This window comes from Denticeps clupeoides, chromosome 10, assembly GCF_900700375.1.
Source record: "Denticeps clupeoides chromosome 10, fDenClu1.1, whole genome shotgun sequence".
Classification (NCBI taxonomy): Eukaryota; Metazoa; Chordata; class Actinopteri; order Clupeiformes; family Denticipitidae; genus Denticeps; species Denticeps clupeoides.
In genome coordinates, this window is record NC_041716.1 from 21,230,311 (window position 1) to 21,373,344 (window position 143,034).

A 143,034-nucleotide genomic window follows, 5' to 3' on the forward strand; every position below is an offset into this window, starting at 1 on the left:
AGTGGGTAACACAATCGCCTAAGAACCAGAAGATCCAGGTTCAAATCCCACTTACTACCATTGTGTCCCTGAGCAAGACACTTATCCCTAAGTTGCTCTAGGGGGACTGTCCCTGTAACTACTGATTGTAAGTCGCTTTGGATAAGGGCGTCTGATAAATGCTGTATATGTAAAAGAGGTAACAGTGATGCCCACTGCTAACCAAGGGTTTACCACAGCAGCAAGGAAGTCCACAGGAATCTCTTGCCTGTAGCAACATGGGCAAGCTGGGCAGGGCAGCATCGGGAATTCATTTATTTATTTATTTGTTTTTCGCAGGCACATTGACCTGGCATCATGGCCACCAATCGGTTTTCTATTGCCCATTTGCTGGGAGTAAGGGCCGCAATGGTGGGGGTGACGGGACATTCTGGTTGGAGCGGCAGCTAACAACCAGCTCACAAAATAAAACACAACGCTGAAATATAGAACATTTTAAATTTGTATATGGTGATGATCTCTGTGCCCACGCAAAATTCGAAACTATTTAAAATGGTATCACGTTTTACCTGTCTGGCCCAACACTGTTTTCAATGAAAATTTCACATGAAAACTGTATTATTGATGAACTGCATTTACTTACACAAAACGAAAAACATTTAAAAGCTCTGGCCCACTGAAAACTCACACTGTGTGCACCGTGTGCTGTGCTGCTGTGTATCACATGTGACAATCACTTCACTTCACTTCACTTGTTTAAGGTAAATTAGGATCTGTAGAAATAGTATCAACTAATACCCTTTAGGTCCAAAACATTTTTCACTGTAAAATGTACCTGGGACCTTTGCTCATGCTTGTAAAAAAGCAAGTACTGTATTGAAACTCAGTTGATGTTACCTGGACATAAAGAGGTATGGCACAATAGAGGTTACAAGAATTAATGGCTTTTAATTGATTAAAACATTTAGATTATTTTTGTAGTTACATGATTGTATGTAAAAATGGTACCAATGCTACAAAAAAAAAAAAAGAAAAGAAAAGAGACTTTCAATATTTCCCATTTACTGGCTTTTGACACCTCTTGCTTCTGGGAGGCCGCAGCTTGGTAAATATATCTTCACAAAAGACAAAAGCACAAAATGCCATAGCTCTTGAATTTCCCATTTTACATGCGCACATTTATGATGATTATGCACATTTCCATGTAAAATAAATATTATTGCAGCCTGTAGTATTTAAGTTGGAACAGGCAATTCAAATAAGGAGCTAACTTCAGAGTCATTGTGTACTACATTCACATTTACATTTCAGGCATTTGGCAGACACCCTTATCGAGAGCGCCTTACAACTTGCTTTCAAGTTACCATTGATGAAGTGATCAGTTCTAGTTCATTAGGACCCTCAACTATGAATACAATCTTTTTATTCACTCTTGTTGTGGATTCTGTACATAAGTTAGACAATAAGAATGTTACAAGTTAATCTAAATATTCTCTAAAGAGGAAGGTCTTGAGCTGCTGTTTGAAAATACTCAGTGACTGAGCTGTTCTGAGCTGTTTTGGGGTAGTTCATTCCACCACCTAGGTGCCAAGACTGAGAAGAGTCTAAATGAATGTCTTCCTTTTACTTTTGGAGATGGAGGGACCAGGCAAGCAGTTCTGAAGGCTCGGAGTATATGACGTGCAGTGTCGAGGTATAATAAGGGCTGTGAGGTAGGATGGTCCTACTCCATGTTTGGCTTTGTAGGCCAGCATCAGTATTTTGAATCTGATGCGTGCATCTACTGGGAGCCAGCGGAGGGAACGTAACAGATGGGTGGTGTGGGAGAATTTGGGAAGGTTGAAGGTCAGTCATGCTGCTGCATTTTGTATGAGTTGTAGAGGTTCGATGTGTACTCTAAATTCTATCACACCCATATATGCAGGACATGAGTGCAAGGTCCTTGGTGTGCTTGCTTACTGCTTGCTGAGCTGAAGTCTCACACCTTTCGAATTCATAATTCATAAAGCATTTCATAAAGCAATTCATAAAGCATTTCACAAGCATTTCATTGCATATCATACCGTGCATGACTGTGTACGTGACAAATAAAATTTGAATTTAAAGGCACCTGGCCAAACTCAAGCCTGTTCTTTCCAAACGAAATCTGGGAACAGAGATTCATGCTTTCATTACATCCTTCCTTGACTTCTGTAATTCATTGCTTTTTGGGATCAGCCAGACATCTCTAGGTCGCCTTCAATTAGTACAAAATGCCACTGCATGTTTTCAGGCGAGATTACATAAAACCGATCTTAGCCTCACTACACTGGCTCCCTGTCTGTTTTAGAGTCCATTTTAAATTTGTTTATTTGTTTTTAAATCAGTGAATGGCTCGGTTCCAGCCTATTTGGCAGACCTACTCCATACCTACACTCCACCCTGTTCTCTCAGGTCTTTTGTCTGTTCCTAGGTCACATTACAAGCTCAGAGGTGACAGGGCATTTGCATGTCTATGAAATGAACTACCAATTAGACAATCGTGACGTCGTGCATATGCGTCCTTCTTCCTCGCCATGTCCAGCCATCGTGACAGGTGTTCTTACGCAGTGTTTCATGTGGTTTCTTAAGCAGTCCTTTTTAAATGTTTTCTGTTTTATTTTACCCCTTGTTTTATTCAAATTGCTGCATGTTTTTATTTTATTTTATAAAAATTATAATTTTCACCTGTGTTTATTTGTATAAAGCTGCCCTGTTTGTTTCTGTTCATGGTCAGGTCTTTGTTAAGTGTTACATGTTCACTAGTTCACCAGATGTCTCCCATGTCCTGTTCTTCAACGATTAAACCCCTGTATCGTGACGTCATGCAAATGCGTCCTTCTTCCTCGTCATCTCTTCTCGTCATCTCTGTTCACCTGCCTCGCCATGCCAAATGGTTGTGACAGGTACCACCAGCACCTCCAATATAAGAATAGGATTATTAAATGGTTGATCTCACACCTAAACGCTCATTGTTAAAGAAATTATTACAGATCAGGGGTTTGAATCTTGGTTAAAACAATATGAATTTGTAGCATTAAATGAGTCTAGCCCTCCTGGATACAGGTATGTACACCAATCTCGCTTAACTAGAAGAGGAGGTGGCGTTGCAGTAATTTATAATGATATCCTCAGTATTACTCATAAACCTGGACATGGATTTAACTGTTTTGAGATTCTCTCTACCAACATAACTACCAACATAAAAAAATTATGTCTTCAACACAATACACTCAACTCCTCTCGTTATAGAAACAAACAGACATAAAGTACAGTGCAGAGGTTTCTTAATACCCTACCAGATTTATCAATGATGATCCACTCACCGTCAGACGCTGCTAAACTCGACCAAGTGCCCAATGTCTAGAATTAACACTGCTTAGTACGTTAGATAATGTCGCTCTCCTCAAAAGGAAGATCCACGTATCTCTCCTCGTTAATAGACAAAAACAAAAATAATCTCTGATTCCTGTTTAACATTATAGCCAAGATAACCACTCAATATCATCATAGTAGCGACGATTTTATGAATTTCTTCAATACTAAAATTTTTACAAATAGAGGTAAGATAAGAAAGCACAACAAACAGCTCCGTCAATATTACTATGGAAAATAATCTTCAAATAGCAGACCACCGATTAGAAGGCTTCGACCTTCTTAAAGAGCATTAATTAATTAAACTAATCTTGCACATTGGATCTGCTTCCTACAAGTTTTCTTAAACAAGTAGCACCCGATGTTATAAATCTGTCACTGGACGAGTTCGGGTACACATACAAAGTTCGTTCAAGGTAGCAGTCATTAGACCCCTGATTAAAAAGCCTGTCTTGATCTCAGTCAGCTTTCGAATTATAGAACGATATCCAATCTTCCGTTTATATAAAAAAATGTAGAAAAAGTCATCCTTATACATGTTACTTTTAGGAGACGTCATTCACAAACATGGAATTAGCTTTCATTGCTACGCTGACGACAGTTGTATCTATCAGCAGTGCCAGATGAGAGGCAGCAGCTGAACAGAATAGAGAATTGTCTGAAGGACATTAGACAGTGGATGCTCACCAATCTTCATCTGTTAAACCCTGATAAGACAGATGCTCTCATGCTTGGGTCTCAAGCAGCCAGACATAAGCTGGCTGACTACATCATAACTCTAGATAGCCTTTCTATCTCACCAAGTACTGAAGTAAAGGATCTAGGAGTCCTCATTGATGCAGGTCTCTCATTCGATTTGCATGTACATAATATCACTAGGATAGCATTCTTTCACCTTAAAAATATTTCAAAAATAAGAAATGCCATCTCAATGCAAATGCAGAAAAGTTGGTCCATGCCTTTATTACATCAAGGTTAGATTACTGCAACACACTACTGTCTGGATGCTCTAGTAGGTGCATGTGTAAACTCCAGCAAGTTCAGAATGCTGCAGCCAGAGTTCTAACTAGAACTAGGAAATTTGATCACATCACCCCAGTCTTACAATCACTGCACTGGCTACCCATCAAATTTAGGATTGTCTACAAAATCCTACTTTTAGACCTATAAAGGTCTAAATGGTCTCGCCTAACAATACCTGAGTGAACTTTAGTTATTTATGACCCGGGTGCAAGGTCACTACTCAAATTCAAATTTGATCAAATTCAAATTTTAATTGTCACATACATAGTCATAGATGGTATGATATGCAGTGAAATGCTTTAGTGACTGCAACTGATCACAGTATTGCAAATATTGCAAGTATAGAATGAAGCAATATGCAAATATTGCAAACAAAGCAAATATTACTCTTTTATGTCTTTAACATAAAACATAAAATATGTGTAAAAAGTAGGGTGAAGGTGTGCAAATGAGTGGAGTCAAAGTATAAAGTTAAAAGTTAAAAAAAAATGTGTAAGAGTAAAAAAAGTTAAAGTTTTGTGCATACGTAAAGATTTTGAGCAAACATTCTGGGGGGGATTGAGTCCAGAGTGATTGAAAGTGGAAGTGAAAGTGCTGAAGTGTATTAGAGTTCTATGAAGTGTTCTATGAAGAGCGCAAATAGTCTGTGAGAAGAAGCTCCTCCTCCTCTCTCTGTGTCGGACTTCAGGGAGCGGAAGCGCTTTCCTGATCGCAGCAGAGAGAAGAGTCCATTGTTGGGGTGGCTGAGGTCCTTCACTATCTTCCGGGCCCTGGTCCAGCACCATTTGCTGTAGATGGATTGAAGGTCAGGGAGCTTGGTACAGATGATGCGTTCAGCTGATCGAACCACCCTCTCTAGGGCTCGCCTGTCCTGCATGGTGCTGTTCCCGAACCAGGTTGAGATGTTTCGCGTCAGGATGCTCTCTATGTTGCAGGAGTAGAAGTTCCCGAGCACCCTGGAGGGTAGTCCAAAGTCTTTTAGGCGTCTGAGGTGGTAGAGACGCTGCCGGGCCTTTTTCACCACGGTGTTGATGTGACAGGACCATGACAGGCCCTGCGTGATGTGAACCCCGAGGTATCGGAACCTGTCCACTCTCTCCACTCCTGTTGATGACAGGGGTCTGGTAATTCCTCTCCTGCTTGGTACTAAAGTCCACTATTAACTCCTTTGTCTTGCTGACATTCAGGTGGAGATTGTTCCTCTGGCACCAGTTCTCCAGATTTCCAATCTCCTCCAGGTAGGCTGTCTTGTCGTTGTCAGAGATCAGGCCCACAATGACAGTGACATCACCAAACTTGATGAAGGTGGTGGAGTTTGTAATGGCTGCACAGTCGTGGGTGTACAGAGAGTACAGCAGCAGGCTCAAAACACAGCCCTGGGGGGCTGGAGTGCTGAAAGTGATGGTGGCTGAGACATCCGCCCATCCTTACTGCCTGTGGTCTCCCAGTTAGGAAGTTGGAGATCCACTGACAGAGAGATGAGCTGATGCTGGTAAGCTGGTGCTCTAGCTTGGTGGTGAGTGTGGAAGGGATTATTGTGTTAAATGCTGAACTAAAGTCAATGAAAAACATTTTAACATAATTTCCCTTCCGAGTGTCCAGGTGGGTGAGTGCTGTGTGGATGAGATGGGAGATGGTGTCATTTGTACATCGATTGGGACGGTAGACAAACTGTAGTTGGTTGAGTGTGTCCGGTTATGAAGAAAAGATGAAGTCTCTGACCAGCCGTTATCACTACTGAGGTTAAGGCTTCAGGGCGGTAGTCGTTGAGGAAGGCAGGATGGGGATCGGGACCGGAACAATGATGGATTCCTTGAAGCATGTGGGGATCACTGACTGAGATAGAGAGATGTTGAATATCTCTGTGAACACAGGTGCTAGCTGGTCTGTGCAGGCTCTGAATATGCTACCTGAGATGCCGTCTGGTCCTGTTGCTTTCCTGGTGTTCACTCTCCTGAAGGCTCTCCTCACGTGATGCTCGGTGATGACGAGCGCGTTCTCGGTGCTGGCAGTGTCTTCCTGTCTGTAGCTGCAGCCTCGAAGCGAGCATAGAATGAGTTCAGCTCGTCTGCCAGAGACATGTCCACGTTCGTCATACCGGACGTTGGTGCTTTATAATCCGTGATCGTTCTTAGTCCCTGCCACAGGCCTCTAGAGTCACTTTGTTCGAGTTTCTTCGTGTACCACTGCTTCGCCTCCTTCACCGTTTTCCTGACATTGTACGACACAGCCTTGTAAGGTCCCATGTCCCCGGAAGCAAGCCCCGCGTTATAGATTGCGGTGTGAGATTTCAGAGCGTTGCGGATGGTTTTATCCACCCACAGCTTCTGATTGGGAAACGTTCTGACGATCATTATTTAGTTTCCCAATGAAGCTCACAACTGCTTCTGTATATTTGCTGATGTTTTGAGAACTGCTTCGAAACATGTCACAGTCTGCGTCATCCAGTGCGTCCAGTAAGACAGTGTCCATGTCCGCTTTCCGTGGAATGGAAGCGGCGCTGATGATGACCGATGTGAACTCCCGAGGAAGGTTTGATAGACAATAGTTCCAGGTTGAATGAGAGGGACAACGCTGTTGCACCAGTGTTATTTATCATCAAGCACACGCCGCCTCCCCGTGTGTTCCCTGAGTGTCCTGTCTATGCGTTAAACCGAGAAGAACTCGGCCGGCTGGATGCCGTGGTCTGGCACAGCTGGGTTCAGCCATGTCTCAGTGAAGCAGTGGAGGTTGCAGTCCCAGATGTCTCTCTGGAACTTTACCCTGGCCCTGAGGTCATCAAGCTTATTCTCCAGTGACTGGACATTGGAGAGCAGGATGCTAGGCAGAGGTGTGTGATGTGCACGGACTGTCAGCCTGTTCCTGACTCCAGCTCGTTTTCCCAGGGGTGCCACTTTGTTCTTCCTCAGGATCTTGTTTGACCAGCTGCGATCCGGAGCAGTTAAAATCTTCGAATTGTAAGTGCATTGTATACTAATAGAAACAACAGTGTTGTATAGAGCTCTGCAGTTGTGGAACGGCTTGCCGGTCAGTGTTCGGGATTCAGACACAGTCTCAGTGTTTAAACCTAAACTGAAAACACATCTAAATGAACCACAGCCATCACCACCGTAACAACTAAAGCTTCAGGGATTTTCAAATGGACCAGCAGCATCATAACGGACACGTAATGTACACCATGACACTGGAGTACTGGACTTCTCCACCTCTAAAACTGTAGGCCTTTTCTCTTATTGGACAATCACAAACCCCACCACTTGCAGACTCACTTTACTCACTTTTGGAAGGGGGTCTGTATCACTCCGTCCCAAGGTTTCTTCCTTTCTTTTTTGTCTCTCCTAGAGTTTTTTTTTTTGTATGCAGAAGGGTCAAGTGTGGGGGGTGTCAACTGTACGGATGGTGTCAAAGCCCATTGAGGGATGGTAGTAGCCTAGTGGGTAACACACTTGCCTATGAACCAGAAGACTACAGAGTCACAGGTTCAAATCCCACTTACTACCATTGTGTCCCTGAGCAAGACACTTAACCCTGACTGTCTCCAGGGGGGGGGACTGTCCCTGTAACTACTGATTGTAAGTCGCTCTGGATAAGGGCGTCTGATAAATGCCGCAAATGTAAATGTAATGTAAGTCCATTGAGACATAATGTATGTGATTTTGTTGTTGTGGTATGGTATTTTCAAACATTTTTTGTTTTTGCAATGTAGGTCATTTGAAGTCTGTGATAGAGCACTATTCTTGAGTATGGAAATATGTCATAACGTTTATTTTAACATTGTTACGTCCCTGGACGTATTCTCCCACGTGTTCTGTGTGTCTGGCTGTGTTTTTGCATCCTGTATCTTTTAGGTTGACTTTATGGGAGGAGTTGAAGCCTTCCAGCTCCTTCTGTCATTGGTCACATATAAAGAGACTTTGGATGGTGTTCGGGAGGTCCCCAAGGTCTGCTAGGCCCTTACTCTTTCGGGAGGTCCCCAGGGTCCATGGAGATCTGCAAGGAGCTCCGTTGGGGATCTCATTCATGTTTCTTGTTGTTTTGTGTGATAGACCCTTTGTTGTTTGCCTGTGTTAGCCTATTAGCTTTATGTGCCCGTTTTGTTAACTTGTGTGTGTGTTCGAGTTATCCCTGCTGGACCATCCAGGCTGTTTTGATGTTGGTTAGCTGTCCTGAGTCCGCTGTTTTATTTAACCTGTTAGCACCCTGTAAATAAAAGCACTGTTTGTATGCTTTGTTTGTTTGTGTGTATAACAGTGGACCTCTTCCTCTCCACACCCTTGTTGCGTTTCTAAGACCCCTAAACCTAGGAACGTGACAAACATGTAAGTGTGAATAATTTTAATTGTCTGCACATATTGTTCCTGAAACAGTCACATTTAACCATTTAACCCTATTATTTATACAGAAAATTCTAACTTGAAATATTTTGGATGAATATGTGTTAGAGGATTTGCTGAAGATTCGATCAATAAATTCAAGCAACAGTAAACTATAGTAGACAGTTTTCTTTATTGCAATATGACAACAGCCAGCCAGTCAACAGATCTGCCTCGCCACACAACAGGGTTTTCATTCCTATACATTTCTCTTATCTTTGGTCAAGTCATAAAAAACTTCTAGAAGACCCCAAAGACTGAGGTTATTGTGTGTGTGCTTAACCTTTTTCCTGTCTCAATAAGGTGTTTGATTGTTATCTATGTTTTTTATGCAGCTACGGTTAGTTACAATGTGTTAGAGGCTGGTTTAAATGATTTGCATTCACTCCCAGGATTTGTGTGGAATAACCTCAGGGAGGCACCAGCTCATTGACAGACCTTGTCTGCTCTGTGTGCATGTGTGTGTGTTTAGGCATACAACAATAATCAATTCATATTGAATTCACAGTTTACAAATAAGTGTTCAAAATATAACATGCATATATGTATGGTGCTTACAGTGTTGTATAAGTGCCCAACAAATATCTTATTTATCTGTGCTCTTTCAGCAAATACAAAGTTAGACCCATAGCAAAACCTAAGTTTAAGTGAGTTCAGTGAATGTAATCGCACATCTGTCATCATAATTCAGTTCCTGGCTGCTGAGGCCTGGCCAGTAAACAGTTCCAAAATCAAACATTGTGCACCCAGCTTGTGACAGTCAGCCTTCTTGAAATCACTTTCTTGTGAATCAGTTTCTCTATTAATTTAAATATCTTAGAGTGAAGATCCAGACACATTGAAGAACAAGTCACAATGATAGCGGCATTCTTAATTGCTTTAAACAACTTTTGTCAGGATCCTGGCTACTCCGGGTTTGGAGTTCAGACTGGAATTTTATGTTTGTCTTGTGCAATTATGGTTCCTGATTGTTTTAACCTGTGTATGATTGTATAAAGCTGCCCTGTTTGTGTCTATATGCCGTCAGGTCATTGTTACTTGATGTTTTCCCTGCCCTGCTCTTCATGAATTAAACCTGTTTCATGACGTTCTTCCTCCTTCCTCGCCATGTCCAGCAATCATTCCAGATCTCCACCCTCGCCATGTCAAACAACCATTACATGTTCTAACATGAACGAAAACTGCCTTAATGTGATACCTCTCTTGACCAACATTCAAGCAAATATCAAAAACATGTGAAATGCCTTAATGAGTCGAATAGATTTTTTTGAATGCAGCGCAGAACCACAACAAAATCTTGCAGCTGTAGTGCAACTGTCATCTTATCCAGGGAGACCAAGGTAGGCATCCTTATTAACTATAATGAATTGATAATTGTTTTGTTTTTAATTACATATTCTAAAGCTTAAATATCACATGGTTATATAGTTTTCGGTAAGATCAGAACTGTAAAACTGAAATGTGTGAAGCGATTCATGTTTGTTTACAAACAGGATTCTATAAATTACGAATTTTTCATTTTTTTTTTTTTTTCATTTCAGATTTAATTTACTAGGCATCCAGCTTCTGAATCTGCATGATTTGGGATCCAGCTGGACAGCTATATCGCAGATGCTCTGTGTAAATATTCGCACTTTGTTTAACCACAGAAGTCAGATAGGACTGTTGGACTATGGCAATTATATTAATTTGTTGAATGTTGAATTGGACACTCATATTGTCTGCATGCTAGTACTGACACCAAATGCCGGGGAAACGTACATAGAGGGCAGTTTTAGAGGAAGAGGCATTAGAGTACAAAGGTGGAGAGTTTGTGAACGTTTGAGAATTTTGGATCCAGCAGGGACAGCAGTGCAAAGGTGATTAGAAGAAGGATGTACAATGTTAATCTTCCCAATCAGCTCTGGTATGTAAAGGCACCATTTTAATTAATTTCAACTACACTCACTGAGGTAAAGTGATTGTCATTGTGATACACTGCAGCACAGCATAAAACGAAATGTGTCCTCTGCTTTTAACCCATCACTCTTGGTGAGCAGTGGGCAGCCATGACAGGCGCCCGGGGAGCAGCGTGTGAGGACGGTGCTTTGCTCAGTGGCACCTCAGTGGCACATTGGCGACTCTGGATTTGATCCAGCAACCTTCTGATTCTGGAGCTGCTTCATTAACTCCTAGGCCACCACTGCCCCTAGGAATTGTGGCCAGTACGGATCAAATGCATTAATGGAAATAAACCATTTTAGGTGAAGGTGATATTTGTATACATTTTAGTAAACATTCCACTTTATGGACTCATGTGCTCTTGTCTTAATACCTAATGTGTTATAAAAACTCCCTGCCTTTAAAGATCAGGCCCCATCAGGTGCAGAAGTTCTAAATGTCTTAATGAGCCGATTGGAACTTTAAATTATGGTTATAAGTTTTTGGAACTAATTTGAGGCATTTTAGCTTTCTGAATATGCAAAAAAGTGTTTTCATTCCATTCTCTTTGTCTCCCTCACACTGCGTTCCCACGCCACCTTCCAGCCCGAAAGGAATTCCCGGCTTGACCGTAAATCTTCACCCCACAAAGACCCTCGCGGGTGTTTTTATTGTCTTGAGCTGGGTCATTTAATTGCTGCGTGTCCTTGTTTACAGAAAAAAAATCTAGCATCATCAAAATCACTCCCAAAGAAAGCTGGGCTAGTACACACTTTGACTTTGGAGAACATTCACAATTAAATTGATCCTGGTTATGAGCCATTTATTTTAAATGGAGTGGTGTCGCTTACTGGCTATTAAAATTCTGCTGCTGCACAATCTTTCATCCTAGATTCTGTTCTCCCCTTCTCTATGGAGAGTGGTGCAGGGAATTAGACACCTGCAAGATCGGCACATGCCTTTTCTGGTGGTGCTGAAGCTGCTGATTGTCACGATCCGGTCCGAAATGGAGGTTACTCCGGTCCGGGAAGGAGATGTAGTTAACACATCAGCATCATTTTACTGGGAAGATGGTTTGGTACTGGCCGTAGGGCACGACCATGACTTTGCAGGTCATTTAAGTGTAAATAAGAAATTCCACTGTATTTTATGTCACTTCTTTTGGCCAGGTTTAATGTCTGACGTTGGTGGCACTTCCTCCTGCTCATACCAATCAGCAGATTTCCCCTTGGTGTGGTGGGCTGCTACTGCTATATATCTTGTAAAAAGCTGTTTTTGTCTGCTGTGAGATGAAGTTGCCACCTTTAAGACTTTATTGGATTTACATGAAGATGTTTTGAAGATGAGTTCATTCTGGGCAGTGATGGATGGTTTCCCCCCGTTTCTGTCCTTATTTATATAGCAAAGTCACAATTCACATGTTGTTTTTTTATTTTGTTTATCATATTTTTATGAAATACTGAACTGCTTTCGTAGTTTTGTATCCATTTACAAATTTTAAAGTAAATGTTGGCAAAAAATTTGTAACACTTAGTTTGAGTTCTTCATTGTATATTATGTTTTGCATTGTGTATTTAATGTATTGAAAGTGAAGTGATTGTCACTTTTGACACACAGCAGCACAGCACACAGTGAAATTTGTCCTCTACATTTAACCCATCACCCTGAGTAGGCAGTGGGCAGCCATGACAGGCACCTCAGTGGCACCTTGGTGGATCAGGATTCAAACCGACAACCTTCTGATTACAGGGCCGCTTCCTTAACCTCCAGGCCACCACTGCCCCACTTAAACAATGACCACAACCTGTTCCAGCATTTGTATAAGATGAACTCATTTTCACAAAAACATTTAGATGTTATGCATTGGACGGGTTCCCCACTTCATCAATCAGAATTATTAAATAAAAACATGGTCCTGAGATGATTGGAACCTTGATAGAAAGATATCACTTTATTGATCTCAAAGGATATTCAAGAATTTCAGCAGTTTGCAAAGACAAATTAAATATTAAAATACATTATATTAAAAGGTATATTATGTTCAGAGGGTATCAAAATATTGACCAGGGTCCTTTCCTCTGCATTGATGTAAGGGACTTCAGCTACTGAACCAGCTTTCCTCACCAGCCTCTCCAGCCTGTTGTCTCCCCTTAAAAAATATGGTGGCAACAGCTGACAGGTATAACGTGAGGAGGATCTTGCTACAGATGTTGAAAGACCTAACTTCATTACTATGTGAAAGCAATGCGCATGTACAGCTTTGACTTATGGCCAAATGTGGTGTTATGCTGTCACATCAGATAAAGCGTGCATTCTTTACAAAGCATTTCGGCTGTTTCTATGTCTGCTTGGGAGCTCCTCCCAAATTACCACTGGTAACCACTCCCTGTCATGAGCGACTGACTGCGACAATGCAAGTCTTCAAACTAAAGCCCTGAGAAGGCGTCGGTTGGCATGTTGTGAGTGTGTTCACATGAGGCAGGGCTTAGAGAGTATCGTTCCTACATTAATTTCTCAGATAGGTTACACCCTGGGGTACATCCTTGACCAATGATTAGAGGTCTTTTGTATAATTTGTGGTGAGGTTGAAGGGACCAAGATTGAAGGGACCATTCTTAAATTATATAATTGAACTCATCCTGTCTAGAAGAAGTTTTCTTTATTGAACATAAACATGTAGGATGAGTCAGGCTCATGTTTAGGCTAAATGACCAAAGCGAGAGCAGGCGGTGCCTAACCTCCTCAATGTTTACATATATCTCCACAGTAGACAATGGTCTGTCTGATATGGTCAGTGGGAGCAGTGTTAAAGGACGTCTCCGCAAGTCCACTGTCATCTACACAGTGTTGTTCAGCTGATTGCAACAGAGTACCAGCTGCTCAACTTCCTGTCAGTATGCAGATTCATGGTAGTGTCATTTGCAAAGTTTTTAAGGCACAGTTCCTGGAGGTGCAGTGATTGGTGTAGAGGGAGAAGATCAGTGTGGACAGGACACATCCTTGACATGCACCAGAACTGAGGGATTTTCCAACCTTACTTGCTGCTCCCTGTCCATCAGAAAGCTATTGATCCTGATGTGCTGTTGAGGAATACCCTAAATAGAAAAATAATGAAAATTTATTAAAATGTTACAGTACAGTCCATTGCAATTCATGCCTAGACAGGGCAGGAATGTTTCAACAGCAATAGGGGGATCTTCTCAATATTAGATGGGTGGATGAGATTATAGCGTTTGGAAGACTACTTAGAAAATATATTTTGTTTCAAGTTACCCTATTAGGGGGCAGTGGGGCAGTGGTGGCCTAGCGGTAAAGGAAGCGGCCCCGTAATCAGAAGGTTGCCGGTTCGAATCCCGATCCGCCAAGGTGCCACTGAGGTGCCACTGAGCAAAGCACCGTCCCCACACACTGCTCCCCGGGCGCCTGTCATGGCTGCCCACTGCTCACTCAGGGTGATGGGTTAAATGCAGAGCACAAATTTCACTGTGTGCTGTGCTGCTGTGTATCACATGTGACAAATCACTTCACTTTTTTTTTTTTTTTTTAAATGTAATACTAGTGTAACTATTTACAGTACTTTTATGAAGTAATGAAACAAATTACATTTGATATCTTAACACTTAAGAGTGTAACCTGGTAGTGTTTATGTTACAGCAAAAATAAACACTCACGATTGCCAAGTCTTTTCAATACACAAATTACCATCATCAAGCACTTCAAGGTACTTTGCTACCTTGCTGACACCATTGTGTTTACACAATTGTACAATACAATCAACCCTATTTTCCAGTGTAAGATGGGACGTCGCAGAGCCATGACATCTCTGTGCCTTTGTTGTGCATGGAGATTCAACACCTCCGTTTTTTGCATGTCTTTGTCAAATTTGGCGGCCCTCCCCCGAGCCAAACGTGTGAGGTGCGGGCCATTGGGACCGCCTACTCTCTTTGTCTTCCCCAGACGGGAGGCACCGGGGGCGTGACTTCAGAAACAACAGGTTCTGATTGGTCTGTGACAGCTTCCTGTAGGCCAGGTGTATAAAGATCTGATCACGTGTGGGGAGTTCACTTTTTTCCCAGCTGCCTTTCCATCGAAACCGGATTTTCTGGTTTTCAAGTCTGCTCTCTCCTCTCATTTTTCTCCTGGATCAGGTGATGTCTCTGAAGCTTGGTTCCAGCTGTACTGTCTTTTTCTATCTTTTCCTCCTGTCTCTCATTTTGGTTTTCTCTGTAACATTGGTTACATACAATATTCACATGTAACTGTAATAATAATTTACTGGTGTTAATAAATTAGAAACTGTTAGAAAAATTAGAAACCTTTTAATATCTAATGTGCCATGCCTCTTTCTGCTAGGTAACATCAAGTTGGAGTGGCTTGAATACAGTGCTTTTGTGTGTAAAGAGAGTTTTTTACTCTGTTCTCCCTAGTTTTTACACCAGTCAAAAGTTTGTACACACATACTCTTTTATGTCTTCAATAAAAAAAAACATAAATTGCAGCTGAATTGATAAACTACAAAATTTGACTGAAAAAAAAAAACGCTAATGGAAATGTATTATAATGTTTTTTCCCAGCAAATCGTTAATTTAATTAATAGCATAATGGCATCATCAAAGGTAACACTTGATACTATTTCTACACATCCTATTTTACCCTAAACAAGTGGGTTTTCAGTGGCCTAAAGCTTTTGAACCCTAGTAACTGGTAACTTGTCACTGGTAAGAAATTGCCATTCATCATAACCCAATGCACAGGTGAACTTTTCAGTGAATATGGTGATGGTCAAGACAGGTAAAGTGGTAATATTTCAAACTTTTAAGTGCACACAGAGATCATCACTACATACAGATTTAAAACATTCTTTATTCTTCTGATTACGGGGCCGCTTCCTTAACCGCTAGGCCACCACTGCCCCAAAACTTTCTTCCCATACCGGGAGTCGAACCCAGGCCGCCTGGGTGAATACCAGGAATCCTAACCGCTAGACCATATGGGAATACCAATTAGGAGGTCTTTTTTTACATTTACAGCATTTTCCAGATGCCCTTATCCAGAGCGACTTACAATCAGTAGTTACAGTAGCCCCCTGGAGCAACTTAGGGTTAAGTGTCTTTCTCAGGGACACAATGGTAGTAAGTGGGATTTGAACCTGGGTCTTTTGGTTCATTGTTCAGCGTGGTCTGTGACGATGTCATTATGCTATAAATTTAATTAATGACTCGACTCAGTGCTTCCTCTCGAGTGGTTCCTGCCTTTTTCACGGGATGGTAAAATCCGCTGTCGCTGTTCTGTCTGAATTTCAAGAGCCGTGGTCCCGTGGGCACGTAGAAACTTCGCGCACACGTCATATATTCCTCACGCATCTACGTGCAAACCTCGCACATTCACCACTTTTCCTGGCATACTACTTCTGCCGTGCACAGTTTTTCGTGCCCATGACACATGACATGTTTTAACAATATATGGAGTATGCATGAGGTTTGTATGTGAATGCGTGAGGAATGTATGTAGATGCGTGAGGAGGTAGTGTATTTGCGAGCTTTTCATGATATATGGGGGCGACTCATGCAGCAGTGCAGACCCATCACACACACACATACTGGCACTTAAATAAAACAGGACAAATCCCCGTCCGTGGTCACAGCCCGCGACCGGGTACTCTGCTGGTGGTCACCTACTCTTTCCTGGCTACCTTCGAAAATTCGCTCCGGTTTCTCATTATCTGGATTCTATGTGCAGTGTTATGTCCAAACTACCAGAACAAAATCCAAAGAGATTTGTACTATGCCTCGACCTTGCCTGAAAAGGAGAGAGATTATCCTCCTTTGCCAATATGCTTTCCAATGAGCATTCTGTACCACAAATAACATTCTGGCTGTTGCGGTTCCTACTCAAACTAGCAAAGTGCACCAGTCTCAAGGCAGTAAGTTCTGTATTCATCAGACATTCGAAAGAACAGAAGCTGTGGGAAGACAGATGATCTGGCCTGTAACACGAATACCGTTATTTGTCAAAAACAAAATTTCGTAACATAAAAGAAGATAAAAAAAAATCTTACTTATGAAACGTTATACCTTGATCCTTCCTTATTAAAGCCATTCGCCTCGTACCGTCAGAGAATGGGCTTGGCTGAATGAGCTTGGAACCCCGTCCAAATATGGCGGTGGTATTGGTGTCTGCTGAGAGGCTGAAATGGACATCTATTGTATATATATCTATGGTTTTTTATATCTACGGTTTACAGGTTGGACTGGCCACTCGCAATATGGCGGACGCGCTGATGTAGTAATTCCACGTCATGTTTTGCAATGTGACGACGGTTTTTTTATACAGGAAAGCGTTCATCGGCTCTCATTTATTGATGTAGCGGGTGAGTATTGAAATCATTACTTCAAGCTTTTTCGTCGAACTAATCGCTTAAAAGTTTAGTCTTGGTCCTTTCTAATGGCCAATGCGTTTCGTCGCACCGTGATGCAACTATTTGACTGTTAGCCGCCTTTAGCATGGCTGCTAATTTACTTATTTGCGCGCACTGAGGACAGTCTCTGTTCCGCTATGGCATGTTTCGTGTAACATACACATTTAGACACATTGCAACTCTTGCATTTTTTAAGGGTTGCACGTAGGTAGCCCTAAACACTGAGCTGTTGTGTTAATGTAACCTAATGTTTATTAGGTATTGTGTGTTTAGCAGTGGTGTTTGAACGATGTCACAGAGAAGGAAGGTTGCAGCATCCCAGGGTAAAAGGGTATGTGGTAAATTTGCTGATATTTGAAGTGTTTTGTGAATGCATATGTAAGGTGTATTGAATGCCACTTCTGGTAACTTGTTGCATTTGATTAGCGCTCACAGGCAGCACTAGAGAATGATGGTGGCGAGGATGTGTCCTTCACACAGCCAACTTCATCTCAGCTCCAGAGAGCTCGGGACAACTTCACATCAGTTCAGGTCGACCACAAGGTAACATAATTCTCACATCCCTTTATATTCTGAAAGTTTTCACTTTTCCACATCACAGTTTTATTCCAAAACAGTTTAAATAAATATTTTCCACAGAATTCGACACACAATTTGTGCCCCAGATTTGTGCCTCGAGACAATCCTGTCTTGGAGGTCTACAGACAATTTATTTGACTCCATGCATAGTTTGTGCTCTGACATGAACTGTCAACTGTGGGACCTTACATAGCTGTGTGCCACAGGTGGACTCCAATTAAGCTGCAGAAACAGCTCAAGGATGTACATGTACTTTGTCAGTTTTTTTGTTTTTAATACATTTGCCGAAAACTTTTTTCATGTTATCATTATGGGGTTTTGTGTGTAGAATTTGGAGGAAAACATTTATTTAATCTATTTTGGAATAAGGCTGTAAATATTTTTCGGATGCACTGTATGTTTGCATTACATTACATTGCATTGTTATGTGTGTTTTGTTAATCTCCTAAGGCAGCAGAGGTTGTGCAGTTCATTCTCATCAAGGACCAGAAGAAGATACCAATCCGTAGAACTGGTCAGTGTTTAAATAACTTACACATTATAGTTAATCAGAGGTGGCTAGTAATGAGTTAATTATACTCAGTTACATTTACTTGTGTAACTTTTTTGGGGGAAAAATTACTTCTCTAAGAGTAGGTTTACAATGCCTTAAACCTACAACTGCCCTAGAACTCTACATGGGCAAAATTCAACTAGTTACTTTTTAAACCATGTATATGCTTTATTTTTGTCAGACAGATGACTCCAGTAGATCTAACACATGACTGTGTTTCACCATTCTCATGTAGCAACAATAATATGTGACACAGCACATAGACAGAATGAAAAATAGCAGATGCGGCTGTCTCCAGTGTTAAAACCAATTGTCCCTTTTAGCATTTGTAAACATTTTGTTAAATGTAGAGGATGGAATTCCCATAATCGCTTATAGCAATGCTAACACATATAATTAGCATAAATAAGATTTAGTCCAAATTACAAAAAAATATATTATTATTAGGACATACCAAAATTTGTACATTTTTATATATTTTTTCTATATTACAATCAAACTGTTAGTACTTGAGAAATCCTATCACTAAATATCCAGACTGTCTTATTATCAGTAGTGACTGGGACATTCCACCTGGAGACACTCAGGGTTAAGTGTCTTGCTCAGGGATACAATGGTAGTAAATGGGGTTTGAACCTGGGTGTTCTGTTTCATAGGCAAGTGTGTTACCTACTAGGCTAGTACTGCCACTTTTGTACTCTCACTTGAGTAATTTTATTGAGTGACTAATTTTACTTGTGTATTATTAATTTGGAGTAACGCTACTTGTTAGTTAATTCAGAATACAGTTATGTTGTGTGTTCTATTGTATTTCATAACCCATAAGTGTATGCCTTTGCATGGTTCTTTTGTGACTAATGCCTTTAATTTTTTACCCTAAAACTTTACCTTACAGACATTGCTAAGCACATAGTTAAGGAGTACAGAGCTGTTTACCAAGACATCATGGTGCGAGTTGGTCTCATATTTGAGCGGGTAGGTTATAGGTTACTCTGCACTGTTGTAAAACCTTTAGTATAACTTTATAACAACCTATTTTTATTGAAATTTAAGTAGTTTTGATCCAATGAATAGTTTGAAATTGTATGCCAAATGGGTTAACAACTCAAAGTTTTTCTGCTGCAAAACCATCGGTCTGCATAAAAGCACTGTTGGGATACATTGCAGAACTATAATTATGTGAGCATTGTTTGAACAGCATTGAAATGTGCACTTTGCTATAAAAACAACCTTATGCAAAAAGAACAACTTAGTAAACATGGAGTGGCACAGTCTCAATTGAGCTGGACTGAATAATAATAAAAAAGCAAGTTCACATTTGTGGGAACTTCTCCAAAAGAGTTGGAAAGAATTTTCTGAACAATATTTGAATATTTCCATTATTGAAAGAATGCTATGAGTGGGTTTATTGGTTATATCTGCCAGAGGTTGCTACTTTGAGTCAACAGGTTAGAATACATGTATAAATGGATTCCATGTTTTAGAACTCTTTAGAATTGGTAGTGTATGTCTCAAATTCGAATATTATTTGTCACATACACAGCCAAATATTGCAAGTATACAGTGAACTAATATGCAAATATTGTAATCATAACCAAATATTACTTATGTTTTTAACTTAAAATATGTGTAACAGGTGGGGTGAAGGTGTGCAAATGAGTAAAGTGAAAGTAAAAGATTTGTGTGCAAGATTCTGTCGGGATTGAGTTCAGAAGTGATTGAAAGTGAAAGTGCTGTCTGTGGATGTAATCCTTCATAGTCTTTGCTTTCTTTGTGCTTAGGTTTTTGGAATGGAACTGGTCGAAATTGACACTAAAAGCCACACATACATCCTCATCAACAAACTGGAACCAACAACTGAAGAGCCTCTCAGCCTGTAATTGTATAACTGTATAATATTATAGAACATGTAATTATGTAAACTAATTCTTTTCTATCTTCAGTCCAGCTTTACAGTATCATAATTAAGTAATAATGTTCATGTATAGTGGCAAGAAGTTAACTGAAATGTGCTTTTCAGGAATCCAAAAATTGGCCTGCTTTTTGTTGTCCTAAGTGTCATATTTATGAAGGGAGGGGTCATTAAAGAAGGTGAGATTTCATGCAATGCTATAAAAATAACAGCTTCAAGCTTTTAAATCATGCTGGTTTCATTTAATTCTGTTTTTGTGAAAAAAGCCGTTCTGAAGAACACATTGAAGAAACTAAGAGTGGACTTTGAGTAAGGACGATTTAAAATAAGCTTTAATATGCATATATTTTTGGTATGGGTGGTTTGATTTCAGTTACCCGTATTTTTTTCCAGGGAAAGGCATGATGAGTTTGGGGATGTAAAGAAATTGATTACAGAGGAGTTTTTGCGGCAGAAGTGAGTGTTACAAGTGTGAATTGCACACCCTGCAGCAGCTGTTGCCTCAGGCAGACAATACCTAAGCCAAGGTGTTTTCACACTTCCCCCACTCTGTAGGAATAATGGCCTAGCATCTAGTGTTAATGTGACCAGCTCTTGGGTCAACCAGTAAAGAGTGTGGATTTGAAATCAGAAGGTTGCAGCCTCGCAGGTTCAAGACCTGGTAGAGGCAAATTGGTGTGTTCAGAGCAGGCGTCTTTCAGACCACAGACAGCCAGTTTATACCACACCATACAGCAGGACACAGCTGGAAAGAAAGAGAGGCAGAGCCCAGTGTCTGTCTGTTTCTTCTAGCTGCATACATTCTTTAAATCCCAGAGTATGTGAATGATGTTATTATTGTTTGTATTTTGAAGGTATTTGGAGTATACACGGGTTCCACACACTGATCCACCAGAGTTTGAATTTCGTTGGGGTATTCGTGCAGAGAAGGAGGTCTCTAAGCTTAAAATAATAGAGCTTGTTGGCCAGGTAGAGAAGTTTTAAATATACTCACTATCTATTACATTTGGTCTATGCTGTGTGTGTGGTTCAATTTGAATGATGTCTTTTATTTTACAGCTTCATAATCAGGACCCTCAGATCTGGACACAACAGTACAGAGAAGCCACTTCACAGAGCAGTCAAAGTAGCCAAAGATCCTGAGGTCATGCCTACGTGTGTGTGTGTGTGTGTGTGTGTGTTTTTTTTTACCCACTTTTTTAAGGTAAAGGGTCAAATTTTATTTATTTAAATTTTTTTTATGTTCTGTTACACACATTGTAAAATAGGAAGAAAGTGTTTTACTAATAAATCCATTTCAATTTCATTTCAACTAAATACTTTAATGTTTATTAAAGTTAATAGGACAAAATTCAGAAACGTTGTCCTGGGCACATCTATTTATTTCCAGTTCACCTCTGGACTGTATGCCTGCTCTCTGCAGATAGCCCCACCGGCCCAGGCTTCTGTCTGATTGTCTTACTCTTGTTATACCACAACATTCAAGCACTGCACATATGTGTGTACGAAGCACAGCACAGAATAACAGAACATCATTCACATCAGTACGGTAATGTCAGATAAGGGTGACAGGAGGCACTACATAACTGTATGATGCACAAATATACTGCATATACTGCAAATTAGCCAATGAAGCAAATGAAAGTTCTGCTATAATGACATGTGAGCACGTCACAGCCTTTCAGGTTTTATAAAGTGCACACTTTTCAGAATATATTGAGTCCTTTATTAGTTAAATCTATCTATATATACAATATTGGAAATTAACAATAATATTTTGGCATCACAATTCAAATACTTTATTCATATCGACATAATTGCTGATTGAGGAGTTAAAAAAATGTGAGGCACATTTGATAATGACCAGAAGATGGCCACCGTGATGAATAAAAGTCTGAATCTGCATGGGGTCTTAGCTTCAAGCATCATATCCTCCCTTCACAGGCTTTTGAGGCTTCTGATCATGCAGCTTTCAGTGTACACCATCTGTCTAATTAGAAATTAGGTAGACAAGATTTTCACAACAATTACACAATAATGCAAACAAATCAGTCCACTCATGATCCACTCTCACCTTTGGAACAGTCACAAGCGCCTCCTCTGGGTCTCTGCTCACATCCACATTCTGATCATTCAGCAGCAAGGCCACATTCAGTGTGGGGAATGCAACATTTACATGACATCATCAGCATGAACAAAATCCACTTTGGCCTTTTAAATTTACACCCTGGAGGCCGCAGCACTGCACTCCCTGAAATCAACTGAGCTCATAACTGACTGAGGTACATTTGCAATCATAACTGGCAGTGTGGCAGCTCTCCAGCAATGAAATTTAAAACATTAATGCATGTGTTGCAATAAACAATGGTGGTTAGGCACACAAGCCAGATTCATTGAATGCCTGTGCAGTGATATTTCACCCTGGTTCTAACAAAGTGTGTGCAGCATGCAAAAAATGCTTACAGTACCTCTGAAGAACATTATATCAAAATGATTTGTAGGAAATTGAATTACATGTTAAAGGTCCCGTATTATGAAAATTTCACTTTGTGAGATTATTTAACATGAATACTAGTTCACATAGCCTGTTTATAGTCCTGCAGGGGCTAGAAATTGTGATTTAAAAGTGCTTTGGCCATCCTGCTTCGCCATTCAGAGTGTGGCAGCTCAGATGGCTGGATCTGGAATTTGTTCCCTTATGATGTCATAATGGGAAAGGTTACCTCCTGCTTCTCATTCTTTTTCCACCCAAAGAATTTCCCAACCCTTCTCTAAAACATTTTGTCCACCGACTGTCAAGCAATCTGAGGCAATGTAGATGCTCGGTGATTGGATGTAAAAAAGACCACAAATGTATTTTTTTAGTTCTGTAGAGTGAGACTGAAGAGTTCATTTTATTTATTTATTTATTTCTAGAAAAACACTGCAACAACTTCCTGCCTGCGCCCAACAACTTCCTGCCTGCGCCCCAATACTGGCCTGCGCCAGTATTAGGGAACCACTAAAACCAATATAAAAGCATGTGAGGGGACCTTTAACTGTTAGTTAATGTCAAATAAAATTATGATTACAAATCAAAATGTTATACCAATTTAGAGAATTTCTTGATTCGCAGCAATTTCAACGTGAACACCTGCTGCAGTACCTGCAGGCTGAGTGAGGCGAGGCCCAGATCCTGCAGACGCGGGGCTCTGGTTGGGGTGGGGCTGGCCAGGGGCGGGGTGCGCATTTGGCGATATACAGGTATACGGTTGCCTTGAGGCTCCTCACTCTGTTGGAACGAGGCGAGTCTTCTCGATAAGAACAGGTTTCTGGGTAAGCTGTATCTCCCCAGGTACTTAATTAATTAAAGATTTGATTGGCCTTAGTTGCCTGAGTTTTACATATGGTATGGACTGCTATTCTTTGCTGCAAATGAACATTTTTGCCGTGAAGGACGGAATTGGGCAAGTTAACAACTAGCATTATCTAAAGAATAAAACTGAAATGACAAGAACACACATTTTTACTACATGGCTCATTTTAAATAGTTTTGTATCAAATTTTGTAAAGATTGACCAACACATGCAGTTCTAATCAGCAAACCAAAATTCATCAAGGCATTATTTTCCACTATTTCACAAGTGGCCCTCACCTTGACTAGTATCAGTGCAGTGTATCTTGCGAGCACATTCACAACAATGCCAATTGCATCTGTGTTCAAATCACAGTTTCAGTCTGCCCGTGTCCCACCCACTGTTACCAAGTACCAGTTACTCTGACAACAACACTCACCATCGGCCTCTCTCTATGTGTGTTCACAGCCTCTATGTTCAGGAAGACAGACTCCACTTTACAGCCTATTAGAGAGAGAGGAGGATAAGAAGAGCTTCACAGAATGTCCCAAAATTGACTTCATATAAAAAAATTATATAGAACATTTAACTGAATAGTCACTACAGCAAACAATCATGTTGAATTATCAGCTCATTGGTATGAGGAGTCAATAAAACAACATAGCTATTTTATGATATATACTACCATTCAAGGGTCAAAACTCCAGTACCAACATATCTCATGTCTTAAATGACTATGGTAACACTTGTTAATCCAAGTGTTTCACATTAAAAGCTTTGATTATTATTAGAAAACAATTTAAAATTAATTTAGTATTGCTTAAAACCGTTTACCTGATATAAAAAAGAAACAATGAAACAGAGTATCTAGTAGAGTATCTAGTGCATCAGCAGATGTGGGTTTTTAGATTACATTACATTTACAGCATCTATCAGACGCTCTTATCTACAATTAGTAGTTACAGAGACAGTCCCCCTGGAGCAACTTAGGGTGAAGTGTCTTGCTCAGGGACACAATGTTAGTAAGTGGGATTTGATTTGAACCTGGGTCTTCTGATTCATAGGCGAGTGTGTTACCACTAGGCTACTACCACCCACCACTCAATCAATGACTATTTATTATTCTTTTTTGGTCTTTCTTTCAGTTCATGTTTCACTTCATGTTTTTTTTTTTCTAAAAGACCCTAAGCGTTTGAATGGGAGAATATTTAAATAATTCACCTCTATACAAATGAAAAAATACAAATTGTTACAAATTTAGAAAATTGTGAATATTACATATTAATGTTTGCTATGGCACTGTGATTGTTATTGGAATGTATGCTCTTAACTGCAGTGGGGCAGTGGTGGCCTAGCGGTTAAGGAAGCGGCCCCGTAATCAGAAGGTTGCCGGTTCGAATCCCGATCCGCCAAGGTGCCACTGAGGTGCCACTAAGCAAAGCACCGTCCCCACACACTGCTCCCCGGGCGCCTGTCATGGCTGCCCACTGCTCACTCAGGGTGATGGGTTAAATGCAGAGGGCAAATTTCAACGTGGGCATCGTGTGCTGTGCTGCTGTGTATCACATGTGACTACCACTTCACTTAACACGCATAGAATGCTTTCAAACATTATGGACGTAAAGATTTGCAACTGTCTTCAAGAGCTTACTGACCATAGGCCACAGGTGTGAGTTTCAGTACTGTGTGTAGAGGGCACTTTAGGTAGGGCAGTTCCTCTGTGAAAGAACATGATTTCAGCATGTAAAGAATTATGAAATAAATATTACAGTGTGTCTTTAATGAGGGTCAGTTGCTACCTGCACTTTTGTCCAGGAAGTACGCCAGAAGGCAACGCATCACAGCCTGGTGACAGATTACCAGAACGTTCTCCTGCCTCTCCAGTTCCATGATCACTGGTTCTAACCTCTGCACCAGGTCCTCATACGACTATAGAAATGTGTGAGGTAAATGAAAAACAGGTTTTACTTCCTTGTTTTACACTAGGGATATCAAACTGAATTACATTTTTTATCAGTATATTATTTTATTATTATTTAAAGATATTTGAGAGGAACCAATGTTTTCAAATTAGCTATTTAATTTAGTTATTTAATTCTGACTCCAGGCTAATGTCATTCAGAATATAATAACTTTTGGAGACCACAACAGTGTAATATTTACATTTACAGCATTTACCAGATGCCCTTGTCCAGAGTGACTTACAATCAGTAGTTACAGGGACAGTCCCCCTGGAGCAGCTCAGGGTTAAATGTCTTGCTCAGGGACACAATGGTAGTAAGTGTGGTTTGAACCTGTGACTTTGTGGTCTTCTATATCCTCGGTTACTACCACCCAAAAGGCTGGATTTGTCCATTTTTGTCACACATTTTTGGTGCTGGACACAGGCTACATACAGTCATTTCTAGCCTTACCTCACCCTTGGGGTAGCGGTACCGGTATTTGTCTTGGTCCCTCAATGCAAATTCCTCTGGATAATTATCTTGAATCTCTTCATAAGTCATATCCTCACAAACTCCCTGTGCAGAAAACAGTCATGTTTGCATCCTGACCACATAATCAAAGTATTTCCTTAGTTTTGTGCACTGGGCACCAATATCGGAAATACAAACCATGTTTTGAGACCCCAGTTTGGACAGCTACATTTTGTTGACAGAGCCTCCCTCATTTCACTAACATTACAAACAAGTTTGTAAGACTGGAAACTGACACGAATAACATTGATTACCTAGTTACTGTGGTACCTGAGACCTGGGTGTATACAGAATCAGTTATTGCATTTAAAATGTTGGGAGTAGGGAAAAAATGCAAGTGACCCAAAAAGGCCAGAATTGTGATGCTAGTTCACAGGATCAGAGCATCTCTGGAACAGCAGGTAATGTGTCTTAACACTTAACCATTTGAAATGTATAACTATAACCAACAACCCCTAATACGCACTGCATCGATTTCATTGAGGGCTTTCCATTGCTCATAGGGCACATCCAAACCCTCTGCAGTTTGGATTGTTCTCTTCATATGGCTTGTCCACACCTTCAGGTCTGGTATACTCTGACTCCTGATGTATTTCCCCAGGGCAGTTGCGAACTATGAGGATACAGATGAGAACTGTCAGATATGTTCTGGAAGTGAGAAAAGTCCAGCAGGGATCATCAGACATTCTCGATTGACCTTTATACCTGACCTTATTGCCACGGGGAGACAGGCCTGAGTCCCCACCAATACGGCCAAGAAGGTTCAGCTCACTCTCACCATGGCGACATAGGTAGATAGTGCGCTGTGTTACGTGGATGTTCATCAGATAATATACAATCCTACTCTGGATATGGTCCTGGACTCGATTCACAAGGTACCGACTGCCGACGTTAAAAATCTTGATGTATGACAGGTTGCTGTTGGATAGATGTGAGAAAAACAAATGTCGAAAATCATGCAAAATCTGAATGTTTCTCATTAGAATTATGCATAATTCATTTGTCACCTGTCTTTGTCATCATCCAGGGGGACGTAGCTGACTTTGTAGCACTCAATCCTTTTAAGAAAGTCTGCCACCACTTCATCCTTGTCACGACCAACATAATCTGGGCTGCTGAGTTTAACTTGCTGTGGAGAGAGATCTTGAAAGTCTTGAAAAGAATTTTGAAACAATCAAGCAATATTGTAAAAGATATGGAGACAGTGGGAGATTAGATTAGGGGAAATACTGATGATATTTCAACAGCTACTGCCAACCTAAAGAGGCAGACTGATAAATTACACCAATTGAACTATTTGTGTATGTCCTTTAAAAGAAATTGCACCTTGATATTCTCAGCAATTATTTCAGGATCATCACACAGAGACTCCACGAAAAAGACCTGAAACAGAAAAATCAGATTGGCTGACTCAGGCCTGTACTCAGTTCAAAGTCAAAGTCCACTTTATTGTCATCTCACTATATACACAGAGAGATGTACACAGAGATTGATGATTGATGAGATTGCAAAGCTTTGGAGATTCACAGTGTGCAAAAAGACAGTTCAAATCGAATAACACAACACAAAAACATGACAAAAGACATTGTGGACATTGTGTACTGTCCCATAAAATAGTACATAAAATAGAGTCCAGCCCTAACATCTCACCAAGTGCCTTATCTGACACAAAACAAGTGAACAAAACATTACTATCTGTATAACACAATGGAGGACACTTCACACCTTCTACACATACGGTATATGCAGGGGACACAAATAGGGAAATTAGCAGAAGGGATGCGGACAGACTGCAAAGATAAAGGGATCATCTGGAGGGCCATTTTTTTCATGTTCCACCACACTCAATTCAACTCAATAATTGTAGGAGGTTGAACGTAAATGAATCTAAATCCTACCCCCCAGGATCAGCGTTGGTGTCTAGACCTTGAATAGTTTACCTGAGAATGGGTGAAAATGCAGCACTAGAAATGAAGTGTCTACTTTAGGATTAGGGTTCGGAGTGTTGTCAGAAAGGTGACATCACCTTGTATCCATTCTCTTGGGCAAAGCCGAGGATGACCTCTCTTCTGTCACGTGTGGTGTTGGTAGCATCAAACACCTGAATAAGGAGACATGCGCAGTTGTTATCATCATGCTCATCAATGCATCTCAAACCTGCTTCTGAAGGGCCTCCTACCAGTTTTCATTCCAACATACAATGCTTATTAAAAAAACATGACTCTTATTAATGTGAAGTTGGAGTGAAAACATTCCAGCAGGGGGTATGAACTGAGAAAATCGTTATTAGTGTGAGTGTATTTGAGTGTTCAGTCTTCCTCACCGCAACCTGTCCTTGTTCATATGTGAAGTAGGTAGACACATCTTTCAGGGCTGCTAAGGCACAAGCCCTGAAAACACACACACAAACACACAGAGAGATATAATGCCCTTATTGATTTGTTAAGCAATGTTAGACAGTTACTGCAGTCATGCTCCTGCTTGTACTTGCGGATCTTCATAGCTTCTTCATTGTCAGGACTGAAGAACTCGAAACTCTTGTAGGTCTGTACAGCTTCCCTGCGATACTGACCCACATTGAACACTGATGAAATGGCAAAACAGATTTGTGGTATAAGGCAGAACAATTAGAACTAAGAATTCACAAAAGTTCTGGCTTGATAACAAATTTTCATATAATTGTCTGGTAATCAATATTAGTGTTTTATTAGCTAATTATTATGGTATTTGTTCATATTTGCGCAAGGCAAACAAAAATATCTTGTTTTGCTTTCTAGTATCACCTATTAAATAATCTCCAAATTTGTGGCAGGGTAGAATAATATTATGCTGTGCAATAATCGACCAATAAACAGCTAATGTATGTGATGTAAAAAAGGAAGTGATCTGTATCTTTGAGATGAGAAACTAACTACCCACCAGCATTGCCAGAAGTACAATAATTATCATATTTGTACCATAATTTTACCCTTTGTTTTATGTACAATAGAAAATTCCCATAATATACAATAATTTTGCCCCTTCGTTTTAGTTATTTCATTAGCATGACCTGTTTTCATCTGGCTGCGCAGACATACTTGGCTTGTTTATGTGCAGTCCTCTCATGTGCCTTTACAGTCAATTAATCCACAATGTAACATGGTGATGCACAAGGTAAACAATGATTTGCATGGTGGAGTTGCAGTTACGTAGATGCAGAGTAACATTGCCATCAGACTTACAGAAATGCATGGGCCAAAGACCCCAGTTTTTTGGTAGAGCCACTATTCTGGCAGTTGGCAGTTCTGCCAGGTTTTACAAACATTATACACTAAAAAATGCACAGACTATGATGATATGTGTCATTGAAGAAGATATTCAGAGCAACTTCAGTATGGAAATTGCGTGTGTATTATAATTTTTCCAAAATACGATAATTTTCAGCTGCTGGTACCATACTTCAACATTTAGGATCTGGCAACACTGCTATCCACCCAGCAGATTAACTGGTGTCTCCTCCATTCCTTTTTTTTTGCTCCGAATACATATTCTCACCATGTAATCTATGTTAATATACATCTCAGGATCATGTCTGCTACCAAACCGAGCTTCCAAACACATTATCAAAATCCCCCTTAGTCGATGCTAATATTACACAACAGAACACTGGCTACATGACATTTTACTTTCAAATAGAGTTGACAGGAGTTTAGGAAAGTAACAGCTAACTTATATATCAGTGCATCTCAGGCCAAATTTTAACTCGCTTCTCCTTGGTATCCAAGCAGTTTTAAGATCCTGCTTCAAACCATCTTCCAAACAGAAATAAGAGTAAATGAGTAACTGCTCACCCTTGGTAGGAACCCCAATCCAGTTCAGGTAGCGAGTTAGCTTCTTGGAGATGTACGTCTTTCCACGTGCTGGTAGTCCCACCATCACAATCATGGTGGGAGAATTGGTGAACTGGGGGACAGATGCTGTCGAGCAGAAAAGGAACCATCATGCCATCAGGCAGAGTTCTTACTGTCTGGCATTCAGCAGGCCACTGAACTCTGTGTTGACTCTCTGTGCGGTCAACCTGAATGCCAATCACCTGAACACACGTTACACAAGAGCATTACACCTAATTCAGTCCAGAACTAACTACCTGGGTGGTTAGTAGCCTAGTGGTCTTCTGAACAAGAAGTCACAGGTTCAAACCCCACCTAAGCAAGATACCCAACCCTGAGTGTCTCCAGAAGGACTGTCTCTGTAACTACTGGTTGTAATTTGAATGTCTGTAAATGCAAACTACTCTAAACATACAACCTCAATTGGTAGATGCCTCAAGTCACTTTTTACCCTAACACGAGCCACATAGTAGAAGCGTGAGGAGATTGTCAGGAGTGGGACAGAACATGAGAAATTTCTCCCTCTCTTTGTTAGTAACTTACACCCTCTCCTGCGGCTCAGTTTGGTGCACATCCACGGCACCCAGATCTTCTGCAGTGGGGTCTGGGTCAGCTCCATCTTCCACATCACACGTCTACTTGTGAAAGTCTGAGGTTCGCGCGTGCGTCAGCGGATGTCAGCGAGAATGCGTCCCATGGATGGAAGAACGCGAGAGGTGGTGTGGGAGTTTAAATGGAAGTGGGAGGAGCCTGCAGGAAAATCAATATCCCAACCCACATCTCACTACAGGAGCTACTATCCTTATGTCAGGATTGCTAATATTCACAACTGCTTGGTTCTCACTGTGAAAGGCTTTCGGACTTTTTTTTTTTTATTTCAGCAGCTACACAATAAACACTGATTGGTAGCATGAATTTCATTTTAGAAATTACATCTAAAAATGCACAAGATTAAAGTTGATTGAATTTGAAGTTTGGCTAACAGAGACCCCTCCCCCATGTCACTTAAGAGTCCCTGTAAGAAGACACCTCGGTCCACGCAGTGCAGGACTGGACACTGGGACTAAATGAGGATACTGAGGAGATATTTCCAGCCCAGGACTCCAGGTCTCTGTTCTATTTTTAAACGTAATGCTACACACATTCGAGACGTGATGTGGCACTCATATCTCCGCGATCCGGCCTCTATTATGACGGAATCAAAAACACACTGTATACAGTGACACACGTGGCAAATCGCGGTTTCTGTCGACTCACCTGTGCTGTCGCACCGGAGGCGCTTCAGCATTGCCCGCTTAGGGACCGGGTTCATGACGGCGCGGTCGACTGTCCACTCCGGCGCGACTCTACAGCGAGAAGAAGCCCCTGCCTCAGCCGACGAAGAGAAACATGAGCCCACTCGTCCAGCCCTGTCCCCCTGCAGACGGCGACACCCCCATCCATCCATGTCGAGAAATGCCAGCCCCCCTCTGCCGTTTTGTTGTGTCTCTTGTCATTTGCAGACAACCGCAGACACTGTACAGTCGATAATCGCGGACACGGATTCGTACGCTTTTGTACGTTCGTCTGACACAATGAAGGTTGCCAGATATATCAGTGAAATACCAGCCAGAATCCTGGCGCCATGTACAAACTCTTTCAACTCGCGACTTGGCAACAATAAAACACTACGTACAAAGTTGACACAATGCTGCTTTAAAAATGATTGTTTAACAATTAGCATAACACGCCAAATAATTTTATATCTGCATTCCAGACGTGGAAACAAGCGCAAATATGAGCATTTGTCTTAGAAATAAAGCAAAGAAATAGTGATAACAGCACCGCACTTTCATAGTGCTGTAACAATACAGTTCTTTTATAATGTCAAATGCTACACAACAAACTGTAAATATCTGCATACGTCTAACCACTATCTACAACTCACATTAAAATTTAATTGCGGCTCATTCGAAAGTGCAGCGCAGTGAACGACTCGCTTTAAAAATCCTTCAAATGAAAAAATCTGTACATCTTATTTCATTTGTCGATTTATCTTTGTTTTTTTTTCAGACGCATATATTTTTTTTGAGAGGTCAATTGCGTTTATGAATAAAACCCAATTCGTTGACGCTCATGACATCGTATATTTAAATATCTGCCTTATTACGAATTGAGTTATTTTGTAACGTCTGGACCTTTCACTCGCCGTAGGGCCGCTGCTGGAGACAGGATGCGCGCCCCTGCGCGCCGGGGGACTCGGACATCTTGTGCGCGATGACGTTTTACGGTCCTCTGTCATCGGTCAGGCGGTGTCCTGCCGACCTCAATCACTATGACCCCGACCTCAACCTCCGCCCTTCTCCCCACGCACGACGCACGAATGCCTCTATATTGACCCACCTTATCATCAGAAGCACAGCAGATACCAGAGTTAGATGCCGTCAGCTTGTCTGCCCGCAAATGAATTTCTGTCCATTAAAAACGGATACGAGGGTGGAGCCATCAGTGACGCCCCGCCCACAACCGAGTCCGGTCGCGACTAGGCGGCGATGTATAGATTTGAGTGGCTGCAGATAAAAACGGGCACATAGGATTTGAGACTCAATGTAAAAATATGCAAAAGATGCACCGAAAACGGGATGTGACTTTTCCAACATTTTCTCATTAATGTTTATGAGAAACATTTTAAACACAAGTATTAGAATTTGTATATTTAACATGGTGAAAAGACAGATCACATGACTGGTATACAAAGACTTAATAGGCAGCGTCATTATTTACTTACTTGACAGCTCACCTGAATTCAACCGCACATTCACCCAGAAGAGGCTGAATGAAACCCTGTGACTCAGCTTGGTTTAATGTGTTGTTTAATAGGCACATTGCAAGTATTATTAATACCACTGACTTGGCCTGGGGGTGTTCCAGAGAAGGCACTTTTCAACGTAGATTTCTCTTATCTCCCAGCACTGCTTGACTGGTACCACAATCTCTCAAGGTACTAGGAAAGCATTCATTTACATTTATTAGAGGTTCTTATCTAAAGCGCCTTACAATCAGTAGTTACAGGGAGATTCCCCCTGAAGACACTTAGGGTTAAGTGTGTTGCTCAGGGGCGGCCTAGATGGTAAGATACAGAGCAAAGCACCATCCCCACTCACTGCTCCCTGGGATGCCTTTCATGGCTTCCCACTGCGGGAGATTGGCCCACCATTGGCTCATCTGGTTAAATCCAGATGACACATTTCATTTTGTGCACTGTGTGCTGTGCTGCAGTGTTTCACAATGACTTCACATTCACTTTCACCCATGGACACATTACATTTTACATTAACATTTACAGCATTTATCAGACGCCCTTATCCAGAGCGACTTACAACCAGTAGTTACAGGGACAGTCTCCCTGGAGCAACTTAGGGTTAAGTGTCTTGCTCAGGGACACAATGGTAGTAAGGGAGATTTGAACCCGGGTCTTCTGTGTTACCCTCTAGGTTACTACCACCCATCTAGACTCTTTGGTCTTGACCAGATGTCCAAACCACTGAGTCACGGAATCTTCAAACGTATGATTAAAAACCTTCCTCTATAAGAAATATTTCAATTAAAAAGGCCTCCTTATAGAGTCTCAGTTAATAAGCAATTGGTATTTACAAGATCCTAGTGAACCAAACAATGGATTTCAATGATGGACATTTTAAAGCACTCACGTAAGTCGCTCTAGATAAGAACATCTGCTAAATCCTGTAAATAGTATGTCTTGATCAGAGACCAGGCCCTAAAGTTAGTTTCTCGACCATGGTGTTGGCCAGAAGAAATACTCATCTCAAACATCTATCTAATGTGATTCAGAAATTTCTCTTTCAAAATTGTAAATCAGAATGCTGCCCAGCTGGAAACACATTTAAATCTTCCCACCCACTGTACCTAAAAAATGCAAATGTAGGGCTGTGTTTCACTTTATTTATTTAAAAAAAGCAGAAAAGCATACAGAACTCTACAGATAAAAACATGGCGCTTAAGGAGAAGGTATGCAGAGGCAGGTATGTATTGTAGGATTATTAAATCCATTAGGGTCATTGACAAAACATGATATGAGTGTGTGATGAACTTGTATGTGTCCTGACTACTCCCTCATACACAGGTTACACTGTCAATTCTTCAAAAACACAAATGGAGCATTTTCTGGTACATAATGAATTATCCATACTAAAAACAGGAACAATGACTCAAATGGTATAGATATCAAATATACAGGTCAATAAATGTTATTAGTTTATAGAAGAAAAGACTACTTTCTAAAACTTTTTCCAAACTCAGATGATTGTTGAATGAGAAATACATGGTGAGCCAAAAACGACAAACTAAGAGATAAAAATTCTTGAAAACTGAAAATTTAAATAGAGGGGCAAGTTGTAAGGTATGCTGAAAACTCAAGGTCAACCAGGATAAGAATTTTCTGAAAGTGTTTTACTGTATTTGGAAAAAAAAACAACAACAAGAATTTAGGAAAGAAATGGCAGGCTGCTTTACTCGTTTGGAAGAGGGTTAGCATCTGGGTACTGAGAGAGGTCAAAGGTCAACACCTTGCTGATAACACAGTCACCTTGCTGCAGAGGGGAGGGGAAAAAAACATATATATAAATTTACTCTGGAATTTTAGTGACATTGTTGTTAATAAATTTTGTTCTGTATATTGTTTGTTATGTGTGTAACTCTAGCCATACTGACCTCAGGGTACACTCCTATAAGGGAGTCGGCTTTTGTGTAGAACTCCTCCTTTAGGGAAATAACAACAGCTTGAAAGTTCTGTACCGATTGGTCCTTGATGTAGTTTGCAACCTATTAGACAAAGCCACAATTACTTCATACAGAATGTGGAAAAATGTTAAACAAGAATTTAATAGGAGGCAGAGAAAACGCTGGTCTCACACACCTTGCCAATATTGGTGTTGTCGAGGGCAGCGTCAATTTCGTCCAGCACAAAGAATGGAGCGGGTTTATAGCTGCACAATGGGAGAAATGACATCAGCTGACTTATAGTCAAGAGGCGTGATGATGTCACCCTACATCTCACACAACACTGTGCTCACCTGTGTATGGCAAAGAGAAGAGCCAGAGCCGCCACAGTCTTCTCTCCTCCAGACAAGTTGTCCATGGGTCTGAAACGTTTACCTGGGGCCACACAGTTATAGTTGATGCCGTCCAAGTATGGTTCCTCTGGGTTCTCTGGGCCCAAGAATGCCTAGAAAACAAGTTGATCTTTCAGATTATATAATATGACAAACAAATGAGGAAAAAATAGAATAACAAGAGGAAGGACAGTCATACTTGGGCACTGCTGTTGCGAGAAAGAGCTTTGTAGATCTCATCAATGTTGGTGGCGACAGACTCAAAGCAGGCATTAAAGCGATCAAATCTCTCCTTCTTAATCTGTTCAAATGCCTGCTTGGCCTTCTTGGCTCTCTTCCTTGCTGCCTCAAACTCTAAAACCAGTCCAAGAAGGCAATCAAACACCCAAAGCAGCAAATGAGTCTCAAATTAGAACAATTCTGGCCTCCCAGTGTCCCTCACCGTCGCTGGTCTCCTGGAACTTGTCCCTGACACTTTCTAGTTTCTCCATTGCCTTCATGTTGGGGGCGCTGATCCTCTGCAGAATGCTCTGCTGCTCGTTCAGGCGCTGTTGCAGGGTGCTCATCTCCCCCTTGATCTCATCTTCTGACAGCGAGTCCTAACACACACATATACGATTTACTGAAGCACTTCATAAGAGTCAAAGACTTACACATCAAAACTGAAGATTCTATTAGAATGTTAGCACTATAAAACACACAGTTGCTTACCTTCAGGTCCTCAGACAGGTGGCTGTAGTCGATCTCAATCAGTGCTTCTTTGGCCAAGACTGTGCTGGAGGTCTTCTGGCTGTTGCTGAGGCTCTCCTCTGCCTGAGAGCTTCCCTACAGTCAAATCAGCAGCAAAAGTGTGGTCTCATGATTCTATTCGGTTATCAAAGCCTAAATTATTGATTAATCATGATGAATCCCATTAAATTTTCTACATTATGTCTCATCACATTTTAGAAAACATCAATGTTTTCAGTGTTAAGACCTTGTTCACATTGATGACCTTTTGATGTTCAGAGGGTGTTCATTTCAAATGTCCGTGTGGACAAGGATGAACTTCTCCTCCGACTGGCGCTATACTCAGGTCAGGCCGCCAGTTACTAGTCACACTTTTTTTACACGTCAGCCAGAAAATCACCAAGTAACATCCTTATTCTATAATCGATTATGTTCTGCACTGCATCCACATCTGCATCAATCATGAGATTGATTACAACATATACTGCAGAAAAGTCAGTAGATAGGGATGTGGCTAAATATTACCTCCTCTTGGCTAATATCATCCATGGTTCCTGAACGTAGGGGCAGCCGGATGTCCTGCATCTTGCAGGCCTGCAGCAGGTTGTGTCTGTCACTGCGCTTCTGCTCCAATTTGGTCTCTATGGCAGTCACCTCCTTCTGCAGCTGTGTCAGTTCCCTGGGAGCACAAACGGTCAACTCAAGCAGAGCCTGACTTGTGGCAACCACACAATTCAGGGAACAGGAACAACGCTGATACACTTACTTATTAGCGCCGCCCAGCTTCTTGCGGATTTCCTCCATTTCATGATTTTTGTCATTGACCTCTGATTTCTTAGTGAGATGCTGGTTCTTCAGGTCCTGCAGCTGAGCCATTGTCTCATCGATAATTTTCATGTGTCTCTGCTCTTCCTGAGAGATGAAAGACAAAATTTGAATAAAAAGCTGCTTATCCACTGTGTGGTGTTGTACACTCAAGAGACAGATGATGGGTGTAAAGTAACACGCAACAAAAGAAACATCATTATATGTGACATTATAAAATTAAAAGATATTTTGTCTTATTTGTACAAGCACAATAATAAACCCAACTTTACCTTCTTGAGTCTTTCAATCTCACTGTCATCCTTCTTCACTGTTTGCTCCCACATGATCACTTTTTCCTGTTCTTCCTTCAACTGGTTTCTCTCATAGTCCAGCTGGATGCCCAGACGGGTCTTCTGAGTCTCAAACTCCAGGCTGGAAGAGTGATACATGAAAAGCTAACTTTTTTTCACGTCCACAAAATAAAAACAAAATTCAACAAGCTGAGTATGATTTCAATGCTCACCGTTTCTTTGCAATCTCATTCTGCCTCTTCACCTTCTCCTCCTCAAACTCTCGGATGTTTCGGACGCCGATCTCTTCACAGAACTCCACAAAAACCTCGTCTTCCACCTATACGCAAAACATCTGCATGTATTACTGAATGTACAGCACCTTCGAAATTGACCGCACCTTCTAAACTGCCTTACAAGATTCATCCTGTCCTTGAGGTCCTTCATGTCTCTCTCACGTGACTGGATAATTCTCCTGATGTCGTTGATGCGGGGCCCAAAGTTGGCCAGCTCGCTCTCCAGCTTAGACTTTTCCTAAAATGAAAAATGCCTGTCATATTAATAATTATAAAAAAAACTTAAAAATAGGACAAGAACTGAGCGTTGTACCTGCATATTCAGTGATAAATGGCGAGTCTTGGTTTGTTCAAGGTCACTTTGGGAGTATTTCAGTCTCATCTGCAGACCGTGGGCTTGTGACTGAACCTGACGAAGCTCCGCCTCCTTTCTCTTTGCCTTCATTTGCTCCTAAATGTTCAAACACAGCCAATCAGCACTCATTCCCCGTTGAGGTGAGATGTTCAAAAACACCAATGCAATTTAAACACACTACCAATGCGTTCCAATGTGATTTCATAGGGCCCTACAGGTATGAGATGCAGAAAAGAGGCTGATAGTAAGATTACTTTGAGCTCATCTGTGAGTTTCTCCTTCCTCTCTTTCAGCTTGTCTACTGCCTTCTCGTCCCAGCGCCGGGCCTTGGCCTTTAGGTCACTGGCACCTCCTGAAATAACACCAGACTTCTGGAACAGCGTGCCATCCAGCGCCACCGTCTAAAAACGAAAAACAGTCAAAGCCTTTAGAAATGAATAATCCCAAAAACACACAGAGTTCAGGCGATTGAGTAGTGCACACCTTGTGTCTGCTGGGCCCTCCGAAGGCAATCCTGCGCGCGTCCTCCACATTCTCGCAGACGAGGGCGTTCCCGCAGGCGTACTGTAAGGCCTTCTTGATCTGGGGCGGCTCATAGCGAATGACATCGATCACCAGCTTGGCCCCACGCAACTCACGCAGCTTCTCATCTGTAGGCTTCACCTGTTGGGTGGAGGTCAAAGCTGAGTGAAATGGTTAACACCCCACTAGTCACTGTAGACAATCAAAATGTAATAAATCCACAAGACATAACACTGACTTCATTGAACTTTCTTTTTGTGGTATACACTGTGTCTACACCCATGTTGCCATTAAACAACAATGTGCAGATGATACCTCCAAATAGTCAAGAGGCAAGAAGGTTTCAGGTTCTCCTCTTTGCTCTTTGATGTACTGGATGCAGTCTCTGCCTGTTTTTTCAGAGTCCACAATGATTGCATCCATATTCTTCCCCAGAACCTTGGTCACAGCAATCTGGAATTTTTTCTGAGTGGGCTGGCAGAGGTCAATGAGCCTCCCGTACTGAAAGAGAAATTAGAATAAATGTTCTCCTATTAATAGAAAAAAAATCATTATTTAGTGCAATTATAAACAAACCAATAACAAAGATGATATTCAACAATAGTCAAATTCAAAGAAAACCTACAACTGATCCTGGGTAAAGTCTCTTGATGCTTTCCATGATCTCAGCCTTGCGCTGCTGCCTGCTGTTCTCCTGGCGGTCGATACGGGCGTCGCCAAGCTGTTCCATTACCTGCAAGGCAACAGGACGAATCACATGAGCAGAGTCTGGAGCCAGAAAGCGCTTGTCCAGAAGGCCACAGCTATCTTACCTGATTAAGTTCCATGTTAATTTCATCTATTCTCCTCTTGGCCAACTCTACCTCCTCTGTCAGCTCTTCCTCCATCCGCTTCTGCTCATCCAGAGACTGCCTAAGAGGCAGGAAGTGAACAGCAAAGGATAAAACATTACAACGTCACATACTATTACATCAAAGTTGTAAGGCTTCACAGTCAGAAAAAATCTAGATAAGGGTGTGGCAGTACCTGCTGGTGGCGATGTAGTCCTCCAGTTTCTCAATGCGCTTCTGGTTTTCTTCAATCTCTCTGATCTTCTGCTTAATCTTGGCCTAAAAAGGAGACAAGGGATACATAGAAACGATTCAGTAACATCTTCATGAGTTACATATTTGCAGAGTTGTCTTGTTTCCACACCTCAGTTTCTATTTTCTTCCTCTCCTCCAAGTCTAGACGGTCCTGGTCAGCTTTCTGGTCGCGGTTGAACTTCTCAAGCTCCTGGGCTAGAGTGGCTGCCCGTTTACTGGCTTCCTCTTTCAGGCGGTGATAAGCTTTCACCTGCAGGGAGATTGAGGGAATATGACGATAAATCCATTTAAAACAGTTTTACAGAAGTGTGTGGTTCAAACCTGGTTCTCCTCTAACTGCAAGTCCTGTCCCTGGCTCTGTGCCTCCTCCTCCATGCGCTCGTCAAACTCCTGCCGAGCCATCTCCACAGCACCCTGCTCCCGTTCCAGCTCCTCCATGTCCGCCTTACGCTTCTTGTAACACTTCTGTGCGTTCTGCAGGGACTTGCGTGCGGCTTCCAGTTTTTTTATCTTGTGGGCGGTGTTTTCCTTTGCCTTGATATACTGAGGTCTCTTCTGATTCAGCTCAGCATCTTTCTCCCTGCATACAGCGAGGTAAAACTAAATATACACCCAATGACATTTATCGATTCTATTAAAATTATGCAAATTTATAATAAACATCAAAAAGACCATTAATCATATTAATAGTTCATTAAATGGCAAATCAGAGATAACATCAATTTAGATCGTGCTATAACAGAAATGTTGATTGTCATAATAAAAACATTTAAAAAGTGATTGTCATTGTGATACACAGCAGCACAGCACAGACTGAAATGTGTCCTCTGCATTTAATCCATCCATTAGTGAGCAGTGGGCAGCCATGACAGGCGCCCGAAGAGCAGTGTGTGGGGACGGTGCTTTGCTCAGTGGCACCTAAGTGGCACCTTGGCAGATCGGGATTAGAACAGGCAACCTTCCGATTATGGGGCCGCTTCCTTAACCACTAGCCCACCACTGCCCATTAGAGTGGGGGTAATCACCATTCGAATAACAAATAATTAACAACATGATTGGGAAATGACCCCTGGGTGAAAAACTGCCTGAAGCTGCATTGCTATGGCTCACTTTATCTCCTTCTCCACAGTCTGCTGGTCCCTCATGAGCCTCCCCAGCTCCTTTTTCTTATCCTTCAGCTCCTCCTCCACACGGTCCATGCGCTTGCGGTCCTTGTCGATCTCGCGGTTGCGGTGTGACAGCTCTCTGTTGAGCTTCTCAATCTCTGCCTCATTGTGGTAAAGCTTGAAGAGTTGCAGCTGGACATTGGCCCGCACCACTTCATCTTTCAACCGCTGATACCTCTCAGCCTGAGTAAGTAGACAAAGAAGGATGAGACAAAGGAGGACAAGAACCCTGTAAATAGAAACACGTCCTTAAGATAAGCAGAACAAACTAAAATGTTCATCATTGTTCTTACATAATTTTACAAAATAATTTCCATGGCTTTTCAATCACTCTAAGGCAAGTTTTCATGACCATACAATCTCTGAAATTTCTGTACAAATCTAAGAAAAAAACAAAACAAAAAAAAAAACATAAAGCCAGCAAAGATACTACAGGCCTGCGGTATTTTTAAACGTTGTAATTCTAAATGTAGAAAAAATATTTCTTGCACAGTCTTATGGGAACTATGTACTTCGTTATAAATTCAAGTGTCAGTCAGATTTCAAAGACTCTTCCAGAACTTTATTTTGTATTCCAAAACTATACAAGGCCTGTAAAATTCTCTTATCAAATCCCATGACTTTTCCAGGTTTTAATGACCACAAGAACCCTGTACAATAATTCATATTTAAACAATCAATTGGTAAATCCACGAGAGAGGAAACATAAAATCAATCTAAAATACAGACCTCTTCTTTTTCCTGTTTAGCTTCTTTGCGCTCTGCAGCAATGTTTTTTTTCCGATGGTAGTTGAACTGCGTATCCTCTTCTGCCTTCACCATTTCTTTTTTCCTCCGGTCGTACTCCTGAGCCAGCTCACCAGAACGGGAGATCTCCTCAAACAGGGCTGTGCGCTCCTTTGGGTTCTTCATGGCAATCGACTCCACTGCCCCCTACAATGGAAACAACGAGAGAAAAGTTGAGAAACAGATGGCATGAAGGAAACACAGGCAAAAATCAAAGATATCAGGAGGGCTGTACCTGGAACACCAGGAAATTCCTGGCCTTGATGAGGATACCAAGCTTCTCCAGCTCTTCACTGTACTCAGAAAGACCCACCACTTTGTTGTTAATGCGATACTCTGAGGATGAGCCTGAGAGAAAAATACACTAAACTGTAAAAAAAAAAATGTTTTGTGAAGCACACTGAATAGTCTACTTCATCTGCCAGTGCCAGTCTGTGAATTAGTACCAAATCAATTATTTTAGTAAAGTACAATTAAATTATATTCCCGTCAATTCATTTTCAGTAAAATTGCTACGTTGGAGTCACAGGTGTGAAAAGCCTCATAGGCACAGATGTATCTGGATATGGGTGAAGTAAGCCCTTCATAGCTCCTACCTATGATGATTCTGGAGAAGCTGCGCTCTTCACCATTGTCGTTCTGATACACCATGCTCACAAATGCACGGTTGGCTGCTGGTTTCCCAACCGGAGCACCATGGATCAGGTCCTTCAGCGTCTTCACACGCAAGTTACTAGTCTTTTCTGCTAGCACAAAGCTGATTGCATCCATAAGATTGGATTTGCCTGAAGACATTGGAGGATGGGTATTACCATTTACAATCTATCGATGATTAAATGTCCCCTCACATGAACATTTGTGAGATTTTTTTTAAACATTAATACGAGTTCCGCTAGCCTGCCTATGGTCCTGCATTGGCTAGAAATGGAGATAGGTGTAAAGTGTGCTTTGGCCATTCTGTTTCTCCATTCAAGAGTGGCAGCTGAGATGCTTGGATCTGGAATTTGTCCCCTCATCCTCACAAGAGGAAAAGGTTACAGGACTTCCTGTTTGCGTGAAACATTGTAGTTTTTTAATTGAGTTGATGTTCCACCTCAACTTCTATAGGCTGCTCTCCTCCTCATTAACATCAAAAGCTACACACAATGAAAATATTAATATTATGTTCATAACACATTATAGTACAACAATAACATCTTACATTATACTTTATGATTTTTCACAGGGTGCTTACGCCTGCTATATGAAGCACATAAAAAAAAAAGATATTGTAATATAGAGAAATTTTATAAAAACAACACATTGATACATTAATATATCCCAACAAATACCTTAGTGGGTAGACTGCCTGCATTTAGTACATTTTACAAGGTAATAAATAAAACTAAACCGGTATACGTTGGGAAATCTGTAGGCGTTTGCCTTTTTTCCAGCGCGGCCCGCGCCCACGGCGCCTGGGACTCGAGTGACCCGGCGTAGCTACTCACCTGATCCATTGGGTCCGATGATGGCTGTAAACTTATGAAACGGACCGATGATTTGCCTGCCTTTGTACGACTTAAAATTTTCTATCTCGATTAATTTCAAGTAACCCATTTTATAAGAGCGGAAAACGAGGGACGTCTCTGAAACGGTATTAGCTAGAAGCTTCCTAGCTAACTGGCTAAGCGCTAATAAAATACTCAGTCTCTGTGCTGAATAATTCGCGTGTGCACGTCAAACATATTCGATACTAAATCATTGCCTACAATTGCACGTAGCTTTCTGAACTTCGTAGACCTATATCGTAATGTGCAAAAAAAAAACGAGAGGCAGTCGACGTGCAACGATGCTGTGAAAGCGCGGGCACACGGGGTAAACAAGTATTTTCTCGCGAGAGTTTGTCGGAAAGCGTCACACGTGCGCCGGCCACTAAGGTGCGCTATCCGACTTTTATTCGCCATGCAATGATGAACGGTCTATAGAGAACAACACGTTCACAATGGTTCAGAAAATTACCGTTACTTTTTCACCAAGCATTGCACACTCTAAAAGAACAACAAACCAGAATTTAAGCTTTTTGCATATCCATTTTATTTGTATTTAAGTGTATGTTGATGCAGCACAGGATGCAAGAAGCAGGTACAATGCCACCAGGCCCAAAACACAGGATAAAAGTTGCTAGATCCCAGCTACACGCTCAGCACCTCCGAAAGGCTTGTAGCACTGCTGTCACATCAATATTCTCAAGTTCCTCTGCCCCATCATCAGTCTAATCTCATTTGTTTCTGTGGTTCATATAGGCTGTTGCTATTTTTTTAAACCATTGAATTTTTATTGTCTTTTTTCCTAGTTTATATTCAAAAACAAGGCAATAGGAAGAAAAGCTACATACAATATCAACACATCCAAAAAATGCTGGGAAGTAAAATGAGAGAGCACACAATGCTGTACGACTCTACATTAGGTCTCCAATCTGCAAAAAGTGCAGTAAAGGTCCACTGGTTTCTGGTAACAAATTCACATTGTATGAAAATATATTTAAAATGCCTCTAAAAGCTACAGATCTTGACTGAACCTGTGGTGTTTTATATTGTCATGCATCTAACTGAAATCTGTGGGTCTTCAGTAATTATTTGCCTCTCAGGACAGACTTGCATATTCATTTTGGACTTGTACAGTAGAGGAGTTGCTGTAAAATCTCCAGCATTGGCTCTCATATTTCTTCCCAAGCTCGTCAAAGACATTGCATAAAATGCACTTCATTCATATTCAGCATTGGTTGAATTATTGTTTTCATTGTATTAATAAATGGAAGTTGGCAATGGATATTTTGAAATTTGAAATGGCTAAGGTGATTACTATTATCTACTTCTCTAAAGATGGTATTACTACTGACCAGTATAAGGGGAAGGATGAGGATTCATATCATCTGATGACACTGAAACACAGATTAAATTTATAAAAAGGAGTGCATTGATATAAAACAAATATAATTTTATAACATAATTGAAATGCTAAAAGACAATCATTTAGATTTATTTACATTCAGAAAGTGACATTGTCAGTCCTTAATCCTTCCTATACTCCTTTTATTCTTTCAGATCATTCTCTAACAATTCCTCTACTGTTTATTTCTAAGAGGCCACACTGCTATCAGAAAATAACGACTGGGAAAATAATCAGTATAAGCAAAATAATCACACACACAATGTTCATCCCAAATACAATCAGCAATGCCAGTCCCTGTTGAGAGGCATTAATGATTAAATTTTTTCCAGTTTTCTGCCCCTAGACATATTTCACATTTTCACTGAAAAATAGCATCAGAAATAGGCTAACCACTGTCATTTTTATCATACCTGTGTGAATTATTAATTGCGAATTGTCACAAAACAGGTTTGTATTGGTATTGGTAGGAACGCAAACAGATGAAAATGCTTAAAAGGAATAGACCATTAAAGGAGACGTAAGCAGTCATGAATAATAACAGAGATGTTTGTAACACCAAACATTACAATAATGCAGTAACAACGCTGCAGCTGCTGCTTACTCTTCTGAGAACAGTTAATGGTATGAAGGAACAGACTAAAACACTTACTCCCAATGGTAAAATAATGTAGAATACCATCATTGTATTTGCAGTGAGTTCACACACAATGAATATGCACTATTGTCCTATTAGCAGTGCATAAATAAATAATGCTCTACATTGAATTTCACAAGTTTAGTATGCTGTGTCACACAACAAAACTATCTGAAACAACTAAACTAAAGAATTGTCATGGTAAGCCTTTCCATACAGATACAGATACATTGTATGTGCACATACAGACATAGAAAGTGATTCATTAGAAAAGACATCATAAAAAATTAATTTAAAAGTCTAAAATATATTAATGTAATAAACCAAATTTGATAAATATAAAATTGTGGTTAAAAATGAAATAAAAATAATATTTGAGGACACTAGGTATGTTCACCACATAACAAGAGACTCTTAGGAAAAAAGAACCACACTTCTAGAATCCCTGTAATTTGCAGTTTGGAGTGCAGACCTTTCATCCCCTCACTCTCTTCTTCCCCCATTGCTCCCTCGCCTCATCTGACCATGTCTTCTCCCAGTTTGTTGGTCCTCATTTGGTATAGAAGTAAACACAAAGAGATTGTTGGTCTAAATTACTGGAGGTAACCCGGAGGGAGGTGCAGTTTACATTATGAGGAAGACTGAGAAGTGAACAGGGGTCTTGAAATGTCACGTGTTGTAAACCTGGATAAACTAATCAATCTCTGTAAACAGTGTGTGGAACATGGGTATGAGTGTACAGACTATACCTGACTGTATATGTGTGTGTATGTGTATGTTCATGCCAAAATATGTTAGCACCACAAACAGTGCTGACTGGGTCATGGTCCTGCAGGCGCTTCATGTCTTCGGAGTCGTTCCAAGAAATCTAAGTGGAGTATGAGGAAGTAATGTTCCCTGGGGCTGTGTAGTCAAATTGAATGTATATGGAACCATGTGACACCATTTCCTCTTTCTGGATTGTTGTCACCTTGCCACTCGCCTAAATCACCTGGTCCAGGATGCCAGTAACAGAATTGTTAAAGCTGATGCTGGAAGGGGGCATAGTGGGGTTTATGGGTGAGGTGGGCCCAGAGCTTCCCTGGCCACCATGCGCAGGGCCCCCTCTGTGACCGCTGTATTGACCAATGAAGGATCCATCCTCGTTGTACTGGATGTCTACACTGTCTGCGTACCCAGCCAGGCTGTCATCGCTGCCCATCTTACTCTCAACACAGAGCGATGGCTGGCTGCCAGAACGCTTCTCTTCATTATCACTGAGAGAAACAGAGAGAAACACAACAGCTATCTTAGTAATTAATTTTCTTATAGCGAATAAACTGGTCACAAGACTGAAAGTGAACTTAACATATACCTTTCCAAAGATCTGAGAGCATTGGAAGAATTTGTGGAAAACATGTTAAGACAAAATAAATAAACAGAATTTCTCAGTATATTTGTGGACCTAACTGACCTGTACTCCCCAAAGGTCTCATCTTTCATTGGCCGGGCCTCTGAGTCCACCTGATGCTCCTCTTTGCCCTTCACTGCAAAAAACACAAAATCTTCAGAATATTACCTTCAGGTGCACATTATAGTCTTAACCCAGTCTTAAGTCACGTCCATACCATTTAAGTCTAGTTAAGTTTCAGTCAACCAAAGTTCTGAACATTTTAGTCAGAATTATCCATGAGTATTTTAGTCTAGTTTTAGTAAATGAAAATTGCATTTTAATCTCTTTTATTAGTAATGCTATTATATTTAACAAGTACATTTTAATTACTTCATAATTAAAACAAGGTTATCTTATTATTATATTATTGTTACCTTATAGAATCAATAATATTCTACATTTATTCCAGACTCAGAAAATGCTCTGATGTGTTCCATGTTTTTCACCATTATGTTTTCTTTTCCACTTCACTGTAAAGAAAGTGTGTGCAAATATTGCTTTGGCATTTTCTCCCAGCTATTTGCTATCCCACCCATGTCATGTGTTCAACAGGATAGGAGTGGAAACATAAATTAATAATAATAATAATAATAATAATATTAAAAATAACAATAATGACATTAAATGAGAGGAAATAACGAGACATTTTATAGTTTATAGTTTAAATTTTTTTAATTTTATGATGTATTTTGTCATAGTAATAGCATTTATGTTGCGTCATGTCTTGTTTCTGTTATGTCATAAAGGTTCGTTGACGTTATTTCGTCATAAGTTTAGTTGACAAAAACAACACTGGTACACTTTGGGAAATTTTGCCAGATGGTGTCTGCTCTTTGTGTTTGTCACTGTAAGAGTGAGCTGTGTGAAAGTGACGTTACCTGAATACTTGCCCCCTTTGCCTCTTTTGATGAAGCACAGAATGAGCAGTACCAGCAGCAGCAAGACGATAGCGCTAATGAGCCCAATGAACCAGCCCTCTGTGGCAAAGCCAGTCCCCACCGCGAAGAGCTCTAGAGGAAGAATTCATCAGAAAAATAATAAGGATGGATGTTCATTGCGAATGTCCACTATTAACCATGGCTACTCCATCCTCATGAATCTATTCTTAAGTTCCCCAGACCACATGTTTGCTTCCCCCCCACATTTAAGGAGGATTAAAAATTAACCAATTAGGACATTTTCTAAGCCAAACATAAAAGGTCTTCAATAAATATACAACCCTTACCTGAAATAATTTTTCATTGTTATGGTTTTATGTGGTCTTTATTGGAACGTCTATGCACTTACTCTAAATTATTTGCTCAAAGAGATAACTAGCATGCAGTTCTTTCCTGTTCTATCTGGCTATTTGTGTAACGTTTCATTATGCACTATATTAGAGGAAACAGACATCATCTATAGCTCAGATATGTCCTCTTTTTGAGATCTGGAAATTGCGTCTGGATTGGAGTTACAGAATTGTCCAGGCTTCATCAGGATGCAGTGCAGAAGACAATCGATTATATAAATAATAATAATAATAATGTGATTAAATGAGAGGAAATAACAAGACATTTTAGTATAGTTTTAATTTTGTAAATTTATATATATTTTAGGTTATATTTTGTCATAGTAATAGTCACATGACCAGCATTTATGTTGCGTCATGTCTTGTTTCTGTCATGTTATAAAGGTTCATTGACATTATTTCGTCATAAATTTAGTTGACGAAAACAACACCCACTATTATTATAATAATAGTGGGCGGTAGTAGCCTAGTGGGTAACACACTCGCCTACAAAACACAAGACCCAGGTTCAAATCCCACTTACTACCATTGTGCCCCTGAGCAAGACACTTAATCCTAAGTTGCTCCAGGGGGACTGTCCCTGTAACTACTATAACTACTGATTGTAAGTTGCTCTGGATAAGGGCGTCTGAAATACCGTAAATGTAAATATCATAATGTCGTCGCTTGGTGATTTTCTGTTGGCATAAAAGTTCTTGTTAAAAAGTAAGGTAGTGACTGTGGCTGCCTGATCTGAGTACAGCGGCAGGGTGGGTAGGAGTTTCCCTGTGCCGTGCACCACTCGGCAGCCTTGTTCTTACACTATGATCAAAGTTGAAATTTTCACGCGACCAATATAATCAAATTGGTTAGCGTTCCTCCTGAACCGTCAAAACAGACACACACACACATAGTATCGAAGCCCCGTGGCGAGCACAGTGCGTGCTGTGTTTGGTCTGAAAACGGCTTTTAGATTTTCTTACTGTCTGATATTAAATCCTACAAAACCCTTTCAGTTTTAGGCCCATTCGGATTCCCAAAATAATTACTATTATTAATATAATTAATTTGGGGAAGCCCAGATGATATTGTCATGGCTTTGGAAGCGTCTGATAGGTTAGGTGACACCACTTGAGTTGATTGGAGGCACACCTGTGGATGCATTTAAAGGAACACCACAACACACTGCTTTCTTTTGAGACACCATGGGAAAGTCTAAAGAAATCAGCCAGGAAGAGAATTGTGGACCTTCACAAGACTGGTTCATTTGGGAGCAATTTCCAGATGCCTGAAGGTGCCACATTCATCTGTTCAAACAATTATACACAAGTATAAACAACATGGGAATGTCCAGGAATCATACCGCTCAGGAAGGAGACTGCTCCTGAGTCCAAGAGATGAACATGTTCTGGTGCGGAATGTGTGTATCAATCCCAGATCAAAAGCAGGTAAGAGTGTATCAATATCCACAGTGAAACGAGTCCTGTACCAACATGAGCTGAAAGGCTACTCAGTGAGAAAAAAGCCATTACTCCAAAAGCTACATAAAAAGCCAGATAATACTTTGCAAATACACACAGGGACAAAGACCCTAATTTCTGGAGGCATGTCCTGTGGTCTGACTAAACAAAAATTTTACTGTTTGGCCATACTGACCATCGTCATATTCGGAGGAAAGGGGGGGAAGCCTTCAAGCCTGAGAACACCATCCCAACTGTAAAGTACGGAGGTGGCAGCATCATGTTGTGGGGGTGTTTTGCTGCAGGAGGGACTGGTGCACTTCACAAAATAGATGGCATCATGAAGAAAGAACGGTATGTTGAAATATTGAAGCAGCAATAAGACATCAGCCAGGAAGTTAAAGCTTGGTCTTCCAAATAGACAATGACCCTAAATTGGTTACAAAGTGGCTTAAGGACAACAAAGTCAATGTTTTAGAGTGGTCATCACAAAGCCCTGATCTCAATGCCATAGAAAATTTGTGGTCAGAGCTGCAAAGACATGTGAGAGCAAGGCGGCCTACAAACCTGACTTGATTACACCAGTTCTGTCAGGAGGAATGGGCCAAAATTTCATTAAAATATTGTGAGAAGCTTGTGGAAGGATACTCAAAGTGTTTGAGTCAAGTATTTCAGTTTAAAGGCTATTCTACCAAATACTAAGCAAATGTATGTAAACTTTTGACTTTGAAGAAAGTTATAAAAAATCTCAAAAGAATTCTCACACATTATTTTGACATTTAGCAAATCAAAATTATTTTGGGAATCAGAACGGGCCTAAAACTGAAAGGATTTTGTATGATTTAATATCAGACGGTAAGAAGAAAAAAAAGTATTGTCTTTTTACACATTGTGTGTAAACTTTTGGTTTCAACTGTTTGTATACTGCTGCACCATAAAACTGGGTCACAATTGTCCCTTGTTGGGACAGGAACAACTACTGGCTAATTGTACCTGGCCCACTGGTCTTAGCCTCGTCCTCCCAGGAGGTGTTGTTGTTGAGAAGGATCCTTAGGCGGTATTGAGTTCCTGTTTTCAGGCCCTGAATCTGGTAGAATCGCTGACTAGTGTTAACGTCATCTGAAATCGTCCACTCTCCACCGGCTAGTACATACACACATATCAAATTAATTATTAAGCAGAGGTAAGGCTTTGTCTACCACGTCATTCATTTAAAAATGTATTTATAATACACTTTACAAACTAATACAATTCTACAAACTAATTTGCCCTCTGTTTCTACCCCTTCCTCACCACTCTTCATGAGGTAATGGAAATTAAACAGAGTATTTCGATGTCTCTCATTTGGCACCCAGCTCAGGTTGAGGTAGGTCATTCCTGATACCATGCTGACATTGGACGGGGGCACTGGAAACATAAAACAGGGAAATCGATTAATAGTTTGATCACAGGTCTATGCACTGTGTATTTTATTTCTGGGACTTTACCTCCATCCAGCAAGGTGGCACCCCTCTGTGTGATTTGTTCTCCATATCCTGCTATTGTGCGCCCACGCAGATAGAAGTGGTACTGACTGTCAGGGTTGAGATTCTTCAGGTGGAAGAATGTGGCTGTGGGGTCTTTAATGTCTTCAATCTTGATTTCACTAGCACCCTCCTCCACAACTAGAAATCAAATCAGTAACTTAGAGGCAACTAAAATACATCAAATTCAAAGTCACATACACAGTCATACACAGTACGATATGCAGTGAAATGCTTTAGCCACTGCTACAGACCACAGTATTGCAAATATTGCAAGTATACAGTGAACCAATATGCAAATATTGCAAACATAACCAAATATTACACTTTTATGTTTTTAACATAAAGTATGTGCAACAGGTAGGGTGTGCAAATGAGTAAAGTGAAAGTAAAAAATGTGTGCAAGGATTCTGGGGGGATTGAGTCCAGAAGTGATTGAAAGTGAAAGTGCTGGAGTGTATTAGTGTTCTCTCCTATGAAGTGTCTTCATATATTGTTTTTTTAATTGATTGTAAATAGTGCATAATGTGATCAATTAATCCCAACACAATTCTGTATTATTTTCCTTTAGTTGCTATTATAGGCAAACTAAATGACTGAGGACACATCCTTGCTTTGCTTAAATGTAACCATAACTGTAGCTTGTCACTGGTTGGCAGCATGTTAAGATTGATAGCCCTCTTTTTGTTAACCTTTGAGACCTAACTATGAAAATGTACATTTCACAACCACGTATGTTTATTGTTTTAAGTAGCATGTATTGACACCGACTTTCACTGTACTGTATTTGGTATCCAGTCAGATGTCCATTGGGCTTCTCAGGAGCTCGCCAGTGGAGGACCAGCTCTGTTTCTGATGGACTCTCGAAGTCTAGAAATACAGGAGGGCCAGGAACTGAAAACAAACAACAAACATAAATAAATATTCAATGAAGGCATAGTCATATATCTGGGAAGATTTCTCACTGAATGCCATCCCTAGATAGAGTAGTATGTAATTTTTTGTATGTTTAGGGTTCTTGAGTGTTCTGCTTTACTACACCCTTACATCATTACGATCTCCCGGTAGGATGGCGGCGTGACAGTAGCTCGCAGTGGCCTCTCCTGTTCCACAATGGTGTTCTTTAGTTTTTCAGCGCACCGAAAAAGACACGTGGGCATCGGGGAAAATGATTCCAGCTTCGTCATCCTTCTGACATACAGGATGATCTCCGAGAACAACTGCGCATGCTCGGACTGCTGCGGAAAGCAGGCCTCCAGGCCCCGGTGTCGCTTGATGCCGGTACATTAGGGAAACACGGCTGCAAGTGGTGCACGAGAAACTGGAAGCGTGGGAAATGGTCGGGGATCCGGGCTAGGCTAAATGCTAATCATAGCCGGCCGGCTGTTCCAACATTTATTTTATCCAACGTCCGTGGATAAAACTTCAGTGGACTACCCAGCGGGACTATAGATACTGCTGAGTCTTTTTTTACAGAGACGTGGCTCAGCGAATTCCGGACGCCGCCATTCAACAGCTTACTTCCTTTTGGAATGCAGCGTTGTGCGGTGTGACCAGAGGCCTGTGTGTTTACATCAACACTGAATGTGCCAGAACTCAGTTTCTAGCTACTGTTCATCACAAGTGGTGGTGGTAGCCTATTGGGTAACACACTCGCCTATGAACCAGAAGACCCAGGTTCAAATCCCACTTACTACCATTGTGACCCTGAGCACACTTAACCGTAAATTGCTCCAGGAGGGGGCACTGTTCCTGTAACTACTGATTGTAAGTTGCTTTGAATAAGGGCGTCTGGTAAATGCTGTAAATGTAAATGAGACTTGCAGGTCTCTTCAAGACTGTTTTGAGTGCACTGACTGGCAGATGTTTAGGGGGGCTGTATGCAACGGCAACAACACCATCAACTTGGAGGAGTACAGGATATCAGTGAACAGCTACATCAGCAAATGCACTGTCTCCAAGTCTCTAAGTCCATCACCACAAGATCTAATCAGAAGCTGTGGATGACTGCAGAGGTACGTGAGCTGCTCAAAGCTTGAGACTTCCTTCCTTGAGACTACCTTCAGGTAGGTGGCTCTAAGATCAGCGAGGCCTAAAATGTCTCGAGCCATTAGAGCAACAAAGAGTGCACAATGGCTGAAAATTCACAGCCACTTCCAGGACACACGGCGCATGTGGCAGGGCATCCAGGCCGTCACAAACTACAGGACTGTCAGGATTGCCTGCAGCTGGGCTCCACACCTGACTCAAATCCTGACGCCCCATAAATGCCGGAAGTTTCCGCCCCTTCTGGGTCTCTGGCATTTTCGTGAACCCAGACATGAACTTGACTTCAGTGGGTGAATGTCTTTATGTTTTTGAGTTCTGGCAATCGCCACACGCCTACGGGTTAGTTTATGTTCTTAATTTAAGTTAAATTGTTTTCGGCCACCGCGCCATTGTTTATTTGTATTTATTTGTTTATTGTATAATAAAACCCCCTTCCCAGTATGTCAAACCTCTGCGCTTCCTTCCCCCGTAAGTCCGTAGTCGTGACAGAATGCCAGAGACCTCCCCAAAAGCGCAGAGGTAAACAGCAGAGGAGAAGAAACGCCGCGAAGGACGCGGCGCGGCGAACGTGGACGCCAGGGGAGAGACGCGCCGCCCGTTCTGGTGGAGCGTTTTCTCCCCGAGAAGCCGTGGTACGCGGCGCCGCGTGATGACGTCACCCCCGGGAAACTCCGCGAAACCCGGAAGCGACAACGTCGGCGGGTGAGTGGGCGGAGCGAGGAGGTTGGCGTCGGCAGCAGCGAGGAAGTGACGTGGACAGCGAGCGCAGAAGATGCGACCCCCACGATCTTCGCCATGTCGAGCCAAGAACTCTGCGCTCTGCTGGCAAGGCTCCCCGTGGACTGGGACGACACGGACGACGACGAGAGCACGGGAGACGAGAGTTGGGCTCCGCCCATCGTGCCAGTCTGCGATCGTCGCAAGGTCCGTGGGGACCCACGTCACTTCCAGGGGGGTGAGAAGCGACAACGGCGGCGTCCCTCCAGCGAGGAGGTGGGCAGCCTCCAGCCCGAATGGCCAGAGTACTGTCCCTGGGAGTTGATCGCACCCTGGGTCCAGGATGTCCGCAGGGTGGACGACCCTCAGAGTCACAGGTGGGAGGACACGGATGACGAAAGCGACAATGACGTGGATTTTCGTTGGGCAGTCGGGGCCGGGATGGCTCCACCCAGCGCGCGCGTCCGAGATTGTCGCGACATCCGTGAAGATCCACGTGACTTCCGAGGGTATGAGGTCGACACGGACCAACACGAGGATGACGCCGATTGGGCAGTCGGTGCCGGGATGGCTCCGCCCATCGTGCCCGTCCGTTGCGAGGTCCGTGGAAACCCACGTCAGTCCCAGAGGTGCGACAACAGTGAGGAGGAGAACAGCGATGCGGAGGTAAGCTGGTGGAACAGGGCGACAGGAGGTCGCCAACCAGCAACTGCACTGCCGGAACTGCCTCACAGGGAAGATGCCCTCCCAGCTCCAGTCGCCGACCCGCCTTCCCTCTGCTCTGACGTTTCCCAGCTGAACGGCAGCGCATCACCAGCGCCCCCGCATGCTGGAGAAGACGTCCACCACCCCCCATGCCACACGCCCACCACCATCTCCAGCGACGTGCCCAGCCCCGTGTGGGACAGCCAAATGGTCCCAGGACCCTTCAGTGGGGCAGCAGACACGGATGAGATCAATACCATCCTCACGTGTCTGACTGGATCAGCATGGGGCTGGAGCACAACCCTCTGGCAGCAGGGAGAGACCGACAGGAGTTTTCGGGACTTCCAGCAGAGACTGAGGGCGGAGTTTGATCGACCAGAGCCTGAGCCAGGGATCGAACTCTGCCCCTCCACCACATCCAGCGCCAGTCAGGATCCGGGGCAAGAAGACCAAGCACTGGCGGGCGACGAGAAGGTTGCGCCTCCCGAGATCCTGGCTGTGCCCCCTGAGGAGGTCCCGGAGAGCTCAGAGAGGGAACCAGACGACCCTCTCTTCTGTCTGTCTCTGTCTGTGTGTGTGTGCGTGGTATATGTGTCCGTATGTCGCCCCCACTTCCCCTCTTTGTGTCCACCAGATGGCGACCCAGCAGCGGAGCTGAACCCCAGGGAGGGAGTTCCCAACCTGACTGCACCGGTCCAAGGCGAGGTGGACGAGCCCCAAGGTACCCCTAAGTCCAGCCGGGGGGGGGTGCTCCCCCAAAGAATTTTTTGGGGGGGTGCAGTTCGGGTTGGGGACTCCTCCTGAGGGGAGGGGAGGTGGGGAAGCGATGGAGCTGGGTCCTCCGGTAGCCGGTAAGGAGGACTGGCCAAGCATGGGCCTGTGTCCGCCTCCAGAGGGGTGGAGCGCCATAGAGCCCCCGGGTAGGCATGAGGACCCAGCTGGGACAGACAGGAAGAGGGCCTGCTTGTCCCAACGGACGCAGAAGGGGCTAGCCAGATGGTCTGGCAATGCCCCCCCCTTGGCACCAGGGCCGTGCAGCGAGAGGGGCTGCATAGTCCCAGAAGGCACCAGCCTGGGGTGCCTGGAACAGTTGCCGGAGGCTCTGGGACAATCTCCCTGCGCGGTGCAGGGGGTGACGCGGGCCCACGCCGGGGGGCCAGGCCGAGGGTCCGGGGCCGCCACGCGGGCCCACGCCGGGGGGCCAGGCCGAGGGTCCGGGGCCGGCACGCCTGACCACGCCGGGGGGCCAGGCCGAGGGACCGGGGCCGGCACGCCTGACCACGCCGGGGGGGCCAGGCCGAGGGACCGGGGCCGGCACGCCTGACCACGCCGGGGGGCCAGGCCGAGGGACCGGGGCCGGCACGCCTGACCACGCCGGGGGGCCAGGCCGAGGGACCGGGGCCGGCACGCCTGACCACGCCGGGGGGCCAGGCCGAGGGACCGGGGCCGGCACGCCTGACCACGCCGGGGAGCCAGCCCGAGGGACCGGGGCCGGCACGCCTGACCACGCCGGGGAGCCAGCCCGAGGGACCGGGGCCGGCACGCCTGACCACGCCAGGGAGCCAGCCCGAGGGAACGGGGCCGCCACGCCTGACCACGCTGGGGAGCCAGCCCGAGGGACCGGGTCCTCCAAGGGGAGGATACAGCAGGGCAGGAGCCCTGTGGTTGCCGCCGTCCGCCCCGCCGCCTCCACTGATGGTACTGCTGGGGCTCCGAGGACGTAGCCCTTGGAGGGGGGCTCTGTCAGGATTGCCTGCAGCTGGGCTCCACACCTGACTCAAATCCTGACGCCCCATAAATGCCGGAAGTTTCCGCCCCTTCTGGGTCTCTGGCATTTTCGTGAACCCAGACATGAACTTGACTTCAGTGGGTGAATGTCTTTATGTTTTTGAGTTCTGGCAATCGCCACACGCCTACGGGTTAGTTTATGTTCTTTATTTAAGTTAAATTGTTTTCGGCCACCGCGCCATTGTTTATTTGTATTTGTTTATTGTATAATAAAACCCCCTTCCCAGTATGTCAGACCTCTGTGCTTCCTTCCCCCGTAAGTCCGTAGTCGTGACAAGGACTAAAACCTCTGACAGTGACCCCTCCCTACCAGATGCGCTGAATGACTTCGATTCCGCAAACAGAACGACGTGACTGCGAGGAAATCCAACCATCCTTCCAGTGATCAGGTGCTGTGTCTAACCATATGAGGAAAACTCTTTGCAACTCACGAGCTGGACCAAACAACATCTATCTGTAATATCATCTATTCATGCATTGTTCCTTCTTACTTCACACATTTATTATTCATTTCACCTGTTTAGCACTGTCTGCCTCATTGTCTACATGTTTTTTTTTTTTTTTTTTTTATGTTATTCTTGCACTGCCTGTGTCCCTTGATTGCACCTTATGTAATCCATTTTGTCGGTGTTGCACATGTGCACTTTGTCAGTATGTAACTTTGTCTAATCGTTCAAATATAGCACCAAATTCTTGAGAAATGATATTTTGTTTCACTATGTACTGTCTAACATGTATATAGCTGAAATGACAATAGTCAACTTCCATAGATTTAGGAGTAATTTTTCAAGCCCTTTTTCAAGTGTTTTCGTTAAACCAATCAGTACACTTCGATATGGGTGGTGGATGACAACTACCAATGGGAATTTAGATGATTACAGTGTCATGGGGCTGTGATGTGACTCAATGAAAGAGCGAATGTCGGAGGAGACGTGGAACCAAATCGCGAGATGACTCAAAGTGGTGGGTGAGTCTCCACTGAGAGAGCGCGTTCAGCGTACACTGCAACCCCCATAGAGGCTGACTCTCTCATAACAAAACACAACAAACAGGGAAGCAGGGTTGAGGAAAGCAGGAGAAAGGATCGGGCTAACTGGAGATGAGGAGATATGAAGAGAGTTGATAAGCAGAGTCATTGCCACATTGACTAACAATGACTGAGGACAGGCCAACAATCAAAACGCTGATTAAATGGTAAATTAGTCACCTGGTTCTGCGTTCATGCTGCCACGCAACCAGTCAAGTGACATAAAGTGGGGTTTTCTGGCTTCAGATTTCACATTTTGGTACAGTGTACACGTTTAAGTGAAATCAGTTGCCATATATTTGTTTTATCAGTTCAGATCACAGATATTGAGATATTCTACTGTAACTGTTTTATGTTCTGTTATTGTCCTTTAATATCACATTTCCAATAGACTTGTTAGTGAAAATAATTGGTCATTGTTTTAAGACGATGAACACCAGATGTAACACAACTGCACCTGTGTGGTGGATTATTTGCATCATATGATAAGTATACCATATGATAAGTATGTTTTGATGGTAAACATGAAAATTCACAAATCAGTAGCTGGAGACCCAGATCCCTGTTTGCTTAGACTGCATGAGTGTGTTTCCAGTGTAGATTACAAAACTAGTGGAAGAAGGGTGTTGCATGTGCTCCTTTGTTCTCACCTCCTTCAGGAGTGCTGAAGTCATGCGTCTTCGAATGAGGACTTTCACCTTTGTTGTTGAAAGCGGTGACCTTCAGGGAGTATTCAGAGAAGAACTGCAGACCTCTCATCACCTCCTTGTTCCTGTTGCCGTGTACAGTCTTCACTTCGTTCTCTTCACTTTCAGACTCTATATTCACGTCTGGTCTCCTGTGACCACGTAGCTTCCGTGGCCCCTTGAGGTGAATCTGATTTTTGACACACACAGCAGAAAGCTAAAAGATCAGAAAACCTATATGTTTTATTCCTGTTCATCAATTACAGTGCCCCCTAATTCTCTGAATGAAAGGTCTTTTACTGCTCTTTTAATACACCACAGAGTAACTTGTCCCAAGACAACATCACCTGGGTGAAACATAATGGTGTAATAAATAGTTTTTCTCACTAGATGTTTTGCTTATGTGGAAGGTAGGTCAGTCTAAGCAAGCCAGTTTCAGCATAAGATGGTGTACCTTATAGCCTTGAAGATGTCCACGTACTGATTCCAGCCTTACGGGGCTCCACCGCACAACAACTGCTGTCCCGTTCACCTCAACAGACACATCTGATGGAGCATCAAGGGGGACTGAAAAATTCAAACCACAGTGTGGTCATGTTAGAAATATTTTAAAACTCTTATGTTAATAAATATTTTCTTTTAGGCTTTTAGGACTAGTGAATATTCCATTAAGTTTATTGCAAAAAATATATTTTGGTATACATTGTTTGTTATGTCTTAGTAAGTTTAGTATGACGTGTAGGCATCTGGAAAAAAACAATAAAAATTGGATACATCTCAATAGTTTGAGTATCCTACCTAAATGTTGCCATTTTCTTTTGGGTAACATACTACTTGACTTTAATGTCAATAAACCATCCTCACCACCTTATATAGAAGGACTATTGAGAGCATTCTGACCAGCTGCATCACTGTCTAGTTTGAGAACTGCACCGTATGCACTCTTCACCCTCCTACCATCTGGAAAAAGGTACCGAAGCATTTGGGCCCTAACTGCCAGACTCAGCTTCATCCCACAAGCCATCACACACCTGAACTTTCCACTCTGGATTGACACACATGCTACATTCACTATGTACTGTATGTAGCTGAAATGAAAATAAAGAATCCCAGAATGAACGTACAATCTTCTCCTGAATGGCCAATCTTCGGTGAGGAATCTGGACCTTGGCCAATTTTATTGACAGCTTGCACTTTTATCTCAAATGGTGTGAAGGTGCCTGCTCCCTTGACAACAAATGGTGGACCATCCACAACGCTGTCTTGCCAGTGGTGGCCTTTGTCTCCAGACTGTCGCCAGAACACTCTGTACTTAAAGTCTGGGCCATTATAATCTCGTAGGTCCATTTCCTGAAAGAGATGGGCATTTTATTATTTTGCGTTCTAACTTTCTGATTAGTGTTACTTTGAGTAGTAGTCGCGTAAAAGGCTAAGAGCACAAAATCCCACTTATGAATTCTAAGAATCTGCTTTCATGGCCTCCATCCTACTATTGCATATGAATTAAAACCACAGCATACCTCCCATGAAATAACCAGAGTGTCTGGGTCTGCTGGCAGACTCTTCACATGCTTTGGGTAGTGATCAGGTGCTGCAGGGAAAGAGAAATTTCAACATAGTATATGATGATTGGCCATATTTCGGTTATAGTATGCTATATAGTATGCTACCACCCTCTTAAAGGAACAGAATCTGAAATGGTTTCTGGCTTTCTATGTTATTTAGCAAATGTGATTAGTGTTGACTGTACTGTCCTTGTAAGTTACACTATTGAATGTAGTACAAAGTGCTCACCAGCAGGAGGCGTCTCAAGGATCTCAGTATATTTACTGGGCTCGCTCTTCCCTATTTCATTTACAGCGAAGACCTGGAAGTGATATTTTCCATAGGGCCGCAGCCTAACCTCCACTTGCGTCACATCAGCACCGACACGTTTGACCACCTCCCATGTGAGTATGTCTGAGTGCCTCTCTTCCAACATTTCAATGATATATTCTGGATACATACATACAAGAATAAAATTAGTCAGCAGCATTTAGAACAAATTACATATTTAACTGAACTAAATTTCACTTTATATTCTTTTCTAATTTGGATTCCATTATACAATACTACACAATCTAACAATACTCTGATTCTTAACATTTTGCAGTATGATTTATACACTACCATTCAAAAACAAGGACATTTCTCAATGACCTTAAACATTATAATGTAGTGTAGTAGATCATGTAAGAGTGGTAGGCACACACCAAACACAGGGCTGTTATTTTCATTTGCAGGTGTCCAGCTAAGGGTGATGCTGCGATCAGTCTTTCCTGACAGCATTACGTCACTGGGTGGGCCAGGCTTGTCTAGACATGGCAGAGGAATAGAAGTAGAAGTCACATTTATGGATAATTCAAGTATGCAACGGGTATAATAAAGGTCCAAATGACATGAAATTCTAACCAGAAATGTAACCAATTCCTCCAACCGACACATAATCCGAACCATATGTTATGTGTAATAAAATGGAAAGACACAGGGAAAATGTTTTGAACACGCTTACTGAAATGCATTTAATGCTTCACACAAAAGGCTATGGTGATAGCAGCTTCATGATGCCTCCCACATGCATTGCTCAGGTTATTTTTGTTCATTCCTCAATCCTCAAGGTTTCGTGGGGCCTTTCTATGAAGTCTGAGCTTTAATTCTTTCTGTAGATTTCCTATAGCATTCAGGTCATGTGATTGGCTGGACCATTCCAGCAACTTTGATTTCTTTCTCTGAAACCAACTGAGAGATTCCTTGGCTGTCACTTTGGGACATGAATATGGCCTGAATATGAACAGAACCTGCTCACTGGAACCTTAAGTAGTGTAGTAATTGATTGACAGCACCAATGACAGCAGTATGTTTTATAAAAATAAGACTGAAGATCACTTGAAGATCTTTGGTTTTATCCACCATGAAATGTTTCTTTTGTGACACTTTGGTAATGAGAAATCTTTTATTTAGTTGGGAACCAGCTGATATGAAGTTTCAGTTATTACACAACTTAATTTATTGTAATCTATGGTCTTTCTATATGAGGTTAGATCTTCTCTTACCTACGACAGTAAGAGAACCGGTGGCTTTTTCCACATCCAGGTCAGTGATGACTTCACATGTGTAGCTCCCAGTATCACTTGAACTTATATCAGTGATGATTAGAGAGCCGTCTTCAGTAATGGTGTACCTACAATAAGTATGATCAGTTACAAAAACAGAAATGAGGCCTTAGTGACACTACACCTAAAAATAAGCTGACCAATTACTGTAAAAATCAATTCTATATTATAATGAGACTAAGGACAAACCTCAATGTCTATCTAATACTGATATTAGAAAGAAATAATTCTTGAAGTTGCAGAAAAAGTTCTTCTGGTTATAAATTACATACTTGTCATCTATAGGGGACTCCTCAATGTTGTCTCCATTCTTCCTCCAATGAATTAAATCTGCTTTGGCTAGTCGTTCATCAATTCGAGCAGAACATGTCAGTGTGGCTGGCTGTCCACGGATAGCGCGTATGTCCTTGGGTGGACTCACAATTGTAGTCCTGTCTAAAGCAAGTTAGTAGAAATGAAGAGAGAATGTTGTTAAAATGAGCTGCAGTGTGGCCGTTATTGCATGCTTTATTAAGTAAAAGTGATTGTTTTTGTCACAGCACAAAATGTGTCCTCTGCCTTTTAACCTATCACCTTTTTGTTAAGTAGGTGTATGAATGTCTGTGTGTAGACTGCTTACTCAACACATCCAGCTGAGCACTGATTGACTGGTTACTGTTGTGGACCGAGCAGGTGTATCTGCCGCTGTCCTCTCGACTGGCGTTCGTGATCTGCAGAGCCCCATCAGTCAGCTGGTACATCCTGGCATTGGCCTGTGCAGGTTCCAGGTTTTCGTCCAGCCTGCCAAACCCAAACACAAATTGGATTTAGATTTCTTCATTTTATATTTGACACCTTTTCCATGTTTTCATGCATTAATTTGTCATGATATGTGATCAGATCCTCAACCAAGGGTTTTGCCAAGTATACTCTCCCTGAAATAATAATACAAAAACTCTGATCTTTAATGTCTTTGTTGTGAAGAACCATAAACAACTAATTTTGATAGTAGAAAAAGTATGTGAACCCTTCAATAACTGGTTGAATACCCCTTGGCAGCAATAACCTCAACCAGGAGGAACCTCCTCTTAAGGATTTATTTTAGTTCACACCACAAATGCATTGTGTTCAGAAACATCCAATATATTATAATATGCAGTCTTTTCTTTCATGTTTTTGAGCTAGTGAACATCTCTTGACTGTCAACTACTGTTTCTGTTATAATTTTCTACTTCTAATTTTCTATTGCTCACCGTTGCATTGTATTGATTATGCTTTTTTTTTCTGGGAGAGTACAACACAACCGTGGTTCTCTCGAAGAATACAAGAGAAGTGCAAAAGTAAGCTCAAATTTGTTTTTCTTGACTGTTCTCACGAGTCTTAACTTCTTCTTCAGTGGTTCTTGGCAGAGATCATATGATGTAAAGAAATGCTCACATTATATTGTGTCCCTGAAGACCCCTTTACTCCACTGGCAGATATACCAGCATCAGATTTGACATTTTAATGTCATTTTTCCAGACATGCTTGACATATATTGCCTAAAGGGTCAGTGGTTCCTGAAAGGGACTAGCCCTTCATCCACAGTATTGTATGACCCTGGATTATACATGAATGGCACTTGTACCACTCATTTGTCCCCAAACATCCCTAATGGGAACAAGTTTGTCATTCACACACCGAGCAACTCTGGATTACTCTGGACAACACATGAAAGCATGAGATAAAGTGACATAGTAGCATGAAAAATAGAGCAACCTGATTCACAATTCCATTAGCTGCCAGAAGCCTCATTACAAGATCTGTACACCCCAGTAGAATGGCCCATGTAAGCACTAAACTGCAATTTGTTGATGTCAGTTCAGATATTGTCAAAAACCCTTCTCCCTTCCATATCTCCTGAAGAACCGGAGCGTAATCCTGGAGTGCATCTCTTGGGGCCTGTAGGTTATTGACCCCCAGAATTAACTCTGTTAATAATATATTTGAATCTCAAGTAGGAAAATCTCAAAAGATGATGGAATTTACAGCCCAAAAATGACCCAAACACAATACAAGGGTTTAAAAATGGCCTTATAAGAATATAATACTCTTCATTTCGTTTTTTTATTGTGGCTTTAGCTTTCTTTTCTTTTTTTATAATGTTTTCTGAAAATGTGAAATGCATTACTATTTTATTGTTATTATTATTATTTTTGTGGTATTTTTAGGTCCCCCGATTCCTCCAGGCATTTAGCCCCTGTACATGGCACTTACCACTCAATCGTCGGCCGTGGGGACCCAAAAGAGCTGCACTCCAGATGGCCCCGTTTCCCCTCCACTACCCTGTAAATCTTGTAGTCCTCAGTCAGGATCTGGGGGGGCAGCTCTAGTAAACACACAAGCAGAAATTAGGCAGTGAGTCAGAGATGGATCCTCTTTACAAGACAGGTGTGAGAATCAGAGGACAAAGTCTAACCTATGACATAAACATAGGCGTTGGCCAGGATCCTGCCATGCTTGTTGACTGCTTCACACTGATACACAGCCGTGTCACTGTACTGCACATTGGTCAGAATTAGAGCGCCTCCCTGAAGAGTAAGCCCTGGGTCATTCAACTCTGCAACACAAATGTAAAGACATCAACACACCACCGAACAGGAAATGGCATTGTAAGATTGGGTGTCGCAGGACCATGCTTTTGTTTTGCATAGCGGCCGTCGCAGGACAATGCTTTTGTTTTGCATAGCGGCCGTCTACAAAAAATGTGACATTCCTGTGCTAATTGTTCTGCATGAAGATTCAACACCTGTTTTTCATGCCTTTTGTCGGACGGCAACATGTGAAGTGTCGGCCGTCAGAACCGCCCACTCTCTTTGTCTTCCCCAGATGGGAGGCACCGGGGTAAACTGTTCATTTTTAACCTCTATTGTGCCATGCCTCTTTCTGCCAGGTAACATCAAGTTGGAGTGGTTGAATACAGTGCTTTTGTGTGGAGGGAGAAAGAGTTTTTTCTACACTCTGTTCTTTCTCACACCACATGGTCTTTTTTACAGCATCTCCCACTAACAAATGTAGTGGCTTTCAAACTAGATAATGTTACATTAAAAAATGTTGCTTATTATGCAAATTGAGAGAATTGTGAGACCCATTCCCACATTCTGATTATTGATGAATTACATACCAGAATGCCCATTCATGGTCCACGTAACAACAGGAGTAGGGATGCCCTCTGCCTGGCAGTCCAGCTTCACTGTCTCTCCTCGGGCATACAGTAAACTTTTGGGCTCCTTTGTCCAAGTTGGAGCAGCTACAGAGAATAACAAGAACATGAAACAACTCCTTATCAGCATTTATCAGCAGAAAAATTCTACTCTACCTTCTACTGTTAGTGTGTAGGTATGCTTGACTTCCCCAAATGCGTTACTGGCAATGCACTCATACTCCCCATCGTCGCTCTCAGAAATGTTGTCAAATTCCAGCCACCTGCCATACTTCTGGACATTAGCCTGAGTGATCACCCGATTGCTGCCCTTCAGACGCCATTCAACAGTGGGAGTGGGCCTGGAAGATGAAAAGGTATCACCGACTGATTCAAATATATTATGAACAGAGTTAATTCTGGGGGTCAATAACCTACAGGCCCCAAGGGATGCACTCCAGGATTATGCTCCGGTTCTTCAGGGCCACATAGGAGCTCTGAGAGCCACTGGGCTTGTGTAGGTGAGGCTTCCTGTTCTTCATCAGCGAGTTTGCTGCACAAAGGCAAATGTCATCAAATTAAGACAAATGATGTTAAGATAATGATATCAAAATCTCTTGCTAAGGAAGATATTGATTGGGGTTGTTGTTTCAAGCACAGTAGATTTATACCACATGCACTAGATGGCATGTTAAGGAAAGCCTCTTTGAAAGAACATTAATTCTCTATACATGAACTCACTAGGGTTTACAGTCAGCCTGATGGGGTCTTTGGGCAGGATTGTCCTGGCTTCCATGTACTGGGCATGGCAGATGTAGTCATCGCGACTGTCCTTGCTTATGACATTGGCAAAGTAGAGGTTCCCGTCCAAACCAGTGATGACACGGTCACTCTGAGTGATGTGCATCAGACCTGGAGGTACAAGAGTGGCAGGGTGGGGATGTTAGAGAGCCAGTTCTAGCTGAAGGAGCAAGCAGGGAGCTCTGGGAAAGAGCAATCACTCACGTTTGTCCATCCAGTATATAGTTGGTGGTTTAGAGCTGGCAGGGGGGTTGCAGTGGAGCACAGCATGCTCTCCTTCTTCTTTCTGGTGACTCTCTCTTTTCCCTTTTGGTAGGGTTGGAGTCTCTGAGGTTAAAAACATTATTTCATTTCTGCTCCATCTCGACCTTCTGTTTATTATAAATTTTTTTCTGTTAAACTTGATAAATGTTTGTAGCATTTTCCCTTACATCATTCTCGCTGTTTACATTCCTGACCCTAGACCAGGACTGAACAGACTTTGGGGCAGTGGTGGCCTAGCGGGTAAGGTAGTGGACTCATAACCAAAAGGTTGTGGGTTCAAAATTCCAAACTGGGAGGATACCACTGAGGTACCCTTGAGCAAGGTACCATCCCAAGATTGATAGATTACATGCAGAGGACACACTTCATTATGTCTGTGTATCACTTGCATTTTCATATTCAGCTTTTGGCTTTTTGACTGTTAAAAGTTTCAGACTGTTTAAAGACCCAGGACAGACAAATTGGTAGCTGCACGGGCTGTAGATCCCAAAGGGCTACTCACAGTGACAAAGGCGAGAAAATGACGTAATTCAAAATCTGTTACTAGGCAAAGGTTGCCTTAGTAACAGAGAAACATGGTGGAGAGTCGGGGTCACAAGTGAGTTCAGTCAGAGACTGAACGAGTCAGACATCCTGAGTCATTATGCTACCAGTCTCGGCTGAGTGCATGAATACATTTTGTTGTCTGCTTTCGTCAGAAATTGCTTCATAAAGCTGCCTCACATGCACACTTGCCCATCAACTGTGCCTCGGTTAATTGTGTACTTGATCTCAAAGACTAATGGTCTTTCCTTTATTCATGGTCCTTTATTCATGGTCAGTTCTTAGGCACATTGTTGTGATTTTACGATTCTACTGTTCAGTTCTTACATAAACCACAGCAGCAATGATATGTCCTTTTATAAACATACACATGCCACAACTCACTCTCTGTGATGACAGTAACCAGGTTAGAGACAGCAGTGCCCAGCTCGTTGGATGCATAGCAGCGATATTGGCCCTGGTAAGAGTTCAGCACGTCAGGTTGGTTAGTGGAATTCAGGATTTGGATTAGAGGATCCTCCAGTTTCCCAAACTGCGTTCCATCCTTCTCCCAGCGATAACTTCCAGAGAAAGAGACAAGGAGGTGATTAGCTGGATTAAGAGACAAAAATCAAAAAGAAAAAGAGCCAACAGGGCCCCAGAGGCGGCACGATCAACCAGGGAGACATCGAATCGAAAGTGGAAGTAAGCAGTGTCAGCATCCAGAATAAAAGCAAGGTGGCCAGGTGTGACGCTGCCCGCTCTTTGGCGAGTTTAGTTCTCAGAGATGCTAGCTAGTTTATTAAAAGAACGTTTGCCTGTCCCCTTTGCAACCGCGAAAGCTGCATTCTGCGCTCCGCTGCGCTCCGCTGCGCTGCGGCACGTCCTCCATCCCACTCCCATTCCCCCTCACCTTCAGTCTCCCTCCCTCAGGCCAAGGTGCACATTCACCTAGCTGAAACTTCTTCTCCAGCTTTTAATTTAACATCATGTCATCGTGGCTGCTGGTCTTGGTCAACAGGGGGTTGTCTGGCTGAGACACATGGCCTGTATATTCAGCCTGGAACAGCAGGACTGTGATGACTCCATTATTTTCTGGACCAGCTTGCTTGAGGCACAATTAAAAAGTACTTGAGATTGAAAAAAGTATAGTTAGCATCCAACAAAAACTGCAAATATATGCACTATATATGAGTTTTCATTCCTAGTTGGTTTAAAGCAGTTAAATTTTGATTTAAAAAAGCTTTGCTGTCTACTGTAACATTCTAATGTGGCATTTGCAGCTTACTGGCCAGTATTTGCTTTTGTTCCACAGCTTAATGTCCTCCACATTTGTTTGATTAAAATTTAATGAAGTGGGCTGGTGCTGGCAGATCAGACAGACTGGTTTGAGATGAAAAGTGACAGTGTCTTCCGGCTCCAGCCCATAAAGGCCTCTTAAATAACCTGGAGATTGGAACTTCACAGGCAACTGCAGTTCCACTTCACTCTTTTTTTTTTCCAGTGAGAGACACAGCGAGGGGAGCATAATATTTATTCAAAGTAGTAGCCTAGTGGTAGAGACATCTGCCTATGAACAAGAAGACCACAAACTGTCACTACTGAATAAATGTCTCTCTGGATAAGGGCATCTGATAAATGCTAATTAATTAATTAAAATACCTTGCTGAAATAATTTTTGTCAAAATGCTAAAGTTCTTGATGTGTGGAAGTAGAATGTTGTTCGTTTCCACCACAGGAATTAACATTCATCATTGTGCTTGATGGCTACCACAGGATCATGTATGTACATGTGGGCATGGCCAGGAAAAACAAGCTGGGGAAATCTTACAAACCAATGGTTCTGTGGCAGCATTAAGATCTGAATATCCCAGATCACCCTGCACAAAGCCAGTTCCAAGCTGGCTTCTTCTCATTGTATAACCTCTGTTTCCCTAAAACATTTTCAGGAGTTTGGTCAAAGTTGGGCAGTCCATTTAAGAGACATGAAACATCTAAAACAGTTGGTCAGTGAAATTCGGATAATTGACCTGGAACTGACCTCCACTCTGCAGTCATTAAGGGAAAACGACCTGATTGACTGGCCCTCACATAAAACTGTCTGCATTAAAGCACTAGCAGGAGCACTGCTAGTATGCCAAATCATGCTAGTTTGGCTCATTGCTATGGTGACTGTGCTCCTGCAGTTAGGTTTGATTGGCAAATCAGTAAATTGGGGCTGCTGTATATTGAGTGTGTTGGCAAGAGAGATACGAGTTTCCATTTGTAAATCGTGACAGTTCTTCCAGGAAGGAGCATTAAAGAGGTAATACATCATGCTACAATTCTCCTCAAAACCTTGCACTTGCTGGGGAAGGATTGTAGCGACAGTGCATGATGTAGTTATCAAGGACTATAAAGATGGACGGGGCTTATTAACAACAATCATAAACGAGGATACAAAGCTAGGACGCAAGAAGGTGTGTTGAATAAATGAAAAGAAATGAAGGTGGGCAGGTGACAGGCGTTCATGTCCCACATAACAACACAATGAGATGCTGACCTCGACACATGCACACTGTGTTTACAGGCACACCAGCATCACAGATATGAGGCTCATCTTAGTTTTGATTATATTTAAGAGATGAATAATACATCATCTCTCTGTAAACATAATGAATACTAATATCTCAGTGTGCTTTATACCCAAATTGGTAGTTTTTATCTGAAATTCTTCTTAACTGTTAAGTACTGTGAAACTGTTCTTAACTGAATAAAAGTGATTTGAGTACTGTGCGGTTGAAACATTTTGGCTTAGAGTCGGTATGGTATAATTAAATACCAACACTGCATTGTGGATCCACCTAACTGTAAGAAATGGAAAATGAGGCCAACAGGAAATTTAAAATATGTTCTCTACTGTGACCGGTGAAAGGCATATTTATTTCTTGTTTTTACAGGAATGCACAATTCCATTTATCACTCAATAATAGATTTTTTCATGCACAAACACAAAAAATAGATATCCATTTACAGCAGGCATACAGCTGCAGTCACTGACACACACATGCATTATATGAAGACCTCACATGTGAAGACCAACCTGGGCGGTGGCGACCCGCTGGCCTCACAGGACAGGATGAAGTCATCAGGATTGAAGGCTGTCATGGACTCAGGCTGAGTCACGATCACTGGCGGCTGCTTAATTACTAAAACAGTAAAACAAAGTATATAATAAAACCAGCACATGGATTTAGGAATTATTATGCAAAATAAAAATGTAATCTGCAACAATGCTGTATGTCTATTTTTTTGCAATGGGAGAAAACACTTACGGTCCCTTTTAGCATCTGTAAGCAGTATTAAAGATATGGGGAAAAAAAGTTTGTTTAGTGCATGCATTAGACTGTAAGAGTATATTTTTGTGGAGACAAACAAAATAAAATATTGTACTCAATATATTTACAATTGGTTGCTTGGGTTGTTTTGGAAAGTTGAGTTGGTTTTACCCTTCAATTGGGGTGGTAGTAGCCTAGTGGGTAACACACTCGCCTATGAACCAGGAGACCCAGGTTCAAATCCCACATACTAACACTGTGTCCCTGAGCAAGACACTTAACCCCAAGTTGCTCCAAGGATCACTGTCCCTGTAATTACTGATTGTAAGTCGCTCTGGATAAGGGTGTCTGATAAATGCTGCAAATGTAACAATATTAACATTTCAGTTTAAGAGTAGAAAATTGTTGATAGAGGCGAAGCAAGACAGAGTTAATACATACAAAAGTCATATTTGTGAACCTAGGGCCTGTGTGTGTAATTTGATTTGGGCATCTACAGCATAAAAATGCAAGTACACCAAAAGTATTTCCCTTCAAATGTACATAAGTATCAAATGTAAAAGTACAGTGATTTATTGTGGCTCTAATGTCTAATTTTTAATATTACTGGTTAAATTAATTACTTACTAAACTATTTAAATTATCATATATTTACATTTACAACATTTATCAGACACCTTTATCTAAAAAAAACAATCAGTAGAGACCGGGACAGTCATCCTGGAGACACTCAGGATTAAGTGTTTTTGATGGACTATTTTGTTTTTCACTTTCAACTGTATTTTCAGAATAATTGTTTTGGGTGATCATTATATCGTATAACGACTTGAATCGTATACTATAAGAAAATGTATTAGATTACCTATGTGGTGTACGCATTTGAAAAGACTATAAATAGGATCACTTAAATCTTATTTGACCTATTAATGCAGCTTGTAAAATAAGTGCCTTGCTTAAACTCCAGAATCTGTGTTTTTCGCTTGGAGAAATGAAAAAAGATGCCATGATACAAACACACTTTTTCAAAACAACCGGATAATCTGTCTGCATGTTTGGTTTGGTGAAGCTGGGTACGAGCACAACTCCACTCAAATTCAATCATAATGTGCATGATAACAGACTTTATTTTACAGCATGAAAAGTTACATGACCTATTGTCCCTGGTTTCTGTTCATGATTAGAATAGTAAATGTTGTAGTTACAGGTATTAGAGGATGAAAGAAATGGTTTGGTGTGTGTTGCAATTCTCTATTAATCCTTGTTAAAAGGAGCGTTCCTGGACAAAGCTGCAGGTTTCACTTAGTTTTTTATTGCTCTCAAAGTACACAATTAAACACTTAAAAAACAATTTATTCATCGATATTTATTTATCGTGTAGGATAATTTTTTACATAAAGGTTCAGTCTACCCTGAGCTGGTAAATATTTTTTTCAGCCGCTTGTCTTCTGTGACCTTACGTTGTTCACCGGCTTTCGTGGCACAGCGTCACATAGGGTCACGGAATGCATGTTTTTTACACCTTTATTTTAGTTATTCCATTATCATGACGAGGTACAGATCTCTGTTTTTATCTGGCTTCGTAGACATACTTAGCTTGTTTATATACAGTCATCTCACATACCTTTACAGCCAATAAATACATGATGTAACACACAGTACAATTACATCCGAACCGCAACATCATTTAATGTAGATCTATTATTATGGCTCAGCGATATAAAGCACAGATATGACGTACAAATCCCATAATGCACTGTTTCACTTGCCTTGCCGACCACGATCCGTTCTATACACAATCTATGTTATTATGTGTTGTTAAAGCAGATGTTGTGAGCAACATCTGAATAGAAATTGCGTGTGTACGAAAATTTCTCAAAATCCGATAATTTTAAGATGCTGGTGTTTTTAAGCACTGAAAAAATACCATATTATAAAATAATCTGAAACGACTAACTCAGCTATAGAATTTTAATTGACAAAATGGCTTTAGCCTGCTACCTGCCATTATGGGTAGAGGCGTGTCCCCAACCTTAGACCTTTCCTAGAGGGTGAATTATTGTTTGAAAGTGAGCGTCCTTCTTTTCTACAACTTCGAAAAAAACTCAAAGAAGGCTATGGGAGTCCTGGAAAGCTGGACTATTGCAGGTAAATAGCAGCGTGCTGTAATTCGGTTTGTTGTGTTTATATTCCGTATCCGTATGATGCGTCGTGGATACAACTGGTCAAAGCTTAGATTTTTAAATGTAAAAAAAGAAACGACTGTCTCTTGGTAAAGTATTGGAGTAAAAAGTAAGATTTTTGACATTGAAATGTACCAGAGAAAAAGTAAAAAGTCTCCATAAATGTAAATAAATGTAAATGTGTACAGATACACAAAAAAAGTACAGTAACGGATTACATTACTTCGTTACTATCCACCACTGCAGTTCTGTTGTCTGTTCAGTGTTGAGGGGCAGTGGTGGCCTAGCGGATAAAGAAGCTAACCCATAAGTAAAGGATTGCAGGTTCAAACCCTGAACAACCAAGGTGCCCTTGAGCACAGTACCGTCCAAACACACCTTTCATTACTGCCCACTGCTCAATAACGGTGATGGTTAAATACAGAGAAGATGTTTAATTGTGTCACCGTGTGCTTTGCTGCTTCATAATGACAATCCATCATGGGCGATTTGTCTAGGCCAACACTGAGCCTTTTGTTATGATGAACAGTTGACATTTCTCTACTTACACTGCAGAGGGATGTTGATGGAGCCCTGGGTAGGTCCTGAAGTGTAGAACAACAGCAGCACCAGAAGTGGGTGTTGGTGGAGCCAACACTGCTTCCCCCTACTGCTTTGCTGCTTGAACTGTGCTTCAGGCATTGTTCACTGTCCCATCAATGGCACCAGGTTTATTCATGTACACACACTCACAAAGATCCACTGCAGTACACTGTGGAATGTCCTTCAGGAGCTTTGTGTGTGTCTTACTCTCTTCTCTGATGGTCTCGCTCCTTTTCCTCAAACTGCTGCTGCTGTGTCTGTTTGATGAGGGGGGGGGGGGCGTGAAAGAGACCAAACAGAACAAAATAGAAAAGATGGTGACAAAAGAGAAAGGAGATGAAGGGACTGTGAAAAAGAGTTGAGAGGAAGGATGCAGAAAGTGTGTGAGAGAGAGAGAGAGTGAGCGAGAGAGAGACAGTATTATTAATTGATTTGAAGCAGGGTAAGTCTTAAAATACATCTGCACATGTTATAATGAGCCCATGCAGGATTGATGAAGATAGTCCAGATTTCAATTAGAACTGAGATGAAAATGAGAATAGAGACACACCCATAAACTCCATACACTTACACTTTCCACACAAACACACACACACAAAGGAGGCTGATTAGCTCAGGGGAGACGAATAGACAACTAGATTAGATTATAAGGGTGGGTGGGGGTGGAAGATAAGACATTCACTCAGATAAATAGGAGTAAGTGGATAATTATATGAAACTGGGAATAATCTAGTAGCAAGGAATGACACTGCCACTGTAGTGGGGAAGTGATCACAGACAGAGACAAAAAATTTAAGATTTTCAAATAAGGGCAACTACTATGACCATCCCTGTCTAATTCAGCAGGTAAATTGAAAAGAAAAAATATAAATAGCAGTGGCCAGATACAGAGCTCCCCTGTCTGCCCTTAAAAAGATCCATGATTAGATATGAGGCTCAGATCAGACCGTGAGATAACGACTTCAATCTAATTTACATCATGCCAGCTTGAGACAAAATGCCCCATTGATTTGAATTTGTCAAGACAGAATGTCATGTTTGAGCCAGACAAAGCATCATCATTTTTTAAATGTTTCCCTCCCAAAATGTCCTGGTGAGGCATATAACAGAGACTGCTGGTGACAGCTGTGTTGCCTTCTACCCAACCTCCACCCCCAACAAACACCATAATTACACACCATGTCCCAAGACATTTTGGCCCTGCCTGCCAAGACAATTTCCATTGTAGTCAATTCCCATCTTGTCCCGTGTGCTGTTGTTGTCAATTACAGCCAGCAACCCACATATAGGCACAGGCAGCCACACACAGAGACAAGCTCCCCCCACCAGGTCACTGTGTTAATTAGGAAAAACTCATATGTTTTTGTACTGCTTACGAAATCACAGAATCGGTCAGAGTCTTTACCTGAACACTGAGCAGAGGGCCACACACACACACACACACTGGCTGGCTGACTCTGAGGGATGTTCCTTTCCTGTTCTTACCCCTGGCTGGAGGAACTACAGTATCACCTGCCATTGACACTAGGGTATCCCCAACACACACATGCACACACACAGGCCTGGAAGAACTATTTACAAACAGTGACATCTGGTAAAAAGCATCTTTGTCCAGCGACTCCAGATGTGATGCCGAGGGGGGCCAGAATCCAGGCAAGGGCAGTTGCTTGCTGACAGCTGCCTGAGTTTAGGGGTAAAGGACAAGAGGTCATGACAGGGAGACGAGATGAATTTGGGCGAGACCCGTGGTTGACCAGAACTACACCAGTGTAAATTATTCATGGCCCTGCCCCCAAAACTCATCCATGTGCCTGTCAATTTCTCATTTTAAATTATTTAGTGCACTTCATTTTAGACCTGCTGAACACAAAGAGTGGCCACTGCCGCCAAGATAAAAGTGAACTTTCCATGCCGGAAGGTAATTATTTCAATGCAGCAAATTTAAAAAAGAGTCTCGGCCATAATCTATGCGTTTTGATGCTCATAAATATGTAGTAAAGCTGTCAGGCTAATAAAGCAGTAGTGGGTTGAGCAGGACACTGCTCTAAAACGCATGGTAGCTCTCAGCCCCATTGCACAGTCATGACAAACAAACAAAAAAACCAGCATGTGTGATTCTCTACATACCTTTTAATCAAAGCACACAGAGGCTTCTCCTTCATCATCTCAATTTCCAAAGTAACCACATGCGCATGCATCTGACGGGCATGTTATCAAGATATTGTCTTGTCTGAATAAACTAACATTGCGTGCATGCATGATTCCTTATCCTTGCTCTCTTTTCATTCTGCAAATCCTCCTTGCCACACCCTTTTCCTAACCCCTCCCCCATCCCTTCACTGTCCCTTATTATACTGCTCCATGGGAATCTGGATTTATATTCATATTTATATATTTACAGGACAAATGGCAAGTTTAGGTTTGGCCTAAACCTAAACTTTTAACTAAGATGTTGCACAGGTTGACATAACACTTGCCTAATACTGTGCAATATAGACTGCTACATCAGGACCACATGACCTCTGACCTCTGGTGTCAGGATGCTGTAATGTAGCAGACATGCCAGAAACTGCATCAGTAGGGAGCTAAAAAAAAATTAAAAATTGAAATGAAATGTGGGCTTGACACAGAGTCAGAAGTGCACTGTAGCCCAGTGATTTGAAAAATATAAAACATTTTGGCTAAATTGTTTAGGGAAACACAGTTTTTAGTGGACCTTTGTAGGATACTTCTATTAAAAGTGCTCTAGAGCATCTTCTGCTGGAGAATAATGATTTCAAAATCAAACGTTTTGAGTTTGAATGTAAATGATTTATGGTGCTTTGGAGGCCTAAAACTTCCTAAGGGAGTGCAAGACCTTATATAAAAAAAAGCTAAATATTCAAATTCTGTCACGAATTAGATTCCAGTCTGATGCAACGTGATTTTCTTTCTTAAACAAGAAACAGCTGACCATAATTTATCAAAATTCTTATTTTCATAAACAGTGAGAATAGATAGTGAGAAATGTTAATATTATTAACATTTTAAAACCAGACTTGCTATTATCATTCGGGATGATTATATTCAAGATTACTGCTTCACTAATGATCTGAGTGAGATAAAGGGTTAAATCACATGCTGACAAAAAGCTTCCAGTGATGGGGCGTCATCTGGCTGGTACCTCTCCTTCTGTTTCCATGACAACGGGATCTCCCTTGGCTTTCCCACACAGAAATTACAATATAAGCATGGGTAAACTCACACATTCTCAACAAAGACACACACACACACACATACACACACATTCTTAGTACAGAAAAAAAATCTAATTTACATTTAAAGTCAATTGTATGGTCCTCACTTTTCTGAGTAGATAATTTCTGTTATTTTATGGAACAGAAAGCCAATACCGACTACAGTCAGCAATACTGACTACAGTTCACTTTCCTCTGACACACAGATATGACCACCATGCATAACATATAAAAAGGATCAGCAGTCAGCACTGAAATAAGCATATCTGCATTAGCCAAGAATGATATGAGCCATTATGATGTAATCATATTAAAGGACTGGATCGTTTAGGGTGACCTTTACTTCTGCATAGTTCTGCCATGACTGCCGCTTATCTTGAGTCTGGATAAGATTTACTAAAGCACTGATTTGTTTGTGTGTTTGATCATGAAAAAATACTTTCTGCTGCAGACACTGGAAGAGCAAAAGAGAAAAGGGCAGTGAGATGATGAAATGTGGCGCATATGCCCCAGAAACCTGTCTCCGCTCTGACTGCGCCTCCACCCTAATGAGCCTGTGAGTCCCCATGGACCCTCCATTGATAACTCAATATCCATGACCCTGGTAGGCCCTGCCTGTGAACAAAAGGGAGATGAGTGGACCACATCCTCATTGTGTCCCCTTTTCACTCCTAAACCCTGGTTCTTCATTAGGGTAAGCCTCTTAGGGCCAACCCAAACATTTACACAGGCCCTAATTCATCTCCTACCTGCCACATCCATCTTTTATTCATATTCAAAATTAGCTTTAAGAGTGTGACAGTATCTTTCAAGGAATCTGTTTCCCCAGCACATTAACATGAGGTGCTGTGCCAGAAATGGAAGGAGCTCAGCTTCCTCAATCAAACGCAAATTAGCACTTTAATTCAGTTCACTTTGATTCAAGCTGAATGCTGTTGGTTCATGAGATTACTCTTGACATTACGAGATATTTGTATTGAACTGCATGCGCTAAAAATTAGCTAAAAATTCACAATATTATATTTTTGTATCAATATTTTATTATTCATTATTGTCCTCTATTGTTACTTAAAATTAGAATGATGCTGAGGTCTCCAGGGGTTTAAAGTAATTTTTAACTTCCTGCTCTTTTTTTTTCAAAATTACACTGAAGAAAGAAGACTACGATTAAAAAAAAAAAGCTGACAGCTACCACATATTTAACATAAAATCACATTTCAACATATTTCATCTTATCAACTTCGCTATCAGTCTTTCAAAAAAAAGAAAATTTGCTATCTATCGATCAGCACTACTGATTACACCACTGAGAGTTCTGTCCATCTCAGATTCATCAAAACCACACAACAGCCTATTTTTAATTAAAAACATTTCAAATTAAGAACAGCAGTAGTTTTCATGATGCAGAGTCAGCATCAGCATCATATGAAAAAAGTAGAACACGTATGAATCTCATAGATATGAGTTCAGATATGAGTTCATACTTTGTTCTACTTTTTTCATATGTATAAGAAATGCACAATACTCTACGTTTTACGGATGTGTATCTGAGAAGATTGCACATAAACCAATTTTGTCTTGTACATCCTCGTCAAAAGCTCACGCAAATTTCAACTTTTATCCTTCAAAAATTTAATTTGACATGTGAATGATCAATAATGTTGGTACAAGAGAAAAGTAGTGTGTGCAAGACAAAATGTGCAAGCTATTCATTTCCAAATGTAAGAGAAAGTATGTGCAAGCTTTCCATGTAGAGATGAGAGGTAAGGTAGTGTGTGCACAAGCACTTCATGTATATATGTACATATAAAAACTTTTCTTGATATAAGGCCTAGGGAGCACCTCATAGCAATCATTTGCTTTATATGTGCTGACGTAAGCTCTTCATACTCATTAAATTGTCCCTTCTAAACCATCATTGCTGAAAGGAGTGAATCAGTGTGTTGAGGTGTGTGCAGCTTTAAAAAAAAACTTTAAACAAATGCCAAACTGTTTTCTGTAACTGCACAACAATATTTATTCAATTGACCCACAGAATTTCCCGCAGTTTCCCACATGACACCAAGCACACCCCAAAGACCACCAGTTGTTCATAGTCCAGTGGTCCAACAGAATGGCCTCTCGCTATTAGCCAAATTAATAGATAATTCTATAAAAGGAAAGAATTCAATCTGATGCTGAAATCTTTCATAGCTACTGAAGTGTCAACAGGAAAAGATGGTAAGACATGGTGATGAGGTAAGATGAGATAAGGTTGTTCTTAGCAGCAGAGAGCTTCTCACGCTTAGATGGAAACAGTTGATACAGATATCAGAATTGCGTTTATTGGCCAAGTATGTGAGTGAACGCATACAAGGAATTGGATTCCATCTCTCAAGCACAACAGTATAAAACATCAACCACAGTATACAATAGTCTAAAATACAAAGATTTATAGCACAAGTGTGCATGTGTGGTATGCCATAGACTAAATATTAGAATTTAAACTGCAATACATCAGTAAGTATATTTCATTATATGAGAAACTTCCCCATATATTTGAATTGCCCTTTTCAATGTATAATTTCATTTAATGAGATTATGATCATGCAATTCAGTTGCATTTTGTTGAAATAAAAAACAAACTGCAGTTAGTATCTGGTGGGTGTAATGCATTAATTCTGTGCAGGATATTTGAAATGCAGATTGGATCTCAGAGAAGTTAATAAAGTCGGACGATGAAGAAGAGCTGGGCCTCAATGAACATGTGCCTGGGTGGGTGTGTATTTTCCTTCTGCGTAAGTGTAAGGTGCAAATAACTTCCATCCCTTCACCATCACCATAGCAACCCCCGACACAGCAATAGTTCTCCTTCCCCATCCCCCATCGCTCCCCTCCCCCACGCTCTCTCCTCTCTGCATCTCTTACCACGCCCTTCTGTTCCCATTCACGGCATACACACCACCTCTTCTCAGTTAGAGAAGTCGGTCAGTGGATGGAGGATCGAATCTTAATGCATGGCTCTAAATGTACAGATCTCCCCATGTCTGTTCTATTTATTTTGATCCAAGGTGCCCATCTCTCCTCCATTTGTTGTTTCTCTTTACTGGTAGTTGTTAGATAGTAGGGATGCTTTCCTGTAAATCTCCTTGCTTTACAATATAAAGTGTACAAAACTGCATATTGTAGGTCAATAGGCGTGAAACTTTCAGAGAAAATGCAAGCAGAATACCATAGTGAGGTTGCTAAAGATATTTGTTTCATTTAACAGTGGATAACTGGGTGCTTTTTAACATACACCTTCCCAGCGTTCAGTCATTAATATATAAAGGAGAGCAACACCAAAACAGCTTTGTTTCACCAGATCATTTTCTCCCCAAGAGCAAACTGAAACCAAATCCATACAGCTATAAATAAGTGGATGCAGCTGGTGAGCCTTCGGAGTTCCACAGACAACGGTGACACCGAGAAGGAAAGAAAGGAAGGGGGGAAGGAGTGTGTGTGTGTTTTATACATTCACTACATGTGTTAAAATGTCAATGATGCTGGCAACAAACTTAATAACACGAACTTTCCTGTCAGTTCCCTTCAAAATAAGCCCTGCATTGTCCTTCTAGTCAAAATCGCCCAATAGGTTTCTACTTGGCTTTCTGACATTCCTCTAGCCCTCTGCTGACAGTCTGTCTAGTTTAAAAATTTTCACTCATATTTACTGCTATACATTTAGTCACATGGAGTGGAATCAAGTGGAGTATATATAAATCACTTATATGTAAAAGGTGACTGGAAATATATGTTAAAATTAAATAAATAATTTCGATTAATGTTAATTACCATAAGAGCAGAATTAATAAAATGAATTGTCTTTGAAAAAAATATTTGGTTCTGCAATTTTACATTTTTTATTGAGTAACACCAACATTTTATGTTCAGTAAACAATGATGCTTGAAACATTGCATAACACAGACTAGCCTTAAACTCCATCTCCAGGGCTGACAGAATGAAAAGCAGCAGGCTGATCCCAAATAGGAGAAAAAAACACTATACTCTTCCCCATAATAACAACCAGTGAGTCTGCTCCAAACGCAAAAATATGAAGATTCAATGTGACAGTCGTTTCATATGAAATAAAAAAAAATCATATGAAAGTCCATTCAATAAGTGTAAATTGTAAATCAATATCTGTTATTAAAATTTTGTCATAATAAAACTTGGTGTACTTGATATAGCTGCACCACCTTATGTAATTTACAAAAAATAATTACTAAGGTATTTCCTTTTTACCTCTTTTTTTGTCCAGGGTAAAATAAGATCAGAAATTGATTTTGAGTGAGTTCAGTATGGCTGGTGTGCATGTTTTTTGGTAAAGCCACTATCTCCCCCTTCCTGTGGTCTGAATAAAGCCGTGGTGTTATTCATTCAGTGCTTTTCCACAGAGCAACTGTCTCTTTGAGATTGTCCTCTCTCCACAGTCTCGCAAATGTCAGAGGGAGAGAGAATAGACAGCCGTCTGGCTCTGTCACACGACGCAAACAGTGCACCTTGCATCAGACACATTCCATCACCCCTGACATTTCACCCCGCTCCCACAAATCCACTTACATTTCCTATTTTAAAATCCCCCACAGCCTACACTGCAGCTGAAACAAGCAAGAAATGGGAGTGGAAAGAGTTTTTTCCCCAAACAAAGCTCCCCATTATGTCAGAAGGGGAACAGAAATTGACTGCAAGACAGTGTTGAAAGGTCGAACTTGTACAGGAGATGTGTCAGGGATGCATGACAAGAAACTCAAAAACCTCAAACAGCCACATAAAGAAGGCCAGTTTTCACTGAACTGTCAGAACTGATCAAAAGACATTATATCTCTTATCCTCCAACAAGCATAATCCATTCAAGATCTCTCTCCCATCCTTGACTCTCACCATTCAACATTGCACCAACATCTCTTGCAGGTTGTGGCCTAATTTGAGTCGATCATCTATCAAAGCGACTTGAGCTACAATGAAACTGCGCATAGATTCCAGATTCCAAGCATTTATTGTCACATGTACAGTAGAAATGAAATTCTTATTTTGCAGTCCACAAAAAATACAAAATTTTAAATAAAAAAGAAATAGCTTAAAATAGCTATAATAAAAAATGTGCTTAATGTGCAGAATAACAGTATGAAATAGGTAGGTGATGATGTCCATTGGCCATTGGTCAAATGGCAGTAATAAAATGAAGACAAATGTAATGATGCCAAAATTCAGCCAGTAGAACCACAGCTATCTACTAATGAGAACTTGCCAATAAATGTGATAATTACCTCATGTGGGCGTGTTCATGAAGCAGAGCGATGGAGAGTGTCTAAGTTGTCCCCATTTGCTTTTATGGTCAGATCATTTAGCCGATTGGGTTACACAGTTATTTGTATTTTAAATCACATCCGTCTGACTTGGTACATGCATGATGGCAATGTGGACATAATGAAACAATCCTTGTTCACAATGACTGACCCTAATGTACAGTTAATATAGGTGTATGGATTTCAGACATCTACAGCATGATGATCAGCTGTTTAGGTGACTAGCCAAACCTGCTGTAGACTTGGGCCTCATATTTTTTTTATTGTTGCTGTTTAATTTAATAAAGTAATTACGTTAAAAGACTATTAAAGTCTCTGTTGTAGAATTTATAGACTGAAGAAGATGACTATTAAACACAGGGGCAATACATTTAGACAGATATTTCCAGATTCACAGGTGCCATGTCAGAAAACAAGATCAAAATTGCATTTGCACAAAATCAAGAACAGAGAGAGAAATGCTCCATGGACACAGCCTGACTAATGCAGCACATTTCTAAAATGTATTGCCACCAGAAATATACTATCTAGCCACATTAGAGCCACGTTAGATGTGATCATGGACTCCATATAACCAGGTGGGGGTAGAAAATGCAACATGCACCAATTCATTAAATATTGCATCATATTACGCTACAAAGCCATATAATAGACCAATATCAGCAGTCTACATAGTTTTGGACAGGCATGATTCAGAAAATAAAAATTATTAATTATTGTATCTATACTAATCATGTACATTTTCTTGCTAAGGTGAAATGTTGCATTGGTGCATTGAATTGTGAAAAGTATTTTATACTGCAACTTCTCCTAGCCTACACGCACCAAGTGCATCCTGCTAAATCCAGAGAGTGGAGAAGGTGTGATCCTGCCATCTGGCATAACCAGCCAGGCTCTGTCACATACAGGCTCAGGATTTCATGCATCAGCCCTTACCTACACAGGAGGATGGTCTGTGATGTAAAATACCTTTCTGATGGTTGATCCTGGCTTTGCTCCTCGCCTCTCCCTCCCTCTTTCTGTCTGGCTGCTTCCCAATACAGTGAGAGGGGAACGTGCCTTCTGGTCTGCACTGATGCTGCAGTGATACAGAAAACACTTTCCCCACCCTGCCGTGGTCCCTCCCTCACACACTCTGATTTGCTGCTGGGGAGAGGTGACATCACCTCTTTCTTTCATGGATCTCTGCCCTGTACGCTGCCATGCTTCTCTTTTTCTGAAATTTCTTTCTTTCCGTCTCTCTCTCTCACACATGCACGCAGCTGTTTTTTTTTTCACTTTATAGAGACCTAGGATCGTAAATATCACTGTTGTAGTTATATTATTGCTTATTGTAGTATTATATGGTTCATTGTGTGTATAGTTTATTAGGATATTCTAGTATATATATATATATATATATATATATATATATATATATAGAGAGAGAGAGAGAGAGAGAGAGAGAGAGAGAGAGAGAAAGAGAGAGAGAGAGTATATAATATCCATCTATGGTTATTCTCCATCATCACATAATTTTTTTTCAGACTTTTGGCTTGAATTCATTTTGATAGTTTAAAAAAACTTTAACATTATCCTAGTTTTGAAGAGTGTAGATGGATGCACATTCTGTAAATATTACAGAATGTGCAAAATATTCAGCAAAATCAGCAAAAAAACCTGAACACCATTCTCTGCCTCTCCACCCTCCCCCACACTTCTCCACCAGATGGACAGTGTATAGGGGGTAGAGGCTCAGGTCTTTGTTGCCCTTCCCAGCCTCTCTGGGACACCAGATTTCTGTCTTAATGACATGGACCCTGACCAGGTCAGAGCTCTAGTTGTGATTTAGCTGCTTCAGTTCACATTTTTTTTTCAAATTTTTGTTTGGCCACACCCTTTTTTATGCCAAAGAAGAATATTGATTTGCAAAGAGCTAAATGGAAGATGCCATAACCAAATAAGAAGAAAAAGCTCCTGTTTTTCATGTATGGGTTCACTAACAATTTCCGGCTTTCTTATCCAATTTATCCATTCTCCATCTGCCTCTCTCTCCTTCCTGCCCACCTCTGCTCATTCTGCAGGAGCCATTTACTTGAAACACCAAGAGAGGTTTAAGTAAAAAAATCACTGGTTACTGAGAGAAAAAAAAAGATATTGCTTGAAAATAAGATGTTTTACTGTATAAACACAAAATAGACTAGAACCTGCCAGTTCTGCTGTCTTGCTTGTCACATTACTTGGTTTTATTTGACCCCCTACCAGTCATCTTCAAGGTCATTGCCCACTCTGCTCAGATGGAGCCCTCCCCTCCTGGACCCATTTACAGTAAGTATGACTCAGCGTGGTCTGCCCAGAATATGTTATGGAGACTGACAAATAAAAAATATAAATGTATAAATAGACTGAAAAGATATTCAGTAAAAAAGTGGTAAATGAATGAGACATGCAATGGAAAGAACCAGGATATAACTGAAATAAAACTATTAACTTAAGAATAAATGGAGTGTATATAGTGACATTTCTTAATGCGTGAGATATTGTTGCTCATTCTCCTGCTGCAGAGAACAGAAGAGGTTAACTGCTTACCCAATTACTTTTACAATAAACCACTCAGGGGGTTAAAAGCATTAAAGCTATTAAGCTTATGAATTGTAAATGTCCTTCTTGCCCCTTTTCTTTTTTCTCCAATAAAACATCATAAAATATGAAGCCCCACCAAGTTGTGTGCATTCACGACACAAAATAAATCAGACTAAGCATGGCCAGTCCATGTATAAAAGTGTCTTCTCATGTTCCCTGAAGCACTCTTTCAAAATGAATCCTGGCATTGTAATCTTTGAATTCTGAGTTCAATCTTTCTTAAACGTTTTCTTTGATTGATGCAGATGAAACAGATGAACATCTTTTCCACATCCACAGGATGTGTCTTTCAACATGGTGGTTTAAGAAATTAGAAGCTATAACTTGTTGCCATCATTCATGCAGTAATTTCCACTGGGAGCCTCTTACCTATTTTTTGTTAAATCCAATTGATGATCTCCAGATTTACCTAGCAGATTAGGCAGCAGATGCGTAATCGGAAGGTTGTGGGTTTGAATCCTGAGCTACCAAGGTGCCACTGCGGTTCCTTTGATCAAGGTACCGTCCCCACACACTGTTCCCCAGGCACCTGTCATGGCTGCAGACTGCTTATTAAGATTGATGGATTAAATCCAGAGGAGCATTTCAGTGTGACAGCGTGTGCTGTGCTTGCTTTGCTTCACAATGACAATAAGTTAAATTTTCACCTTTTAGACACTGTCGCCACCTAGTGTAGAAAAGATCTCACTTCAGACCCCAGAAAAATGTGTTCCTCACATAGAAGAAAGAGTATTTGAAATTATTTTTAAAAATTCAGTGATAATCCACTATTAAAAAGGATTTTTTAGGGTTAATAATCATACACAGGGAAACTGGAGTTTTGCTGCTCCATGTAAGAAAATGCAATAGGGGGGCCCTTAAGAACCATAACAGAATTTAATTTTATCTCCATTATTTACATTTAGTAAAATATGTCACGTGAGCCTGTCTTGTTGTTATTCATAGAAATGAAGGAAAATATATTCTTACGGTTTAATTTTATCTTCAATCCATATGCACTCTTAATGGTGCTGACTTAAGCATGTAAATGTAGCTGTTATATATACTAAATATTACTACAATTATCAACCTTTATCATCCAAAAGTACAGTATTTGCCATACAATTTGTATTTGACTCAATTCAATATTCAGTTACATATTAGACATTAGAAGTCTGAAACATTTGTCAAATGTAACAAATTATTACCCTACATCTGTTACAAGTTTTACAGGATCTCGTTTCTTTATAATAAAATTAAAAAATTCTATAGAATTTCAGCTTGCACTGCACACCTGTGAGTGTGGATGCTCACATTGCTGGGTAACACAAACAACATGGGAAGAACAGGAACACAACAGAGGAAGGTAAACCTTGGATTTACTTGGATGATGAGAACAGGAGTCAAGTCGTTCCACTGCTTGTATGCACTGCATGAACAATGACCAATCGATGAGAATTGGAGAATGCTGACTTATATCCGGGACGTGCCACCTGCTTCTGTGTTTTCCCGGTCACATGAACGCCGTCACATGACAGTACGTCAGTACATCAGTGCGTCATCAGTATCCAGGATGAAGCGACAGGACCATTCCTCGGGTCCATAGCCAGTCCAATGAACAAGGCACTGGACCTCTCAACCCTGGTGGTGGTAACCCTGATCTGCTCGATGGTATAACCAGGGCCACCGTCAACGATCCGGGGCAGTGGTGGATGTGGAGCCAGAGGATGCAGAGGAGAGGTGACGAAAGACAGAAAGAAAGACAGAATGAACATGCATGGACAGAGGGAGTTGGAGACAGTACATGACAGGAGTGAGATGGCTGAGGATCTGGAATGGTCGAATGAACTGAGGGGACAGCTTGTGTGACTCGATGCAGAGGTTGATGTCTTGGGTAGAGAGCCACACTTGCTGGCCCAGTTGTCGTGGGTGCTGTCGTTCGTGTTGGGGTGGCCAACACAAGCGATGAGTGCTGTCAAAGATCACTGACTGCGCTTTGGACCAGGCCCGTAGAAAACCCTGGATCAGGGTACCCTGCCTGCAGGCTCCTGGTGGTTGAAGATGGAAGGATGGTAGCCATATCAGACCTCAGGCTACTGCCTGTGTCGATGGAGATGTGGAGATTGTTGGCGAGCTCCCCCCACAGGAAGTAGAGTGGGAGGCGCACCAGAATGCTTGACGGATGAAGGATGGAGTCCGCAGTTGGCCGGGGTGCCAGAGATGGTAGAGGAGTGGCCTTAATGAAGATCCGCCAACCAGCATACAGGCATCCTGTCGGTATATTGGTCGAATCAGGGTTAAACGCTTGGGCATTCTAAGGTGTCTGTAGAGTGCGTCTGCCTTTAGGTTTTGGTTGTTGTGTTAGTAGCATAGGTAGAAGTTAAATTGTACAAAAAACAGAGCCCACCTCGGATGGAGATCAGTTTCAGGCGGTCATTCCAGAGCAGAAAGGGGGTGCCCGAGAGGGTATCGAAGGTGGTGTTCGTGAGGGGAAGGGGTGTACAGTTCTTCCAAGGTGTAAGATGTCTTTGTCAGGCTGCGACACCCCCCAAACAGGAGACGCCAAGGGCGTAACAGGGCGGAAACCACAAATTCTGATTAGTCTGTGGCAACTTCCTGGGAGTCAAAAGAATTTTTTCTTGTGGACACTGGGCACTTGCCTTTCCTTTCCATTGGGAACAGGGGAAGGAATTGGGGGGGGGGTTCCTGGACCAGGTGACCTCTCTATAGCTTGGCTCCAGGCTGTTCTCTATCTTTCTCTATCCCTTTCTCCTTTCTTTTATTTTGGGTTTTCTATAACAGTAGTACTTTTTTTTTTTTTACATACAAAATTTACATGTAGCTGCAATAGAAATGTACTGGTGTTAATAAATTAGAAACTGTTAAATTCAAATTCCATGGGAAAGGAACGTGTAGTATCACGTTCCTTTCCCATGTTACCTGGCCTGGCTACCGCTTCTCTTTCGGGGGAGGGCGGGCGAGAGGCTAGCTTGTTCAGGTACTCTTGGTTCGCCTTTTTGTGTGAGCTTTTCAAATGGACTTTCAGATTCGTGGGGTTTTTCCCCTTGAGTAGTATACCACATATTGTATCACCTGCTTCTACAACAAGGCACTTACTTTTATTTTTGACACTGTCATAATCAAAGAAATCCCAAATAGGACTTTCTTCCGCTTTCTTCCGACTTTCGCTGCAGCCATCACGCTAGCCGGCGGCGTCACGGACAGACTATGGACACGTGACGTCACAGACCACGTGTTACCATAATGGTCAAAAACCTGGCTTAAAACTGGCAGCGTGAAGTAAATAGATTTTAATTCAACCCAAAAGGCTTATTACAAAGACGAAAACGAAGGACGTTTTTGCTATAATATTAGTTCGTTTAAGTTCGTTTTGTATACACACAAAACAGTTTCAGTTTTCAGTTTTTTTTTTTTAACTCTTTATTTCAGTTAACGAAAAAGGGCAGAGCACCAGTCCGACTCAGACGCCAGCAAGGTGGAGGTGGAGTACTGGTTTGGGCTGGTATCATCAAAGATGAGCTTGTGGGGCCTTTTCAGGTTGAGGATGGAGTCAAGCTCAACTCCCAGTCCTACTGCCAGTTTCTGGAAGACACCTTCTTCAAGCAGTGGTACAGGAAGAAGTCTGCATCCTTCAAGAAAAACATGGTTTTCATACAGGACAATGCTGCATCACACGCGTTCAAGTACTCCACAGCGTGGCTGGCAAGAAAGTGAATAAAAGAAGAAAAACTAATGACATGGCCTCCTTGTTCACCTGATCTGAACCCCATTGAGAACCTGTGGTCCATCATCAAATGTGAGATTTACAAGGAGGGAAAACAGTACACCTCTCTGAACAGTGTCTGGGAGGCTGTGGTTGCTGCTGCACGCAATGTTGATGGTGAACAGATCAAAACACTGACAGAATCCATGGATGGCAGGCTTTTGAGTGTCCTTGCAAAGAAAGGTGGCTATATTGGTTGCTTATTTGTTTTTGAATGTCAGAAATGTATATTTGTGAATGTTGTTACGTCCCTGGACGTATGCTCCCACGTGTTCTGTGTGTCTGGCTGTGTTTTTGCGTCCTGTTTCTTTTAGGTTGACTTCATGGGAGGAGTTGAAGCCTTCCAGCTCCACCTACAATCTGCAATTGGTCACCTCCACCTATATAAAGAGACTTCAGATGGTGTTTGGGAGGTCCCCAGGGTCTGCTAGGCCCTTACGCTTTCGGGAGGTCCCCAGGGTCCACGGAGATCTGCATGGAGCTCCGTTGAGGATCTCATTCGTGTTTCTTGTTGCTTTGTGTGATAGGCCTTTTGTTGTTTGTCTGTGTTAGCCTGTCAGCTTTATGTGCCTGTTTTGTTAACTTGTGTCTGTGTGTGTGTTAGTTATCCCTGCTGGACTATCCAGGCTGTTTTGATGTTGGTTAGCTGTCCTGAGTCTGCTGTTTTATTGAACCTGTTAGCACCCTGTAAATAAAAGCACTGTTGGTACTCGTTGTTTGGTCTTGTATGTAACAATGGACCTCCTCCTCTCCACACCCTTGTCGCGTTTCTTAGACCCCTAGACCTAGGAACGTGACAATGTGGAGATGTTATATTGGTTTCACTGGTAAAAATAAATAATTTAAATATGTTTTTTGTTAAGTTGCCTAATAATTATGCACAGTAATAGTCACCTGCATACACAGATATCCCCCTAAAATAGCTAAAAATAAAAACAAACTAAAATTCAGCTTTGATATTAATGAGGTTTTAGGTTCATTGAGAACATGGTTGTTGTTCAATAATAAAATTATTCCTCAAAAATACAACTTGCCTAATAATTCTGCACTCCCTGTAATGCATTGTTGTTCTACAAAATATACACATAAAAATGCAAAACAATAATTAAAATAACAAAAACATTTATTTCTTATATAGCCCAAAATCACATACAGTATGTCTCAATGGGCTTTGACAGGCCCTACAGTTGACACCCCCCACACTTGACCACACAAGGAAAAACTCCACACAAAAAAAACTCTAGGAGAAAGGAAGAAACCTTGTGAAGGAGTGATACAGAGAGGGACCCCCTTCCAGGGTAGAGTGAGCCTGCAAATGGTGTCAGTGCAGGGTTGGGGATGATATAATAATAAGTCCTACAGTTGTAGGGTTGGAGAAGTCCAGGATGTAGTCAGTGTCATGGTCTAGATTACGTGTCCATAATGATGTTACTGGTCCATTTGAAGATCCCTATAGCTGTAGTTGTAACGGTATGTTTCATGGTATGTCCTTGTTAAGCAGTTGTCAGGAACCAGGATTTATTTGCTGGTCTCTTCACTGGGGTCTGCCAGTAGTCTGGGAGCTTGATTCCGTGTCTCGGAGAAAAACAAACAGAAGCAGCGGTAGACGGTGGCACTGTACGACCGATACTGAAATATGTGGTTATAGTGGTATATTGGTGCTACAGTGGCCCGGTACCCTAACTAGGACAGCCTAACTAGGGTGAATTTAACTTTGTCTGTGTCTAACTGGGGGACTCTTTGATAAACTGGACTTTATAATTGACACTGCGTCAAAGTGAAGTGAAATGAGGGTCTAGGACTTTAACAAAAAGCCAGAGAAAACAGAAAAGGTTTTGAGATTGGATTTAAACACTGAGACTGTGTCTGAGTCCCGGACACTGACAGGCAAGCTGTTCCACAACTGCGGAGCTCTATAGGAGAAGGATCTGCTCCCAGCTAATAATATATACCTACATATTTCATCATTTGATTATTAAGGAAGTTGGTTTAATTAGACATTGATCATATTTTAGAATAAGAACGTAAATAGAATTTTAAGACTACACAATAGGTGAACTGACTATATGAATTCAGACCTTTCTATGTCCAGGACAAGGGGTTTCTTGCTGTTCTTGGAACTCAGGGACACTGATGCAGAAGAACAACTGTTACAGGACTGTGTGAAATTATTATTATTTTCTATGAATGTGTCCTTGTTCTATATTTATGAGGTGAAGGCCCACACAAGTTGCATCAGAAAATACTTCACAGATGTTAATGACATGGTCAGTTGTATAAAAAGCCAAATTGAAAGTTGGTACATGGATTAAAAGACCCTGCACCTTGTCTCAGACACTGAAGAACCAATACACTAATCAGACAGGAAAGCTCCATATGTATATAGTGCTGTGTCTAGCATCCTGTGATTTTCAGTGACAGTTTTACTTCCTCAAAAAAGCTCATTTTGATTTACTTCCTGTGTATGTGTGAATGTCGTGCAATTGTAATCCTCAAGCAGAAGCTTCAGCATCTGGCTTGTGACCTCTTTAACTCTTGGTGCTGGCTGTTGCTGGACTCTTTCAGCAGGCATTTCTTTCTTCTTTCTCCTCAGCTGTATATTTTACTAAAAAGTCCAGTCCGACCATGATCTAGACTGATGGTGCATCAGTGTAAGAAGAGCGGCACATGAGGTGATGCAATGATCAGGTCTAGTTCCTACTTGTGGGGGTGGTGCTCTGATCTGGGGTTGCTACAGTTGGTTCAAGTTGAATTTCTTTTTCCATGCGTGAGTGAGTGAACGAAAATAATTGTCACATGTGACACCCTGAAGCACAGTACCAAGTTCATACAGTGAAATGTCTCCTCTGCATTTAACCCATCAGCTATGAAAGGCCTATGAAGGTATTGAAGGTATCACCATGCTCAAATTGTGAAAGACTAGTTCAGGGAGCATGACACATCATTTTCACTCATAGATTGGTGTCATGAGGGGGACTAAGGGTTTTCAGATTTATAGATACTCAGAGAAACAGTTGAACAGGAAGACAATAGAACTGGCACTGAGGGTAACAGCAGTAAATCCTTCTATGGGTTGCTTATTTCAGGATCTGACAGTCACAGACGGGTGCTGGTGACAACCATAAAAGCATCTGGCAAGTAAAGTTAAGTTAAGGAATAGTCATAATAGATTTAAAAGATTTCTTTATTCAGCAAGCGATATATATAGTGCTGTGTCTAGCATCCTGTGATTTTCAGTGACAGTTTTACTTCCTCAAAAAAGCTCATTTTGAGTTACTTCCTCGTGTACCTGTGTATGTGTGAATGTCGTGCGATTGTAAACTTCAAGCAGAAGCTTCAGCATCTGGCTTGTGACCTCTTCAACTCTTGGTGCTGGCTGTTGCTGGGCTCTTTCAGCAGGCATTTGAGACATGTGTAAAGCACAGACGGGTGCTGGTGACAACCATCATGGAAATTGGGACAGGAGACAGATGATGCTAGACCCCATAGAGTCCAGAACTTAACTCTGTTGAGAATCCTTGGGATGTGCAGGGGAAGTTTGTCCAGCAGTCCGACTGTCACATCTTCCCTACAAGATCTTGGCAAAAAATGTATGCAACTCAAAATGGAAATAAATGTTGTGTCAGTAGACAAGCTCATCGAAACCATGGCATAGTGAATGTGTGCCGTAATTAAACTGAAGGTGTGTGATTTTTTTTTGGACAGGTAGTATAGTACATAATTACTCACCTAGAATTAACGCAAAAAAGGTTTAAAAAGCAAAATTATTTTACTTTTATTTTAATTGATGAGGAAAATTCTGGAAACTGTAGTACTTTGTTGGTTGAGACATGAAGTATATGTTTAGAGCTGACTAATTAAATGTGTTGATGTATGAATTAGTTTATTCAGGATTACATGTCCTTAACGGTTTCCGGGTTGAAAGTTATAGACAATAAGAGGAGAGAGAGAAAAAGAACTATATAGTGTGGATAATCAACATGGAATAAAATTAACATGTTATCTATATGTCAGAGTTCTGTTAAGTATTTTCAGATGGAACAAACTGTAGAACTGGACAATTGAGACAGCCAGAGGTTTACATTTGAGGGAGTTAATGTCAGCGAAGTTGATAAGTCTTTGAGAGCCAATATAACTTGTTCAGTAGAGCATCAAAAAACTAAATTATTAAATGCATTTCACCTCAGACTATGTTTTGCAAATTGTTGACTGAGGCGCTGGAATATATAAAGCAACGCATGAAGTGACAATTTTCAGTGCGTAAAGCTAACAAAGAGCAGCGACTGTTATCTTTGGTGTCTTCGGTTTCAGTTTGGCAATATCTGAATCAAATCTTTCATATGGGGAAAAATATTGTGATCAATTTTACTACCACGTAATGCGTTTTGTAACTATAATTATTTCAGTTAATAGACTGATGGAATTAAATCACTGCTATAACCAACCTCTCCTCCATTTTGTTTTGACCTGCTGGACTACTCTGTATTGGTAATGTGACAATGCATCACAATGCAGCGTCTACAGCAAAATATGCTCTTCAGGGCAGCACGGCTTAGAAATCAATGAGTTACAGAGCGCAGTGCGACACTTGTTACCAGTTTATGTTCATGAAGTAAATATACACAAACAGTCCTATTTTAGATAAGATTTTAAAAGGCTACTCATTAGTTACTTTACTTATTTGTAATACTTAGCAATAAAATGTATTTAATAATACATTAAAGCAATAGTCAGAATTGGTATGTAGAAAAAAAATTTATTACATTAAGTGAGCTTTTTTCTTTGTGCTTTATATGATGATGGTCCGAATCCCTCAATAAAGAATCAGCGCTAATGCAAAATCATTTTTTACTTACACGTTTATTTTTGGTATTATTATTTGCATTATGAATATACTGGGTATAGAAGTACTATGATGTTCTTATGTGGTCTAAAAATATTGCTATTGTTTTGCAGGTCAGTGCAAAAGCAGTTGTGCTGGCCTGACAGGAGAACAGAGGGGTGATAAGTGTATATTTTACATACCCTAAACCTCAATAAACAATAAAATGTTTTTATTAAGACATTAAAAACGACTGGATGACTTGGCATGATTGGATACTGATGATACAAGATCATTTGGACTCCAATATGAGCTTATTTATTTTTTATGTTGAACAGAATTGCCCACTTTGTTTCCACAATTGTCTGGCCCATGTGGTTGTTGAGTTATCAATAAGGCCTTATCAATACATGGGTTTATTGATAGGGTTATCAATAAAGGGTTTATTGAAGGGTCAATAAATGTTCACATACTCTGAAAATTAGAAATTATTCAAATTGAATAAAAAAAAAAAAAAAATACAAATATAATTAGATTAGTTTTGCACACAGCTCAGACAAAATGAGTAAAAAGTGTTTTATTATTGCTAGTTTCATACAAATAAAGCATAGCAACATGAAATGTTAACATTTATTGCTTTCAATGAATACTGTATTGAAACCCTAGGCATCCAATCTACAGAGAAATCTAAAAATTCTCTACGGTTTCACAAAAGCAGTCAACACTTATTACAACCTACAAAATTCTTTTTAAAAATTGACATAAAAAAAGGCAGCTTTACATACAGGGGAAAAAAAAAAAAAAAAAAAAAAATGTTATGTTTTCAGTAGTGGTTCAACATTCAACTGACTGAACTCAGTTTTCAGGTACAGCGAATATAAAAATACATTTCTGATAAGCAAATGCTATTAGTACAGGGAGAGATAAGTGTATTTTATGATGTGCTGCGGTGTCTCAGGCTGAGGGCAGTGTGGTACTGAGACTGAGGTGGTGTCTTGGAATGTTTTTCACAGAACTGGGCCCAAAATTCACAAAGCTGAGCTAAGATCAATAAGTTTTACATTACAGCAATAATAACGTCAGCATCTGAGCAATAAAACTGTTCTTAGAATAGTGGCGACACTTCAACTCTATGAAAACAGGCCCAGTTATAGTGGGAATAGTGGAAAATCCAGAATGTTGCACTGCCAATGTCAAGTCACAAAATGCATACAATCCTAAAATAAAATAAAAGAGAGCTCCAAAATATTTTATGGCATACAAGACCGCAGTCAACATACAAACATTGGCCACAGGAGGAGGAAAAGGCTTTTTATGTACAACAAATGCCAAGAGATTTCAAAATCTTGTGCATGTAGAGACCTGAGTTCTCTGGAGAGTCACAAGAAAAATCCCCAATCCCCTCAGAGGTTGGTGGCGAAAGGAGTGGCACCCGGTCATTCCTGATCCATGGCATCGCCTGTTGACTCTAAACTGTCTGGGGTAGTTTCCGTATGGTCCTCTGCTATACTGCAAGCCGGCTCTTCACTAGACTCCCCCTGGTCACCATCACTGCTGCTAACTGGGTCACTGTCCTCTCCACCCTGCTGAACACTCTGAGCCTTTGCTGGCTGAGAAAACAGTTCTGACTGCTCAATTTGGTCCAAACTTTGAGATGGTTCAGGGTACTCGTCCTTTTCCGTTTTAAGGTTATCCTCTTCCAGGGCCTCAGTCTGTGTGCTTGAAGGTTCTGTAAAAAGATTATGTAATTTACAGTGTGGCAAAAAAATATTTAGTCAGCCACCAATTGTGCAAGTTCTACCACTTAAAAAGAAGAGAGAGGCCTGTAATTTTCATCAAAGGTATACCTCAACTATGAGAGACAAAATGAGAAAAAAAAAAAAAAATACAGAAAATCACATCCTCTGATTTGTAAAGAATTTATTTGCAAATTATGGTAGAAAATTAGTTCATCTCAATACTTTGTTATATACCCTTTGTTGGCAATGACGGAGGTCAAACGTTTTCTGAAAGTCTTCACAAGGTTGCTTCACACACTGTTGCTGGTATTTTGGCCCATTCTTCCATGCATATCTCCTCTAGAGCAGTGATGTTTTGGGGTAGTAGCTGGGTAACAAAGACTTTCAACTCCCTCCAAAGATTTTCAATGGGGTTGAGATCTGGAGACTGGCTAGGCCACTCCAGAACCTTGAAATGCTTCTTACGAAGCCACTCCTTTGTTGCCTGAGCGTTGTGTTTGGGATCATTGTCATGCTGAAAGACCCAGCCACATTTCATCTTCAATGCAGTTGCTGATGGAAGGAGGTTTTCACTCAAAATCTCACGATACATGGCCCCATTAATTCTTTCCTTTACACGGATCAGTTGTCTGGGTCCCTTTGCAGAAAAACAACCCCAAAGCAAGATGTTTCCAACCCATACTTCACAGTAGGTATGGTGTTCTTTGGATGCAACTCAGCATTCTTTTTCCTCCAAAAACGACAAGTAGAGTTTTTACCAAAAAGTTCTATTTTGGTTTCATCGGACCATATGACATTCTCCCAATCCTCCCAATCCTCTTCTTGATCATCCACATGCTCTCTATCAAACTTCAGACATGCTCTTCTTCAAACTTCATGTACTGGCTTAAGCATGGGAACACGTCTGGCACTGCAGGATTTGAGTCCCTGGCGGCGTAGTGTGTCACTGATGTACCTTTGTTACTTTGGTCCCAGCTCTCTGCAGGTCATTCACTAGGTCCCCCGTGTGGTTCTGGGATTTTCGATCACCGTTCTTGTAATCATTTTGACACCACGGGGGGGAAATCTTGCGTGGAGCCCCAGATTAACCATGGTCTTGTATGTCTTCCATTTTCTAATAATTGCTCCCACAGTTGATTTCTTCACACCAAGCTGCTTACCTATTGCAGATTCAGACTTCCCAGCTTTGTGCAGGTCTACAATTTTGTTTCTGGTGTCCTTACATGGCTCTTTGGTCTTGGCCATAGTGGAGTTTGGAGTGTGACTGAGGTTGTGGACCGATGTCTTTTATACTGATAATAAGTTCAAACAGGTGCCATTAATACAGGTAATGAGTGCAGGACAGAGGAAGAAGCTTTTACAGAAGAAGCTATAGGTCGGTGAGAGTCAGAAATCTTGCTTGTTTGTTAGTGACCAAATACTAATTTTCCACTGGGCTCAGTTGTTCAAACTATTTAATCAGGATGAAATCACTTGTTTTGATATACTGGATCTGGTAATTCAGTTTACTTATGATTGTTAAAATCTATTTTACTAGTGCAGTGTAGCCTACTGGCTCTGTAAAGAACAGGCAGAGCATAAATACCAGATTGATCATGATCGGAAAAAACAAAAAACACAACATGAAACAAATATATTGCCATATATAGCCAGATTCTCACATTGAAAAACAATAATATTTCCATTAAATCTTTTAGAACTTCAAACGTTTAGTTGCCCTTAACTATCCTAAAAGGAGTCATATCTTGTTTTGTTATTTTATTTTCACTGCCATTGTTGTATTTTGCTTTTGTGATCAGTTTTCCTAAATTTAAGCGCATGCTGACTGTGAATGCATGCGTGTTATATTCCATTCTAGGGAATGTAATATGCATCTTCAATAATATCATAATGCTAAAGAAGCTGCTTTAACTCTAAACATGAGTGTCTTTAAACAGAATGTTTGTGTGTGTGTGTGTGTGTGTGTGAAGCTGCCACGTCTGGATCTACCTTGGTCCTCAGTGATGTTATTGACAGTCCCTTCATCTTCATCAAACTTCAGTTTTTTCATGTCCCGTCGGTCATCTTCAGAGTCCTCATCCTTTTGAGTGTGTTTTTTCTTCAACTGGTTGCTTTGGGTAGCACTGACTTCTGATGCTGAAGATTCACTGAAAACACACATACAGCTGTGAACCATGGTAATAAATAACAGAACACCAAAGCATTGATGACTAAGTAATTAAGAATTTCCCAGCATTTACAGTGTCACTGCCCACTGGTATTTTGCAGCAGATAGTAGAGAAGATCTGCTCATTTGAAGAGCAGATTTTTTTGTTTAGGGTGATTACTTTAAATCATGTTTGACGTAATTATAAAATTTTAATTCTCATGTTTAAGTGCTTCCATAACCTTGACCCTCCTCATGTATGTGAGCTGCTTAATATCGCCACTCCTTCCCACTCTCTCAGGTCATCTTATTGTTTTTTTGGCCAATCACCATGGGGAACAGATCTTTCAGTCGCTCTGCTCCTTGGCTCTGGAACTCACTTATTCCTGACATTAGGAATTTAGATTCGCTTCCTTTATTTAATTCACTTCTCAAAATGAATCTATTTAAAAGTGACTTAATGGTATCATCATTGCTCTGCTTTTTTAAATTTGTTTTTTCATTCTATAAGATGACCTTGGGGTTCAGAAATAAAATGTATTATTATTATTATAGGTGACGTAAAGCGGTATATTACCATATGTCATTCTCTCCCTCTTTTGTGTCCGTGCTCTCTGTGCTGTCAGGAATGCCATTTGTTGACACCGAGCTTGATGGAGACTGCTTCGGTCTGCTTAACGTCCAGGGCGTTGAAGGGCCATTCACATTCCTAATGACAATTCTATTTTTAGTGCAGATACATACAAAAGGTACCATGTGAGAGTCCAGCTGGGGGGAATGTGGTGTATACAGCTGCTCACCTGTCTGTGTACACAGACGAATTCCCAGGAAACATCACCCCGTTCATTCTGTTGACACCGCTGGAACTATTTTTCCTAGATCACCGTATGAACCCCACATTACACAGAAATATAACAAGATGCACTTTACAATCAACTGTTTTCATGTCAAATGTAAAAGCACTTACTCTGAGGTAGAATAGACGCAGCTCACCACCATGACATTCTGCAATGTAAAAAATAAAACACTGTACATCATTATTAACAGAAGGATCAACAGAATGTTTTCAGTACAATTTCTCTGATCTCTTACAAGTTGAATGAAAATATTCCCCAAATTATAAGTACTATGAATCATAGAAAACTGCATCATTACCTAGACCATGTTCTAACAACAAAATCAGTGGCCCCATAATCAGAAGGTTGCCGGTTCAAATCCCGATCTGCCAAGGTGCCACTGAGCAAAGCACCGTCCCCACACACAACTCCCCAGGCGCCTGTCATGACTGCCCACTGCTCACTCAGGGTGATGGGTTAAATGCAGAGGACACATTTCACTGTGTGCACCATGTTCACAATCATACTGAAGGATGTTACAGGCAGCAGAACTTCAGGCAGTGTCTCCAGGCATGTTACATTTGTCACATGCTCAGTGTGAACCTGCTTCCATCCTTGAAGAGCATAGGACACCAATGGAGAATTTATCAATCTTGGTGTTCTCTGGCAAATGCCAAACGTGCTGCAAGGTGTTGGGCTCATTTGCCCTCTTCCTCAGGACTACCTTCTGGCACTGTTTGTGTACAAAAACACACACATAAAATCTGCCATAAAATACTCATACATTAATATTTTTCATAAATGACAAATCAACTTGATCCCTTTACAAAATTATCAAACATTCAATTATTGCCAGGATTTTAACCCTTTAAATGCCAATTTAATCATTTGAATAAATAATTACTACATATATATATATATATATATAAAGACTGTATATATATATTCCATATAATAAACAGTAAACCAATGAAGGATTGGTAGTAATTACAGTCTTTGAAATGTCAAAGATAAACAAAATGAATTCGATTAAATTATTATTTCTTGTGTAGGACACTTTCATCTCCAAAATGCCCCATTCACTTCAATAGAAATCACTTTGTATTTTATGTCTCTGCCATAGCAGTATAAAACCATGTAATTCAATGTCAGCATTTAATTTAGAATAAAATTATTTACATTTGATATTTTTACTCTGATGCACCAGATTCAACCATTTTCCCATTGTAGGACAATGTATGAAATTCTTGCATTTTTGCCAATTATATTATGGAGCCATTTGACCACCATGGGGCGCTGCAATAGTGATGTGTGTGTGTGCGTGTGAATCTATAAACATGCACTGATCATTTCAAATGATCTTCTACCTTTTGTACCAGGAGTAATAGGTGCATTTGTAGAGTGCACCAGGTCACATGCTGCAGGACATGCAGGTCTTCTGATGGAAATGAATTGAACTTGAATAAACAAACAATCAAATATATATACACACACACACACACACACACACAAAAATCACTCTTGGTGTACCCATGGTGGACACAGAACTCCATAACATAACTGGCAAAAATACAAGAACTCCATGAATTGGCCTACAATGGGAAGACAGTTTAATCTGGTGAAACAAAATAAAAAAATGTCAAATTTTCATTCAATTGCTGGCATTACAAAATGCATGATTTTATACTGCAATGGCAGAGAGATTAAAAACTGGTTTCAATGAAAGTGAATAGTGTCATGGACATGATCAAACATTGTGGGAATTTTTGGCCACAAAGGTGTTGTGAGGAATTAAATGATTAAATTGGCATTTAAAGGTTTAAATTCGCAAAACATGATACATGAGGCAGATTTTTTTTGTGTGTACATTTTTGACCACAAAAAGTGCGAGAGGGGGCAAAATGCCTCCTCAGACTATGGATGACATAGAAGAGTAAAAAACACTGGATTAAAATAATAAAAAAAAATGCACAAAAGTGCAGGCACAGAGGTTAAGTGTTCCCTTTATTTTTGGGGCAATGTATATTAAATGAGCTGCACCTATGTAATCGTGTACACTGAACACAGTTTTACAGTTTAGCAGGGTGAGACACTTGCTTGTCTTCAGCCTCAAGTCCTTCAGCTGTGAAACCTCAATCCAGTATTAGTTGTCCAATAACAGCCAAAACAGACAGCTTTTGAGTCTTTGACTCCTCCACGTCCAAGCTCACCTTCTCAACTCCTCTGAGAAACTTGTCAGTTCCTGTGTAGTTCCTCTTAGGCTCGGTCAGCAGTTCACATAAACGCTGTATTGTGAATGGAATTCTGATACAAGCGAAACAGGGTGAAATCTTTCACATGAATATAAAACAAGAAATAAGCAAGCACTATGTAGTTGTTGTTGTACACTCAGTGTGTACAACTCATATGACAGCTTTTTCCGAAGTGTTCAGTTTTACACCCGTTCCCCAGTAATGACGATCACTAACAAACAAGGTGCCATTTAAAACTCCTTTTTCTGTCATTATTTATAGGAGGGACAGATCCAATTTCACACAAGAGCTTTAGTACATCAGATTGACCTGCTCATAAACATTCTATAAGCCATGATGTACCATGCATTTAAGAATATCATGTGATCCAGTTTAAGAAAACTGACCATTTTTAAAGATTTGCTAAAACATTTATGACATACAAAATGACAAAAACGTTTTTTTTTGTATATATGGAAATGTATGTGTTGATTGAATCTTAAACCTTCTTAGATTTCGTGATTCTAACATAGAAGTGTAGTGGATGGACCGTTTTTTGTATCTTTTCGTTTATTTAAAAGATTAATAAGATAGGAGCCTGTATGATTGACAGCTCCCAAACACCCTAGCTCCTCATTCTGGGCTATTTAAAACAGCTGCTGACAATTACCTAGTAATGATATTGTAACCCTACACATCTTTGGAAAAGGAAAAAAAAAAAAACAACGGATTTCTAAACACATATCTGTGTTTGTACATTTCTAACACAATACATTGTACCGGGATTTTAATTTGTTTAGATCTGTACAGGGAGTTTACTTGCATGACAATAATCAGCCAAATTGCACGATCAACAGAGCCCTAACATACATAATTGAAACCGCAACTTACCCAGTATAACCATCCACAATTTTCAGAATTCTGTCCTTCATCTCATCAAAAGTAACATACTCCACATTGGGATTGGCTGGTCCAGGCTGCTCTGGAGATGACGCTCGAAAATCATCCATTACCTTCTCTAGTTTAAAGAGAAAGTAGCTTTTGAACTGTGGCCACTGAATCCTATAAAATTTAATGCAACAAAAAGTATTAAACATATTGCAGTATGTGACAAAAAGAGATGTATTTCATATGTTACCATCTTATAGCATAGTTTAGCATCATAGTTATAACCATTATCAGTTCTCAAGAAATACATGCCAGACATACATTAATAAAAGTGAAGTGAAAGTAAAGTGATTGTCATTGTAATACATTGCAGCACAGCACAGAACGCAATGTGTCCTCTGCTTTTAACCCATAACCCTTAGTGAGCAGTGGGCAGCCATGACAGACACCCGGAGAGCAGTGTGTGAGGTTGGTGCTTTGCTCAGTGGCACCTTGGTGGATTGGGATTTGCACTGGCAACCTTCTGATACCTTTCCGGCAACTGGCTTTCTTAATTGCTAGGCCACCACTGCCCATAATATTAATTGTATTTGTACCCTAATTTTACTCTCTGTACAATCAATGATAGCATGACATCATACAGATCTCTGTTTTCATCTTTTCATCATACTTGCGCAGACTTGTTCATGTGCAGTTGTCTCACGTGCCTTTACAGCCAATCAATGCACAATGTAACTCATTGATATCAAACCTGTTACCCGAGACATCCGGCGGGTTACATCCGGCCCACGAGATCATTTAATATAGATCTATTATTATGGTCCGGTGATTTGAAGCACCAATATCACACAAACTGCAAATCCCATAATGCAATTCTTCAGTTGCCTTGCAGAACGCGATCCCATAAGTTTTGGCCCCATGTGCGATTGAGTTCCACAATGATCACACGAAAAACTTCTGTGCATGTAGAAGCAGCACTTACAACGTCTCTCCTGTTTTGGCAATGTGACTTAAAAATTGGTCCAGGACATGGCAGACCTCCTTCTTCCCGTTTTTCTCAAAATCTACGGTGATGAAAACAGCAGTCAACATGTCATTAGAGAGGAACTACAGTAGATATGATATCTCAAAGTTTACAGAAATGACTGCCGCTGTCTAGCACACAGGCTACGGCAAGTTAAAAATACACACACATATTTAAACCTCACAGCTAACTAACAAGGTACCACGGGCAGAGACCATTAATTTGACCAGGAGAGTTATTTCAAACATTACGCTAATGTCTTATGACTGTGAATTCGAAATTCAACCATATTCAATAGATTTTAGCTACGAGGCTACTTAGGAAAGCTTGAGCTAGCCAACCAAACGGCCATACAAGCTACGTCGCTAATAACCAACTCGGGCTTCCTAGCTCAATACTAGAAGATGTCGTTGACTAAACGAGGTAAACACTTGATTAAAAAAAAACCACGGGATCACACAAAAAATTAAATAAGCCGGCGCAGTGAAACGCTGGAGTAGATGTGCTAAGCATGCCGGTTAGCTTGTTAGCTTGGAGATAAATCACAAACCTGGACGCCTCTCACACCAATATCGCAGGAAACAGTGCATATAGTTCATTTGCACAAAACCTGCATGCTGCCTGACCGCAACAGGCAAACTGGATGCTGGTGTCGCTGGGCTCAGGTTCTTGACAGAATACTTATAACAGTGTGTTAATGTTTGATATCCTGTTCAGGCAAACTAAGATAACTTGTTAGCATCAGCGCACGCTAGCCAACAAAAATGTAAGTATTTCCTATCTGCATGTAACCATTTAAGAACAAACAGTGAATCAGCAACTCACCCTTGAAAGCTCCCAAGAGTGTGTCGACCTCCATGCTCGTTGAATTCTAGTTAAAGAAAATAAATAAAGAAAGGAGCTACTTTCCCACAAAACCGAAAGGATACAGAAGCAGAGTTCCTCACAAAATAGCAGCAGAATTTTAACATGGCGCCGGTGTTGTGCTCTAAACTGGCCCCCTGCCAAAGATTGCCTCCCTTGACGTCATCGCTCTTTTTAAAGGCGTAGTCACTTCTCCAGCGCAACAGAAGCTGCCGCTCACTGTCACTTTTTTCTTGCTTTAAGAATACCCAAATTACTTGTTTGTAGTGGTGTTTTTCTTATTAACGAAAACCTGTATGTCGTTACAAATGTGACTGTGAAAACTTCATTTGAACGCTACGGTACTGCTTTTCCTTTTGGCCAACGCTCGATTCTGCAAATACTTTTGTCACCTTCAGGCAATTGATTTACTTGAATTATGTTTCGCACACTTTGCTGAACTCATTTGGCGTAAATATTTCTGATTTTCTGTCGTCTTTTGATACAAAACGGCGATTAATTTTATGGCAGGCTGCTGAGCCACAGAATGCCCCCCCCCGCCTAACTCTGTCTGGGAGTATCTTACAGACACCAAACTTGCACCAGTTACTCATATCTCTTTCTCATTGATGCTACAGAAATTATTTTGAGCTGAGCTGTAAGGAAAAAAATCTAGGTGGGGGGCATTTCATGGCAGACTGCTGTGCCACAGAATGCCCCCCCCCCTCTGCAGTTACAACTGTGATTGGAATTTACTCCATATGAACTAAATAAAAGAAATACACAGAAAAAAAAAAAAAAAAAAATGCTTTTCCAATAACTTTGTTGTTAAGATCAATAAAATTAACAATATTAGCATTGTAAGAAACACATTTTGTACAGTAATTAAATTAACACTTTTTTTTTTTTTACAAATCATTAAACAGTTAACACAAAATTAATTAAGGAAAAAAAGTTACATACTCCAAGCAACAAAACAATAAAGTGCAGTTATTATAAATGTTTTTTTTTTAAAGTGCTCATGCTATTTACAAGTTTCTACAGTCTTGATGGTGGATGGCGGCTGCATTGCACACTAATCAGCTGCATGCTGGGCACAGGTACTCCTGGTCCACTGGAGGATGCTGGACACAGCTTACATGAAACCACCGTTTACAACGGTCGCAGCAAATCTGGAAAATAAATTTGAAAAGCAGAGTTGATGTGTACACTAATAGTATACCATGACTGAGGTTTAAAGAATGTATTGCAGAGAGTACCCTGAATTATCAAAACAGTTGTTATACATATTTACACACACTCGCAAACATACATATTTATGTGTGTTTTAATAGCATTTGTCTGCATTACACGTAGGGAAATGGAGAGTGACAGGAAATGGGAGGGAGAGACAGGGTGGGATGACATGCAACAATCGCCACCCAAGTTTTTAGTTTGAAGTTACCCATTGTGAGTCTCTATCCTCACTACCACAATAATAGCACATGCTGCTGAGATTCTCAAAACAAGAAGAGGTTACATATTAACCTAGAAGTATATTGTAAACATTTAATACTAATAAATGTTAATGAATTATAATTTCTACATACTTTATTAAAATGATTGTATTAAGTTGGTTCTTGTTAATTTATGTCTGAGATTTAGACAGAATGGGATAATCTATGACAAAGAAGAATACATACCAGATTCCCAGAGGAGGGTGGTGGCTATGTCCAGCCTCATTTTGTTTACCTCTTCCTCGGTGGTGTCAAAACTTAAAGTTTCACCGATCAGAATTTTTTCTGCAAACTGAAGAGAAGTTTGATTGGTAGAACTTAGAAGCACTGAATAACAAAAAAAAACTTTAAAAACTGTACTAACCATTAATGCCAGGACACCACAAGATACTGTGTCTTGCTGGAGAGAATGAGGCAGGGTGCTGCATGACCACCTTGAAATGTTGTGGCCCCTTCTTCCGCATAAAGGCTCTGACAAATGAATACAAAGTGAAACACTCGTGAAAATGCTGTCATATGATAATCAGCTTTTGGTTTTCAGTAAGGCACCAGAGAGCCAAATTTACCTTGTTGTCTCCTCGCATCTTTTCTGATTAGTTGCTGTTTCTCCCAAAGGATCCAAAAACAGGCATCTCTTCTCATGTGGATACAGAACCTGTGTTTGTAAAGTTTGAATATTAAATTTTCAGGCATTAACAAACATTAAGGTTTTTACAGAAAGACCTACTTGTCACGACTACGGACTTACGGGGGAAGGAAGCGCAGAGGTCTGACATTCTGGCAATGGGTTTTATTATTAAACAAACAATAAACGAATAAAGAATGGCGCGGTGGCCGAAAACAATTTAACTACAATAAAGAACGTAAACGAGCCCGCAGGCGTGTGGCGATTAACAGAACTAAAAATACACATTCGCATACGTGCACTAACGTCCACGAAAATGCTGTCCCTTCCGAAGGGGCAGAAAACTAGGGTATTTAAGCACTGTCAGGATTGGCCACCGGTGATTAGCACAGCTGCAGTCAATCATGACACTACTAAATAAGTCCTTTTGACATTTTTAGGAAATATATCTTCCTGCAAGAATGCTGGCATGTAGATATGGTTTTCTTCAAAGCTCAGAAATATAGGAAGACCTAGCCAAAATACTGACTCCCTGTGGAGGGTGACAAAGATATTGTAGCTATTGTATTGCAGTACCCACTGCCAAAAAGTCTAAGAAATCATGATTGCATATGTTCAACTGATCAGCTATGTTTTTTTCATGTGCATGATGTGTTAGCTCTGTATAAAGATGGATTAAATACCCATCCCAAAATCTAAATGGCCTGTCCCTTTTAATCTGTTGCATATCTCATAAAGCATTGAAAAGGTGAAAAAAAACATTCAAATATAGTCATCAATTCATTTATCTAATAATAAGATATGACTGAAGCAAACTGAGTATCTTGTTTCATCTACAATAACTGAGTGATACCATTTGAGACAGTGTAATTCACAAATGGCAATCTTACTGTCAGAATCCAGTGATGGTTCTTGTTGATAACCCCCACAATGACGTCATACTTCATTGGATCCATCTAAGATGAAATGATGACATCATTATTCTTGCCCTCATTGAAAACAAAATTGCAATTGCTCAAACCTGTTCCACTACATACTTGCAGTCTGGATAGTTTTCTATCCCAAATTGCTGTCATGGCAAAGGAATCGATGACAGCTGCTTTGCATCCTTGTTTGGTGTTATATCGCCAGTGCTGTCAAGTATGGTTATTGACAAACTACAGATAACTGTTTACATGTAAACAGTTCATACTTGATTACTGAGGTTAGTAATGTATATTATAATAATGACAAAATACCTCACTTTCTAGTTCCATCTTAGGACCAATCTTTGCAATGTCCCAGAAATATAATTTATATGGTCCCACTCTGGAAAGAAGAACATGAATATCCTTTCCTTCCCAAGCATCCGGCAGATCTGTGAACAGTAGTAGACAATGTTGAAGTTACCATTTACTTTGTTTCAAGTTAAAACCGATCAATATCAACACATTTTTTTCCTATGATAATTTTGCTTCCTATGATAATATTGTTTGTCACAGTTGGTACTTAATAGTTTGATTCATTTGAACAAATATTGAATGGAAACAGCCCAGCTCAAAATAATTTCTGTAGCATTAGTGAGGAAGAGATATGAGTAACTGGTGCAAGTTTGGTGTCTGTAAGATACTCCCAGCCAGAGTTAGGCAGGGGGGGCATTCTGTGGCACAGTAGCCTGCCATGAAATGCCCCCCCCACCTAGATTTTCTTCCTTGCAGCCCAGCTCAAAATAATTTCTGCAGCATCAATGAAGAAGAGATATGAGTAAGTGGTGCAAGTTTGGTGTCTGTAGGACATTCCCAGCCAGAGTATATCCCAGCCTGCCATATAATTAATTGCTGTTTTGTATTAAAAGACGACAGAAAAGCAGAAATATTTCCACCAAATGAGTTCAGCAAAGTGTGCGAAACATCATTCAAGTAAATCAATTGCCTGAAGGTGACTAAAGTATTTGCAGAATCGAGCGTTGGCCAAAGGAAAAGCAGTACCGCAGCGTTCAAATGAAGTTTTCACTGTCACATTTGTAACGACATACAGGTTTTCGTTAATGAGAACTTAAGGTTTTAATTGTGGGACACCACTACAAACAAGTAATTTGGGTATTCTTAAAGCAAGAAAAAAGTGACAGTGAGCGGCAGCTTCTGTTGCGCTGGAGAAGTTACTACGCCTTTAAAAAGGGCGATGACGTCAAGGGAGGCAATCTGTGGCAGGGGGGCAGTTTAGAGCACAACACCTGTGACGTCAGAACTCGCGGTCTTCTGATCAAATAAGCTTGACGTCATGATGCTGCATACGTATGAAATCGTCAAAGGTGGCAAAATACAAAAATAGATACTTGAAGCAAGAGCAAAGAATAAACTGCAAATGCCTCTATTTTACATTTGTTATAGAAGGGATGGTTAAAAAGTCAAATTATAATGCATTTTATGTTTAGTAAATTTGGTCCATTTAGTGATGACTGGACGCTCTGTGGCCACCAGACAGATACAAAACCTTTTAACATAATTCAACAACAACAACAATTTCTTTGCTTTTTATTTCAGTAATATTGTCTGAAGTGTCAGCATCAATCGGTTCGAACAAACAAATGCAACAAGGCAAAGAGGAACAGATGGACAAATGAATATAATGGGAATGATATAGGTCAATTCAGGTGAGTGTCCAGAGAGGTGTCATTGTGATTGTAATTGTGATACACTGCAGCACAGCACATGATGCACACAACAAAATGTGCGTTTAACCATCACCCTTGGTGAGCAGTGGGGTAGCAATGAAAGGCTCCTGGGGAACAGTGTTTGTTCAGTCTTTAAATATATGAATCTGTGGCTGGATTGTTATTTTTTTTAATTATGCATGATGTAATGAAGGCATCAGATGTGTGGAACACACAAAATTTTCTGCAGTCATTACCTCTGCTTGTCTGCACAGACTCCTTTTAATTAAGTGTCATCCTGCTCATATAAAAAATATATTTTAAATTATTTTTGAAAAATATTTCAGAGAAAACAGTTCTGTTAAATAAAAGATGATTGTATACATATAATGATTAATATAAGGGTGGTAGTAGCCTAGTGGGTAACACACTCGCCTATGAACCAGAAGACCTAGGTTCAAATCCCACATACTACCATTGTGTCCCTGAGCAGGACACTTAACCCTAAATTTCTCCAGGGGGACTGTCCCTGTAACTACTGATTGTAAGTCACTCTGGATAAGGGTGTCTGATAAATGCTGTAAAATGTAAAGAAGGTAAAAAGAAAATGTTTTTTCTGTTTACCAGTAAAAAAAAAAAAAAATTAAAGATGACCTGCAAATATGATCAAATATACAATGTGTATGGAAAGCATTCAGACCTCCTTACATTTTTCAGTCTTTGTTATATATACAGCCATTTGCTAAAATCATTTAAGTTCAGTTTTGACTCATTTTGACAGAAAGCAAAAATTATTTTAGCACTTCATTATTATTAACTCCACAATACTATTCAGCACAAATAATAAATATATGGGAGTATATGGTGTCTGACCCTGCTGACATGTTCTGTGGGTGTTAAGGGGTTAACTGGCATCTGGCAGTCAGATCAAAACTGAAATCTATGCGAAATCTTTAAGCCATCCTAAGCACACACCTGGTCCTCTAGCCTCCCACCACTGCGGCATGGTGGGTAATTGCAGAGCTCCGACCACCATACATTTTAAGTGGGAGCTGTGGGAGATGCCGTCAAGCATCAGATCTTGCCTGTCCTCTGACAGCTGTGTCCGAAGTCAAGTACTCGCAGGTGCACTTCCTTACATCTTTACAGGAATTAAATATTCTGTATCAGAGCCAAAAACCTTTTGTAAGGTGGGATAACACCCTCGCCTATGAACCAGAAGACCCAGGTTCAAATCCCACTTATTGTAAGTCGCTCTGGATGTGATTATGTGTCTCCAGAGGGACTGTCTCTGTAACTACTGATTGTAAGTCGGTCTGGAAAAGAGTGTCTGATAAATGTAAGTGTAAATATTGGGAGAATGCATGGAGAACTATGTGTGCCAAAATTAATTAGAATTTTTATAATTAAATAATAAAATATGTAATGAGTTGTTTCAAATGAATAACTGCAACACCAATAACTTATTCAATATCACATTAATTATAAAAACTGGAAATAAGAATATTATTAATTAAATAAATTGGTTGTCTTGAAACACATTACAATTTATTTAATTTGGGCACATTTTGGGCAGGTCTAATTTCAAGCAGAGCTGGAAATTAGTGATCACATATGTATCACATCATAATCAGCATATTTAATAAATACTTACAACTGGTTAATTGTGCAGTTGATCATGTGCACAAATTTCATTTCATATATGATTGCAACATATGATGGATGTTAAGGTTCAGGTTCAGAGTTCTTCTGGGTAGTTCGGCTCACTGAAAGAGTGCCTCATATTTAGCCTTGCTTGGCAAATATGATTTATCAACACACAAAGCATTTGCCAAGGAAGGTTAAACTATGAGGCTACGGATGCCACAAGAGCCTGAATAGAGCCGAACTTCCCATCACTAGTTCTTGGGAACAGAGCTGTCACTCAAACACCTGCTGGGCAACTATGTCCACGTGAATTGTGCCAGAACTCCAACCGAGTACTCAGGCAATGTAAACATGAAACAGGGGGGAGCGACTGAAAAACCAGCAATGAAACTGTAAAAACGAGGAGTGGAACTGAAAGTCTCACAAGCTAAAAAGAAAAAAAGAGCGAGATGTAAGCAAAATGTATGTTGGCAAAATTCCAACCTCTTATTTTACATTTCAACGTCATTGTTTGGAAAGTTTTGTTTCAAAATTTTGCCACAAATATGATTCCATAGAAAAATGCCTGGTATAGACATCCGTGGTGTCAGGAGAGCGCAGACTGAACACAGATCGTTTCTCTGCTCATTGAAGAAAATCTAAAGCTGCTTTCAAGGCCGCCGGGTACCACACCATGCAGGGTCAGGGTGCCACAGTCACTACCGGCACTTCTTTTTAACTACTTTTTTATACCGCTTCCAGATAATCACCAAGCAACGTCATTAGGATATGATCGATTATGATTTGCACAGCATTGATGCAATATCGTCCACGTCTGCATTGTGATGCATCAATTATATGATTAATTTCAACACTCCTACATGACACTACCCAAAAACAAATGTTTAACCAGCTCAAAAAACCAGACAATTGAATTAATTTCTAAGGCAATTATGCAGTGGGGCAATGATGGCCCATCGGGTAAGGAAGCACACACATGAGTTCGAATCCCGACCTCCCGTGCCACTGAGCAAACACTGTCCCTACACACTGCTCCATGGACGCCGCCTTTTATTAATTCATTATTAAATGCAGAGTACACATTTTGTTGTGTGTCACTGTGTGCTGTGTTGCTGTGTTTCCCTTCACTCTCACTTTCAAATAGGTTTGAAAGTATGTGGTAAATTGCTGATTTTCTAGGATCACAAAATCACAAAGAACTGAAGGAACTGATCAGCGTTAGTGTCCTGCCCACTTACTTCCATAAGAATCAACTTAGAACTCAAAAACAAAATAAAAACTTTAAAAGCACACTACAAAAAAACTCTCTTTTTGAGTGACATGCTCCTGAAATAACCCCTGTTTCATATTTCTTGTTCACCATGGATTTGATAAGCCATTACAGTCCAGGATCATGATTATACTTTCATCCGATTCAATGCAAGACCATGGAAACAGAATGTGAATCAATGTATTTTATTAGATAATGAGCTTCAACTTAGCAGAAGATGCTCGTGCATGTTCAGTATGTAAATTTTGTTACAATCCAGTAAATTCTTTTGCTTTGTTCACCTGCTCAATGACCTTCCACCACATGATGGCACTGTGGCATCATCCAGACGTCCTCTGCTCAGTCTGGAAGATCTCATATTGCCCCTAAAGAGAGAATTGTGGAAAAATACAGACCATTTTAAAAAGTATGTCTTTAATTGAAGCTCAGATATGATCTTTTGGCCCTGTGATCTGTATGTATTGAGTGGACAAAGATTCATGTGTGTTTTAGGTAAACAGGGATGCTGTCTGTCCCAGATGAATGGAGATGCAAATTTGGTAAGCAGAATGTAAAATCGCCTAATGCCACTAAATGTCCCCAGGAGGACCACACTGCTTGGCAAATCAAGGGCAGCATCTGATTCCATAATCCTTTCCATCCCCCTGGCCCTCCATCTCCTCACCTCCACAGCTTTGCCTCACGTCCTGTCAATCTTAGTTTCTGTTCTTAATCTGGGAAGAAGTTTCTCTCTTGCTTTTGGCCCCTGATAGTATGCAGAATCAATGACAAGAAGCCAACGTGCCTTCCTCAGAGAAAAGCCGCATGATCCATCTCTGATCTGTGACCTGTTAAATATCCATAAGAAATCACTCTATGTGTCAGTGTGATGTCTGGAATGATGTCATTCCACCCCATCTAACCATGACTACTCTTATAGCTTCATCCCAATGAACAATAGAGCCAAGAAATTAAGGGTATGAAGTCATTCTGAAGTGGGAGAACACAAGCTGAGGTAACTTTTGAAAACAGGGATATATTTCATTATCTTGTTTTTAGATTAGATTAGATTCAACTTTATTGTCATTACACATGTACAAGTACAGGGCAACGAAATGCAGTTTAGGTCTAACCAGAACTGAAATAAGCAGCAAGTGCAGGATAAAGGTCAAATAAGTTATTGTCACGACTACGGACTTACGGGGGAAGGAAGCGCAGAGGTTTGACATGCTGGGAAGGGTTTTTATTTCAAATAAACAATAAACACAAATAAAGAACGGCGCGGTGGCCAAAACAATTTAAACAAAGGGGAGAACATAAACTGGCCCGCAGGCATGTGGCTATTGCCAGAATTGAAAATATTAACACGTACACGTTTGCAATGTCAAGTTCACGAAAATGCCAGGGATTCCGAAGGGGCGGAGATATCCGGCATTTATGCGCCGTCAGGATTGGCCACCGGTGTTGAGCACAGCTGCAGTCAATCCTGACAGAAATCAATACAGGCATCTTTCCACATGGCGAGGCAGAGGAAACAATAACTCTTTTAGTGTGGTGTGGCTGGGTTTAGAAGTTTCATAAAAGAGATACTTGCAAATTTGTCTTCTTTTATTCATCTCCATTCTGATTTTTTGTTCCCTTTGCATGTACTCTATGTATCATTTGAATACTTTCATCAGTTATTAAGTTAACTTTCTGCTCCTTCAAAATTGTAATTGTAATATGTAATAAGTCCAGTTAGTTTTGCTCTAAAATAGTTGTGTCCGCAAGCTTTTACCAGTGTCTTATTAACACAAGTCTGTATTTGTTTCTATATTTGGCACATGTAATGATCAGCACTAAAACTCATGGATAAAATGTGAAGTCATATTGTATTTTACCTTATTTTATGGTAATATCTGACTCTGCCACCAGCGTTGTCTTGATGGGAAAATGAAGTATTCTGATCTTCTGGTGCAATATGGTGCAAGTTTTCTTTGCACCATATTGAACATGTTCCAATGCGTTAACCTTCATGGCCTTGCTGTGCTTTGAGCTCATGGCTCCCTCACCACTGTAATTTGTTTGGCTGTTGATGTTATTAACTAATTGCCTTTAATTGCTGCTTAGCATCACCATTAATCCAAATTGTCTGGTCCTGAAGCACATTAGGCAACATTTGTATAATAAAGTAATTAGTTTGATTACAGAAGTAGAAAGTGCCGATGAGGGGGAGCCGAAAAAAAAAAATCATTTAAAAACAAGATGGAAAGAGAAAAAGGCCGAATTAGCACATCTTCCCAAGGTTCTTATCTTTTTTCCTCAGAATTTTTCCTTATGTACAGAAAGGGTCAAAGTGGTGAGTGTCAGTAATGCCTGTCAAAGCTAAATTAGAAATAAGTGTTGTTGTTGTTTTTAGGGGTATGTGTATTCAAACACTTGACAGAGCAGCAACATTGGGTGACATTTCTGATTGTGCAAACTGCAAAGTGCAGTTGAAAAAATTAGACTTTCTGAACTGACTTTTTGATACCTCTCTGTGGCTCCTGTAGCCGGGAAGTAGTCTTAAATTGTCTGGTTGTCAGAGTAATTAACTCTCTGGATTGGCTTCGAGGGAAAGCTCTGGGGAGTAAACACCAGGCTGGATAATTAGTTTTTCCACATTGCCAGATGGGCACCCTGCCTACACTTGCTGAATATTGGAAGTGGCATCGTTGTTATAAAGCACTTTCTCAACTTCCTTAGAAGATTTTGTCTCAGGTGACAACCTATGATTGATAAAACAAATTGTGGCGAAATGGGCAGTCCTTATCACAGGAAATATGTATTGAAGGGTATGTATTGAAATATGTATTGAAGGGTAATGGTAGGAGGCTAACCAAAGATGCCTTATTGGTAGGCATCAGAATAAAGAAACCACATGAGCATTTGTTGATTGATTTGTGTCTGTGTGAAATATAATATACAATGGATACGGAAAGTATTCAGACCCCCTAAATTTTTTGATAAATCAATGTACACACAGCACCCCATATTGTAGTGGAGTATTCGCTCAATAAATTGTGTGCATAGGCATTCAACAATGAGCAATGTGTTCCTTCATGCATACTCAAAGTTAGACCCATAGTAAAACCAAAGTTTAAGTGTGTGAGTTCAGTGAATATAATCACACATCTGTCATCATAATTCACTTCCTGGCTGCTGATGCCCAGCCAGTTTATTTGGCAAAGGCTATAAACAGTCTACAATTAAGAATTGTATACCCAGCTGTGACAATCGGGCCTTCTTTTCAGGCATTTAGAACCTCCCCATCATTTATTGGGCCTTGCTGGGCCTTGCTAGGCCTATCTCATTTATTTCCATACCTCCCAAACCTTGGTTGGCCTTTGACCTCTACAGAGTTTCCTGCAGGTGTGCATGTGAGTGTATGAGCTCATTGATAGGGCACAGACTGTAACTGTGTGAAGGGTCATACTTTTCTCAGGCTGCAAAGGCCCACAAACAATTTGGTTAAAAAATATACCATAATATTGACAGAAAAACACAGAATTGTTGACATTTTTGCAGATTTTTTAAAGAAAGAAAAACTGAAAGATCACATGGTGCTAAGTATTCATACCCTTTGCTCAGTATTTATTAGAAGCACTCTTTTGATCTAATACAACCATGATTCTTTTTGGAAAAGTTGTTCACACCTGGATTTGGGGATCCTCTGCCATCTCGTATACACTAATGTTGCCAGTGCGTATCAGGCAGAGCCCCACACCCATGTCAGTCAATCAGACCAAACCATTGTTATGCAAATTCCAGCATACATTTCCCTCGATTGCAACCTCGACTGTACCTGCAGCTGGAAACCAAGTCCCGAACAGTGACCGGCAAGCTGTTCCACAACTGCGGAGCTCTATAGGAGAAGTATCTGCTCAAGATTTCAAGATCAGTAGTGACCCCGTTGATCGCAGGGGGCATGGTGGGTCGTAAATAACTAAAAGTTATTTAGTTATTCTAATCTAACCTTGATTAAATAAAGGCATGGACCAACTGTTCTTCATCATGCATTGAGATGATGTTTCTTATTTTTGCAATATTTCTAAAGTGAAAGAATGCTATCCTAGTGATATTATCTACATGTGAATTGAATGAGAGACCTGCATCAATGAGAACACCTGGATCCTTTACTTCAGTACTTGGTGAGATAGAAAGGCAATCCAGAGTTATGATATAGTCAGGCAGTTTATGTCTGGCTGCTTGAGACCAAAGAACGAGAGCTTGTGTCTTATCAGATTTTAGCAGTAGGAAGTTGGTAAGCATCCACTGTCTAATGTCCTTCAGACAATTCTCTATTCTGTTTAGCTGCTGCCTCTCATCTGGAATTGCTGATAGATACAACTGTGTGTCGTCAGCATAGCAATGAAAGCTAATACCGTTTCTGTGAATGACGTCACCTAAAGGTAAGATGTATAGGGAAAATAGTAACGAACCTAGGACAGAACCTTGTGGAACACCATACTATACTTTACTATGTGAAGACGAAACACCATTGATGTCCACAAACTGATATCAGTTGGTCAGATATGATCTGAACCTGTCACTGGCCGAGTTCGGGGACGCATTCGCAGGCATGCTTGGAGCGGGTGGACAAGTCGTCGTATGGGGAGAGGAGAACCGGAGGCGCTTGGCCGGTGATAAGGCAGCCGGAGGTGAGCTTGAACGGGAGTGTGGCCGTGGAAGCGCCGCAGCGCGGCGGGGAGGGAACTCTGGCTCCGTGGGGGGTAGCGGGGAAGATCGTATTAGCAAAAGGGGGCAGGCAAACTCAAGGTCAATGGCGGGCGAAGGTCGTGGTCACACTGGAGAATCCGATTAGAGATCGTCGTCACAAGAGGGGCAGGCAAAGTTCTAGGTCGGGGACAGGCAAAGGTCAGGCAACATTGGGTGCTACTTATTTAAGGAATCTTGTAGGAAGCGGATCCAATGCGCAAGTACATTGATTTGACGACGAGATTAGTTTATTAATTCATTCTCTTTAAGAAGGTTGAAGTGTTCTAATTGGTGGTCTGCTATTTGAAGATTATTTTCCATATTAATATCGACAGAGCTGTTTGTTGTGCTTTTAATCTTATCTCTATTCATAACTATTTTTGTAGTATTCACAAAATTGTTGCTACTATGACGATATTGAGTGGTAGTATCTGAGTTCTTTACCTCTCTCACCAAGGCTCATTTCCCTGATACCTTAGTTTGGCCGGACGGCCAGCCCTAGGAAAGCTTCTGGTCATCCCAAAGGTCTTCCATTTAAGGATTATGGATGCCATTGTGCTCTTAGGAACCTTAAGTGCAGCAGATTTTTTTTTGTGATTGATGAAATGATTCTCATTTGCTCTGACATGCATTGTGAATTGTAAGGTCTTATATAGACAGGTGTGTGGCTTTCCTAAGCAAGTCCAATCAGTATAATCAAACACAGATGAACTCAAATAAAAGGTGTAGAACTATCTCAAGAATGATCAGAAGAAATGGACAGCACCTGAAGTTAAATATATGAGTGTCACAGCAAAGGGTCTGAATCCTTAGGACCATGAGATATATATATATATATATTTCTTTGTTAATAAATCTGCTAAAATGTGAACAATTCTGTGTTGTCGAAATGTTGTTTTTTTTCTGAGCCCCCAACCTGCAGCCATTGTACTGAGACCCTGATCAGGAATAAGTGGTTATGGAAAGTGATTATGCAGGTCGTTTGGGATAAATTTTTATTATAACTAATTAACAGAAATATTGCAAATTTTTGGAATTACGAATTGACATTAACAAGAACAAACATCTTTAGCCAGCTTTTCAGTTTTAAACAGATAATATAACAATTTTACTGAACCGTCTACAGTCTGATCAAAATGCAGGTTCAGACCTGAAAACTCAAGTTCTGGTGAAGTTACCACATCAACACAGATGTTGACATTTAAAGTTTATCTGGGAAATGCGACGTAGTTCCTGTCACTATGGCAGACACAAGTAGCAAAGAACAGCACAGGCATGAACAGCAGGAAAGCACCAGCAAATCCCAGGAAGATTCCGAAGACCACTGGCCACATGACATCCAGCATTTTCCACGGGTAGGGTGGCATTGACTCTATTTCTATCACAAGGTCCAGGTCCTTCCAGACCAGGTCTCTTACTGTTGGCAAATGAAATATCACACACATTTTTCTTTTGTAAAACTATTATCTAAGGCACAGTCATAAGTGGGATTGTCAAGATAAGATATCATTTTCCTATTTAAATCACCAATGTTCACTGATGTGCAATGTATCAGGGGAAATGATGGGCTATGAAGCTGCATTTTCAAAAGCTTTTGATTACAATATTCCTCATGGAGATGTATGCGGCCCATGTACATAGCATGAGCAAATATCAGAAAAGTGAGATTAGGGACTTACACTGTCTGATTGAGCGCAGTTTATTAGAACCCATTTGCTTCTCTCTTTCAGGTTTCATCTCAAATGCTGAAGCCATTTTGTTTACATGTTGGCTATAATCGTCCACATAGTGCTGCATGCTCAAGGTCTTGTCCTGGTTTATGTTCTTGCCAACCTCTAAAAAAGAGGACAGCTTGTTTTCCTATTGTACACCATGTACCCATAACTAGTGACAATATTTTTACTTTATGTATGGAACCATATGGTAACAAAGATTAAAGAATAGCTATTGTATTTTTTGTAAGTGTCAAAAAGTACTGAAAAAGTGTCATCTGCATCAACAATCATGTCAATGCAGTGCCAAATAAAATCTAAAGAACCTGACCGTATATCATCACACTTAAGTAGAAGACATTCAATAACTAAGCTTTCATTGTAGAGCACATGAAGAAACCAAACAGAGAGTAATGGCTTTTTAAAATGGTTACAGAAGCTGATTAACAAGGTACATTAGGCCTCGTCAATATGGCAAATAGTGTAATGAAACTTACACACAAAGGTGAGACACAAATGTTTAAGCTTGATGTGTTAATTCATCCGAGGTACCGTGTCTACGAGGTAGTTTTTAATTGTGGGCCATCTCAAGGCAGACAAAGTCCTGATAATTGGATTCATTATATATGAGTATACTCATTTACTCAAGATGAGATGGCATTCTACTCCTGCCATGCATTTCTTTGACTGAAAGACGTTCCAGGCATGTCGTGCTCGCCATCAATTTCTCTCTCTGTGTCTATTTCACTTTTTCTCTCTCCTCTCACAGATGATGAAAGCAGCAGATGGTGATTACTGAATCTGATGTCAGCTCCAGCGGGCCGACTGTCAGATAATTTACACCTCCTCATATCCAATGCCACTTGACTGTGGAGTATCCCAGAGTACCTCCATTGCTTACCAAAGACAGACATTGTGTAAAATATGTCATATTTTCAATTCATTAAATCTCTCAGATGGTGGACAAGATAAAAATAGATTTGTCTGTGTGTTGACTCACTATTTCTTTATTAGGTAAATTGTCAGAAAGTATGCAAAACTTAAAAACTCATCATATGCTGCCATGTCAATGTCAAGGCCTCATCCTCTGTTGCTGAAGTCTAGACAAAGAATCCAGAGCTTTATATTAGTTCTTACAATTTATCGGCCAACTCAGGAAAGCCCAAAGTGCCAAAAAATATATAATATGGCATTGGAAGGCATTTAACTTCTTTTTCTGACTCCACTTTTGCCTCTCTAACTCTCTGATGCATGATGTTATTCAGCTCGTTTAGCTTGTGTTTGCCTGTGTATGAATTTGAATGCATGGGCGTCTGACCTATAGCGATGTCAGTCCTGCCGATCTGCTGCAGTGCGTGAGACAGCCTGTCATAGTAAGTCTGCTTCCCGTGCATCTGCAGCCAGTCTGTCAGAGCTGTGCGACACAAGAAACCCCCATCTGACACACACACACACACACACAGCATAAGATCAGACAGCAGTCACATTCACGCTGATGCCCAGCCAGGGACAGGCGGAGCCGCCAACAGAAGGGAGGAATAAGACTTCATGTGTCTCTCAGTCAATTAAACCCATCCTAATCCTATCTCACTTATCCTCTTTACCTCTGTAGATATAACAGACATATGCAGTGGTATTTGCTATGGTTCATGGTTTTCTAGGCCATCTGTTTTTTTTGTGCAGTTATCTTTGATGATAAAACTATCAGTGAGATTCACTACAGAGACAGCAGAAAAAAACATACAGGAAACAAGATTGGACGAAAAGCTAACATGTACTCTGTCATCCTGGATGTCCAGTGAACTGAAGCCAGATACTGAATTGGCAAAGATTGCATGTGAGTTTGGCCATACCTGTGTCCCTCCGTCTGCGCAGCATCAGGTCCTCCTCGTCTTCTCCTTGTGGAAGCAGGTTGTTGTTTTCCAAACTGAGTCCCTCGATCCGCTGGAAAACATTCACCTCTGTGGAGGGGAGGGTTGAGAGGAGGTCCTCGCACTCCCGCAGGGTCAGCAGCTCCACCAGACGCTCCAGCTGGTGAGCACCGATGTCTTCTGCTACTGTGACCAGGTGGGATGGTCAGTGTAGGGTCAGATCATATCATGGGGTGAATTCATTCCAATCCCAATCCATCAAATGCAACAGCACAAAAACTGGGACCTTGAAACCCAACAGGTCTTGCCAATGCTTCTGAGTATCCCCACACAAAAACAATCACATAATAAAGTATAATAAAGTGAAGTGATTGTCACATGTGATACACAGCAGCACAGCACACGGTGCACACAGTGAAACCCATCACCCTGAGTGAGCAGTGGGCAGCCATGACATTACATTACATTTACATTTACAGCATTTATCAGACGCCCTTATCCAGAGCGACTTACAATCAGTAGTTACAGGGACAGTCCCCCTGGAGCAACTTAAGGTTAAGTGTCTTGCTCAGGGACACAATGGTAGTAAGTGGGATTTGAACCTGGGTCTTCTGGTTCATAGGCGAGTGTGTTAACCACTAGGCTACTACCACCCCTATATATGACAAGCGCCTGGGGAGCAGTGTGTGGGGACGGTGCTTTCCTCAGTGGCACCTTGGCGGCTCGGGATTCGAACCGGCAACCTTCTGATTACGGGGCCGCTTCCTTAACTGCTAGGCCACCACTGCCCCAAAAATATGGAACGCTTCACGAATTTGCGTGTCATCCTTGCGCAGGGGCCATGCTAATCTTCTCTGTATCGTTCCAATTTTAGTATATGTGCTGCCGAAGCAAGCACATGCAAGATCCTCTATTTGTTTGTAATATTGTTCACATACAAACTAATATTAAACAGCCATCAGATTTTTACAATCTGGTCTGGTTGCTGGTCATAAAAAATACATATAACTGGTCAAACTACAGGACTAATCAGTTCCTATGCTAGGTACTTATTTTTTCTGAAGGTATGACTAAAACAATAATCATACAAAATTCAAAAGCATTTATGTGATCAAATAATCTGGTTTAGTATATTTAACAGGTTGTGTCAGTTTTATATTAGCAGGGATGCATCAACACTTTTACTGACTGAATTTAAATAGTAACATGTTTAGCAGCTAGTGCTAACTGCTAAGCTAACAGCAACATGTATTATTTTAATAAATACATATCTAACAAACAAATATATATCTGAGCATGAAATATTTAGTCTTTCTAATTTGTGGTGATCCTACACCCATATTTCAGCTTTGATAAGTCAAACTACCAACTGCAAAATGTTAAATAAACCATAAAACAGCAGGTTTTTAAGCTAGTTTTATCTGTGATTTGGAGAATTGTGCGACATCACAGTCAATTAGAGGGATTTGTAAAACAGACTTGTTTTTCACTTCCATCATTGTCAGTAAGAATGACAAAATTACGGTGCCATGGTTGCGTTTTCCTCTCCTAAGAGCTGTTTTCAGTTGTCACAACTCACCTGTGTCTTCACACACACACAGTCTGAATACGAGGATGAAGAGGAGTCTGAAGAAAAGGGAATTTTGCATAATGGTGGGAGCCATCTTCACTAACAGGGCTCTTTTGTTTTGGTTTCGGTGCTGTTGAATTAACAAAGACATTCATTTTTTGGGCCAATAGTCTTATATTGCAATATCATTGTTAAAAACTTGAAAGGCTACTTGTGACCAAAAAAATTCTCAAAAATCCCAATGCAAATGTTCATATTTTATATAAAATATTACAGTGTTTTTGGTCTGTGTGTCTACTGTTACAACTTAATTGACTTAATTTAAATATAGACATAGAACACTTAAAAAAAAAAAAAAGTGTAGTGATTCTCACATGTGATACACAGCAGCACAGCAGGGTTTTCCCTTTTGTTAAAACATACCAATTTACCAAAGGTATATGAAACACACTCAGTGATTCTCAAACGCTGTGCTTGGAGCATTGCACCTCAGAAAGTTGTATTTTAAAAGAGAACATGTGTAGCACATGACACAGAGGTTTTATGTGACTCTGAAAGACCAAAGGCTTGACCTGAAATCTGTTCCTCTTCAGTTCAAGGACAGGAAAAGACAAATGAATTATGACACAAAAAAGGCAATAAGATAAAGGGAGCAATTATCTGTGTTAACAATAGCACATTGATGGTGAAGGTTTTTTGGAAGGAAGGGCATGAATATTTTGCAGTTAATAAAGAGGATCATTTTTCTACAGTTCTCTGTCATGACACAAACACACACAAACATAAAAAGTCTCACATGAAAAATGTTTTCTGAATTGCTACATATTTGAGATATTTAAATTCATTAGCTTGCATTGCAGTGTATGTTAAACCCATCTTGGCAGGATCCCTCCTCTAGTTGGATGCTTGAACTTCCTTGGCATCCACAAGAGTGAATGTGCAAACATGCATTGGCATTTAGAGGGGGTGGACAGCATCACAGGGCACATTGGTGTGAAATTGCTTTACATGGGTCTGTGGAAATGCTGGATTTGAAGGATTTTTTGTTTTGAAATTTAATGTTTGCATGTCTTGGAGGGATAAATAAGTAAGAATATCTTCTCACTCTCTGCCCTCATCCTCATTCCGCTGAAATGTAATTTTTCTGGTCACATGATGAATGCCCCATGTCTCATACACTTCACACCACTGAAATCTGATTGATCAATGACAGACTCCGGTGGAATGAAGGATAAAATACAAGGGAGAAAAGGTCCAGCTCTTAATTACAGCATTGACATGTGAAGTGGAACCTGGTAAACAAATAGAAACAGTTTTAACTGAAATTTTAATATCCATTTAAAAACAGCCTGTTGAAGTTAAATGTTGACCTGAGAGAGTGTGTGTAGGTGGTGGCAGCACAGCCTATCCATACAGCAAGACCAGTCTTGTTCCCTCTCACTGCCTTCAGGCTGTCTGCAGCCTTGTTATTGGTTCTGTCATTGTCCGTAAAGACTTCAAGCTGTTATCCACAACTGTGAAACCCAACACCTCCAAGAGTCCTGCATTGCCTCACTGGCACACCAGCTTTCCACTTATCATTGATGGTTACGTACAGATCCTTTTCCACGAAACACACACACACATACACACACCATACACACTCAGCCCTTTCAAAATCAATGTCTTTGTCTCTTTCTCTCTCTCACTCATGTGTCCTCTGCTCCTTGGTTCCAATTGGTAAAATAAAGCCAAATAAAGTAAAGTAAAGTAAAGTAAAGTAAAGTAAAATACAAAAAAAAAAAAAAAAAAAAGGCCAATAAAAAGATTTAAATGCTACTTTTGCAATCTAAAGCTCTTGATGGCCTGCTGACAAGTTTTGAAGTTGGCGTAGAGGGCTTGGAAGGTCAGCCCGTCCAGTGTACAGCAGGTGCTGGCAAACATCACTCACCATTTCACACTCACCTCCGCTGCCAGTTTACATCCATACTCTGTATTTTGTTAGTTTCAAAACAACAAAAAAATAAACAACTACCATAGTGACCTTCCCAGGCTGTGATGTTGGTTAGTTCAATGAACTGACTGAGACACAAATCAGTAATCCTTTCTCTGGTCTCACTTTATCTACGTACCTGCACCAGGTATTGGTATTTTACCCACTACCACAGACCAATGGGAATGGGCTATTTGAAGTAAGCTCCTCCCAACACCACCATGAAGCTGAACCACACCTTATAGGGCTGTGTTGTTCCTTACCATGTATTGCTGCAAAAAGTGCCTTTGTTGAAGACAGAAATGTATTGCAAAATAACAAATTAAAGAGTGTTGTAGAGTGCTTAAATATATATTTTTTTTAAAACACAAAATTTGATTTATTAGTGATGTATTATATAATTGGAAAAAACAACTATAAAGAACCAGCTACAGAGAAGATGTGCTGATTATTACCTAATTTAAATAATAATTGCAGTTTGCTGAAAGGAGATGTCTCTGTGTATTTGCCAGTTTTCTAAGATATTGATTGTTTTTTAATAAATGGAGCAAAATTGCCACATTCACTAATTATATCTCTGTCCAGAACTTAATGTTTGGCTAACTGTGACATATGTTATAGCAGAACTTAAGTGAATAAAAAACACAAATGGACAGATTAACATCCGTGTTAATGACACTGCAGAGGAACCTGCTGTGCACGAACCTCCAGCCGCAGACTCAAGTCTAAACACGAGGAACCCCACCCAACAACCCTGTGGATTTCTGAAAGGCATTCAGCACCGAGACAATGGGCTGTAGCCAAGGATCTGTGGGGGCAGGGACGAATTCCAGATCTCTGGAATTCGTGAGGTCTGTACACTTAGCATCAGTTTACCAGTGGTGGATGGGACAGTTATTTCAACAGCTAGTGATGCCAGTGTTTGAAGAGGATATCTTATACCCTCTGACTTCTTAAGCTTAGCTTTGTTCTATGATCATGAAAATACAAAAGATGGGAGAACAGGTGGCAAAAGTACACATTGTCAGTTGGCAGAAGTATTGATACTTCAGATTTCAGTTAGATATGTAGCTTAATTTCCATTAACTCTGTTACACATGGTGATTCTACTATAGTCCTGAACACATTAAGAATCATATTAAATCACAGGGTCATAACAAACAAGATAACTAAAATGCATAAAAAAGCGAGACAAGACAAACTGTGACTTTCTGGAGACATCTATTGACAACAATTCAACAAGAATTTTACTTTAAAATTTTTTATAAATTTAGATGCAGGTAAGTGGGGAGTCTGTGATTTTGGCCTTGGAATAACTGAGATCCCTGACCTGCAATCTCAGAGCTGGAAGAAGGTGCTGGGTTTCAGCAAGCACCTCCCTTCAGGCCTTTTGGTGGGGGGGGGGACTCTTGTCAGAGCTTGTCCAGGAATGTGTTCTCTGGGGACCATAGGGTTCAAACTGAAGTTAATTGACCTACACCTCACAAAAGAAAGAGAAAAAAATGTTTCCAGAAAGTATATGCTGAAGATAATATTAATATAGAACCAGAAGGTGACCCTCCTATATTTGGCTTTCTGGCTCTCAAGCTTGTAGAAAACAAATTTTGTGTCCTGTCATCGGCCCTGGGTGCATATTGTCCCTTCGAATCTTTCCTTCCCTCTCCCCTCCCCCTGTCATTCTGTAGCTGATGGGAATCTGACTCCTCATTGCCTGAGTCTGTTCTGACTCGCCTAGGCTGGAATGTGGCACTCATCTAACATTTTATGTCCAGGTAAATTGATAATGAAGAGTGCCGTAATTTTACAGCATCAAATGTATTAGTGGTGGACTGTTATCGGTGTTAACGTGCTGCGTTAACGTGAGACTCTTATCGGGCGATTAAAACGTGCTGCGTTAACGTGAGACTCTTATCGGGTGATAAAAAAATATCGGCGTTAATCTATTCACATTTACATTTACAGCATTTATCAGACGCCCTTATCCAGAGCGACTTACAATCAGTAGTTACAGGGACAGTCCCCCTGGAGCAACTCAGGGTTAAGTGTCTTGCTCAGGGACACAATGGTAGTAAGTGGGATTCGAACCTGGTTCATAGGCGAGTGTGTTACCCACTAGGCTACTACCACCCTGGTGGTTCACAAGTATTCACAAAGTTGGGTTGGGAGCTGGGTCTATACTACGCAAGCTATTGTGCCGGAGTTAAATGGTTACACTAGATTTGTAAGTATATTTCTTCTTTCTTGTGTCTTTTATTTTATTATTTTCTAATGACTTTTATTTTGTTTTTGAGACCCGGTTTAGTTCTCTTGGACACATGGCGTGAGCTGTGAGAGGTGCGTGGGGTTTGTGTGCAAAAAGATATTTCTTTCATTTTAATTTATGTACATATTAGGAATATTTTGCATGTGTGTTATTTTGTGAATATTTTTTTATGTTCTTTTAATACTGTATATTGTAGAGAGAGGTGCAGAAAGACGCGATGTGTGACGCGATGTTCTGACGCGACCTTGCTTTTTGTACAGAATACACTTTGCAAAGAAAATCTCTTGAGTGTCAGCTCATCATTTGTGGTTCAAGAAACGAAATCAAAAAGTTACACAACGCAGAAGAAGAACCGTTACACTATGATGACTTTCACCTTGATATTTTAGCGCGGATGTATACCTAGCCGAATTGCACTGTAGGGGGCGAGAACGAGTCTTCGAACTGTGAAATGACCACATCAAACGTGACGTGGTAACATGGATGCAGCTATTTAACTGAATAAACAGTTGGTAAACACAATTACATCTTATTGAACATAATTTATTTCCATCACCAATTATCATAGTAGAACAGCTTTCTCAAGCAGTTTGTGATGCATTTTGGAAACAGGAGATGAGCCCCTGGTCTAATGCGCCACCTGGCTTGAGAAACCCGTTCTCAAAGACTTACTTTTAGTCATTATTTGGGTAGCACACATATTCTGAATGCCTTCGGCAGGATTCAAATGAGCCATTTAATCTAGATTAATCTAGATTAATCTAGATTAATTCCAAGATTACAGTGAGAAAATTAAGAAAATTAATCTATGCCCACCTATATATTACACACAAAAACTTTCTAATCCATTTAAGGTTCCAAAGAAAACAGTGGGCTCAATAATTCTTATATGGAAGAACCCTTCCTAGAGTTGACCGTCTGGCCAAAATGAGCAATCAGGCGAGAAGAGACTTGTTGACAGCGGTAAAGAAGAACCCAAAGATCATTGCGACTGAGCTCCAGAAATGCAGTCGGGAGATGGGAGAAAGTTGTAGAACTGCAGCTTTCCACCAGTCAGGGCTTTGTGGCAGAGTGGCCAGACAGAAGCCTCTCCTCAGTGCAAGACACATGAAAGCCTGCATGCAGTTTGCTAAAAAACACCCAAGGGAAAGTATGTTTATCTGTTTGTATATACAGTGGGTATGGAAAGTAGTCAGACCCCTTACATTTGTGACTGCTTAAGCTGCTCAAAAAAACATATAATTCTAAAAACCCAGTCTGACAAAATTTCCAGGTCTCAAAAAGAGGACGTCTGGTAGCCCTGGTTTAAGTGCCATTTGAAATGAATAATCCCTTTGTGGTGCACAGGGCAATTGAACTTGGGGTTGAAATGCTTGGGGGTTGAAGTGCTTGAACAACCAACGTAATGTGTCCTCTGCTTTAAACCCATAACCCTTATTGAGCAGTGGGCAGCCATGAAAGGCACCCAGGGAACAGTGTATGAGGATGGTGCTTTGCTCAGTCGCACCTCAGCGGATCGGGATTCGAACTGGCAACCTTCTGATTACGGGCTGCTTCCTTAACCGCTAGGCCACCACTGCCCCTAATGTTAATGCTAGCTAACTCAGATAGAAAACAGCAGCTAGCTAACTGCTTATTTGCAGCTAACATTGGTATTAAATCAGTGTAGAAGAGTTTTAAAGCCAAAAATGTGCAGTGAAGAACAACTAGGAAAGAACATACAGAGAATATATGCACACGGCTAATGTGAGAAGCACAGCTAATGCTGACATCAGTTAACAAGACCACTTATATCTAACTACTACACAGAGTAAATATTAAAAATCTAAAGACTAACATTGCTGAAGACATGAAGTGATGTCTAATAGAACTCAGATTTTCATTCCTTATATTCAAACATTCAATATATTTCATTCCGTATATATGAACTTTCATTCCATATATTTGAACATTCATTCCATATATTCCAGTTTCATTCCATATATTCAGTTCCCTAATAAATATAATTTAATTCTTGTTTGGCACAGTAAATCAGACTCAGTAAACTTTATTAATTGCTTATCCTACAACTGCACAGAGGGAAAGACAGACAATGTACATACAATCTGTGTACAAGACATACAACAAGTGCACAGACAGACAGACATACATTTATGAGTATAAATAAAATTAAGTAAAAATAAGCCCAAGTATGTAGTAATGGCTCAAGCAGCATTGCACATTATGTAAGAGTTAAAAGTTAAGAGTCAATAAGTGAGATAATGCACAGTAGAACAGCATCAGAAGAATATTGAAAAGTAGAACAGCAGATAGTGAGTGTAAGGTATAGAGACAGGGCCACTTATTGTGTGAGTGAGTGAGTACTCCCACCACGCCTTCTTGATCAGCTTGTTTAGCCTGTCAGCTACTTTCATGCTTTTTCCCCAGCACACCACAGCATAGAAGATGGCACTAGCCACTATGGAATCATAGAACATCCGTAGAACAAAGAACATTAGTCATCCCAGGAAGCTTTGACCCTTCCTGTATGTGGCCAGTCCAGTCCAGGTTATTGTCCAAGGGGACCCCCAGGTACTTATAGTCCTGAACAATCTCCACCTCCACTTCCCTGATGGACATTGGGGTGAGTGTAAATTTGAATTCTTTGGTTTTGCTGATGCTTAGCTGCAGCTGAATTAGCTCACACCAGTCAACAAAACTGTGTACCATACTCTGGTATTCCCTTTCATCACCGTTCCTGACACATCTGACAACAGCAGTTGTAGCTGAGGTCTGTGGTATAGAGGTTGAAGAGAAACAGTGACAAAACTGTTCCTTGTGGGGCACCAGTACTGCAACGAACAGTGTCCTGCAGCCGCACATACTGTGGTATCTCTGGCAGGTAGTCCATGATCCATGAAACCAGTGGTGTGTCTACCTGCATAGCAGACAGCTTTTCCTATGGAGAGCTGGCTGAATGGTGTTAAATGCACTGGAGAAGTCAAAGAACATAATCCTTAGAGCTAGGATGACTATTAGATAGACTATGGCTGTGAACACTGTCCGATAAATCTGATTTCATTACATGTACATGAGAGCTTTAACCTAAAGTGAAGTGATTGTCACATGTGATACACAGCAGCACAGCACACGATGCACACAGTGAAATTTGCCCTCTGCATTTAACCCATCACCCTGAGTGAGCAGTGGGCAGCCATGACAGGCGCCCGGGGAGCAGTGTGTGGGAACTGTGCTTTGCTCAGTGGCACCTCAGTGGCACCTTGGCGGATCGGGATTCGAACCGGCAACCTTCTGATTACAGGGCCGCTTCCTTAACCGCTAGGCCACCACTGCCCCACCTGATACCTGAATATTAATAAACAATATCAGTGGAAGGATCGCATCACAGCAGGGCATCATGAAAATGCTCTTTTCTCTTTGCATTATTTTGACCCTATGAGCGCATTAGTGTAGCATCACTGGGTCATCAGCACACTCAGCCCTGTGTCAACAAATGTCCTCCCCCTTTTTGCTTGCTCTGCCCTCTTCTTTTCATTCTTTCTGAAAGGCGATCAAGGGTGAAAAATTTATCTTCTTGAAGAGTTGATTTCAGTAACAACAGGCACAGAGGTGGCCTAGCGGTTAAGGAATCGGCCCCGTAATCAGAAGGTTGCCGGTTCGAATCCCGAACCGCCAAGGTGCCACTGTGGTACCACTGAGCAAAGCATCGTCCCCACACACTGCTCCCCGGGCGCCTGTCATGGCTGCCCACTGCTCACTCAGGGTGATGGGTTAAATGCAGAGGACAAATTTCACTGTGTGCACCGTGTGCTGTGCTGCTGTGTATCACATGTGACAATCACTTCACTTCATTTCACTTATATGATTATCATCATAAATAATATACTGCATGTTATTGGCTCATTTGTTCAAAATGGTTTGTGTGTGCATGTGTGCTGATCTTCTTTCCTGTATTGGCTGAGACCTGGTCCTAAATATGTCTGAGCTTGTCCTGCAAACAGAATACATAGGGTTTTGTTCATTACATTTACAGTGCAATCCCACAATATTGCAGTTTGTGAATCCTTTTTTTTTTCATTTTCTACATAAATATTGCAGGTAAAGTTACAGTGATTGTTTTGTCATTGTGATACACTGCAGAACACAACATGGTGACAGAAGGAAATATGGGCAGCCACGAAAGGCGCCAGGGAGCAGTGTGTAGGAATGGTACCTTGGTCAAGGCACCTCAGAGGCAGCTTGGCGGCTCAGGATTTAAACCTTAACAGGATTTAAACTCAACGTGTGCCGCTGCTTTCTGACACAGAATCAAGTGTACAGACCACCGACAATCTCCAGTTAAGAGACCATCCTTGGTTCCTGGCAACTGCTAAACGACGACTTAGCATGAAACAAACCAGAGGGTCACCATAGCCACCACCAGTGTAACAACTAAAGCTTCAGGGATCTTCAAAGGGACCAGTAGCATCATAATAGACACATAATGTACACCATGACACTGGACTAAACCTACTCTGCTCGTCCACCTCGTCTTGGACCAGCACATTCGGGTCAGGAACCTCCTCTCTGGGGTTTGGCTCTGCAGCTGGGTCGCCATCTGGTGGACACAAAGAGGGGAAGTGGGGGCGACATACGGACACAAGAGAGGGTCGTCTGGCTCCCTCTCTGGGCTCTCCGGGACCTCCTCAGTGGGTACAGCCAGGATCTCGGGAGGCGTGACCTTCTCGTTGCCCGCCAGTGCTGGGTGTTCTTGCCCCGGATCCTGACTGGCGCTGGATGTGGTGGTCTCCGCCCTCAGTCTCTGCTGGAAGTCCTGAAAACTCCTGTCGTCCCCATGCTGACCCAGGAGGACACGCGAGGATGGTGGTGATCTCATCCGTGTCTGCTGCCCCACTGAATGGTCCCGGGGCCATTGGGCTGTCCCACACGGGGCTGGGCATGTCGCTGGAAATGGTGGTGGGTGTGTGGCTTGGAGGGGGGTGGACGTCTTCTCCAGCAGGCGGGGGCGCTGGTGCTGCTCTGCCATTCTGCTGGGGAACGTCCGGGCAGAGGGAAGGTGGGTCGGCGACCAGAGCTGGAAAGGCAAAGTTGCTGGCTGGCGACCTCATGTCGCCCTCTTCCACCAGCTGTCCCCACACTGCTGGGAGGGACGTGGGTCTCCACGGACATTGCGACGATCTGGGACTGGCACAATGTCTTCGTCACTCTTGTCGTCATCCGTGTCTCCCTCATCTTCCTCATACCCCCGGAAATCATGTGGGTCATCACGGGTGTCGCGATGATCTCGGACGCACGCAATGGGCGGAGCCATCCCGGCACCGACCGCTCAAAGCAAATCCACGTCATCGACGCTTTCGTCATCTGTGTCCTCCCACCGGTGACTCAGAGGGTCGTTCATCCTGCAGACATCCTGGACCCATGGCGCGATCATCTCCCATGTGCAGTACTCTGGCCATTTGGGCTGGAGCCTGCCTATCTCCTCGCTGGAGGAACACCGCTGTGGTCGTCACTTACACCCCTGGAAGTGACGTGGGTCCTCACGGACCTCGCGACGATCGTGGACGGGCGCGATGGGCAGAGCCCAACTTGCGTCTCCCGTCCTCTCGTCGTCGTCGTTGTCCGTGTCGTCCCAGGCCATGGGGAGCATGGCCAGCAGAGCGCAGAGTTCCTGGCTCGACATGGCGAAGATCGTGGGGATCGCATCCTCTGTGCTTGCTGCCCACGTCACTTCCTCGCTGCTGTCGACGCCAAAGTCTTTGCTCCGCCCACTCACTGGCCAACGTTGTCGCTTCCAGGTTTCGCGGATTCTCCCGGGGGTGACGTCATCACACTTCTTTTTACCTCTGCTCTTTTGGGCGGATCTCCGGCATTCTTTCACGACAACGGACTAACGGGGGAAAGAAGGGCAGAGGTGTGACATGCTGGGAAGCATATGCATCTCTATGGCGATATTTTATAGGTAAGGCTAGACAATTGTTTTGAATATATTTGGCCATTATAAAATCCCATTTTATTAGTCCTAATTTTAGCTAAGATAGACTAAGCTAGCGAAGCTATGCATTCCTGTGGTCAAGTCAGCCTCCAAACAACGTTTTGGTTAAACGTAAGAACTATAATACGGGATTTTATAATGGCCAAATATAATCAAAACAGTTGTTTAGCCTTACCAGGGTTTGTCGTTCGACAGTAATGTAAAGAGTTTTTTGTGATTATTTAATTTAGTAGAATACTGTATTTTGAAAGCACTGGGCATTTCAAGTTGTTATAAATAGTTTGTATGTTCTACTTTGAAATTAAACATGTCACTATTAGTAATTTGTATGTGACTTTTCATTGATATACAAGCAAATGCCCTTTATCATATCGCAATTGCATATTGCAATATAGATCTCAATAATTGCAATATGTCTTTTTTCCACAAATCGTGCAGCCCTATAAACAAACAATAAATAAATACAAATAAACAGTGGCGCCGTGGCCGAAAAGGGAAATAACAGGGGGACAACGTAAACAAACCCGCAGGCATTTGGTGATTGCCAGAACTCAAAATCCAAACACATACAAGGTTGCAAAGTCAAGTTCACGAAAATGCCGGAGATTCTGAAGGGGCGGAAATCTCCGGGTTTTAATCATTGTCAGGATTGGCCACCGGTGATGAGCCCAGCTGCAGTCAATCCAATATTGATCTCAATAATTGCAATATGTATTTTTTTCCCCAAATCATGCATCCCTAGTTTTGGGACTAAAATCCACTGACAAAAGCTGCCAGTAAAACGAGGAAAGTGTTTATGGTGTAAACTGTCTGAGAGATGAGAGCTATGTGGATCAGGGTTTACCCTTTGTCAGGAAAAGATTAGTGTTTGGAAATCCCTCCCCTCACTTCACAAATGATATTAAGGAAACGGCAACTACACTGTAAGCCTGACAAAGTCTCTATGTTATGTTAGCCACAAATGCTATGAGAAATGCTATGCATAAACAGACTTCACAGTGGTTCTCTAATGAACTTTATATAAAAAAGGAGATTCATTACTTTACGCATGAGTAAATCCCTCTTGACAGTGCACTTTGGCACATTGAATAACGTCATTATGAAACTTATGAGCAAGTTGCACATTATGTGGTTGGAAAAAAATGGCACAATGTTACCTGCCCTCAGGACATCATGCTAATCAAGTAATGCTAGCTCTTATTAATGTGTTCATCCTCAAGATTCACACTTTTTTCTCTCATGTGTGAACCATGATGATTTCATATATAAAACATATAACGGACCAATGGCTGTTGGAGTAATGTCACCCCTTTCAAAGAATTGTCTGTGTATGAAAGTGTGAACGGAGTGTAGATGGATTGCTGTGGTGCTGAAATGAAATTGTCCCTGATATTAAAAAAGTAAGGCGGTGGTTCATAAAGGAATTTTTCAATAATGCGAAGGGCTTCTGGCTATGTGATAAAGCTATAATTTCTCATGTGCACATTGATTAATATCATATTGGATTGCTGAGAGTGAGAGAAAGACATCAAGAGCTGGGAGTGGTTATAATGATTATGATGGTACATTTGTAGTGAATTCTAAATTTGATGGGCAGCTTTGATCACATGTAGACTTTGTAATGAAAACCAAATGGTGTAATGGTGGAGAAATGGTCTGAGCACTGTGAAATATTTTGAATCCCATAATATTTAATAAACAGGATATGAAAGCTTTCATGCCTAATTGCCGTTCACATCCCTCCATAACAGAAATATTGAATGTTATGACACAAACGCCAATGCAGGAGAAGTGTACTTTAGTTCTTATAGACTTCTGTCATGGACCAGTTTAAGGGATTATGAAAGAAGCAAACGTACAGTAGGGGTTTTGAGTGGATGTTATTTTAAAGGAAATTATATTACATCTGGGTTTATGTATATGAAAAAGGCCAAACTCCTCCAAGGAACTGCACAAGCTGTCATTAGATGTCATATCACAAACTGGCAGAACATGTTTCCTGCCCTTGAAGGCTTTTTGAGCTATACAGCACACTTAATATGTCTCATGTTCTGTTGGAGTTTGGTGCTTCTAAATTATTCAAAACCTTCTGTTCACGTTGCCCTGTCAAGACACAGTTTTGAATGATTATGCACACATCCAACCACAGCAACCCTGTTTATGTAAGAGCAGAAAATGGAGGTGTACATTACTTCAATAATTTTACTCTATGGACTCTGCTTTCATTATCCAAATGCAGAATGCAATGACTTGAATTGGCTCTATTTTTCAACATTAGGGTTTAGAGGCTATACGAAACCCCCACAAAGTGATTAATTAGGTGTAGCAACAATTAATTTGATTAATGTGTAGTTGCCTGCATTCCATCTGAAAGCCAGAGCCCTATGGAATAACACCATAAAAATAATAGTGTGTTTGCTCAAATGAGCATATCAGACTGAATTGAAAGCATACAATTGTATCATAAATAGAGAATCTTCCTGTGAAGCAATAAAATAATGAAATACAATAAATGGATGTAATGTGGGCCTTAGATCACACTATACTATTCAATACCAGAATTCAGAACTCAAGTGGTGAAGTGGCCCTGTAATCAGAAGGGTCCTGGTTTGAATCTCGATCTGCTACGAGATTCAAACTGCTTTTCATGGCTGCCCATGCCCAGGGTGATGGGTTAAAAGCAGAGCACACGTTTAATTTTGTGCACTGTGTCCTGTGCTGCAGTGTATCACAATGACAATCACTTCACTTTCACTATAACCTATGGTTTATACTCATAATCTTGGGATAATAAGCCTTACTGGAAATGATAATTTCCTTCAAATGCACTTAATTGAATGGCAGTAGTATAATTGCTTAAATGATCCAATTTAATTCTCACAATGGCCCAGCATATTTTATGGCTTTAATCACAGGACAAGGCCATGTGATAAACTCACTACTGCAGCAAAATATTCAGAGATTTTCAGAAGTCAATCGCACCAAAGTGAGAGCTTTTAATCTTTTCTGGACTATTTCCTAGTTATGACTTATCTGAATGAAACATGAGCTGAGGAATAAAAATGAAAATAAGAGCCACAGCCCCCTTGGCTTCACGTATTTATTTCATGGCAAAGGTTAGATAAAGTAAGCCGGGAGAGTAAATTATGTGTTCACCACAGGTCCCTACTTTTACTGCGGGGCAAACACTTTTCATCTGGCAACAGGCTAACAAAGAAAGCAGGTGCTTGGGCCCTGCAAGGACTTATTTCTATCAGAGAAATATGGCAAGGTGGTTCACATGTTTCCTACTTTACATGCAGATGGAAGGCTCTACAAGCTCTGGGTTTTGATTTGAAGCATTTCTGCATGGGCATCCTTATCTCTTCCTATACTGGTCTTTTGGATTTGCTGACACATGGCAGCATTGTGGGTTTTATGAAATCATGCATTGACATTTCTGAGGTTTATTTGTGTATCACAAATGTATTTATTTTCCAAATATTTATTTGAGTTTACAAAATTTTGGTAGTGCCGGAGTAGTTAACTCACAGCCTCTAACATGATGTTGTAAAGCAACATCATGCTGATTAGTATATTTTGGTGTGCAGTAGCATATGACAGTCCCTGCCGATGCTAATTTAATTGGCCATTGCTGTTCTGAAATTGAGGTCTGTCCTCAGACAGTTCATACAGGTACATGACTAACCCACCTGAACCACAACCAACAGTGGCCGTTTAACAAGACAGGAAGTCTGTGTGAGAGGCTTTTTGTATTCAGACCCCAATTGTGATTAGGAGCCTCTCATATTTTGCAAATGCCAATGTGATCAGAAAAAATAAATGAATTGATCATTAGATTATCTTTAATAAAACTTTTGTCACGTGATGCCACTCACATGCACCAGGAACACAGAGATGAGTGACGTGATCATAAATAATCAGCTGCGTGCCTGTCGTTGGTGCTCTGTCATTGATTGGATTTGTAGACCAGTAACCAGCCACAACTCAGCTCACCTTGACAGTAGTAAGACCAATCTTATCCCTTTTGTCTATTCCTGTCCTGCCCCGTTTCTTCCTTTTGTCTGTATTACATGAATGGCAACATCTGTGGTTGTTGCAGCTATGACTGACACGCGTTCACAGATCAAACCAGCGGAGATTCACTCGCCTGTTTGGCACTACATGCACAGCAGTGGCTCCTCTCCCTCCATCCTGAAACCTAGCCTGGCACTCCTGGGACCGGCGAATGTCCGTTCAAACTCTCGCTCTAATTTTTGATTGCCCTTCTCATGTTACTCCTGATTGAAGGCCACCATTGCTCCTCCAGAAAGCACGGAAGAAGTTTCCTCACAATTGTACTACGATAGCCAGGGCTCCTCGTCTGTCAGCCAATTCATGGCAAAGTTCTGAACCCCGGCCACCAAGTCCTGAATGGATCCCCTTCATTCAGCATTAATGTGGCAAAATTTCTACCACTTTTGTCTCAAACGTGAACCAGAACAATCCGCAACATCCACGGATGTTGATGTTCGCGTGCAAATGACAAGATACAAATAAGGCAGGACATGAAGGAAGGAAACAGGTAGGTGAGCTTACTTTGTAGATGATGATTGGCCGACTCTTTACGAATGGAACAGCGATAATGACTGAGCAATGGATGACAAACATCTTGGCTATTTATAGGGGTTGCGATGCCTCATTTCCACATTGCTCCCAGTCACATGGATGGAATCAGATGGTGGTGTAAAGCAGACACCTCTGTAGCTTTGTTAGCTGGGTGGTGTAAATGAAAAACTGGGCCATTAACGAAAATTGACGGCTTTGCAATTCATTAATTAGTGCATTGCAGAGGCCATTATGGTGATATGACTACAATGTCAATCATCGACCTGCGACCTAGGCTGCCTTGTTACCAAGTGTATCCTTATGTTCGAACATGGTGTTCATTATGGCCACTGAGGATTGTACAGAAGTCCAATAACGAAACACCACTCAAGTTCAGATCTGGCGGGCCGTTCCTCCCAATCACGTCCCTACAGGTCATGCTGTCATTGAGTGTTGAAGTCCCCCAACAGGACAATGGAGTCCCCAATCGGAGCACTATCTAGCACTCGTCCCAGAAAATACAAAAAAGTTGGGTACTCTGAGCTGCTATTTGGCGCATGAGCACAAACAACAGTTAAGCCCTATTCCCTGACCCGAAGGCTGATAAATGCTGTAAATGAAGGCGCAGGGAAGCTACCCTCTTGTCCCTCGGGGTAAACCCCAACAAACAGGCTGAGGGTCTCCAGGCTAACAAAAAACCCTTCACCGCAGGGGAAACTATAAGTGATCAGGAAATGCTAGGGAGGCGCATGTCATGTCAAGCACAGCCCCGAAAAAAGGAAATCGAGGCAACTTTTATACTCACTGTCCACAGCAGAAACAGATGGGCTCAACTGGCAATCATCAGGCATCCTGCAACACAACACAAACACAGAACAAAAACACACCAAAATCACCAGGACCTAACTTTGTGTAGCAAGTTCAGGACCTAACTTTGTGCAGCAAATTCAGCTCTGTGCACAAATCTAATTTTGTATGTGATCGCTAATGGCTCCATTTACATATCTAGCCTTTTGCCCATTTAAAAAACATATTGGTGTAGATTTTCAAATGTAATTTCTATGTCAGAAAACCTGTCAACAATCCTAAAAAACACTGGAAGAGGTTGATGACTATTATCCTCCCTCAATCAGCGCTCACAGCCTCAGCCATGTCATTTGATTTTGATCTGAACACTTACTGGCATGTTGCCTTTAGAATTTCTCCCCACAATTAACACACTGGCACACGGAACAAGGAAGATGAGCCCAGTCTTATCAGATTTTACAGCATGTCCAGTCCCACTGCTTCCAATGATCACAAACTGGAGATAAACTGGGTTTCTGCTGATTGTTTCAGGCCTGTTTTAGAACAGCTTGGCATGGTGCCATTTTCCTTTCATGGTTTGGAAAGCAAGCATGAAATTTGATATCATGATTTTGATCCTCAGCTTGAATAAAAAACAGAGAGTTCACAGATGGCATTCAACAGAGAGCATTGTCACAAAACTGGATTTTATTACAAATATGCAGTAGGAATTGCTGACTCTAGTGATGGGGATGAAGTTGGTTAAAATTATGGAGCACCGCAACCCAGTGACAATCAGACAGCAAATGAAGTAGATTTTTAATGGCAATTATTTTATCATTTTTATTTGTTACATAAAAAAAAAAATTTGTTGCCACTTCTCACTGCAAGGAGCGAGTAAGCCTTTCCACTGGTATCTGGACCTTCTTTTTCCTCTTAATTGGAATTCTGAGCAAGCACAACTGAAAATTGGATTTGGAAAGTTTTGAGCAGTGCAAATGCCACGTGCACTTTCTTTATAAGCTGTGGGTCCTTTATGAGGGTCGAGTCACATAAAAACGAATGATGACAATATCAGCTCTGAAGCTGAGTCGAATATTGCAGTTTCTTGCATGTAGGGAAATCAATGGTGTCAAGGATTATTGAAAGCTAATGTGTTGCGATGTTTAATGTAAAGGTAAGAACGGGCAAAATCACTTATTGCTCCATGGGGAATAAATTAGGGAGGCAAACTGGAGGTGAGAGGCTTTTTTTTTGCTGCGATGGTCCTGAAACACACCACTACAGGCAAATGTGAAACCACAGCACAACACACTGGAACACAAACTGTCAATTTAGCTGTTTCTAAGGTAGGTCTGGGAAGGTTAAATGATTCACATAAAAACACGTTTTGTGGGATGCCAGTGGTCTTGAAGCAGATATATTTAAATCACAAAATTATTACTAACAATTACAGCAATGTTTTTGATTTGTGCATCGGACTCAGAAATTCGCATCTGCAATCAGCATTATATAAAAACAAGTCATTGCATTATAGAGCAACTACTTTAAACTGGTGCATAAGTAAAAATATATAAACAACAACATCACACGCGTGAAGTAATAATTATTGTGGATTTTTATTTTGTTTCCTACATAGACCACTGCACTGATGCTGGTGCTGAAGTTGGGAACCTGTGAGATATTGTGAAGCAGTGGTGCCAGGTAACAATACTGCGACCATGTAAAAAAACAGTGGTGAATATGAACCTATGGACAGCCATTGAATATTGCCCAAAATATGGTCTAGAATGACACTGCACAGAAAATAATAACTTGGAATATTAAGGCAGTGTAATTCAATAGATTGTTTGAGTTTTCCTTTTTGCTGTGAATATAGTATTTTCATTACCTCCACAATAATGTGACTGGGAAGCTCTACTTTGTCTTTAAATTTCTTGTAAACTATCAAGGACCCAATTTGGATTTGCTCTTGAAGTAATCTACACTGTAGATATGTTAGTTATTCCAGTCATCTGACTTGAGAGGAACAAATGTGATTTAGAAGCTAAATCATGATTCCATTTGCATATACTGAGTATTTAATGCAACAAAAACATGAGCCATTGCTTTCTAGTTACAATTGTAATGTCCTGGTATCTCTAAAAATGTAGTGCTGATGCACACATTTCATGAATGGTAGCTACCCTGCTGTCCTTGTGCTAAGGGGAAGCATGTGGTCTCCAGAGAGCTGCCGCAGGTGAGCTTTCAGCCAGCTTTGCTGAAAAAGACCAATTTCTTGTACCCTTCACTGAAGGGCAGCCAGCTGGGCAACAGACTAGTGGTGTCAATGTCAAGAGCACCAATTGCTGTTCTGTGCATAATACAGAACAGCCTGTACAACAACGAGTGCGTGGGGGATTTATGTATAATATATGATTTCATCTGAATACAGGATTTGAATTCTTAGGCATGACACAAACTTGTTCACCTTTAATGTGATATTGAAGTCAATCACGTCACAGTTAAGATAAGACATTATTTGCTCAAATGCTTGCATGGATGTGTTCAGGGATTGTTCAGGCCTGCTAATGTAATCGGAAATTTGCATCTGAAAGTTGTACAGGTTTTACAGTATGTACCATTAATGGTTAGAAATGTTCTTTAATCAATTTTTCACAGAGGACTGTATGTGTTAAAGATTACGGGTCCATGGGATAAATCAATAAGGCTTTGCCTTGGCAAAATAATGTTAAGAAACAGTAGGTAGCAACAATGCCCTGTAATGTGAGTTGTCAACCGCAGCTTCACACCATATAAGAACAGAACAAACTTAGGTTAATATGCTAATTAAGTAGATTTCACCATTAGAAATTTCAAAGATTTATTGTCATATGTACAGAGTACAGTTGTCATGGTCCCAGCGCGGGACCAGAACGTGAGCGCGTGTTGGATGAAATGAGAAACCCCGGTGCGATTGGACATAAGGAGGCAGATAAGTTTCCTCTGGTTTAATATGCAAACGAGCCGGTGTGAGCTGCAACACCACGCAGATGTTGATGTTCGCGTTTTATGTTGAATTGGGGAAGGGACAGGATGAGAGGTAAGAAGATGAACAGGATAAGTCTTACAGGTTGAGCTGGAGAAGGAACCGAGTGGAGTTGACAAATGCCAATCAATGACTGAGTGGCGGGCAGTTAAATGAAATTCTTACTTGAATGCTTCTTCAAGCTTCGTCAATTAACATAGTTGTAGACATATAACGTGCACCACATTAACATTAAAAGTCATTGACCCGTTATGTACCTATGGACAGACACTTTGCCATTGAATATTGCCCAAAGGATGCTCTAGAAAGACGTCACAATAACGTTTCCTATTTGATGTCAATATAGTATTTTTATTACCTCCACAAAAATGTGACTGGGCACATTAACATTAAATTATGGCAAAACACAGGTACAACCCAGACTATATTAAATAGTATGACCAGTTATCCTCTCTTGTCTGGACATTGTAGAGAATATTGTGGGACTTGTTCAGGTTTTTGGAGCTGGATTTTCCATTGGCGCTAGTAGAATGTGTAGGCATGCAGGTTTGTGTTGGCATACGGTGATATTGTATTTTTTATCTTAGGTTTAAATTGAATCTTCTTTTCATTTAATAAATTTAGGAAGTTGCGACTTGTCATTAAGGGGTAATGGTGGGTCCCAAAGTCAGAAGCACTGCGTCAAAACATACCAGAGTGTCATTTTATTGATTTTCTTAATTGTCCAATGCTAACCCATTTTTTTTTAAGTCTGAACATCTCACCAACAGCACTAAGTCATTGAGTCTCCTCAGGGTCTTTAGGAATCCTGTCTGTGAAATGTTATATAGCAAAAGGCTTCCTACTTCAATTGGATTTTCATTTCTCCCTTTACCACTGTGCAATGAATCCCCATCCTTTACTACTAGAGCAGGGAGTAGTGGAGGCAGAAGCGACACACTGGCCCCACAAACATAAGCTGTGGCTTGGAAGGTGTGAATTTGTAGAAGATATGTGAAACATGTTCTCATCACACCCAGAGGTCAGTTCCACAACTGTCAGCACAGCCCTGTCTCTGTAAATCCACCTCGTGTCAGTGCACATTAGCTCTATCCATGTGAGCATGCCACAAACTGCTGCTTGTAGCTAGTGCATAGCTTAACACCATCCCAGCAGCCCTGGAGCTAGCTGGCTGTTGATGTGAGCTTTACAACCCAGAAGGTAATGTAGCCTCCCACTCTCCCAGGCCTCTACCTCCACCTCTGCCAGTCTGAGTGAGTTGGAGGTCCCAGCTGGGCCACAGCCAAGCAAATGGTAATTAAGTCACAGGGTCAAGCAGAATTGATTCTCCTATCCCTGTGGCAGGCAATAGCACTACACTCTCTGTGCAGGAGAGCTGATTTGTTTTGTGGCTGTATCCTTATTTTTGATGTGTTGGACCCCTGGGGTCTCTGTAGTGCCTCATGCACCCTCTACCCCCTTTAAACAATTGTATAGTGGTAGACAAATTCAGTTTTTGAATGGGGAACTGAGGGAAAATATCTGGAAGGTGCTAAGAGTTGAGTGTCATAATGAACTATTCCACATCGTAAAAAAAAAAAAATTAATTGTGAGAACTGAATTTGAATTAGGAGAAGCAAATTTTATGTAAAATGCAGCTTCAATTTCCTTGGAATTCACATACAATTTAATACATTCAGAATCAGTTTGTACAATTAAATTCCAGTTTGTGCAATTCAGATTCAATTCAATTTTAGTTTCTACTGGCACAAATTTCTGCCCATACTTCTGGGTTTTGGAACTGTGAAAAGGGCTGGGTGGGAACAGTTAAAATTTCTTAAATATGTTAATATGCTTACTAAAATGAAGATTCTGTTTTCAGATCATAGGTTAATTTTGCTCTCAAGTTGTATAACAATTACAGATATCCCTTAAAGTGATTACTTTATTTTCCAGTGACATCTTAAAAACCTGTGGACTGCAGCAAACATCATTTTATGTGTCACAACCACAGGATGACGGGGTTAATGAAGCACAGAGTATGGACATACTGAACAACGAGATTTATTAAAGAAACACAAAAGAAACCAAAGGAAAACTGCAGGCATGAGGCACAAGACCAGGAACATAAACTGACACATAAAGGTAACGTAATGTCCACATTTTTGCAGCAGTGTCAGTCTGCTGCCAAAAGTTCTTTGTAACAGGGCCCTAACCATGGACGCCTATTCAGCAGCACCTGTCCATGATTAGAGCCCTGCAGTCAGGCTGAGTTGTGCAGACTGTGGCCCCACATATCATTGATTTTATGTCATTTTTTCTTAAATGTCAATAAAGCTCTGGTGTAGAATTTTATGTTTTATATTAGGGAGGCTTTGACCCACAGAATAATCAATTCAGAAATGCATTAGATAGTGCTGAGGCTGGATCCATTGTCCAGCTCCTGAACAACCTGAGAGTGTTTTAAATGGGATTTTAGCAGGGTGCAGTTTTGTAATACTGATCCGGTGAGGGCATGGAATGCCTGACAAGGACACCCAGAACACTGAGTGCAGGCCACGCCCTGTAATTCCCTGTACCCCTAGCCATCCTAGAGACGTTGTTAGCACTCAGACATTCATTTCTCTTAAGTTTTGGTTTTGGGAGGAGTCGGTATAACTCCTTGTTACACTACTCCCCGAAGTAGAACCCTTTTATATTTACCCTTACAGCATTTATCAGATGCCCTTATCCAGAACGACAATCAGTAGTTACAGTGTTAGTCCCCATGGAGCAGCTTAGGGTTAAGTGTCTTGCTCAGGGACACTATGGTAGTAAGTGGGATTTGAACCTGGGTCTTCTGGTTCATAGGCGAGTGTGTTACCCACTAGGCTACTACCTTTTGTGTTTGTTCATCTAGTGTAAATAAAGAAATCAAGCTCAGCAAGATCTTGTTTTTTTTTTTTTTTTTTTAAACGAACATTTCCTTTTTTTCCCTCATCGTTGTCACCTCCCACTCGCAGCAATGGGGGTTCAGACCAGTCTTTCTCCTGGGGAGGTGAACCCCTTTCACCCACGCAGTAGTAGCTGCGGAGTACAGACATATGGTCTGAGAGAGTAAATGAAATCAGGATGCAGGCAGGGCCGCTGCCTGAAATGGTAATGCTTCAGTAATCCCAGACCACATCTTCATAAATGTCTGCTCTCTGGGGACAGGAAACATGGAGAAAAATACACACAAGGATGTGTGTGGACCACATGAATAAATGCATGTCCAGCTAAGCATGCCTGAGCGGAGTGTGTCGGGTGATTATGTATGCATCCCGCTTGTTGACCCAACCTCGGGAGATTAAAGTTTGTAAACATGAATAATAATTAGATGCAGGTCTTTAGGTAGGTAATTTTAGGTACCAGAGGCTTGTTCCAGCCAAATATTCATCTATGTTGGGAGCTGCACCGCATTTGCATTTCATGTGCACAGAGACAGAGGTAATCCTTGATCTTCTTTCAAAACAAACAGGATAAATCTCTTATCTAATGTGCTTTAGAAGAGATTAAACCTGCAGAAAAGAGAGGTGCAGGGGAACTGCAAAGCAACAAAAGCAAATAGATTTCATTGCTACAGGGCTTTTCTATGTTGCATGCTGGACTATTTAAATACCTCTTGTTTACAGATGCAAGGTGACTTCTTTCAAGGCTTTTGCTGTTGCTGTGGTGGTGATGGTGAATGAAACACAAACACAAAATGATGACCCTTAGCTCAACATTACAAAGGGGACAGAAGCAGCATGCTGTTGTTTGTGGTTTTTTGAAGGAAATGACTGTGATTTTTTATGAATGTTTGGGAGTCAAGGAAAAGGCTAAATTAGATCTCCAGGGCATCCAGATTTTGCACTCTGGCATGCTGTTTTTATTGACACACTGATATGGCACTGATGATTAATTAAGTGCTCTGCGTGTTATCTGTCTATCTTGGGATGTCTGATCTTCAGGTGACATTGGAAGAGGACTCTGATTTTTGCTATTCAGCTGCCATACCTTACTGGGTCCCTCTGATGCAGTAAGGCTCGTCTGCCGTCCTCTCCTCTATTCACAGATACACTTAAGACTTTAATCCGGATTCTGTGACAAGCACTTTCCCAGTCAATAGGGTAAACAGAAGTGTGTTAAGAATGAGTGCAGTCCAAGGATGCATCCTGCCTGCAGCTTTAGTAATCTTTCAGTGTTATTACTCTAAATAAATTATTAAATGTCCCCTATAATGAAAATTTAACTTTCTGAAATTTCACTATCACTTCACGTCCTAAAGTGAAATGCCGTAAGGTGTAAAGAGTTGGTGTAAAGATTTGTAGATGAAACAGAGATGGTTCCATTAACATCCCTTCAAAGACCACACTAGATCAGGGCAAAATGACCACTCTAAGAGCCTCTGTCAAATGAAAGAAAAGGAAAAACACAGAGAGTCACAAAACTTTGAGAGCCCTCTCTGTTGATCCAAGATAAGGACATAAATCAGGCCATAAATTCAAGACACCCCTTTAACCAGGTCTTTAATTCTCCTGAAGTATCTGAAGCCTATCTCACTAAATATCACTTAGAGGGACAAGTACTATGTACTATGTTCAAAGGACATACCTAGATAACTTCAGGTTTTGTAGTTATTGACAGGAATGTGGTACGCTATGATGCAAATGAATATGCATGTATTGTCTGATGTCTCTGAACCACCAATTTGTAATCTGAGTGAATGTGGAATGAGTGAACTGCAAGATTGTCATGGAAGTCTTATCACTTTCTTATAATGAGCATCTAAATGAACTCCGTTCAGAAGGTGAAGCAATGGTGGCCCTCCCTGCAGCACGACACCCTTCTACAGCCATTGGTTAAGGCCTCAACCTGGGGTGTGTTTTTATTGCTGATAATCTTACTGCTGCCATCACATTGCCAACTTAGCAGAAGAGAATCAAAAGAGATCTGAGACAAGAGAGCACAGCTTGAGGAATGGCAGAATGAGAAGAAGAACCAAGCAACAAAACCAGAACCAACATCTTTCTGCAACTTCTTCAACATTCAGCCACATTGTACTCTGCCATCACTAGTCGACATGAGAGACCAGCTGCACAACTGATCCACAAGAGCCAGCCTTCTCGCCAATGACGTAGGAGCCAAAATTTTTAATATTTTCCATGAAAGGTAATTAACTATTATGTTAATTACACTTTAACATGCAGTGGGGCTGTGACATTTTAAGCAATAGAGCAATTGGACTGATTATTCTGTTGTATTGTATATTTGCACTTCAAAAAAGCCAGTTTCAGCGAACTTGAATTTCACATTATTTACATTTTACATTTATGGCATTTGGCAGACGCCCTTATCCATGAAATTCACTTTTATCTTGTTAGCATTTAAAGCCACAGATACTGAAACGGCAGGTCTTGGGGAAATATCATTGTAGGACTGGCTAAAAGTAGCTGTAATTCTGAACCATGGCTGAATTTTGGAAAGAGACTTCAGTATTAGGGGACCGCTGAGAGACTGATATAAAAGCAAAAAAAAAAAAATAAATCATAATAGGGAACCTTTAATGGCATAAATTGGAATTCTTTTCAGAGGACATACCAAATTCAATATAAAATTGTGACTGCTTTGCGTTGTATTGTGACATAATGAACCTTTTGCCACCTTGGCTGTAGCCTTCTCAGAATGATCCATATAGAGTCACATTGCTCACCTCTCTGCTGGAGTAATTCCTGGTTTTCCATGCAACCTTGAGGGCCACAATATGTCTTCATTAGGCCTGTGAAGACTGATCACCTCACCATTTTCATCCTGCTCACATGGTTGCATTGGTTGCAGTTTTTATTGGGTCAACACCCAGTTTCCTTGTCTGTAATAGCAGACTGTCCCATTGGTGACAGATGCAGAATGAGGGCTCTGACCTAATGACAAGTTGGAGTGAAGATCTCCTATGACTGATTGTTTCCTGTGGTCCAGGCAGAACCATTAAATCAGTTCCTCAGTGTGTGTCATTATTTGGCAAGAATTGCAAGAAGTACTGGAATAATGTGCTGCTCCACCACCCTCCACCTGATAGCACGATCAGATGCAATCAAATTCAAATCAAATTAACATCAAATTCAATTATAAATCATATACGGCTGGCAACCAGTCTTAATGTGGATTTGATTGAGGTGCTCTAGTGCTCTGACTGACTTCATGTAAAGTGACTTTTATGAAAGTAGCTTTTTCGCAAAAG

General features: G+C 41.0%; 6 protein-coding genes, 1 long non-coding RNA gene and 3 other non-coding genes across 39 annotated transcripts; 2 read left to right on the forward strand and 8 right to left on the reverse strand.

Moving 5' to 3' along the window:
* Positions 1-12,617: 12,617 nt before the first annotated feature.
* Positions 12,618-32,295, reverse strand: LOC114798579 (6-phosphofructo-2-kinase/fructose-2,6-bisphosphatase-like). 11 transcript variants are annotated; one of them, XM_028994387.1, is made up of 17 exons: positions 32,211-32,233; positions 31,086-31,174; positions 29,790-29,915; positions 28,447-28,543; positions 28,283-28,349; positions 27,986-28,060; positions 27,286-27,342; positions 26,967-27,088; positions 26,670-26,877; positions 26,426-26,572; positions 25,900-26,004; positions 25,285-25,414; positions 25,141-25,203; positions 23,925-23,989; positions 23,296-23,421; positions 22,225-22,275; positions 21,854-22,140 (listed from the first exon to the last, which is right to left on the reverse strand). In XM_028994387.1, the coding sequence occupies exons 1-17, from the start codon at positions 32,216-32,218 to the stop codon at positions 22,123-22,125; spliced, it is 1,554 nt and encodes a 517-aa protein (XP_028850220.1). In that variant the 5' UTR covers positions 32,219-32,233; the 3' UTR covers positions 21,854-22,122. The 11 variants fall into 11 exon arrangements, with proteins under 11 accessions (XP_028850219.1, XP_028850222.1, XP_028850220.1 ...); XM_028994383.1 differs by lacking the exon at positions 32,211-32,233 and adding an exon at positions 32,006-32,124; XM_028994393.1 differs by lacking the exon at positions 31,086-31,174 and having other exon boundaries at positions 32,211-32,295.
* On the reverse strand, positions 15,613-15,684 carry trnae-uuc (transfer RNA glutamic acid (anticodon UUC)). The gene has a single exon. It is a non-coding gene; the product is annotated as a tRNA-Glu (tRNA).
* On the forward strand, positions 16,825-21,509 carry ndnl2 (necdin-like 2). Of its 6 annotated transcripts, none has more exons than XM_028994400.1 (11): positions 16,825-17,058; positions 17,365-17,437; positions 17,542-17,649; positions 18,136-18,199; positions 19,134-19,213; positions 20,020-20,114; positions 20,259-20,329; positions 20,417-20,459; positions 20,544-20,606; positions 21,005-21,119; positions 21,210-21,509. In XM_028994400.1, the coding sequence occupies exons 2-11, from the start codon at positions 17,396-17,398 to the stop codon at positions 21,291-21,293; spliced, it is 765 nt and encodes a 254-aa protein (XP_028850233.1). In that variant the 5' UTR covers positions 16,825-17,058; positions 17,365-17,395; the 3' UTR covers positions 21,294-21,509. The 6 variants fall into 6 exon arrangements, with proteins under 6 accessions (XP_028850233.1, XP_028850232.1, XP_028850234.1 ...); XM_028994399.1 differs by having other exon boundaries at positions 17,380-17,437; XM_028994401.1 differs by having other exon boundaries at positions 17,383-17,437.
* On the forward strand, positions 20,823-20,952 carry LOC114798917 (small nucleolar RNA SNORA11). Its single transcript, XR_003751150.1, has one exon. It is a non-coding gene; the product is annotated as a small nucleolar RNA SNORA11 (small nucleolar RNA).
* A 1,455-nt stretch (positions 32,296-33,750) lies between the features above and the next one.
* On the reverse strand, positions 33,751-42,571 carry smc1al (structural maintenance of chromosomes 1A, like). The gene is made up of 26 exons (XM_028992851.1): positions 42,463-42,571; positions 41,572-41,760; positions 41,211-41,323; positions 40,919-41,122; positions 40,134-40,372; positions 39,345-39,603; positions 39,133-39,273; positions 38,965-39,047; positions 38,751-38,850; positions 38,564-38,671; positions 38,254-38,439; positions 37,900-38,079; positions 37,671-37,817; positions 37,375-37,512; positions 37,183-37,299; positions 36,999-37,105; positions 36,766-36,907; positions 36,435-36,580; positions 36,194-36,347; positions 35,651-35,764; positions 35,382-35,538; positions 35,139-35,293; positions 34,901-35,052; positions 34,744-34,813; positions 34,539-34,649; positions 33,751-34,417 (listed from the first exon to the last, which is right to left on the reverse strand). Exons 1-26 carry the CDS (start codon positions 42,569-42,571, stop codon positions 34,337-34,339), a joined length of 3,702 nt encoding a protein of 1,233 aa, XP_028848684.1. The 3' UTR covers positions 33,751-34,336.
* A 453-nt stretch (positions 42,572-43,024) lies between these two features.
* On the reverse strand, positions 43,025-80,840 carry LOC114798462 (neural cell adhesion molecule L1.1-like). Of its 4 annotated transcripts, none has more exons than XM_028994201.1 (29): positions 80,706-80,840; positions 71,139-71,517; positions 68,408-68,422; positions 68,176-68,281; positions 65,499-65,674; positions 64,512-64,634; positions 64,248-64,418; positions 63,945-64,059; positions 63,684-63,868; positions 63,489-63,614; positions 62,784-62,924; positions 62,582-62,693; positions 60,966-61,126; positions 60,619-60,781; positions 60,287-60,414; positions 59,447-59,548; positions 58,989-59,189; positions 58,715-58,785; positions 58,319-58,544; positions 57,649-57,761; positions 57,159-57,384; positions 50,994-51,116; positions 50,187-50,363; positions 49,993-50,106; positions 49,693-49,842; positions 46,863-46,982; positions 45,994-46,066; positions 45,895-45,906; positions 43,025-45,796 (listed from the first exon to the last, which is right to left on the reverse strand). In XM_028994201.1, the coding sequence occupies exons 2-29, from the start codon at positions 71,269-71,271 to the stop codon at positions 45,523-45,525; spliced, it is 3,837 nt and encodes a 1,278-aa protein (XP_028850034.1). In that variant the 5' UTR covers positions 71,272-71,517; positions 80,706-80,840; the 3' UTR covers positions 43,025-45,522. The 4 variants fall into 4 exon arrangements, with proteins under 4 accessions (XP_028850034.1, XP_028850031.1, XP_028850033.1 ...); XM_028994198.1 differs by having other exon boundaries at positions 46,851-46,982; XM_028994200.1 differs by having other exon boundaries at positions 46,851-46,982; positions 71,139-71,429; positions 80,706-80,813.
* Positions 80,841-83,606: 2,766 nt separating this feature from the next.
* Positions 83,607-85,509, reverse strand: LOC114798732 (uncharacterized). The gene is made up of 3 exons (XR_003751102.1): positions 85,455-85,509; positions 84,745-84,873; positions 83,607-84,608 (listed from the first exon to the last, which is right to left on the reverse strand). It is a non-coding gene; the product is annotated as an uncharacterized LOC114798732 (long non-coding RNA).
* A 5,996-nt stretch (positions 85,510-91,505) lies between these two features.
* Positions 91,506-101,168, reverse strand: LOC114798644 (serine/threonine-protein phosphatase 4 regulatory subunit 2-A-like). 5 transcript variants are annotated; one of them, XM_028994512.1, is made up of 10 exons: positions 100,633-100,759; positions 100,358-100,487; positions 99,766-99,847; positions 98,787-98,957; positions 97,875-97,968; positions 95,796-95,833; positions 95,629-95,703; positions 95,406-95,537; positions 94,672-94,829; positions 91,506-92,672 (listed from the first exon to the last, which is right to left on the reverse strand). In XM_028994512.1, exons 2-10 carry the CDS (start codon positions 100,404-100,406, stop codon positions 92,380-92,382), a joined length of 1,092 nt encoding a protein of 363 aa, XP_028850345.1. In that variant the 5' UTR covers positions 100,407-100,487; positions 100,633-100,759; the 3' UTR covers positions 91,506-92,379. The 5 variants fall into 5 exon arrangements, with proteins under 5 accessions (XP_028850345.1, XP_028850344.1, XP_028850346.1 ...); XM_028994511.1 differs by lacking the exon at positions 100,358-100,487 and having other exon boundaries at positions 100,633-100,669; positions 100,737-100,755; XM_028994513.1 differs by lacking the exon at positions 100,358-100,487 and having other exon boundaries at positions 100,633-101,168.
* Positions 101,169-101,633: 465 nt separating this feature from the next.
* Positions 101,634-120,197, reverse strand: tmdd1 (transmembrane and death domain 1). Of its 8 annotated transcripts, none has more exons than XR_003751052.1 (10): positions 116,602-116,642; positions 116,067-116,162; positions 108,602-108,685; positions 104,010-104,128; positions 103,809-103,904; positions 103,662-103,727; positions 102,713-102,801; positions 102,511-102,617; positions 102,333-102,438; positions 101,634-101,822 (listed from the first exon to the last, which is right to left on the reverse strand). XR_003751052.1 is itself a non-coding variant. In XM_028993976.1 (5 exons), exons 2-5 carry the CDS (start codon positions 116,624-116,626, stop codon positions 114,245-114,247), a joined length of 510 nt encoding a protein of 169 aa, XP_028849809.1. In that variant the 5' UTR covers positions 116,627-116,805; positions 120,120-120,197; the 3' UTR covers positions 114,114-114,244. The 8 variants fall into 8 exon arrangements, 3 of the variants coding, with proteins under 3 accessions (XP_028849809.1, XP_028849810.1, XP_028849808.1); XR_003751051.1 differs by having other exon boundaries at positions 116,067-116,186; positions 116,602-116,614; XR_003751050.1 differs by lacking the exon at positions 116,067-116,162 and having other exon boundaries at positions 104,015-104,128; positions 116,602-116,690.
* Positions 117,411-117,517, reverse strand: LOC114798905 (U6 spliceosomal RNA). Its single transcript, XR_003751140.1, has one exon. It is a non-coding gene; the product is annotated as a U6 spliceosomal RNA (small nuclear RNA).
* Positions 120,198-143,034: the final 22,837 nt, after the last annotated feature.

What these genes read in the sequence shown, in the direction of transcription:
- ndnl2 (XM_028994396.1), top strand. Translation starts at nt 17,396, where the DNA reads ATGTCACAGAGAAGGAAGGTTGCAGCATCCCAGGGTAAAAGG. An exon ending in CAGTTCAGGTCGACCACAAG is followed by an intron (nt 17,650 to 18,135) that starts GTAACATAATTC and finishes TAATCTCCTAAG; the next exon opens with GCAGCAGAGGTTGTGCAGTT. An exon ending in GAGGAGTTTTTGCGGCAGAA is followed by an intron (nt 20,607 to 21,004) that starts GTGAGTGTTACA and finishes TGTATTTTGAAG; the next exon opens with GTATTTGGAGTATACACGGG.
- LOC114798579 (XM_028994383.1), bottom strand. Translation starts at nt 32,109, where the DNA reads ATGACAGAGGACCGTAAAACGTCATCGCGCACAAGATGTCCGAGTCCC. An exon ending in GATTGGGGTTCCTACCAAGG is followed by an intron (nt 28,544 to 29,789) that starts GTGAGCAGTTAC and finishes CCATTTCATCAG; the next exon opens with TGTTCAATGTGGGTCAGTAT. An exon ending in TAATTGCTGAGAATATCAAG is followed by an intron (nt 27,089 to 27,285) that starts GTGCAATTTCTT and finishes CTCTCTCCACAG; the next exon opens with CAAGTTAAACTCAGCAGCCC.
- smc1al (XM_028992851.1), bottom strand. Translation starts at nt 42,571, where the DNA reads ATGGGTTACTTGAAATTAATCGAGATAGAAAATTTTAAGTCGTACAAA. An exon ending in CTTCTCCAGAATCATCATAG is followed by an intron (nt 41,324 to 41,571) that starts GTAGGAGCTATG and finishes TTTTTCTCTCAG; the next exon opens with GCTCATCCTCAGAGTATCGC. An exon ending in ATGATATTAGCCAAGAGGAG is followed by an intron (nt 35,765 to 36,193) that starts GTAATATTTAGC and finishes ATTTGACTGTAG; the next exon opens with GGAAGCTCTCAGGCAGAGGA.
- LOC114798462 (XM_028994198.1), bottom strand. Translation starts at nt 71,271, where the DNA reads ATGCCTGAAGCACAGTTCAAGCAGCAAAGCAGTAGGGGGAAGCAGTGT. An exon ending in CGCCTATGTTTATGTCATAG is followed by an intron (nt 62,694 to 62,783) that starts GTTAGACTTTGT and finishes TGTGTTTACTAG; the next exon opens with AGCTGCCCCCCCAGATCCTG. An exon ending in TGCCACCTTGCTGGATGGAG is followed by an intron (nt 50,107 to 50,186) that starts GTAAAGTCCCAG and finishes TTATGTTTCCAG; the next exon opens with TGCCCCCGTCCAATGTCAGC.
- LOC114798644 (XM_028994512.1), bottom strand. Translation starts at nt 100,406, where the DNA reads ATGAACTATATGCACTGTTTCCTGCGATATTGGTGTGAGAGGCGTCCA. An exon ending in GCCAAAACAGGAGAGACGTT is followed by an intron (nt 98,958 to 99,765) that starts GTAAGTGCTGCT and finishes TAAATTTTATAG; the next exon opens with GATTCAGTGGCCACAGTTCA. An exon ending in TGCGTCTATTCTACCTCAGA is followed by an intron (nt 95,704 to 95,795) that starts GTAAGTGCTTTT and finishes ACGGTGATCTAG; the next exon opens with GAAAAATAGTTCCAGCGGTG.
- tmdd1 (XM_028993975.1), bottom strand. Translation starts at nt 116,214, where the DNA reads ATGCTGTGTGTGTGTGTGTGTGTGTCAGATGGGGGTTTCTTGTGTCGC. An exon ending in CAGGACTGACATCGCTATAG is followed by an intron (nt 114,872 to 116,066) that starts GTCAGACGCCCA and finishes CCTCTTTTTTAG; the next exon opens with AGGTTGGCAAGAACATAAAC. An exon ending in ACTGCGCTCAATCAGACAGT is followed by an intron (nt 114,454 to 114,715) that starts GTAAGTCCCTAA and finishes ATTTGCCAACAG; the next exon opens with TAAGAGACCTGGTCTGGAAG.